The sequence below is a fragment of the Rattus rattus genome, chromosome 1 (genome assembly GCF_011064425.1).
Source record: "Rattus rattus isolate New Zealand chromosome 1, Rrattus_CSIRO_v1, whole genome shotgun sequence".
NCBI lineage: Eukaryota > Metazoa > Chordata > Mammalia > Rodentia > Muridae > Rattus > Rattus rattus.
Window position 1 is genome coordinate 167,593,191 of NC_046154.1, and position 121,601 is coordinate 167,714,791.

Here is a 121,601-nt window from a genome sequence, read left to right on the forward strand (position 1 = left end):
ATTTCAGCACACATACCGCAAACTTACTCGTTCCGTTTACTTAATATGTTTTCTTTTTCTTTTTTCCCCCTTTTTACTGAAGAGAAAATGCCTGAAAGGTAAAGTTTATGATACCTCTCACTAAATTCAGATGAGAAAAGAGGGCATAGATCCTCCGTTAAGGTTTGTGTGGACCAAACAAGTCCGATTTAGAAACAGATTGAGAAAAATATATTAAATATATATTAAAAATATATAAATATATTAAACATTAATATATTAATAATATTTAATAATAAATATTAATACATTAAATGGTATATTATTTAATATATTGTTAATATATTAAATATATTATTAATATATTAAATATATTGTTTAATATATTATCAATATATTAAATATATATTAAAGCCAACTTAGCATTTCACGCCTCGCCTCTAATCCCAGTACTCAGGAGGCTGTGGTAAGAGGCTCACCGTGAGTTCGAGGCCAGCCTGGAGCACACGACAAAAGGGTAATCAAGAGAGATGGATTTCTGAGGATCCCATTATGGCATATTGCGATTCCATTATTGCGATTTCTTTACTCTGGGAATTGAGAAGCCTTGGGAGATGCTATTGTAAGTTGAAATAATGGCGTTTTCTTATTCTGCAGTTGGCTTTTACTAAGGTACAGCGAGCCAGGCAAGACCGCAGTGAACAAAGTATGACAGCACAAGAGATATCTGTTTGCGATTTTTAATCAAGCCATCTGTGCAAACAATTTATTTTTCTTTCTTTCTTCAAGGTTAGGAGGAGAGAAAATGCCACACTTGGGGGCCTGGGAGAAAACCAGAAAATGCTTTCCGTTTTCAATCGAATGTCAAGGCACTGGTGTGTGTAGAGGCCGTGCCCAGCCCTCAGTATTCCTCCGGATTGCTTGACTGTAAGTCTCGCAAATATGAATCGATTATGTTTGGAGGCACGCCTTGCAGGAGGAGCCTGCAGAAGGACAGCCCACCTAGAGGAGACAAAAAACAGAAAAAGGGAGTGTTAAAAGCCCAGATGTGAAAGACTACAGAGAGAACACTCCTGCGCTAGCTGCCTACGAACAGGGTTGTTTTTGTTCTTAGCTACAAGGACTCACACAGTCCCTGTTTGAAATCTTCTCCTGGTTCTAATGCATTTGGAATATAATGCACTTGGCATCTGGAAAAAAAATCAAGTTCCTGGCAGACCCATAATAATCTACTCCTCTACCATTGTTCCATCCTGGCATTGCTCTTTGAGAGGTTTGGGGAGCCCTCTGTGTGATAGAAAGGTTCTGACCAAATGGCTGTAAGTCAGCGGGAGAGCCATTTCTTAACGTATTTTTTTAATTAAGCACAGGACACTCTGATTCCAGCACACTGGAGGAGAAAAAAAAAAACTCGCTTTGACTTTGGCCATTTATAAACTGTGCAGAAAACTAGAACTAACACCTTCTGAGAGTGAGAGAGATGCCAACTACTATTTCATACGTACCTTCTGGATTCGTTCTATGTATATTAAAAACAAAAAACCCTCAAGTGTCATTAGAGAAAAAAACCCTTCGAAACCAGAACTCTGCACTGCCCTTTAATGAATGCTTCACTCGCTGGAAAATTCACGACCAGACAGAAGCAGCATGCTGCTTGGGCACTCTTTAAAAACACCTCCGATGCAAATTTAAGAAACTCATTCTCCTTAATTAAAAAAAAAAAAAGACAAAACCAACCAACCACGTCACATATTGGTAGAAACGATGCCACTTATATACGGGTCCATTCCTTGATGCAAAGAATTCAGAATGCATGGGGGGGAATCATTCATTCATTTTCATGTACATCAAATGCTTTGAGTCATGCTTGGCCACATTCAACAACTTGCCGCATGTCAAGGGAGGAGAAAAAACAAAAAACAAATAAAATGGTTGTGAAGGGTCAGTAGCGGAAGTTAGTTTCAAGATCCAGAAGTACAAACGAAAACTAGGAAGTTATCAGGTTCTGTTTCCACGGAAGGAAAATCATGCCATACTCCACAGGCCTGGCATGGCTTATGACATTCATAAGCTTCATATGCTAAGACCATATGAAAGCTTACCTTGGGTGACAATATACATTCAAACATCCTTACTGTGCTACAACTAAGGGAGAGAGAGGGAGAGAGAGAGAGAAGAGAGAGATGTTGTGAGCATTAATAAAGTGCCAGCGTCAAAGTTGAATGTACGTTGAAGGTGAAAATTACGGTCACAAGTATGAGGTGATTTCATTAATCCTTAGTCGGGTGAAGGGCAAAGGAAGAATAGAGGAGTGAAGGGTGTCACTTCAAGAGGATCATTAATACATAAAAATAATTAATAATACGCATCGCCGCTTTGCTAGAATAGGTGGCAAAGCTAATCTGACTAGCGAATATTTATGGTGAGAGATTCCAAACCGTTAGCTTAAAAAAAAAAAAAAGAAATACCCTACAACATATATATATCGTGTTTTTCAACAAAAGAAAAACATAGACAGTATTTAACAATGTTAGTGCTCATATATATATGTTGGAATTCCAAAAGGCAAAATTATCAAGTATAAATATTAAACTAGTGTATAATATTTTATAATATTCTATTTGAGACCGATGATATGGAATTAACCTAAGTCAAGCCTTAAATTCAAGCTCCTGGGTGACTGTGCAGTTACCTACAAGACTTCAGAGGAAAGATTCTGATATTTTATGTTCTCGTCAGGGCTGCCATAACCTCTAAATTCAGAAAGCAGATACTGTAAATTCAGGCACGAATCTACATTAGGGTTAATTTGGGTTGTCTGTCTAGTCCTCAAGGAACTCCTAATTAGCTCTTCCAAGTGAAAGCGGGTCATATACGTGAATAGAGCTTTCTATGTGTAACCCATCGTGCACAGGGCGCTAAACGTTTCCTTTAAGTTTATAAACATATGAGATAATTGGGATACCATCAAGATATCCAAACCGTCCAATAGAAGAATAGGTTTGATACTCTTCCAGTGAGTTTACAATGGGAAGAGTCTTACGTATGAGACTTTCCACATGATACACCCATCCTTTGTGTCCTCCACCAAAAGTGCACAGAGCATGCCCCCTTCAATTGAAGGCGCCCCATTTCTAAATTCCATCTCGGATATAAATTCCCCATGCTACAAAACTGTCTTCCAGGACCAACATATCTTTATCCGTTTGAAAAATGAAAACATTAAAAAAAATGTCCTCATTTCCAAAGGGTTTTTGTTTTTTATTTTTGATAGTCATATGTAAAATAAAGTTTTCCTCAAATGTAGTTTTTTGACTTTACAGGGAGAGCTGCTCTGTTACTTTAAGTCTTCCGATAAAAGGTATGGGTTTTTATCTTAATTAATATTCTTGGATAATTTGCCTTCCTCGTTCATGGCATAAATGCTGTATGCCATGAGCTTCTAAGAAATACGGTTAAAAGCAACCAAGAAAAACCAAGCTTTACATGCACAGTGCGTTTTCATGTAAGAGGAATGGAACAGAAAATGGAAGAGTCCAGTGGGGTATGAACTTTTTGAACCTGTTGCTGCCCCTCCAGGGAGACTGGCTGTCCAGGGGTATTTACTCCTTGATATATCACTGCAGAATTAGAATATTTGTACCGTATTTATTTATTCTCCGTTAACATTCTTACCTCTTAATACATAGCTTAACTCATTTAAGTAACTAACCCCTCGTCAGAAAGCAATCCGACCGTAATCAGTCTCAGCTTTGCTTATCGGACCAAAAGCTTATATTAAGAGAGAAATTACAGTTGATACCTTATCATGATTTTTTTTAAACAAAAGAACACGTCTTATTCATTATTAAATCTGGTCCTTACTCAGTTTACTATAAAGTTACTTAGAGTAGCATAACATTCGCATGCATAATATTTGTTTGTATAGAAGGCTCCAAATACTGAACCACTTAGGGGAGTATCGTCTTACGCCCTTTAACATTTAGTTATTTTCAAGGCGTGAATTTATGACAGATTTATAGAGATTTATCAATAATGCCTTGATAATATCAATAATACCTTGATGTAAAAGCTAGAAATTTAGAAACCAGATGACTTATAAATGTGGCTTAAATCGTCACTTAGGCTAAGAACACAGCTAAGTGTAGTGGTTACATCTATAAGGACTTTCTCAATAGTTAAGTAAGCTGTGGAAATCTGGAAATACCTCTCACTTCTGAATTATCATATACCCAAGGATATAAACACAAGACAAAGAATATACACCGTAAGAGAAAGAAACATAAGAGCATGCCGTTGTTCAAGAAGTTTCTTGTACTCTATTTAGACCAAAATAAGGAGGAAAAAAATCCTTCTCAAAATATTGTGGACATTTAGTGTAACTATAAGATGTGTATTTACAAAGCCATCTTTTAAAGTTTTATATCCTAATTGTTTCATCATAGACAGGGCAAATAAAATATTTTGGTCACCAGAGGATAGAAATAAAGAATGAGAGAGAAAAGACATTGTAATCGTGTTCTCTGATCTCGTGTGGTATCCCAAAGTGGGTTTGGTTGTTAAGGAAAACTTTAGGATAAACAATTGTCAATAAGAAATGTGATTAAGATGACAATTTATGCTAATACTTTCCCCTATATTAATCCTTATGTGGTTTGTTTTAGCTTGCATTAGTTATGACATTTCTTAAATGGAATATAAACCTGTAAATTAAAATTATTTAGTATGTGAATGCATGTATGTAGGTAAGTACATGTATATGTATATATGTATGTATATATGTATATTTATATACATAGGTATATATGTGTATGTAGGTATGTGTATGTATATATGTGTATGTGTATGTGTATATATGTACATATGTATGTAAATATATGTATGTAAATATATATGTATATTTATGTATAAGGTATATATATGTATGTGTATGTATATATGAATACATGGGTACATATGTATGTGTATATATGTATATTTATGTATAAGGTATATATATGTATGTGTATGTATATATGAATACATGGGTATGTATGTATGTGTATATATGTATATTTATGTATAAGGTATATATGTATGTGTGTATGTATATATGTATGTTTGTGTATATATGTATATATATGTATAGTTACATATACAGTATATATGTATGTATGTCTATATATGTATGTATATATATGTATGTGTGTATGTATATATGTGTACGTATGTATGTGTATGTATGTATATATGTATATTTATGTATAAGGTATATATATGTATGTGTATATATGTATATATGTATATATGTATGTGTATATATGTGTGCATATGTATATTTATGTATAAGGTATATATATGTATGTATATATATGTATATATGTATGTGTATATATGTGTGCATATGTATATTTATGTATAAGATATATATGTATGTATTAGTGTGTATGTATATATGTATATATGTACATATGTATGCATATATGTATATTTATGTATAAGGTATATGTATGTGTGTATATGTATATATGTATATATGTACATATGTATGCATATATGTATATTTATGTATAAGGTATATGTATGTATGTATATGTATATATGTATGTATGTGTATATTTGTATGTATATATGTATATTTATGTATAAGATATATATGTATGTATTATGTGTGTATGTATATATGTTTATATATGTAGTTTCACAGATTACTACGAATGTTGTGACTTCCTTAACTGTGGTTTCAGTAGATAAGCTCTTACTAATTAACTAGGCTTCCATTTGCAGATGGACTACGTCACTGAAGCAATACTGTTTTTACTTCATTCTCACAATGCTGTCCACCTAACATATCACCAAAATCAATATTCCTTTAATTAACAAAAATTAAAAAAACTATTAAAGCAAGTTAACCCAAATAGTCAGGTATCTTAACAAGCACGAATGCAGAGGTGGGGTGTCCCGACCATCCCCACCAATTCAGCCCAGTCACCACAGCACCACGTCTGGATTTTGCATCCCGAGGTTCTTTAAGCCACATCCTTCAACTTAAGCCCACAGGTAAGCTCGGAGCTGGCGTACCTTTCACCTCCAGTTTGCATTCGATCTCCACTGTCCCGAGGTCATTGACCGCTTTGCAGCAGTACGTGCCTCCGTCATAGGGACTAGGCTTACGGATCTCCAGGGTACAGACTCCTTGGTTGCTGAACATTCTGTATCTTGGGTCATCCACAATCGCCACTTTGTTTTTCATCCAGGTGATTTTGGGCTGAAGTTCAGATTGAAGAAAGTCAAGTCAAGGCCTGTGATGTGTGGACCATATAAGGAGACCCAGCGATGGGATTTAAAAACACGGTTTAGAAAGAAAGGGCATCTCAGAAGGGCGGCAGCTTCGTTCCTGCTTGTCTCAAATTCCGATCTACGTCATTAGCAAGAGACTAGATGGACACCTCTGAAGAGGCAAGCTGCCATTGTTCACAGGTCAGCTCAGGGGCACCCTTCCAGATGGATTAAGTTGCCTCCCACATTAATCTACATGGGCACGGAGTGTTCAATTATAAGACAATGAGTTCTATGCCTCTATTGTCTTGCAAATGTGTTTGTAAGTGTGCTGATTGTGAAAACCATTGCACAATGTACACATCACATCACACTGAGTGCCTTGAACACACACACATTCTGGATTCATCATCAATCTCATATCCGGATGTTAAAACTTGATCAACAGGTTTGTGCTATAAGTTCATGATAGAAAGTATATTGCTGGGTAGTTTTTCAGAGAATACCCAAAAGGTGACATGGTCTTCAGATTGTGTCTAATTCTTCATAGGTTGCATGAGCCTCCCCATCTATCTCACCATCTATCGGTCCAAGATCAGTTCTGACTGAATAACACAAGATCAGCAACAGACAGACTAGTCACCCAGGAAGGTGGGTCTCTGCGTATTGACCCTTGGTTTAAATTCTAGGTATTGATCTCCGCTGCTTTCCGACATATTCCTTCCCTCTGTAAACGTACCCACCCTTGACACGATCTCTCAGATGCCCTGTGTTTATTACGTTGTGTCTTTCAGATCTCAGAGTGGGAGCATTTTCTATCTTTTATCTTTTCTCTCCCTCCTTTTGCCTCATCGGGAACATTCCCGGGGGCACTGGGGCCTTGGTTTTGTTACACCGCAAGCCCCCCAATGCTATTCCTAAAGGGTGGCATGTAGCCTCTCCACGCTGAGACTCCACACTGAGAGCAGCAGCCCTGGCCTTCCTCCTACATTAGGGGTTAACATTTCCTTACAGTCAGGTGGAGGGGCCCAGACCATACTCATTTAAACATCAATTCCGCACCTTCTTCTTATGCTCCTCCTGGCTTCTCCCTTCGATTCCCCCATTCTGCCTAAGATAATATGCTGCCATTACAGCATTCCATTCTATCAGAGTTCTCAAAGCTCAAGGGTACTTTCCCTACATGCTACCCAGGGACACAGACGACTATGGACAGACAACTCCTGCTGTTACTTTTAAACACCAACAAGGTGAAACTTGAGAACATTTCTAAGTGTCCTCAATCGGGTATTTTTTTTTAACATTTATTTATTTATTTAATTTTTATAAGTATGTTGTCACTGACACAGCAGAAGAGGGCATCGGATCCCATTACAGATGGTTGTGAGTCACCAGGTGGTTGCTGGGAATCGAACTCAGGACCTCTGGAAGAGCAGTCAGTGCTCTTCACTGCTAAAAGCCATCTCTCCAGCCCCCTCAATTGGTTTTGATACCCCCCTTTTAGCAGAGCCCAGTTTAGATTCTGCCCTGAATCATCGTGCGACTGTTGAGTGACTTACAGAGCTCTTGATGAACGCCAAATCACGCCGTGCACCAGCAATACATCCTATCTATTATGAACTCATAGCGCGAACCCATAGATCAAGTTTTAAAATCTGGGAGCAACTGATGAATCAAGAGTGTGTACATTCAAGGCACACAGCGTGCACAACATTACCGCTTCCTTTTTCCAGGCGAAACCATACCCCTCTTTCTTCTGCTGTGTGGCTTTGTTTCTTCAGCGGCTATCTACTAGATGGTGAAGACATATACCATGTTCGTTACTACTACATTTAAATATTATAGTTATTTATCCAGAAATTCCATCTTTCTTCACTCCCTAACCCTAGAAAGACACGGATAGGAGTTGGAAGGCCTGTTTTACTTTTCACATGCCCATATAACATGGCAAATATAAAAGAGACGCTTCGGAATCAATCGAAGTGATTCATTGTACCTTAGGAATTAATTCATGGTACCTTGGGATTTCCTCGGACGCTGCAGTTCAGGGTGGCATTGTAACCAGCGATGGCATAGGTGTTAACCAAAGGCTGAGTAAACATGGGGGCCTCTGTGAAATCGAAGTCTTCATACACCGGATTTTTATAGATCTTACCTTAAAAATGAGTATTAAAAGATGTTTAAGAATAGAAGTCGGCCTGAGAGTGTACTATTTTTTAGCATCCTTTACTCATGAGCAAAACTGCCTCCTCAGAAAAGCACGAGCAAATGCCACACGGCACTTATTCTGATGGGGACCCACACAGAGCAGGCCATACCTGGAGCAGAAGCTAAAGTGGTTATGAGACACTAAACCCAGTACTGAATGGATGTAGTTTGTCTTTCTGAGTCTCTTGATCAAAGATCTGTCCTAATGTGGAAATTACAGAGAAGGACTTTGTTGGGGGTTGGTCTGGTGCTGTGTACACACATGCTAAATTCTGAACCCCAAGATCTGGTTGCCCTCAGACGAGTGTATCCTCACATACACCACACACACTGGCCTCTGTTGTGCAAACCTTGCTCCCCAGTTTAAAGCTATTGGTTAATGGAAGGCTAGACCCTGTGATTGGGCAGCAGAGAGAGAATGGTGAGAACTGAGAATCGAGGTAGTTGAAAGAGGCCATGGAGGAGGAGGTGAGAGAAGAGAAAGAGGAGGAGAAAAGAGACAAGGAGAGGAGGATGCTGACGTGAGAGGAGATGGACCAGGAGCGTGTGGATGGAGAAGTTGTCCACTATGGTTACTGATGAGCAGAAACCACTCGGGTGAGACTCAGACAGTGACCACCAAGGGACATGACTGGGATGTAAGTTAGAATAGCTCTCACACCCTGCCCAGTCTAGGCTTACCGCTAAATAAAATACCAGGATGTTGTGCCTTTTATACAGACTAGCTAGTAATTCATTTACAGGACTTGAGAGTGATTGAATGAAATTATAGAATTCAGCTCCTCCCCACCCTTTTTAGAGCAAGTCTCATGTAAACACTACATTGAAGGTATCAAAAAAACAAAAACAAAAAAAAACCAAACAGAAAACCAAGAAACTCGCCATTTTTCCTATCTGTGTGACATTCACCTTGTACGGACCTAACAACCAGAAACTGGAATGAATTAAATTAGTAAAGCTCTATAATGATAATGATAGTATAATTTCCCTACAAAACAATTTGCCTGTAGAACTGAGATTTTACTTGAATATTATTACCTGATTTCCCAGCATGCTCACCCCTACTCCCTTTTTGCCATCTCCTCTTTACTGCTCCCCAGTGAGTCCACCAAGGTTTCCAAACGCCGGTCCATTCCCAACTCACCGTCCTTGGCAATCACAGCACTCTCCTTCGTCATGGTCGCGTCCTCGCTAAGGCCGCACATATTTTCGGCAAAGACCCGGAAGTAATACTCGTTTCCTATGACCAGCTCGGTAATGGTGGCATTGGTTCGGTGGTAATGCTCAATGACGGTGAACCATTCCTGAAGGGACAAAATGGTTATGATTGGATGGAAATCGCCTATTGACTGGAACAAAAAGAATGTGCGATTGATTTTAGAAGAGCAGTGACTTTTACATGGAGAGCGACGACGATATACATTTATTACAACGTAACTCGTCTGCGGCTGTTCGCAATTTACTCTTCACCTGTGCATTAGATTCACACCATCATCTACTGCTATTTCACATCTTTCATAAGCGCATGATTTCTGTCATCTACTCATCCACCCAATAACATCAGTCTCTTGTGGGACAAAATATAATTATAGGATTTAAGTGATAATTTACTGTGAAAGAGTAACAGAGGAAGCTAAATGATAGGGAAAAACTAATAGTAGCCAATAACTAGAGAAAAATTAATAGAATCCAATACATTTGCCTAGTTTATTAATCTAGGTTATTTTAACTATCACCTCTACACACACACATACACACACACGCACACATACACGTGCATACACACACACATGTACATACACATGTGCACACACACACACAATTTGTTGACTTGTTTGATTTCCCAACTCCAGTGGATGCACCTTTAACCTTGCCTTCTCTTTCCATCTCACAGAGCCTATGACAGTCCCTGGTGCCTGGTAGATTCAATACACAAAGTAAATATTGACTACTTACTGGATGAATGAATGAATAGGTTAAGACACTTGGTACGGTCCTCCCCATTCCAAGAAATATACTCAGAGCTTTGCCTGGCTGCCAGCCGAACACCACACTATTCAACCTATGTTTTGGACTAGTAATAGAGAAAGCACGATTGCTAAGAAAAACATGCTTTCTAAAGGAAAAGTATTTTCCTTGGAATTTTCAAGTCCATTGTTATCTATAGAGTGTAGATAATTTAATAACAGAAAGCATAGCTATGTATTCATTTATTTACAAAATTCTATGCAAACCTTTATCCTAATGTTTTTGGTTTTTTTTTTTTATATTGGCTTATCTTATGGTTTTATGTCCTTCAACTTGTCTTGACTGAGGAGTACATCAAGTATAGGAATATTCCCGGTCTGTCTGTCTGTCTGTCTGTCTGTCTGTCTGTCTATTATCTCTCTCTCTGTGTCTCTCTGTGTCTCTCTGTGTCTCTCTATGTCTGTGTCTGTCTGTCTGTCTATTATCTCTCTCTGTGTCTCTCTGTGTCTCTCTGTCTCTGTGTCTGTCTGTCTGTCTGTCTCCCTCCCTCCCTCCCTCCCTCCCTCTCCCCAGCAGATACAACAGTACTTAACACACAGCAAGAGGACAAAAAGTCAGACCTACCATGCTTTTCTTGTCGGCCTTCTGGATGGTGTACCCTGTGATGGCAGCATTCCCATCATCCTTTGGTGGCGTCCATGTTAGAGCAACATTCTCTCCCCACACATCTTCAATAGTCACAGCCTGGGGTGGGCCTGGGCGGTCTGTAGGATGGATTCATGTCATCACTGTGAATTCATGTTCCCTTCCAGTCTATACCCCGCTACAGGAGGACATCTTGAAATGTCCTTTTTCTCATTAGAGGACAACATTCTTCCAGACTCTGCCATGGGGTCTGCACACAACCCGGGATTCCCTTATCTGCGCCGAATCATACTCCTCCTAGCTTAGAAGACCCCTTAAGGTTTGAGTTAAAGAACTTCAGGCTCACGATGATATTTTCTAGTTCATTCCATTTGCCTGCTCCCACTCTTTCTTAAAAGGGGAAAAAAATATCCATAGGAAGGGATATGGAAACAAAGTTTAAAGCAGTGACTCAAGGAATGGCCATTCAGAGCCTGCCCCACGTGTGGCCCATATATGTACAGCCACCAAAACTAGATAAGATTGATGAAGATAGAAAATGCATGCTGAAGGGGACCGGATATAGATCTCTCCTGAGAGACACATCCAGAGCATGTCCAACACAGAGATCAATGCTAGCAGCAAACCACCTAACTGAGAATAGGACCCCCTTGGGGGGAATTAGAGGAAGGATTGAAAGAGTTGAAGGAGCTTGCAACCCCATAAAAACAATGCCAACCAACCAGAGCTTCCAGGGACTAAACCACTACTGAAAGACTATACATGAACTGACCCAGGGCTCCAACTGCATATGTAGCAGAGAATAGCCTTGTTGGGGCACCAGGAGAAGGGTCCCTTGGTCCTGCCAAGGTTGGACCCCAGTGCAGGGGGATATGGGGGGCAATAAGGGGGATGTATAGGGGGAATACCCATATGGGGGAGGGGAAGGGAGGGAATAGGGGCTTATGGACAGGAAACCAGGAAGGAGAATAACATTTGAAATGTAAGTAAAGAAATATATCTAATAAAAAATTAAATAAAAAAAAGAACTTCAGGCTCCTCAGAGGAAGTATCCCTTTAGTTAGAGAACCCCAAGTCCCAGCAAATTGACTGAAACCAAAAAAATTATTGGAAACAAGGCTTCTCTTAGCACTGATAATAAGCTATTTTTTGTTTGACTCTGTGGATATATGTGATCTTTAACTCAGCATCTTTTTGCATTAGCCTTCTGCATGCTAGAAGGATAGGCATGCACCACTATGCTGGGCCCTTAAATTCTGTTTATGTGTGTGAGCGGCATATACATATATGGGTGCATATACATGTCAGGGATGGGAGGTGCATACGTGTGGAAGCCAGAGAAGGGTATCAGGTGTTTCCATCCACTTTACTCCTTTGAGGTTAAAAGTCTTTTTCTGAACCAGGAGCTACTGTTTTTAGCTTCACTGACAAGTAGGAAGTCAGGACAATCCTGATCTCTCCTTTTAACCCAGTGCTGGGCTTTTGGGCCCACGCAGGACCATACCTGCATTTTGGCTAGCTATGCGGGTGCTGGGATCCAAACCCAGGTCCTCATGTTTGTGTACTCTCGCTCTCTGAGCCATCTCACCAGCCTCCTAAATGTTCTTACTGACATTGCAAAAATTACGGAAGAGTTTAATTTAAGCAAGAGCCGTGGGCTGCGTATTAGGATCCTTCCCGACTCTGTTTCCTTAACTTTGAACAACGATGAGAACTAACCTGTTTGTTTTCTACAGGTACCGGCTGGCACAAAGGCTCAACTCCTGTGGTCAGCTATGTGACTTTAGTTGCTGCTTCTTTACATTAGGGAAAGCCTTCGCTCTTCACCCAAGCTTTGCGGCTAGTGAACTGCAGGTGTGGCAAGGATCACTTTAAACTGCCTAGAAGCGGCCGTGTTGTTTAATGCAAGGATCAGCATAAGAAATTCTTCTCAAGGAATCAGGCATTATAAAGCAAGGACGATGGCGCTCACTAAAAGTGTGTCCTATAATTACCTTACACACATCCCCAGGCCTCCAGAGATGAGTACATTCAGTCAGTAAAAGTTACTTTAAAATACTAATAAATCTTGCTGCCTATTTCTTTTTAAATTGCTTTGCTTTCTTTTTTCTTATTTTATTATCTATCTATTATTATCTATCTATCTATCTATCTATCTATCTGTCTATCTATCTATCTATTTATCTATCTATCATCTATTTCGAGACAGGGTCCCTCTATGTAGTCCTGGCTGTACTGGACCCTTCTACGTGGTAGATGAGATTGGCCTTAACTTCAGAGAGCCTCCCGCCTCTGCCTCCCGAGGGCTGAGATCGCAGGCGTGTACCACCATACTTGGCACCTCTTTCTTAATCTTAAAGATATTTTTTGCGTAGAATAAGCCTATCACATTCCTATCTCCCCCGCTGAATGATGAAGACCATTGGTCCTTTGACTAGTTGACTCCGTTGGCGGAATGCGCTAGCTCCTCCCTCCAAACTTACCAACGATCTGGATGTCGATCGAGGCGCTTTCCACGTACTTATCCACCTTGACCTCCAGGTCGTATTTGCCTGAGTGGCTGCGCTCTGCTTTCCTAATGAATATGATGGTATCGGTCTCTGAGTTGCGAATGTTTATTTGATTCTTGTCGATTTCTGTACCGTCCTTCTTCCAGGTCAGTTCTGGTCTTGGTTTACCCTAAAGTGAAAGACGGAAAAGTTAATAACACTGTTGCAAATGTGTGTGTGTGTGTGTGTGTGTGTGTGTGTTTGAAGGAGAGAAATAACATTGTCACAGATGTGTGTGTGGGTGTGTTTTGAAGGAGAGAAATAATGTTACAAATGTGTGTGTGTGTTTTGAAGAAGAGAAATAATGTTACAAATGTGTGTGTGTGTGTGTGTTGGAGAGAAATAACATTGTCACAGATGTGTGTGTGTGTGTGTGTGTGTTGAAGGAGAAATAACTGTTGAAAATATGTATATGTGTGTGTTTGTGTGTGTATGTATGTATGTATGTATGTATGTATATGTATATATAATGTTAACACTACAGCAATGTCAATGGCCTGACTTATTCTAGGCAAGGATGGACAATGCCACCACTCTAATACAATGGTGGTTGACACTGGGCCAGCAAAGCCACTTTCTGCTGATTGCCTTCTGTGTGTCAGGTACACAATGTTATTTCCCTCAGCCTACACAGAAAGAAGGATCATTATCCTCACTGATTTTGAAAGAGGGATTCGGTGAGTTTTTCCCCAAGGCCTTGAAGTTAAGAAACTTCTAGAACTAGTTCTTGAAGGTAGACCTGTCAGACGTCAGCAGGACAGTGGGCAAGAGCTTATGCTCTAGGACCCTGGAACCTGTGCTTGACTCTAGACCACTTACTAATGTTGTGACCTTGGGAAAACTGTTTAAACTCTCTGTGTCTCAGTAAGACAGTAAAATAGCCATGGTTATAAAGACTGAGGTCTTCTGCAGACCCCCTAACTGTTTAGCAGTATCACATAAAAGCTAATGAGTTTCCTCTGTACAATGTTTCTCCTCTCAGACTGGTATAGTCTCCCTAGCTAACTGCCACCATTAGAAATTATAAAATCATAACATTATCTATAGGAACAAATTTCAATTTCTTTTGTTGTTTTCTCTTTCTTTTCTTTTTTTCTTTTTTTTTTGAGACAGGGTCTCATGTAGCCCAAGATAGATTCAAGTTTCCTAAGTAGCCTAGGATAGCTTTGAACTCCTTCCTGAATCCCACACCTCCTGAATACTAAGATTTCAGGTATGTACCACCACACCTATCTTATTTGTTCTTATGTCAATTGGCTGTCTTGTTAGTGGCCTTAAAGTCACAGCAATCCTCCTGCTTCAGCCTCAAGTGCTGGGAGTATAAGCATGAGTAGGGTGTGTCCCTGTGTCTGTCGTGTATGTGTGTGTGTGTGTGTGTGTGTGTGAGAGAGAGAGAGAGAGAGAGAGAGACAGAGAGAGAGAGACAGAGAGAGAGACAGAGAGAGAGACAGAGACAGAGACAGAGGGGAGAGGGGGAGAGGGGGAGAGAGGGAGAGAGGGAGAGGGGAAGGAGGGGGAGGGGGGGAGGCAAAGAGGAGGGGGAGGGAGAGGGAGGGGAAAAGGAAAAAAAATCTGTACTTCTGTGTGTGAGTGAGAGACCTAAGTTGATTATTGTTAAAAAAAGAAAGACTGGAAGGAAGGAAGAAAGAAAGGGGGGAAAGAAAGAACTAGGTTATTCTTACAAACAGCAGATTCTTTTGCTGGAGCAATTATTTCACAGTGGGCATGCATTTGAGTTAGTGGCATCAAGATTTCAAAGTAGAGTTCTGCTTGGAGGGAGCCATTATGGAAATTAGGAGAAGATCGTTCTGTTGAACGTGAGAACTTGGTGCAAACAATCAGTGCTACAAATGGCTGGGCCACAGGGATTCTTCCAGCATTTCTTCCTTCCCTTCCTCTCAGATATCCCCACCCCACCCCACCCCACCCCACCGAGTCTTTAGGCAAGAGTAGGTCTCTGTGTCCTTCGGAATTTAAATCTGACAGTTGTACAGCATTTTCCATTATAGACCTAATCGTTTTGGGGAATTCTGAAACACAGTGAACTTACAGGCTGGACTATCTCGCTCTACCTTGTAAACACTCCAGCCCTGGAAAGACACAAGGAGAGGGGTCTCTGCATTTTACCTGGAAAGGAATCACCAGATTTACAGCTTCTCCAACTCTACGGATGTAAGTTTGCTTCAGGTGCCTTGGGATGCGAATCTTTGGTGGCTCTGGGGAAGGGTAGAAAAGCAGTCAGTATAGTTCCCTGAAAATGGCCTTGCCTAAGGAGAACAGCGTGATGCTAATGACCCATCCAGGGGGTCACATTGTTTAACACACAATCCTACATGTTCCATTAACAGTATATTTAGCAAATCTGGTCCAAAGCTGTTTTCTCCGAGTACAGATATGTTTTTATTGATTGATTTTTATGGTGTATTTTTATGGGGTTAGAGAGAGAGCTCAGCACTTCAGAGCACTCGCAGCTCTTCTGTTGTTTGATTCCCAGCACCCACTGGGTATAACTCACAACTGTAATTCCAGTTATAGGAGATACAGTGCTCTCTCTCTTCTGGCCTCTTTGGATACCAGGCACAGACATGGCATCCTGACATACATGCAGCTAAAACATTCATAAACATAATATAATGTAAATGTGAAAGGGAGAGGGGGTTTACGGTGGGGGGAGACAGGAAGAGGGAGAGAGAAGGAGAGAAAGGGGGCTGGAGAGATGACTCAGTGGTTAAGAGCACTGACTGCTCTTCCAGAGGCCCTGAGTTCAATTCCCAGCAACCACATGGTGGCTCACAACCATCTGTAATAGGAGTTGATGCCCTCTTCTGGTGTGTCTGAACAGTGTACTCACATGTATAAAATAAATAAATAAATCTTTAAAGAAGAAGAAGGAGGAGGAGGAGGAGGAAGAAGAGGAGGAAGAGGAAGGAAGGAAGCAAGCATTTGAATACTTAGAGAACTGGAAGCCAAGCAATTCCCCTACCTCAGCCTCCTTTCAAATAGCTGACACCAAGGGCATATAACACTATGACTACCTTCTATGCATGATATATTTTTTTTTTGGTGTGCATTTATCATTTGGAAACAATTACTACATAGAATTGGGCAGATCTTCCAAATGCTGACATGTTTTATTGTATAACATCTTAAAAATTTTACTTGTTGATTTGACTGCTGTATCAATACTTTTAAGAATTCAAAAGCTGTCAAGTTCATAATAATGATGTTAAGATTTCCAATTTTTTTTTGCTTGAAAGCTCAAATGTTTCTATGAGCAAGTTGACAACAGACGCTATAAATCGCATGCTTTGAATGGACACTCCCATCCCATTCATTTTTGAGAAAAACCTCAGGATGCCTCACTGGGTAAAGGTGCTTGCTATGCAAGCCCAATGACCCGAGTTCAATTCCTTAAACCCACGTGGTAGAAAGAGAAAACCAAATTTTGAAAGTTGTTCTCCAGTCCAGAAAAAAGAGACATGGACTCAAGAGCCAAGATTAGTACAACTGACATTTCTTATGTTTGATCAACAACACTCTAAGGCAAAGTATGGTGGTGGGGAGACAGCGTAGCTGTCCTTCTCAGTGGCACTGACTTGATTCATGCAAAGGCTTCGTTTACATGTAGCTTTATACTATCAGTGCAGATAAGGATACATTGACAAGGGCCAGATTGTATCCATGCTGTCATGAAAATGGCTGTGGCCCTGGAGACCCACACGTGCCGGAGGGCAGGTGTAGTTCCACCAGAGAATATGACCAAGTCAATTAACTGGTCTTCTGAATACTAAATTATACAGCCCAAAGCTGACCTTCTAAACTGCCTTGAAAGCAGGGATCTGTGAATTTTTCACTCCCAGGAAGCATTCATAAACTATCAAAAGAATGGTAGCCCAAGCCCAATAAATCTTAAGAAAGGGATAAGTGTGTGTGTGTGTGTGTGTGTGTGTGTGTGTTTGTGTACGTGTGGTATGGTGTGGTATGTGTGTGTGGTTTGTGTGTGTGTGTGTGTGTGTGTGTGGTGTGTATGGTGTAGTATGTGTATATGTGTGATGTGGTGTATGTGTGTGTGGTATGTGGGGGAAAGTGTGCATGTGTCTGTGTGTGCACATTTGTGTGTGTAGTGTGTGTATATATGGTATAGTGTGTGTATGTGTGGTGTGGTGTAAATATGTGGGGGGGGTGTGTGTGTAGTGTGTGTATGGTGTAGTATGTGTATATGTGTGATGTGTATGTGTGTGTAGTATGTGGGGAAGTGTGTATATGTGTGATGTGTATGTGTGTGTGTAGTATGTGGGGAAGTGTGCATATGTCTGTGTGTGCACATCTGTGTGTGTGTAGTATAGTGTGTGTATGTGTGGTGTGGTGTGTGTGTGTGTGTGTGTGTGTGTGTGTGTGTGTGTGTGTGTGAACCTGGACTCACATACAGACCAGAGGTCACCCTTGGGTGTCATTGCTCAGGATGATATCCACTTTAGGTTAGTCCCTCTGCTTTTGAGGGGGATCCAATGTCCCAGGGCATGCTAGTTTAGCTACAGTGGCTGACCAGTGAGCCCCAGTCTGTCTGTCTGTCTTGCTAGCACTGGGATTACCGCACATCGCCATTCCTGGCTTTCTTACGTGGGTTCTAGTGATCCAGTTCAGGGCCTCATGCCTGCAGGAGGACTTTACTGACTGAGTTATCTCCACAGCCTGAGAAAGAGATTGTAAAAAGTAAAAGCAAATGATGGCAAAGGTGAATTAAATGCGGGACCCTGCCACCTACCGATGATTTCCTTCACAAGGATGGGCTGAGAATAGTACTTGGGCTCACTGGCCCCAGCCGCGTTAATAGCCTTCACACGTACAAAGATCTTTGCATCCGTAGGCAGACCAGTGATGGTGAACTTGGTCTTGTCGATCAGATCTGTGTTTGCAGTGATCCAGTCCTCAGCTACAACCAGTCAAAGACAAAGAAAAGAAACGGGAACCGTGTTCAGTGAGAGAAGCCATCCCGGCCCATCACAACCAATTCTAAGTTAGCATTTCATTCATACTTAGATCCTTTGGAAAGAACATGATCTGGACTAGACTCAGGTTATGACTACTTAAATACCTAAAAAAAAGGCCCCCAAATGGCTAGCATGAACAACAGGAAGAACTAAATTAGACTCTGCCATTTCCAACAAAAATAAATAAAAACTCTTCCTTAGGAATCAAAGCTCCCTGAGTAACAGTAACTGTTTCCAATAATTTCGCAACAGCTCAACGCCAACGTGGTTCCATCTGCTTGATATAATCTTGAGATTTACACACTGATAAACTTTCAAGTTCAGAAAGACAGGAAAATGCCCCTCTTGTGAAAGAAAGGCACTAATGTTGCCACATGGTCTCTTTTTATTTATTATCTGTTTCATTGTCATGAAACTTACTATGCACGTAAAGAATATGATCATACTCGTTTGCACTCATGAAGAAAAGCCAATTCTATCTACTCAGAAGTGAGGAGGCTCTCCTGTGTTGGCACAACCCTTTTCTCTCAGCCCAAAGCTGGATTTTCCTTTCAGCAATGGGTGGCTCTGTTAGAGCAGCTCTTTGACTGTGAGCACAGGTTGGCAGGGAGACAGGGTAACTGTCATTCTCGGTGGCACTGACTTGATGCTGTAACATCATCAAAAGACTTTAAACCCAGCATCCAGGACAGACAAGTATTTCAGCTTCTGGAAAGTCAGAAATCACCACTCATACAAAAAGAAGTCTTGGAACCCATGAGGAAGTCACCCTTCCCCCCCCCCCAACTCTAGGGACCTTCTGTGTGGAGGTCATGGGGTGGTCCTTCGTGTAAGGTCATGGAACATTCCCAGGTATGGTTCAAAGAGTAAGAAAGTCCGAGAGCTTCACAGAATACGTTACCTGGTAGATCATACGCAGCCTCCCCATTTTCATTAGACTGTTTTGCTGATGTACCTTTGAGAATCCGTCAATAAATTAATTAAAGACACCCACTTTCACACCAGAAGAACATTGTATCAGTAGTCAGCATTCTCTGTTAGTAAAGGAAGCAAAGAGACTTCTCTTCCAAGTAGTGACGAAAGAGAACAAACGTGTTAAGGGGAGGCAGGGGTTCTCCAGAGAGGCACTGCCTATCCTCTAAGGCCTGTGGGTTTTGTCTGCAGGCGCCTGCCCCAGAGAAGAGACGGGATCAGAAAAGAGAAGAGGAGAAAGAGCCTGAGAAGACCTCCACAGGTGGAAGGAAGAGCTAGAGAGTGAAAGACCTCGAAGGAAAAGGAAGACTCGATTCTGGAATCCAGAGGGAGCAGCACGCAGAAAACAGTCGGTTCCTGTCCTGTGCCCTAGGGAACAGGATGCTCCAGTGGCAGGGCTCCCTCATCCAAGTCTAGGAGGACACTTTAGCACTGTGGTACCAGGCAGGCCTCAGCTGAGGCAGAAAAAGGAATCAGCCCCAGCCCTGGTTACTATGACAATGAACTCTGCACCAAGAAAAAAAAAAATACCCGGCCATTTTGGTGCCCTTGTAATCCATGCAAAGGGCCCGCATGATGGTTTGGGGCTTGTCCCAGTGGTTTGGAATAATGTACCTGTTTTGGTACCAAGGAGATGAGCTGGGGCAAGGAATCTGGAGTGGCTGCCCCGGGAACCTTGGCCTTTCTCTCTCTCTCTCCAGCCCTATCAGAACTACAAAGGAGGTTTGGTAACTTGACCTCCGAGAGGGCATGTAGATGATAAACTATTACTTTGAAAAAAGGATACCTCTTTCAGCAAATGGTCTGCTTGCTAGTGTCATAGTTAAGACTCAGTGGATGGGAAAGTGGAATAGAGAACGGGGAAAAACACAAAAGAATAAAGGACAGATGTAAAGGACAGAATAAAGAAAGAAGGAGAAAGATGGGAGGGGAACAGGAGTAGCCCATCTCTTCATGTCTGAGCTACTCTATCTCCGGGCATAGAGAGAAGGATGCCTGAGGGTGGGGGAGGGAATATGGAAGTTGTTCAATAATGCGTGAGGCGTATTTTAAGAAAGGGATGAACTGGAATGAAGGAAGAAACACAAGAGTAAAACGCTTCAGGCATTAAAAATAAAACAGAAAGGCAGAATGATAATGAAAACGCACACAATCGTATACAAGACTTCTTTTATGGAATAATCCTGACATATCCAAAAGCATTCAACACTTGAGAAAATTAGTTCTGGAGAATTGCAGCCATTAAAAGAGAATGAAGAATCAGGCAGCCACATTAAGAAAACAAGGAGAGACAAGGAGAAAGATAGACGTTATGAAAGAGTTTCCATAGAAAGCTAATTCCGACATGTTACATGGCAAATATATACAGAATGACCGTGTACCTATACATATGTATAGCCTCATATACATATGTATCTACACAGACCACACACAGATGACGTAAAATACAGTTCGTTGTATTTTATCTAAGGTGGGTAACATCAAAATGACAGCCATCTATCATTTTGCTGTATCTTCTTACGTTTTAAACCTATCAGAAAGAAAAGAGTAAAGAATTTGCTCCGTTTCATTCACATACAGAAGGTTGTTGTTCAGAAGCCTCATGACATATAAGGTTAAGAGATCCTACTGGCTGGGTGGTCTGAAAAGCAGAACGGAGCGCCCAGGACAGCAGGTGCAAATAAGTCATACAGAAATGCTGGAGGATTTTCTTGTTGAATTAGTGACAACACCAGTTTCCCTGCCTGTGTTAACCCTGGGCCCTTTTCTTTTACTATGCCCCCTCCTCTCCCTGCTGGTTTTGGATCAAGGGCCTTCTGAAGCTTGGAGAAAGCATGGCCAGTGGAGTGAGGCTGAGTAAAGAGACTGATGGGTGGCATGGGGTGCTTCATCCCCATCTGTGCTTCTTCCTGAGTGGCAACTCTCCCTTCTGCCAGGGATGCAGTGCATGCTGGGATTTCAACAGTTTCTCTTTGTTAAGTTTCTTCTCCACAGTGATTTTTTTCCTCCAGGGACATCCGTCAGTGTTTAATTCTTGATTCCCAAATGTATTGTTTCTTGGCTTCATGGGGAACTTCACTGTTAAAGTTTGACGTCCAAAGAATGGTTTTAGAGGTTAATTCTTGGCCTTTGTTTTGTGGGATCTCAGTAAGCTTCTTTGGAGGGGGTCTGTTTGTTTACCATCAACCAGAGAGGAACCTGAGTCTAGAGCCAGTCCTTCCGTCTGTCTGTCCTTCCTTCCTTCCTTCCTTCCTTCCTTCCTTCCTTCCTTCCTTTCTTCCTTTTCCTTCCCTTTTTCCTTCCTTCCTTCCTTCCTTTTTTTCTTCCTTTTCCTCCCCTCCTCCTTCCTTCCTTCCTTTTCCTCTTTTTTTTTCTTTTTCCTATTTGGGATAGAACCCAGAGCCTACCACACTCTAGGCAAATGCTCTATTACTGAGTTAAACGCAAAATTCATTTTCAAATTTCATTTTCTTCTGGTCCTGGCAGTCAGGAAACTAAAAGCACTAGACAATGAGCAAGTGCTGCTCCTTTTTGGTTTTGGTTTCCTGTGACATTTTTCTTTCTCTCTCCTTTAATTTAATCAGGGGATTCTTTAGAGTCTTTTCTTTCTCCTCCAAAATTTAATTTTCATATACTCAAGCCTTGAGGTAAGTTATGGCCACACCGTGAATGCTCCACTCCCTCTAGGATTTAAACCTCTCTCCTTACAATTAAGAGTTGATTTTAATGATTCCTCTCTTTAAGAAGGAAGGAGACGCTCGTTGGTTGGCTAAATATACAGTTTCTTCCCCAGTGCTTGCCCCTAAGTAGACGTCCACTCAGTGTCACACTGCAGTTGCACCCAGTATAGAAATGTTTGTCCCCCAAATCTTGCCAAAGGACCGTCGCCCTATGCTAGCACAGTGGTGATGCCCAGCCTCATAGCCTGATTAAGGTTCTTTTTCCTTTTCAGCATCTACATCCGTAGCACTAAATACTAGAGGAATTTTACATTCACCTACATCTTAGAATGACGACCTCTGGCGTGGCGTCATTCTCCGCAAGAAAAGCGACGATTTCCCAAGGAAGACCAAAGAAAGCGAGGCATATCTCACCTAGCGATGGCGGTATTCGCTGTTAACGCCTAGATGTACTTACTTCCTTCAAAGCAATACTCTAGCACATAGCCATCTAAACCTGCAGCACCAATCTGGTCTGGGGGCCTCCACTTCATTGTCACAGAGGAGTCGGTCACGGAGTCGACAGCCAGAAGAGTCGGAGGGCTGGTCACAGCTAAAAAGATGGGGTTCAGAAGAAGCAGCAGCTGTGAGTATGGAGCTGGGACAGAGTGCCCTCAAAAAGACAGCCGGGATGCCGCTAAACAATACACGTGTATGCTCTGGGTCTTACCAGGACTCACCGGGAATGCCCAGAGCATGACCACATATAAGCCAAACGTCTGACTGACAAGGGTCTGGGAAAGACTGCCACACTCTTCCTCCATACGTTTGTATGAGAGGCCGGGCAGCCAAAGGGACTTAGAGGAACCACTTTCAGGGTTCTAATGACACAGAGTCAAATTACCCTAGCCCTATAATTTTAAATATTTGTCATTTTAAATTACGCGTACATGTGTTGGAGGGGGCTAGGGGCACATACATTCAGGTGCCTGCCATTCCAAAGAATCGTCAGACTCCCCCAGAGTTAGAGAACAGGCAACTGTGAGCTTGTCCCATGCAGATGCTGGATCAGACTCAGGTCCTCTGCAAGAGCAGTCCCTGCTCTTGATCACTGAGCCGTGTTCCAGCATCCTTAGACTTGTACTTTTGAAGCAAACTCTTATACTGACTTTCCCATTGTTTCTCTGGGTGACAGTGCTGGTTGTCCTGGAACTCACTTTGTAGACCAGGCTGGCCTTGAACTCTCAGAGACCCATCTGCCTCTGCCTCCTAAGTGCTGAGATTAAAGGTGTGCACCATTATGCTCAGCTGAATTTCCCATTTCTTAAGAAACACTTTAATGCAGCAAAATAGTGGAGACAGCTTATCTTCGATTTGCCTTCTGTGGACATTTTGTGGATGTTTCAGAGATAAACTTAAGATGCAGCCATAAACTAAGGTGCAGTTATAAAGCAAAGAGGTTCGTTGTCAAATGTAGCCTTGGTCTATGATACTTTGGGAAGGAGAATGGAGAACAGTTACATGGACAGTTACAGGCTACATGCTTAGAGGCAGGAGTGGCAAGGAGGGCCACTCGCAGCTCCCGCTGGAGTTCTGGAAATGAATTCCAGGACCTACATTCTGAATGGTCAACTTCTCCAAAGTCAGTTTTGAAGTTCTTACAATATTGCCCTTAACATGTCTGGCCTCCTTACCCACCCTACCACTCTAAGAAGCCCCAGGTCCAGCCCAGCTTAGACGTATATCAGAGGGGAGGCTGTAACGAGCTGGGGCAGTGATGTCTACAACAGAGGCATTCTCTGGACTCACCCAAAGGGACAAAGGGCTTGGAGGGCATACTGGGCTTGGAGATGCCAATGGCATTGACCGCAAAGATGCGGACCTCGTAGGCCACCCCTTCAATCATCTTCTTGGGCTCAAAAGTTGTCTCTTTGCAGAGATCAAAATTCAGTCTCATCCACCTGGAGCTTTGCTTCTTTTTCCTCTCAATAAAGTATCCTGTAGGTGAAAACACAGAGACTCGGGTTGCTTTTGTCTTGTCTTTTGTTTCTCTCTATCTTGTCTTAAACTTTACGGGACAGCTGTTCCCAAAATTCTGTACATTCTAAGTAGACTGAGTGAAATAGCCAAACGCAGTTACACTTTAATGCACCTCATCCCACTAGTTGTTAGAGATCAGATGACACAACTGTGAATTCTGTAAATTACAGAGGAAATAATAGGAGTAGAACAAAAAATAAAGTTTGTACCAGGAAAAAAAGGAAAGAGTCAGAGACAGACAGCTCCTAGCAGCTTAGTCATTGTTGAGGAATCGAGAGCCAAGAGCCTAGAAGGTTATAGCAATGGGAATAAGAAGAGACAAAAAAATAGGTTTTGTGAGTTTTATTACTATCTATAGAAAAAAATTTCTCCATTAAGGAAGCAAATTCTCTTAAGAATTTAATGATAAAAAATTCCTTTAGGACACAATCTATGGTGGTTTGGAAAATGGCCCCCATTAGCTCATATGTTTGAATGCTTAGCCAGTTAGTAGAACTGTTTGGGAAGGATTAGGAGGCGTGGCCTTGTTTGAAGAAATGCATCGCTGGGAGCAGGCTCTGACTTTTTTTTTTTGTTTTGTTTTTTTTTTTTTTTAAGATTTTTATTTATTTTACGTATGTGAGTACACTGTAGAGTGAGTACATTGTAGCTGTCTTCAGACACATCAGAAGAAGGTTTCAGATCCCATTACAGATGGTTGTGAGCCACCATGTGGTTGCTGGGAATTGAACTCAGGACCTCTGGAAGAGCAGTCGGAGCTCTTAACCACTGAGCCATCTCTCCAGCCCCAGGCTCTGACGTTTTAAAAGCTTATAATCAGGCCCAACTCCTGGCCTGCTGGCTGCAGATCAGGATTTAAAGTTTTCCGCTACCGTTCCAGTACCAAACCTGTCTGCTTCCCACCATGATGATCATGGACAAACCCTCTAAAATTGTAAGTAAGCCCACAATTAAATGCTTGCTTTTATAAGAGTTGCCTTGGTCATGGTGTAATAGACCTTCAGAGTAATAGAACATTAAATAACACACAACCCTGTGTGTATGATAGTTACTGACCAGAACAATGGGAGTTAGACTTGGAGCTGTCTCAGAATTAGTTGTTGAGTGAAAAACAAGCAAGAAAAAGAGATGGTCAGGGGACATGCAATGGAGCTGTTCAAATCCCAAGGAATCGTAGAACATCACAATAGATATTTTTATTTCAACAGTTATTTGAAGCCATAGTATATGGTATAATAAGCACCGTCTCTTCCTCCTCTTCCTTGGCAGTACTAAGAGCTGAGTACTCCTGTTGAGTACTCCGGTTGAGTACTCCCATATGCTAGGCCAGGACTCTACCAACTCAGCAGACCTTGTCCTAGATTTAATTTCCAGAATGTATTCTGTTCTAAAATGCTTTAAGAGAATGCCAACTGCACTGGTAGTAACCTTCAGGGTGATCAGAATGTGATTACCTAAGATTGGAGACCCTCCATCATAGACAGGAGGCTCCCAGTTCATGATGCACCAGTCATCTCCCACTTCTGTCACATTTGGTGCCACCGGAGGATCAGGGATATCTGTAGTAGACAGAACAGAAAAACAGGGATTTGGGTGAAGAGTCAGAACCTGGTACCAAGTTTTAGATTTATTTTCTGAAATACATTTAAAAACTAACTTGGACAAAAAGTGAATATAGGGTAAACATGTAGTGACAATTTTGGTTTCATAACATAACCCCAGTTATGTTATGTGAATATGGTTTTGTTTTAATCCCAGGTGTGGGATTAGAGGCTGCTTCACAGCAGGTGATTATGATTTGACTTGTGCTCTAGCAAGGGAGTGGCTTTTAAAGCCCAGTTGCAGAGAGTTTACATTTGGAACTCTGGGAACTTTTCAGAGGGTATAAATGCAAGAGTCCCAAGAGGGACTGGGGCAGGTGTGCCATCTGAGGAGGCTACAGCTGCTGCTGGTTCCTGATGCTGCAGTTTGTCAAATGGTCCTGAGCAAAGAGATGAGAAGAAACTGAATATCCTGATGGTAAAGACTGCACTTGCCCCAAGGAACTTGACACCCCTAACCAACAGGAAGTAGTCTAAAGAAGTCTATGACACCTTTTCCCTCTAACTTTCTCTCCTACCTAGTGTTGGGGGTTGGAAGGGCTTAGGGTGGAGTAAGGGTTGGGAAAGGTGGTAGAGAACATCATTCAATAAAGAAGTCCTAACAAATCATGCCTACATAAGGGGAAGAGCTCAGTGAAAATAAACTTAACAATATCTACAAATCCTTGAAAATCATCACATTAAAGCAAGCATTCCATGTGAAACCAGACACTCCTGTTCTTTACTCTGAAAAAAAAAAAAAAAAAAACCAGGAGAAGAAATTAGCACCTAAATGTTAGATATAGGTTTTTGTTGTTGTTGTTGTTTTAAATTGGATATTCTTTATTTATATTTCAAATGTTATTCCCTTTCCCAGTTTCCTGTTGTGGTTTGCCCTGGAGTTATCTGTATTTTGATGCTAATTCCACTGCCTAGTCACTACTCAGCATTGTAAAATACAGGTGAGGGCAGGTACAGGATAGAAGGAGACCTGTCACTGGATGAGAAGGAAGGATGGGCAGGAGAAAAGTTTGAAGGAAGAGGAGGAGACGGGAATGGAGAGACAGGAAATGGAGGGTAGCCGCAGCAGAGAGAACATGGAAGCTGATGTTAAGATTCCACTCTGTGTATTTACAGGTTGTTATGAATGTTCTTAAGGGATGGATGTGTATAGGGCTTTGTATGTTTAGGTGGGCAATTATATCTTATCAATTGGGTTAAACGTTATTGTGATCTGTGTTCTTTTATGTGACAGTTTGAGTGTAAGAAAGTGTGGGGCGGCTGGTCTGGGCTGCCACAGAACTGGGATGTGTGTTTCTGGCATGGAAACCTGCCTTGGGAACTAGATGAGTAGAGAGATTGCTGCCAGGCTCAGAGAGAGGCAGTGTGATACGGGATGGAGCAAAGCGGGTAAGTGGCTTTGCTGACTGAGAATTAAGATATCTAACAGATATCTTGGGGCACTGCACTGCGGATCTAGTGGGGGATAAAAGACAGCATTTTATTTTTTATAATTTTACAGCAACACCTATCCTATCCTCCTCCCCTTCTATAAAGATGTTCCCCTCCCCAACCTTCCCCGCTTCCTGCCCCCGACATTCCCCTACACTGGGGGATCCAGTCTTGTCAGGACCAAGGATTTCTCCTTCCACTGGTGCCCAACAAGGCCATCCTCTGCTACATATGCAGCTGGAGCCCTGGGTCTGTCCATGTGTACTCTTTGGGTAGTGGTTTAGTCCCTGGGAGCTCTGGTTGGTTGGCATTGTTGTTCATATGGGGTTACAGCCACTGTCAGCTCTTTCTATCCTTGGATGTAGGTTTTTTTAATTCAAAATTAACTTCCGGTAGAGGGAAACCAAATTATTGTTTATTCTTTTTTTTTTTTTTTTTTTTTTTTTTTTTCCGGAGCTGGGGACCGAACTCAGGGCCTTGCGCTCGCTAGGCAAGCGCTCTACCGCTGAGCTAAATCCTCAACCCTGTTTATTCTATATCAAATAGAAGATTCGAGATGTCGATTGGAGGAATTCAATTCAGAAATGGCAAGACACTATGTTAATGTGTAGTTAAGCTTTTCATAAAGTGACTAATTTCGAGTCACGTTGGAATAATGGTTCTTCAAGGAAATCTAAAGTGAGAAGAGGTGGGTAGAAGAATCTCGAACACTCATAGTCAGCTGGACCCAAGTTACTGGGTTTGAGCTGAGGAAAAGTGCATTTAGAAAGCTAAGGACCGTGGCTGGAGAGATGGCTCAGTGGTTTAGAGCACTGACTGCTTTTCCAGAGGTCCTGAGTTCAAATCCCAGCAACCACATGGTGGGTCACAACCATCTGTAATGGGATCCGATACCCTCTTCTGGTGTATCTGAAGACAGCTACAGTGTACTTATATACTAAATAAATAAATCTAAAAAAATAGAAAGCTAAGGACCAGTGCACAAGGTTACCATCCCTCCAGGGCATGGTTGATATGGGGAAATTAACAACTGTGTTATAGTGACTTTAACTGGTGCCCAAAAAAGCAACTACCCAGAACTAGTGAGTTCCTGGGTCTCAGAGGAGAACCCACTACTGGCCTTCAACTAAGTCAGTACAATTCCTAACTGCGTTCTAACTACTTGTCCTTATGCCCACAAATTAGTTCTCACAATTCAGCAAAGAAGACTTCTCTTTGCAATGACCGCAACTGTTCATAATGCAGAAGAGCACGGGATGCCCAGCACCAGTCGATACAGCTACAACACAGACCATAACCCAAGACTCTGGGAGCCTTGCAGAAGAAGGGACGGAGGGATTCTAAGAGCTGGAGGGCCAGGCACTTGATGTGAGATTGTGTCTCCTGGAAAACAGGGAAGCCTCGTCCATGATACCTCAGCAATATGCTGCCCAGGCAAGACCCAAACAAGTAATACACCGGTAAATGTGCTAACATGGAAGGCGGAAATCTCATGAGGCTTCAGCCATACACAAAGAACTATACAAGTAACTAAGAGATGCTGAGGGTGGGAGAAATATTCTTCCCCAGGGATGAGCCCCCCAATTGTTATCCAGCTCCAAGTGGTCAGTCCTGAAACTATACAGGTTCTCTCTCTCTCTCTCTCTCTCTCTCTCTCTCTCTCTCTCTCTCTCTGTGTGTATGTATGTGTGTGTCTCTCTCTGTGTCTCTCTGTCTCTCTCTTTCTCTCTCTCTGTCTCTTTCTGTCTGTCTCTGTCTCTGTCTCTGTCTCTCTCTCTCTCTGTGTGTGTGTGTGTGTGTGTGTGTCCATGAATTTGAGAGGGAGTTATAGGGCATGGGAGATGCTGGACGGAGGAAAAGTAAGAGGTAAAATAATGTAATTATATCTTCATTGCAAAAAAAATTGTAAAAAAAAAAAAAAAAAAGATTTTAAAGACTTTTGAAGGGCACCCAAAGGGAGGATGACTTTGTAGACCTATAACCCGTAGTCCCAAACACCCCTAACTATTTACTTCTTCCAATGAGAAGTTCTCTAGAGGAGAAAAAGAAGAGGAAGGAAGGTAGCACAAAGAGAAAATCAACAAAGAGATGCTGGTTGGTAAAACAAAGCTACGTGTGGTTTGCTCCTGTCGGAGTCTAAGAGTGTTGTTCCCTGGAGAACTTACCCACAACCTTAATCTTGATGCTTGCGTGTGCTTCTCCAGCTTCATTTTTCAGATTTATGTTGTACACACCAGAGTCATCTCTCTCTGCCACGTCAATGACCAGCGTGCTGCTGTCGGGGTAGGATTCTGCCCTGATCCGACCACTGCCCTCCATAATAGCCTGACAAGGAAGAAGCAAACCCAGAGTGATGGACTGACCAGAGCCCCTCTTGAGCATCTGAGGACCCCAGCCAGGCAGACCGGAGTGCCCGAGAGCACATTGTCAGGACCCCAGTCAGGCAGCCCGGAGTGCCCGAGAGCACATTGTCAGGACCCCAGCCAGGCAGGCCCGATCGCCCAACATCCACAGAGAGGCAGAGAGAGGCAGAGAGAGGCAGAGAGAGGCGGAGACGCAGAGACACAGAGACGCAGAGACGCAGAGACACAGAGACACAGAAAGCCAGGGCTGGATTCAAAAGCCCAATAACTAGAAGCTTTCCTAAGAGAAAGCCGGAGGACAGAAAAATACAAGGGTAGAAGTGGTCCTTTTGGGACAAGAGCCTCATTCTGTAGAAAATCCAGAATACACAACTTATATCAGAGACTCACGGTTTTCATTTGCGTGGATGCCTTGAAAAACGGGAAGACATTGAAAATGCTTAGAGTGGGGAAACTCATCTTTTATCCCAGCACTCTGGCGGCAGATCGCTCTGAGTTGGAGTTCAGCCTGGTCCACTTAGCAAGTTCGAGGCCAGCCAGGGCGACATAGTGCGCCCTTGTCTCAAAAACCAAACAAGGCAAAACACGAAAACCAAAAAACATGGCGACGGCTGGTGAGCGGTTGGAAAATGGTGCAAGAATAATCTTTCACTCCGTTTAGTATGAGGTTTCCATTCTTAAAAGATTTATTTACTTTTATTTTATGTGTATGTTGTTTTGCCTGCATATGCCTAGACAGCGCCCCCGAGGGTCAGACAGCAGCGTCAGATCTCCTGGAGCTCGAGTTACATAGTTGTTAGCTGCTATGTAGGTGTTGGGAACAGACTCGAGGCCTTTGCAAGCGCAACAAGCGCTCTTAACAACGGAGCCTCTCTCAGCCTCAGTTTCCACTTCAGATAAGGATGTGGAAGAATGACTAATCTTAAGTGGCAGAGAAAAGCTGAGCCTTCCGCTGTCCTCTTCCATTTTTCTGCTGTGTTAAATTCTTAAACCACTGAGCTACATCCTCAACCTCCGATTTCCTGAGCCAGGTGCTCACTACAGAGCCCTGGCTGGTCTGGAACTTGCTCTGTAGACCAGGCCAGCCTTGAATTCACAGCGATCCTCATGCCTCTGCCTCCAGAGTACTGGCAATAAACGCTTGTGACACCATACTGGCCGGAGAGACCCCGGGTTTGATCTGAGCAGTTTTCCACCCGGGTGCATGAACTCCTGCCTCCTTGTGCTTCCTATATGAAAAAACCCTAAATGGTCTTTAGATTCCCTGTAATTGAAATATCAACTCCCCCAACCCCCAGGAGTCCAAACCAGGGCCTTATAGGTGTCAGGGAAAGGCTCTATATGTAAGATCCCCTCACCCCCACCCCCACCTGCTGCCACTACCACTGGGGAACTCCCCCAGGGCAATAAGTAAGGCAGTGCGGGATACCTCACTTATTGTCATATCCGGAGCCATTGCTTTTCATAACTTGACCCAGTTCCAAAGTCCAGAAAGAGAACTGTTCACATAATTTTTTTAATTTGGGGATTACTCTATGTGAGAGTTTAAGCTGGATTCCTGAGGTTCCGTTTTTTTTCTGGAAGTTAAGTCTTTCATCCGGCTTTTAATTTTCTTTTCCCAGCAGGAAGCCAGGGATTGCTTAAACTGGGACACTTTTAACAGCCCCTCCCGGACTCTTCTGTTCTCTCCTGGTCTATGTGTCCTAGTGCCAATGGCTTTCAAGGCCTCCCACACATTAATTAAGCGCCTTCTCAGTCCTTGGACCGTGGTGCCTACTGGCCTTCAGCAGATCACTTCCCTTCAGAGTTCATGGACGCCGTTTCTTACTGTCCACCGTGGAGGCTCTGGTGACTGTCTGCCCAGTTGCTATCACCATGTGCTCTCGGGTTTTATTTATTTTATTTATTTATTTTCGGGGAGTGGGGGTTTAAAGACAGGGTCTTTTTAGGTAGCCTTCGCTGTCCTTGAATACTCCTATCTTACTCAGCGTCACTGTTATGGAATGGGACCCCATGACCAGCTTATCATATCCTGTAATTTCCACGGCACTTTTTCTTCCTGCCCCATGACATCCATGGAATATAAGGCGGGACTATGTTCACACGTCAGAAAATCATGCTTAGCCAAATAAGTAGGTGACTAGAAATAAGAAAATAAGTGATTAATAGATTCATCTGAAAATCAGCTTTTATTCTCTTCTCAGAGGAATTATACCTGTAATGAACTTTTTTGTGGGTTTTTTTTTTTGTTTGTGTGTGTGTTTTGTTTTCTCTCTCTCTCTCTCTCTCTCTCTCTCTCTGTGTGTGTGTGTATGTGTGTGTGTGTGTGTGTGTGTGTGTGTGTGTGTGTGTGTGTGTGTGTATGTGTATGCGCACTTAGAGACAGGGTCTCACTCGGTAGCTTTGACTGTCCTAGAATTCATTATGTAGGTCAGACTTCCAACTCACAGAAGTCTGCCTGTATTTGTTTCCAGTATTGGGATAAAAGCCATGTACAACCGCACCTGGCCGTAGCTTACCTATTGATCTGTGCCTCTTCCCTGCACCTGAATCACAGGAGAGGGTTGGCCCATGTGCATGCCCCTGCTTGTGTGTGGCGTTCGTGGGTGAGTGTTGAGCGCGAGAGTATGCAAGTGTAACAAACCTTATCTGCTCTGCTCCAGATGGCTTTCGGAGGTGGTTCCCCTGTGACGGGAATCTCCAGACGAAGCTTGCTTCCGGCAATCACTGTCACAGTGTTATCAGCATCCAGGCCATCGAGGATGATCTTGGGAGGGTCTAGAACAGTCAGCAGGGCTTTTGTTATCCCTCAGACATTTTCATTTGGTATTTTGGCTAGAGAGTGGCTACTGATAAGCATTGGTAACAATCAGTTTTTAAACTGGGTAAAATATGTATACATATATATATATATATATATATATATATATGACATAAGGATATTATGAATGTGTATTTTTATATACATATAAAATTTCAAAGGAGTTTTAAGTCCCAGAAATCTATTTGTGATCTGTGAGAGCCCATAAGCCATAAGCTAAAGTTATATATATATATATATATGAGTCCTCATGGCAATTGGTGCTTGGTACCCTATAAAACTGCTTCTTGTCATATTTACAAATCAACCACTTATAACGAATACTATAGCAACTGATGTCTCTCATAAGTCATTGTTTCTCATGCATTAGAGTCCAAGGTAAACAAACAAGTGGGCCGCTATACAATAATTCTTTTGATCTACTTCGGTAATTCCTGTGGTCTACTCACCGATGACGTGAACTTTGGCAGACAAAGGAATATTGTAGGCATCTGGTGTAAACACATATTCACCTTCGTCTTCAATGAGAGCATTGGCTATGACTAACTTGTGGATCCTGAAGGAGGAAGAAAAATGTATGTCTGACACTTTGCAAGGGTGAGAGTATACACACCGCCCAAGCCGAGGAGACACCTGTCCTGTATTCTTCACCTCTTCATAGAGGAGAGGGAGAAAGAGAGGGACAGGGTGTGTGGGGGGGCACAGGTGGAATTTTATTCTATTTATTGACCCAGGTCAGATCTGGTTTGGATTATATGAGAGTATAATCTCTACAAATACGACCTGTTTATTACGTGTGCAAGTGTCTATTATTCTTCTTCCTCATAACTACAAAAGCAACAAGATTTAGCATCTTAATAATGTTGCATTTAAATATAGAAGAAAGCACAGAGGAGAATGCTGACTTTGGCTGTGTACACCAAAGAGTAATCGTTCTTAAGTTTATGGGCCGTGGATCAGTGAGGATTGGATGGGGCCAATGCATCCTTTCCTTGTAAAAAGTCGGAGGAGTGTGCAGTTTAACTCTGGGAGGTGGTGGTGCACGCCTGTAATAACAGCCCTCAGGAGGCAGAGGCAGGCAGATCTCTGTGAGTTCGAGGCCAGCCTGGTCTACAGAGTGAGTTCTAGGACAATAAGGACTGTTACACAGAGAAACCCTGTCTTAAAATTTTCTTTTTAAAAAAATGTATGCAATTTGGGGATAGGAGTGTGGCTCAATGGTACATTAACTTAGCACATATGAGGGTCTGGGTTCAATCCCCAGCACCGCACACATACTGACATAGACACACATATGAAGGACATAAGGATATTATGAATGTGTGTTTTTATATACATATAAAATTTCAAAGGAGTTTTAAGTCCCAGAAATCTATTGTGATCTGTTGTGAGAGCCCATAAGCTAAAGTTCAATTTCTTGCCTTAAATCTTTGCTCGATTCTAGGCAAGTATGCGTTCCCATAATAAAACAAAAATAGAAGGAAGGTCATGTGATAGTTGTTATTATTAAAGGCTGACAATAATTATGGTGTCAGGGTCTTCTTTTCTTTTCTAAAGATTTACTTTATTTTATGTGTATGGGTGTTTTGCTTGCGTGTCCATGTGTCCTGTGTGCATGCAGTGCCTGTGGCGGCCAGAAGAGGGCATCAGATCCTTTGAAACTAGAATTAAAGACAGTTGTGAGCCACCATATGGGTGCTGGGAATGGAACTCTGATCCTCTCAAAAAGCAACCAGTGCTCTTAGCCACGGAACCATTTCTCCAGCCCCATGAAATGAGGATCTTAATTGACAGTTATTTGCATTCTGTGATCAGGCAACGAGTGCTATAAAATAAACCGAGTGCCCCGATAAACTCTGCAGAGAAGGCTGGCTTTATACATGAAGAGCAGCAGAAGCAGTGACAGACAAGGACACGTATGCTCTTCCCAAGTTACTTTCCTTTCACAGGTTAAGGCAGAGGGAACGCTGTCGTCACGTCAACTCAATGGGTCCTATTTAAGGGTTTGGTACTATTCCTCATTATCTTGATTTCTACAAAGTCAGGTAAACAACGTCGTTTGAGCAGAGTAGGGTAGAAGCTCAGCACGTGACTGCTGGGTCTAAACCTACGGCTTCTCGATCTCTTACTGAACATTCGGACCAGCTGGTCATCTGTCAGGTCTTCTAGAATGCACAGTCACCCCTGTAACCACGAATTTAGATGGTGCACCTGATAGGTTTTAGACGGTAGACCATAGTGTGAGGTGTAGACAGAAGATCTTGATCAGGATGTGATTTCAGCAAAGCCATCACCAGCTCTTACCTGACTAGAGATAGGCCATCTCCCTGCTCTCCAGAGAGTCAGTGGATGTGTCACTTAGGAAGCAGGAGAAGTGAATGTTGACAATCCCACCTGGCTTGCTTACCTTCCCTTGTGAACGACCTTCAGACGTTCCCCTTCCTGAACAGGGAGGCCATTTTTTGTCCATTTTCCTGGTACGTTTTCAGAGATTTCACACTTCAGGCATACTTCTTTCCCAAGTTTTACAGTCTGATCCGTCAGAGGCGTTGTGATCTTCAGAGGTCTCACTGCAGAGATAAGGAGGGTTACGGATCTGCACCACGAAACTCCAGACAAGCTAACATGGTAGCATTTCACAGTGCCCTGTCAGAGAGTCTGTAATGCGTGCTCCGAAGGTGGCAGACTGTTCCAACGCAGATGATGTAACCGAGCAGAACCTAGCATGGCACCAGTCCCATCACCTCAAATATACACGACGAGATTCCATGCTCATCCATAGGATATGAACCACATCCACTCACGCCTAAGGCTACAACTGTTCATCTGACTTCAAATAATCCTCATGAGACTTCGTGGTGCCCTCAAAGCTACAGGCATCCCAACACCATGCACAAGCAAACCTCAGGACCCTTTCAAGGTCAAGTGCTGTGTTTACCAACAATTTATTGGGTGTGGGGAGGGATACATGGTACGGGGTGTTGTTTTTTTTTTTCTTTTTTGTTCTTTTGAATGAGGTCTTTTTGTTTCTTTTTTTTTAATTCTTTTTTAAAAATTTATTTATTTATTTATTTTTATATATGAGTACACTGTAGCTATCTTCAGACACACCATTACAGATCCCATTACAGATGGTTGTGAGGCACCATGTGGTTGCTGGGATTTGAACTCAGGGCCTCTGGAAGAGCAGTCGGTGCTCCTAACCACTGAGCCATCTCTCCAGCCCGGTCTTTTTGTTTCTTAAACAGATTTATTTGTTGTATTTTATATGAATGGGCATTTACTTACATATATGTATATATACCATGTGCATGCCTGGGGCCCATGGAGGGCAGAAGAAGGCATCAAACTCCTTGGAACTGGAGCTACAGAAGGTTCTAAGCCACCATGTGGGTATTCCAATTGAACCCATGTGGGTCCTCTGCCAGAGCAGTGCAGGTCTTAACAACAGAGCCGTTTCTCCACCCTTTATTTTGTTTTTAATGTATGCCTAGCAGAGCGTTTTTGGACTGTAATGCCCCATCTTGTTTATTACATAAACCTTTTGGTTATTAACGCACGTTTATGCAGCATAATAAATTTTAGAAATACGTAATCTTGTGAAGGTAGAACTGATTCCAATTACTTTCAATGGATATAAATGTCAGATAAAACATAGCCTATGGGGTTTGGGGATTTAGCTCAGTGGTAGAGCGCTTGCCTAGCGAGCGCAAGGCCCTGGGTTCGGTCCTCAGCTCTGGAAAAAAAAAATAACCAAAAAACAAACAAACAAACAAAAAACCCAGCCTATGGCCAACACACATTTTTATATTAAACTAAAATGGCCACACTTCTGTGGATCGTAAGAAGCATGTCGGGATGATTTCTTTTTAAGTCAGTGATCATATGAAGTGCAGCTGGACCAACAAAGGCGTAAAGAGGAAATATGTGTGCTATGCATGCGTGAGCAACCGTGATCACGGAATCCTGCTGTTTTCATTTTCGTGGCAACTGCGAATAGACTCTTGTCGAGAAATCGCTACTTTAAGAGGCCGTTTGGACAAGAAGATTAGTTCTCTTAGGCTTTGGAAGCCTACCATCTGCAAACAAGCTCTTTAACCGAGAGTTCCCGGTGGCACCCTAGGCTTAAAGGACTTTCTCCGTACACCAAAGGCAATTACGAACTGCAAGTTGAATGTTAAATCTTCGTTTAATGATTTGAACTTGATAGAGAGATATAGTTAGGCTTTTTGACATATTTATGGTTTGGCACATTTTCTGGGTAACTTTTTTGTTTTTTTAAAGATTTGTTCATTTATATCTGTACAGCATTCTGCCTGCATGTATGCCTGCAGGCCAGAAGAGGGCGCCATATCTCATTACAGATGGTTATGAGCCACCGAGACACAGGACCTCTGTTAGAGCAGCTGGTGCTCTTAAACTCTGAGCCATCTCTCCGGCTCTCTAGGGAACTTTTCTCTTTCCCAGAATTGATGCTCTACTATTTTTTTTTAAAGATTTATTTATTTCTATGTCTATGAGTACTGTATCTGCATGGACACCTGCACACCAGAAGAGGGCATCATATCACATTACAGATGGTTGTAAGCCATCAGGTGGTTGCTGGGATTTGAACTCGGGACCTCTGAAAGAGCAGCCAGTGCCCTTAACAGCTGAGTCATCTCTCCAGCCCAAGGCTACAATTAAACCAAGTAGTTGATTCCTTTCTAAGAGAACCCGATATGACACTCAGCTAGAGGGAGTCCAATTCTACATATTTCTTTTCTTTTTTCCTTTTTTTTTTTTTTTTTTCGGAGCTGGGGACCGAACCCAGGGCCTTGCACTTGCTAGGCAAGTGCTCTACCACGGAGCTAAATCCCCAACCCCCAATTCTACATATTTCGAAATGCCACAAGTAGCGGATCAAGTAGACGGAGAGTTTCCGAACAGCTGAGTTACTAAACACAATCTCATTTGTAAGCCAATGTAGGAGACAACTAACGGAGCCTTACTCACAGTCAACACTTAGTTTAGCCGATGACTGTCCTCCGGTTGTCATGACCGAGTACTCCGCACTGTCAGCCTTTGTCGCTCCTTCTATGATCAAAGTGTGCTTTTTGCCTTCCACTTTAATTCTGTACCTTGACTTTGGACCAGGGACAATCTCTTCACCATTCTTAAACCTGAATTAACATGGGTTTAAAGGGAGGAAGAAAAGGTTCAGTGGGAAGACAAAAGCTTTAAAGAGGGGTGACATGAGATATAATCAAACTAAATCAATATATATGATATATATTTCATATATATCAAATATATGTGAAATATTTAACACACACATATATATATTTGTGAAAGCAAAACATTTTAATTCCAAGAAATAAATGTTAGTTTATTGTGTTATTGCAGTGTCTTCCAAGGTTCCTAACAGACCCCAGACTCCCCGGAAGGATTTGTTAAAGAACGAGACTTCATTAATAGGTCTACTGGTAGACCCACCAGTTGATCCCCAGTGTAACAAGGATTGTATGCAAAATCACATTGAAAGGACGTGAGCGCCTGCTCTCCTTCCACCAGAGGCGGTGCTAAGCGTACATCTGGCTCTACTTCTGCTCTCACGAGGCGTTTTAAAGCTCTCTGGATTCTAGAGTCATACTAACAATCTTTTCCATGCTAATGACTTCACACTCCTGCTGTATGTTTGCTATGTTCCTCTTCATATCACATTTCATTTTACAATCTTAAACCCTCTAGTTTTTAATTTTGAACTAACTCGCATGGAACATGTAATGAATGACTCTTCAGTTCCTACCACCTCAAGCTTTTATTTGTTCTCTCTCTCTGTCTCTGTCTCTGTCTGTCTCTGTCTCTGTCTCTGTCTCTCTCTCTCTCTCTCTCTCTCTCTCTCTCTCTGTGTATGTGTGCGTGCGTGCGTGCACGCGTGCACACATATGCGTGTGCATGCCTGTGTGAAGTAGTCAACTAAGGGCCTTGCACAAGCTCACTACGCCTCACCACTAAGCTATGCCCCCTGCCCTTTTTAATTTTTGAAAGGAGTTGGTGATTTTCAGCCTACCATATCTTCCCAGGGACTGAAAACTGCATTCTTAGGGGAGTAGGGCTGGAGTCTGGGGCCTTGAACACGCTAAAGCCAAGTGCTCTCACACTGGGTTACGTTCCCAGCAACAACGAGGGTTTAAATAGAAAACAGGTACATTATGTTTTCCCACCTTAGACACTGTAAGGCCTGCTACAAAGTCTAAGAAAACCCAAGGTCCATTTATCAGTAAGTCCCTGCCTCCCTACACATCTTTGCATAGATTTCTGGGAGTTGGCTTTTCAGATCAGAGGATGTTTTTAGTTATCTCTGCTAGTACAAAAAAAAGGCTGTGATCTCCTCTGTGTTTAAAAGCCACTCCCATGTTGCATTCTATAGTTGTCAAGATACTCTGTCTATTAGAGGCCAACAGGTACCAGAGAAGCCACTTACCACTTCACATTGGCGTCATCTTCAGACACCTCGACTTCCAGCTCTACTCTCTCCCCACAGTAAGCGTTCGTGTCTTCCAGCTGCTTTGTCACCATAATTGGAGGCTCTAGTTGGAAAAGGGGAAATCAAAAACCATGAAAATATCCAAAGTCTGGGTCTTGAACCCCAGTTTGCTCGTGGAGGAAATGGCAGCAGGGGGGAAAGAATCATCAATGAGTCATCCGGTGAGGAAATGGGAGGTGAGACTCTCCACGTCTGTTCACGGCAAAACAAATTATTGGTTTGGAGAGCACATAAAATATACACCAAATATCCTGCCTTCACTGAGTAAGGTAGACAGTTTGGATGAAGGAGGATGTATAAAGCTTGAAGGTTTTGATTTGGGCCCTCAGCCAAGGAGAGGGGATGGGATTGTCTGTAATTGGAGGGCTTAACAAAGAAACTACAGTCAACCTGGCTTTCTCTGACTATCCCAGCCACTCTTTTAACACCAGCGAATGATGCCCTTGTCTTGATTAAAGCGGCTTTTATTCAGCTAAGTGGGCAAAGTGTGGACTATCCATTCAAGAATGTTGGGTTTCAGAAGCTATAGCTAAAATAATCTGTCTTGCAGAATAGCGCTTGGCTTAAAGTCAGAACCATGAGGACGCTTCCTGTAGGGGCGTTTTCTCCCTCCCCCTGCTTCTCTCTTCTTCAACGAAACAGAAGACTAAGTAGGACTCAGGATACCTGTCAGAGTTGCAACAGTGAGCCAATCTAACAGGCGAGCCTGAGATTTCTAGAGAGGGAGGCGACTGCTTCTTCTCTGGGCTGAAGGGGCTACCTTGCCTTTGGTTTGGATCAGTGTCCCTGGAAGGAGAGCCCTAGCCCCTTGATAATGCAAGGAAAGGTTTCCTTTTACCTCTTACAAAGAGCTCAGTAGAACATTTCTCATCTCCAGCTGTCACGTAGTACTCCGAATCATCTGTCAGTGCACAGTTATTAATAAACATGATTCTCTCGTTTCCTTTGTGCTCAAAGATGTATCTGTTTTAAACAGGAAGGAGCCATAGTGTGAGACCTTGATTTTTTTTTAACTTTACTAGCAAATCTGGCTTATAATTTGTTAATACATGAGCATCAAGGATATAGCTATGATCTTCTCTTTTTGCAGCATATTTTATATGTCTAACATGTCAAACGAAAGCTTGTTTTTATTCATATGATACATGGAAAATGTTTATTTATACATCCATTTAATTTGTTATTCTTTTCTTTCATATACACTCTCAGTACAAATATTTTAAAAAATCTCATGTAGTTTAATTTTTAACTCACTTTTGGAAGATAGAGTTGGTTGAGTGTGTTAGAAAGATTTTTAACTCCACAGTTCTGTACATTACAAAATGGCAGAGATGTTGTCTTCCTCATTTACACACATTTCCTTCATTCTTTAGCCCATGAACACGGAATATTTATGTTGGATGAATAAATATGGGCAATTCAAGCAATGACTAACTTTAATTGAGAAGATCAGAAGCAAATATATAGTCTCTTACATGAATTAAATACTTAAATACTATTGTCTCAGGGTTACTCTCTATTAAGAAAGCGTTGTCCCTGCTGGAGAGATGGCTTAGCAGTTAAGAGCATTGACTGTTCTTCCAGAGGACCTGGGTTTGATTCCCAGCACCTACGTGGCAGCTCATAACCATCTGTAACTCATCTTCTGGCCTCCATGGGCACCAGTGGCCAGGCATTCAAGGCAAAACCACCAGTACATATCAAAGCAAATCCACTTAAAAAAGGAAGTTCAGAAACAGAACACTAGAAGTCAAGGAGAGAAAGCACTCTTTTTTTTTTTTTTTTTTCTATTCTTTTTTTCGGAGCTGGGGACCGAACCCAGGGCCTTGCGCTTGCTAGGCAAGCGCTCTACCACTGAGCCAAATCCCCAACCCCGAAAGCACTCTTAATATATGCTACACTAATCCTATGTGTTGATTATGGAGCAGCACACGAGAGCATTCTCATAGCTGAGCAAACCAAATCGGGGAAATCTCTCAAATGAACGACCTCGAGAACATTTTCTAATGAAGCTAACCAAGAAAATTAATGTCTGAGGGAGTCAAGAGACTTCTGTCCAGGTATAAATATTAGCATCTCAATGTCATGCTGTTTGGCATGAGCCCATGGAAAAGCTGGAGACCACTTTACTGTATCCTAGAAGCGACAGGTTTCTGGGATTAAAGACTGTGTCAGTGTACATGTTATGAACTTATTAACTTAAAATGATATGCCGGAGCTGAGAATCTTCCAGACTAAGGGGGACCTCTATAAAGTAGTTTCTTTTCTCTCTCTCTCTCTTTTTTTTTTTTCCAGAGCTGGGGACCGAACCCAGGGCCTTGTGCTTGCTAGGCAAGCGCTCTACCACTGAGCTAAATCCCCAACCCCATGAAGTAGTTTCATAACAGATTAGCAATATCGTTAGGTACTGGGGATCAGTTTGACGCCTTCCTTTGGAAGAGGGGCAAGACATAATAAGACACAGGCTTAGGTTTACATTTCAATACCTTAACATCCAATAGTTCTGTTCAGATGTAATATTGTGGGTCCTGCCAACAGGGCCCAAGTAGATGTTCAGTCACCATCAAAGACTCTTGTGATCTTGGGGAAACCGAACCAAACCTAACCAAACCAAACCAAAACCTTCTATTTATGAGATGTGGTTTTCATCTGGCATATCAAATGCATATTTCAAATGTTTCTAAGTTTTATTATTTTGAACAGAGAGAAGGTTGACGATGCTCCGAGATAATGACATAAAACATGTAGTGACAGGAAATAATTGCGACTCACTGGGAAAGCCTGAGGAGACGCAAGAGCTTTTTCACACAGCACTGTGACTTTCAGAATTCCAAAATCCACGAAAGTGACATCCACCTTTCTCCTCTCTCCATACAGTTTTACATTATAAAGACACTGGTGGGGACACACACACAGACACACACACACACACACACACACACACACACACACACACACACACACACACACACACACACACACACACACACACACACACACACACACACACACACACACACACACACACACACACACACACACACGGATGGACAGCAGATGCCTAAAATGTTCTTTTATTCTGTAAGAGTTAAGTCAAACTATTGTTCATTTATATTTTAACCGAGCCTTTTACCACCCACTTACTTGGTGCTGGGTCGAATCTCCTGTCCATTTTTAAACCATTTCACTTCCAGCTTTGGGTCTGCCAATTCCACAACGAATCTTACTCGGCCCCCTTTATCGATCTGATATGCAGGGTCGAGGATTTTCGCAAAAGCTGCAGATAGGAACAAACAATGTGACCGCGTGCATACACAAAGGCTACCAGTCTAAGTAGCTAATGTACGCATGAAAATCTAGGAACAAAAAAGTGTCCCGGGAAGAGCAACCTCGGAAGCCTTCTGACCACCACTTCTATTTCAGAGTTTTGTTGACATGCAGACAGTAAGATGGGTTAAAATTTAAAGGGAACTCTCATGTTTTTAAAAAGAAGCATGAGAAAAAATAGCACTCCTATTAATTTTAAATCACACTTACTTATTTTGTCTCTGCCTGTGTGTGCTTTGGGGATTGGTGTTAGAAGAGAACTTTGGGAGAATTTGATCTCGCCTTCCGCCATGTGGGTTCCCAGGTTCAAACTAAAGCGGTTAGATTTGGCAGAAAACGCCTTTGCGCTTATTGGCGTATATACTCGCCGTCTCTTATTTTGAAAAGAGAAAGATTAATATTGGATTCACAGCTGGTTCCCTAGCACATGGACTCAGAACTCAGTGCTTAGAAAGGCCTGCGACTCTCCTTGCTTCTGGAATCATCAAGAAGGAGTTGTGAGTCAGCAGGGAAGGCTGAGTTGTGCAAACAAAGCAGCAGCTGACAGACCCTCCTGAGCGCCAGTTCTCAACCAATTAAGGGTAACATTTAGAAGTGAGGGCCAGATCTTTAAAACACCACAATGGGAGTTTTTAACTCTTTCTGAACATGAAAGGGGAAGAAATAATAGGTTTAATATCACTCTGACATATACAACTGAAGCTGGAAAATGACCCAGCACAGAAAAGCTGGAAGAATTAGTGGCTAACTTGAAGTACATGCTTTTTTTCTTCCTTTTTGCCCCATCCCCAACTTTGTGTTTCAAATCATAGCCAGAGGAACCCACCCTAGAAAGTTTATTGGGGGTGAGCGGCAAACTCGCGGGGCCCAGTCAAAAGGGTGGAAGAGTCTGTTAAGAAAGCAGACAGGGGGTTGGGGATTTAGCTCAGTGGTAGAGCGCTTGCCTAGCGAGCGCAAGACCCTGGGTTCGGTCCCCAGCTCCGGAAAAAAAGGAAAAAAAAAAAAAAGAAAGAAAGAAAGCAGACAGAACCTTGTCTGAATGTCTGAAGAAGAATCAGGAGCTACAGAGTGAGGGAGATATGACTCTGGATAAATGGAGGCGGGGCGGGGGGTTTCCTAGAGGCCACAGGGATACATCCTTTACTTCCTGTGTGGCATTTGTGGTACTGTCAATGTGCTAGTTAAACCGAGCCGTGAGGAGCCGTGCACACACTACCAACACAACCAGAGAACTATTCTACACGAATCCAAAGTGGATGGAAGGAACCGTAAACCCCTGCAGGCCCTTGTGGCTTCACCCTAGGGTTAGTTAATAGGATGAGACCGGAGACACACAGTCCTAGGCGGGCGATGGCTGACTTGTCTCTGCCACGCCCCCAGGTAGGCTCACCTGCACTCTTCTTTTCCACCCTGCGCATGCGCTTGAGCCGCTTAAGCATGCCACGCAGGTCGGTGATGCCGTACTGGAAAGCGATCTTCTCGTACTCGTTTGGGTTGGCATTTTTCAGCAGCTCCCACACGTCTATCTCGGGCTCCTCCTCCTGCTGCTTCACCTCCCTAACCCGGAAGAACCGTCATCTAGGTTAGAAACTGCCCTAGCCCCTAAAGACCAATGATGCTAAGAGTTCTGCTTAGAGACACCAACTGAGTCAAATTGACGTCTTGGGAAACTTCCAGAGAGTAGAAGATCAAATATATATACTTTGACCTTTATTTTTCCAGTTCAAAATGCAATAGTAGGAGGAACAGAGATGTCAGGACAAATCCTGAGGTATTTTCCTTTCATTTTTAAAAGTCTGGTTGCATTTGAGTTTTGACAAAAGGCCAAGAAGTAAAGTGAGATTCTTCAGAAACTTGAAAACAGATCTCACCCCACATGGGGTAGTGGATTCAGTTTGAAAAGTGGATTAAGAATTAAGATTTAGGCCAGGGAGTAGTGGCAGACACCTTGAAGACCAGCAGAGGCAGGCAGATCTCTGAGTTTGAGGCCAGCCTGGTCTACAGAGAAAGTTTCAGGACAGCCATGGCTACACAGAGAAACCCTAGATCGAAAAACAAAACAAAACGAAGAATTAAGATTTAAAATTGGCTCTGGGTGGAGAAAAAAAATTCCATTCTACATATATTGATTGAACATAATCGAGACAGTATTTCAAACCTTTAGATTTTTCTAATAATATTTGTTCTGTCACATTAATATATGACCCCCAAATCTTGGTCACTGACCAAAGACTGTGTAGACCATGAAGAAGAAAAAGTGACTATGGAACTTCAGAGACAAAGGCAGATAGGTCTCTGTGAGTTTGGGCCTAGCCTGGTCTACATAGGGAGTTTCAGGCTGGTTGGGATGATATAATAAGATTCTGTCCAGAAAAAAAAAAAAAAGGTTAAAATACACAACTCTCCCCTATTTCAAAATTACAAAAGAAAACCAAAACTCTGAAGTGAGTTTTTTATTGAACGAGTGTAATATACTTTTTTTTTCTTTTCTTTTCTTTACAGAGCTGGGGACCGAACCCAGGGCCTTGCGCTTGCTAGGCAAGCGCTCTACCACTGAGCTAAATCCCCAACCCTGAGTGTAGTATACTTTAAACTGATTTTCTTTGGGGGATAAATAGTCCTGACTATTTTGTTTAAGGTTAACTGACTATTTTTTTTAAAATTAGGTTAGTTTGAAAAAATTACAGTTATCACTTACCGTGAGTAAGACTGGTTTGAATATGGTTTTATGGAAAATTGGTCAATAAATTACAAATATTAGTGTAAAAACTGGGCACCTCGCCCAGTTTATGTGATGTTGATAATCAAACCTAAGAGCTTAGCCTCTTTCCCGCTAAGCGGCACACCCAGTATTTATTGTAATTTAAATAGCTACAAGAGACACAAGGAAACAAGACATACTAGGTTCCCGAGGTGGATATTTACAGAGGGAACCAGTAAAAATGCTCACTGTTGCCTAGAGTGGACTCACAGTCATCCACCCTCTCCGTCTCCTATTAAAGTATGAGGAGATGTACTTTTCCACTGTGCTCCTTATCCAAGTCTGTACGTGATCGTTGATGACCCCTTTTCTTCTCCTTTTTCGATCACTTTGCTGCACCTCCCCCCCAAATTTAAACAGAAGCCTTTATTTTGGAGGTCTGGGAGGTCAAAGCTGTCTTCTGCAGCGGTATCTTTACTTATCATGGCGGCTGCTCAGGACACTGCGTGGTTACCTGAAGCACAGCGGGGAGAGGAATCCAGATTCTGGATTCCTTCCCATCGTTGGGATAGACCTGTATAGTGGTTGCTGTGCTTTTTTTCTACATCAAAAATTTCTATAAACCGATGGTCCCAGTGAACCGCAAAAGGTTTATAGAAATTCTTTGTAGAATAAGGCTTCTAAGTATTTATAAAGGTCTAATCCCGTAATGAAATACTGCCCCAAAGATTAGCCCCGATTCATCCAGTGTATTATGCAAAGGGAGAGCTTTCTGTACACAGACACTGGTTCTACTATTTATTCCAATAGGGTTTTTACCTCATACTTCCGGAGAAGCACAGAGGGTAAGCGTGTGTCACGACCACAATGAGAACGCATGCAATCACAATCTAGTAAGAACACAGCTCTTTAGGTTATTATGGTGGGTTAGTACGCGTACATTAAATGAACACAGTCTTATGGGATCAACCCAATGAGTCTGAGCCTTAATCAAAGGGTGTAACGGAAATGAGAACTGAGGACATAGTGGCTGCCCTTTTCTCTCAGACTTGTTTCCCCCCTTAATCCTTAGGGCTATGTAATCCGATTCCTCTTTCTTCCCCATGCAAATTGTTGGTAGAAACAGCCTGTTAATTTTTTCTTTCCCTTTCCTTTTAAAATCAAATTGTGGCACTAAATTTACGGTATCACATCCTGATTGTAGTACTTCTGTGTGTGTGTGCACCTGCATGCATGTGTGTGACTGTGTGTTTATATGCATGTGTGCTCGTGTGTGCATGCATGTATGTGTGCTTGTGTGTGTTCATATTACACGCATTTATGTGTGTGTGATCGTGTGTGTGTTTTTAATATCCATGCCTGTATGTGTGTACCATGTGTGTGTTTATATATCCATGCCTGTATGTGTGTGTGTGTGTGTGTGTGTGTGTGTGTGTGTGTGTGTGTGGTCTTTGAATGAAGACAAATGCATTAAAAGAAATTGTTAGGAAGTGCATAGCTTTTGCTATCTACCATGATCCAGTTCTTCTATATTTAATTTAATCTTTACAATTCTGTTAGCTTTTATCTTTCTCAGGTACATATGTAGAAAATACACCTCAGGGAGGACATACATCTTAACCAAAGCCATCTAGTGAATTCTACACTGTCAAGAAAGTGTGACCAAGGGTCCCTGCACATATGTAACAGGGGAGCAGCTTGGTCCCCAACAACAGAGCAGGGGCTCTTCCTGAATCTGCTGCCTGCCTGCCTGTGGATTTGGTTCCCCTAAACAGACTGTTTTTGTCTGGCCTCAGTGGGAGATGCTGTACCTGGTCCTGCAACAACCTAATGGGGTGGGGGGGGGGTAACAAGAAGGAGTGAGAAGTGATAACTAGGGCAGAGCTATACCTTCTCAAAGAAGAAGAGGATGATAAATGAGGAGAGGTTCTATGTGAAGGGGTACTGGCAGGAGAGGGGGGGCTGATACTGGGATATAAACTGAATAAACAAAACAAATTCTAGCAAAAAATCACAATATACTTTCAAGTTTTAAACTAAAAAGAAGGGGTTGGGGATTTAGCTCAGTGGTAGAGCGCTTGCCTAGCAAGCACAAGGCCCTAGGTTCGGTCCCCAGCTCCGAAAAAAAGAAAAAAGAAAAAGAAAAAAAAAACTAAAAAGAAGAAGAGGAGGAGGAAGAAGAGGAAGAAGAGGGGGAGGAGGAGGAGGAGGATGATGAGGAGGAGGAGGTGGAGGAGGAGGAGGAGGAGGAGGAGGAGGAGGAGGAAGAAGAAGAAGAAGAAGAAGAAGAAGAAGAAGAAGAAGAAGAAGAAGAAGAAGAAGAAGAAGAAGAAGAAATAGTAGTAGTAGTGGTGGTGGTGGAGGAAGAGGAGGAGGAGGAGGAGGAAGAGGAGGGGAAGGAGGAAGGGAGGAGGAGGGGGAGGAGGAGGAGGAGGAGGAGGAGGAGGAAAGTGTGATCACTAATACCAAACTATATTTTTTAATTTTTGACTATAATTTACCCCTTGGTGTTGAGATTTAAAAGTCTGTCTTGCTATCCTACAGATATTTATTTATTCTTTTCTGTGGATGAGATCCTGCTTTGGTTCTCAGGACATTACCTAGCTTTAGTTTACAGAGAAGAAAGCGGTTGATATTTTTCAGTTGGGTCACATGTGCCTCGGGAAGAAAAGCTTCCTTGTGGCTGACAGTGTGACGCACATTGTAAGGACAATCCTTAGCTTCGGGAGCAGACTTGGGCTGTTTCTAACATGGAGCCACAGGAACAGTATTGACCCAGAAAGAAGAAAGAGAAGAAACTCGGATTTGGGCCTCTGCCCTACCTGTTCCTGAGTGACTCCGTTTAAGTGTCTCAGGGTCTCAGGACCTTGGCTTCTCACTTGAGACGGAGGCTCGCTTAAGGACACTTCCCATACTGTTGCTTTAAATGTACTTCGGGAATTAATGAATCTTATTTAAACTAATGATTGAGATATCAAAACAATGCGCTTGATGTCACCATGTGCATTGATGAGTACTGATTAGTAATTAATAAATCACACAGATTAACATTACTGTTTTTAACCATAATGCTGAGCGCTCTGACTGAGACCATCATTCCATTAACTTGAAAAAAAGCCATCCAGCCAAACTGAGACTATGAACACAAGTCTGCTTTCTTTTTTAAGACTTCACAATGTTTGAAGAGCATTTACACTAATGCCCCCCCTTTTTTTATTCTTTTTTTTTTGAAGCTGGGGACCAAACCCAGGGCCTTGTGCTTGCTAGGCAAGTGCTCTACCACTGAGCTAAATCCCCAACCCCGCTAATGCCCCTTTAGTCCTCAAGAAGAGGACTAAAATGATTTTTAAGATAAATCTGAAAAGCTGAATGGAAACTGATGCCAAAATTATAATATTATTAAAACTAATAAGTTTACTGCCTACTCACAAATTTGTTAGATAAAATATAGTCCCTGTGAATAACACTTCCTCTTTTGTTTATTTTCCACTATAGAAAATGCCTTATAGCTACAAATAACATGTTTGTAATATAGCCTACTATATGTTATATGTGTACATATATGGACAGAAAGCCTGTATCACGGTTATATGCTGAATATCCATGTGGTTAGTCTATATGTTCTATTGCACAAGATCTATGAGCGATGACTTTATTTCCACTTACTACTATGTTTATGTTACTTCTAAAATGTCCATCTGGAGGATGGCAATTTAAACATCTCTGGAATGAGGGTGTATCTTATAATCAACCCTGTGTCATAGTAAAAATACTTAGGGAAAAAAATTGTTCATATAGGTAGTGTCTTATGAAATATCAGTATGTCTTCCAATCAATAATGTCTAAATATGAGTCATAAATAATATATCAAAGTGAATCTGTCATTTGCAAAGACAATTCCCCCCACCAAAATGCGTAATTGTCATTTTCAGTCAAATATCAAAAAAAAAAAAAAAAATCAAAGGTAGGAAAAAAGCTGGATTTACCCAATCACGGAACGGAAACGTATGTGGTCTTGGCTGTTTCTAGGCATTTAAGCCTTATGTCTCAGTTATCAAATTTCCTCACCCTGGACTAAGAAAATATAAGAAAACTCATCAAACACAGAAGCAGGAAGCTTAGGAAGCATCAACATCACCAAATTAGTAGGTACTTGTCGCTTTCTCTCTCTCTTAGCTGGTTGTTACGTTCTATAAGCAGAAGGCATATTAGGAAATGACACTTCTTTTGAAAAGCATTCAGCTGAAATTTGACTTCTCTGGGTGGGTCTGAAAGATCCAGGCCATGGCACCTCCCCAGCGCCACTTGGTTCTCACCTACGTTTCAGGAGACCACTAAAGTCAAGTTCCCCTGCATCTTCTTGACCTTCTCCACTGTCATTAACAAAAGAAAAGGGTTTAATGCAGACACGGTGACGAGTTCCCCCCAGTGAACACTCTACACGGGAACGTATATGCAATCTTGGACGGGCACACAAGGACTAAATCAACACAAACTATTCCTTTTCACACAAGTGACGTTGCACGGTTTTGGAGTACGTACTTGTGGAAAGGGGGGCATCAGGAGCTTGTGTTACCGCAGTGGATATCGCAGATATGTATGAAACTGCTTGGATTTGTGTTAAAAACCAGATAACACAAATGCTCTGAAGCCAAGCAACGCAAAGTACTTTGTTTTTGCCAAGTTGGGGGCTCTGGAGGGAAAGCTGTGTGAAAAGCAAAGGACTTCAGCCAATCTCTGTTATCCACGGAAGGCAGAGATTGGTTTGAAGGCAGAAGTGTTGCTTGTCAGACATATAAGGGCACAGCCTTATATCTAAAGGTCCGTGAGTAGATGAATCATCAGATAAGCGATACCAAGAGAGCTTACGAATGGAGCCACTCGATGAGCATAGAGCTTTCTAGAAGATGCATTTCTTTCGGCTTTGAAGAGACCGGCCCTGTGCTGCAGGGCCATTTGGTTTTCTCGCTAGCACCTTTTAAAATGAAGTTTTCAAGAAAAAAAATGCTCTCTCTTGAGTTGCTAATGAACTCTTTCTTAGGAACTGCTTAAGGCTTTTTTCCCATGGAGAAATGCATCTCAAATCAGGCATGCAGCCGTGGTCTTGACTTTCTAAGAAGAAGCCATATTGCTGGTGTTTAAACAGAACTACGGACTTACACGTTTAATTTTTAATGGAGATTTTGTTTCCTGCTCTTTATAGATGTTAGTTGTAGCTTCTAAGGAAAGAGTCTGTGGGTTTAAAAACAGTGTGTCTAACCTGTACGTCTTTAGAAATTAGACCCGACTAACACATTTTCAAATTTTCCGTGTTAGCAGGTGGCGGAGGACCTTTTGAAGTAAACACATTTCTATGATTTCAGAGCACAAAATTGTAGCTCCCTCTCTTAACATAGCTGCATGTGCCACAGATGTTTAGAATAGTTTACTGCTTATTACGAAGCTTTAGGGAAGATGGGAGGGATGGTAGGAAGAGAATTTGAAAGTTTGAGGATCTTTTAAAAAATAATCATCAATTGATCGGGTAATATATAATATTTTTCAAAAGTCACTAAAGATCGTATTTCTTGATATTTTAGGCAGGGAGTGTATCTTTTTACTCAGACAAAAATCATTGGTTTACAGTAAAGGGTTCACAAATTTGATTCTTTGGACAACTTCAAAGGACAACTTTGTCTTATTCAACAAAAGGGTATGTAGAGTCAGTTTTAAGAAGAATAAAACATCTGTCCTCATTCAAAAAAAATGTATATTATGGCGTCACCAAGTGCAGACAGTAAACATAATGGTGAGAAACAGGTAGTTGCATTTCTCAGAAGCTAGCAAAAAAATAAATAAATAATAATTTTTCTTCCTTGACCCCTGATTTTTTTCAGTCTTGGTAGCTAGAAAAACCAATTAAATGGGTGTCAAAATTATTGCTTTCTTCAGCATTCTTAACACCAACAGATCTAGCAGTTATTTATTTCAGCTAATCCAACAGTCTATGGTATTAACTTTACTAAGTAACTTCTTAATTGTAATTGGGGTAGGGCGACCGGTTTTGTAGTTCAATACTTGATGGAAAGAAATAGAAATAGAGGCTTCCTGCTCTGGCTTTGCTGGTGCTGTATGAAGTGTTTCTTCCTGTGACTCTTTTGGCCTTTTGGTGGCAAAGAAGGTGTCGAAGGATGACGTCACTGCCCAGTAGATGGATACTCGAAGACAGCCATGACAACTGCAAAATGGAGTTGCCACTCTAACAAGAATTCCCCAAGAAATTATCGATATAAGGTTGGTTGGGTATTAAGCTCATGGCTCTTATAAAATAACAGCTTTTAAATACATGACACACTTGGCTTCGGTGAAGTGGACTTCCGGACTATGGCATAGGGAGGGAAAGTCCTTCAATGACTTTCTTTTATATGAGAGTTATCTGGATCCCCACTATGAGATTACCTTCTTTTGAAGGCAGATCTGATGTCAATGTTTGGAGTAGTTCCAGTAGATTCTTTGGAAAGAAAGAAAATAATACAATGAGTGACAATTAGGAAGGCAATTTTGTATTCAGATCGTCATGAACTATGGAGGCTTCTCCAGACCAAAAGGCATCAGGTGAAAGGAGATGCTGTCCCCCTGGGTGGCTGAGCTACTGAGACATCACCATCGCTTGTCTTCTGAATGAAGGGCCAACAGGGAGACTTCAACGGCAACTTGTCATTCTGCCTGCCTGCCCGCTACTTCAGAAAGAACTGTTAAAATGCATCAACCTGATCTTTCCTGATAGAGATTTTTGAACTATCATGGAGGGAAGCCCAAATATCAGAATTCTGAAAACCTTTCCCAGGAGACTCTTGGACATGCCTGGCTGGTGTGATGCAGCCCCATTGGGTACTAGAGGTCCTTACAGCAAGGGACCCATGATCGTTTTGTATCTGCTTGACATCTGACATCTTGTAGAACGAGAACTTCATGGCCTTTCCAGGTCATTGGCTTGCCTGCCTTCCTTCCTTCCTTCCTTCCTTCCTTCCTTCCTTCCTTCCTTCCTTCCTTCCTTCCTTCCTTCCTTCCTTCTCATTTTTTAGAGACAGTTTTATTCCATTGCTCTATCTGGTCTGGAACTTACTCTATAAATCAGGCTGGCCCCAAACTTGCAGTAGTCATCCTGACTCTCTCCTGTGGTCCAGGCACCTTTCACACCCATCTTGTCTACACAATTTCCTGGAAGAGCTCATCCTAATGTGAGGACAAAGTTTACCTCCTCGTACTTTTTAGTCTAAGTAGTGTTTGACTGCAGGAAAGGGTTTTTCTTTCCTTCTGTGTGCCGCTCTTCTGTTCTGGGCACTGAGCCATGGCTGACTCCCTATATCCACACACTCAAGTAGGACAGGGTGTGGTTTCTGGAGTCTTCGTAATCCTTGCTACCCTGCTCCAGAGGGATCCGACTTGAAGTGCGGTACTCCTGACTAATGACATCACTGCAAATGTGCAACAAACAGTAGGTTCTCCAGAAAAGATTGCTTCCTACAACTCAATTCCTGTCATGCAATGAATCCCATTTAAAACAAAACCTGCTTTGCTTCCTCTGTGTGGCCACATCTCACTTGGATGAACTCATCCTCAGTTCAGAACATTTACAAAAGGGGGGGTTTCATTCCACCTCAGTGTACCCTAACCTTTATCCATATTGTGTTTTCTTTGGGCAGTGCACAGAACCCATGGGCCGAGAATGTCTGTCATGTGACATTAGTTACTATAAGAGAATACCTCTAGCCTGGCATCCTGACATCCTTGTATAGACTTATCACCAAACTTCAGTGGGAAAGGGACCCATGCAACAGATAAAATCATTAGAAAAGCAGTATCACCCTTCTCTGGGGGACTGAAGGAATATTGATAGCAAGAGACAAGATCGCTTCATTGGGCTTACTAAATACACCACAATCAGAAAAACACAATCTTGAGTGCCAATTAAATAAAAAAAAAAAATCCAAATCTGAGAGCATTACAGAAATCTCTTCCTCGACCCTTCCCACCTCGTAAAAATATCACATTTATCCAAGCAAGATGGCTCTCTTACCATGTACTTCAAGATCAAATGAACAGCTGTCAAATTTATCCTTGTAGGTGACCTCACACCTGTAATTTCCTGCATAGTTCTCTTTGGCCTTGATGATCTGCATTTCAAATGTGTATATCTGTAACAAAAAGCGTCCAGACATACTTAGACTGACCTTGACGTCAGGCTGAGATAGGGGCTCCCCTACCTTAACAAACTTCTCAGTATTGGTATAAAGATAGGACTATATATCCAAACGTGGGTCTCCCTCTAGAAGGGTGAATGTGTCTCACAGCTTGTAGACACAGCAAGACAGTTGCAACAGGGTGTAGACAAATAGCTATTTCCTTTGGGTTGAACCTGATTGTTGCCATTTTGTATCAGGGTAGCCAGGAATCGCCAGCACGAGCCAATCACAAGGTGAAACCTTCTAAACATTCCCTCATGGAGAGAATGGGGAGACTCGCAAGGCTCATAAAACCCATAAGGCTCACAAGGCCCCTCCCTGTGGTTACACGAGCAGTAAACAGTTACTGAGGGAGAGGGTAATCTGCAGAGGTGGAGTTGTCTGTAAGTTAGAAGACTTGGTGATACAGCTTTTTAGGGATCATTGTCCACGCTGGGGCAAGGCATTTCACCATGTAGCTCCCGATTTTCTCATGATGCTGTAGCTAACGCCTTGCTCCTAGAAATAACCCCAATGGATTCATTGGCCGAATTTGGATGGGATCTTTTCTTTGATGACATTGTCTTTGATGTCTGATATCTGGGGGTGAATAGAAATACATTCCCTAGGGGAAAAACCATGAGGGAGCCTGAAATATCTTCCTAACCCCCATGAAGGGATGAGCCGGGGTTCAGGACCATACCCGAGTTTGCCTCTCGAACGTCTCCTTCAGCTGCAGGTGTTTCCCTGCTTTGCTGGCAAGGTCCATCCATTTCCCCTTGAACCATTTGACGGTGGGTTTCCTAAGAAGATCTTCAGCCTTAACTTTGGCTATAAAGGTGATGTTTGCACCTAGAGAAAGCACAGAGGATTTAATCTTGGGATTTTAGAAACTGCGGTTTGTCTTGCTTTCAGCTGAAAGGAGTTGATGCAGCTCTGCTCTGTATAGAGCAGGGCTCATGTGTTTACAATGGCGTGATGAGTCGTCATGCTTTGGGGTTAAGTGTCCTTGACATGTTAGGAAAATCTATCTGATCTGCTTTAGAAGTTTCTATGTATGCATGTGTGTGTGTGTGTGTGTGTATGTATTCATGTATGTATGCATGTAAGTCTGTGTCTATAGTTTTTACTAAGTAATATATATTATGTAAGATAATATATATTCAGTAATCTATACTAATTTTTATTTTATTTTTATATTTATATATACAAATCTCACTGATGACTGAACCGAAGCCTCGTGCATGCTAGACAACTGCTCTACTCCTGAGCCATCTCCCCAGTCCATTTGAAAACTTTGAATCAGAAAAGAAGGAATGAAGAAATGGCTGGAAAGAAATATTTATACGTGGATTTGCATGTATGTGGAATAAAAAAAAAACCACAGAAGAAATACATGTCCGTATTATTCAAGATGATGGGTTGGATGACTGTTATCGTACGGTTCTGACTGAGGTAAACTGATCTCCTTGGGGTGACTTGAAGTGACCACGGAGTCACTGATTAGACCTTGGGGACATCAGAAGCACCTTGGCCAGTGGCCCAGTATCTCGGTTTCTTACAAGAACATACAGGAAGCCAACATTTCTGCTTGTATACTAGGCCTGAAGGAAGGGATTCTGGGATATAGTTAGCTATATGCTCACTTGTACAATGTCTGGTTGGTATCCATCTGATTCCAGCCATCAGAATTTGCTAAATTAAAAGGCCGAAGCTCCTCAGTTCTCCCCTATCTCTGCGCTCTCTCTAGTTCCTTCACGGCATGTGGCTTTTGTGATTATCGGCTTGGCTAAATCCTTCTGTCTGCTCCTGTCTTCAGGCTATAATTTATGTGGATTCACATGGTATACTGTCTCGGGGACAATCTGATAGTATGTTATGTAATGAACATTTTTGAATAAAAATTGCCACATCTGTAACATCTGTCTGGCCAGCTGCCCTTGAGTCACACTGCAAACCTCATCTGGTACAGGTACAGAGTTGTGGGCACCCTAAGCACCTTCTGGGGTGAGTTCTGTCATGGTGACAGCAGACACCAGTCTTCAGAGCTTCAGAGGCAGGTCTCATTACTCATTCTCATTTTACACAAGGAGAAACTGAGGTGTAACGAGGCTGAATGCTCTGCCCTACTAGCAAGAAACAGAACCAACATTTCAGACCCAATCAAGTTGGCTCTAGGGTCCAGACATTGAGCCCCTGTGTGCTAGGAATGACTATGATAACCATCGTCTATCTTCTGGGGTTATAAAATGCATGGTATAGAATTCTTGTACAATAGACTATTGCTAAATCATTGGACGTGGACCTCAGAAATATTATGCTAATCAAAAGAATCCAAATGCCACAGGGCCATGAGTTACACAATTATTCCTTTTGTATAAAATAAACAGGGTAGGTTTTCCATGGGGTGGAGACGAGGATTAGGGAATGGGGGAGGGGGCAGTGGAGTAATGGGATGCCAGATCTCCTGGGGGTAATGACAATATTTTGGGATAGCATGAAGACGATGAATGGTCTCACGGCCACTGAAGTCTCATGTTACAGGGACTTACTTTGTGATGTGTGGAAACGGGTGGGATTCCGGGCCGACACTCACCGACTTTCACCGATCCGGTTTGCGGTTTTTCAACAAACAGGGTGGACAGCTGTGAGTTGGCATTCTGTTTGTCCTGCTCCTCCCCGCCAGCAGGTGACTCACCAAGAGACCATTCTGGAAGCAGACAGGAAGACACAGGATCATTTCGGGGCCAGAGTCTCCTCAGGCTCGCTTACCTGTGTTTGCTGCTCTCCTCCACGCTGAGTCTTGGTCTTACTCGTAAACCTAGATAAAAATGACAGCATTCCCTCATCCCCGCCAACCACCGGTAAAGAGGGACAGATTCATTCTCACAGGGATGGGTCTTCCATGGGCCGACAGAGGAACGTTTTCTAATTCCTGGAATAGTAAAGCTTGTCAGGTAAGTTGTACACTCTTCTTGGCATTCTCACTGTTCCCAATTATCTAGACGGTGGCAGTGAAATTCACACAGAAATTGAGGTGTCATTCCCGATGGCTGACTCAAAGGTCAAATCCACACCACAGAACCCGGAGAAAGCAAAGGGTGGGTCACTTTAAAGGTAAACCGCCCAGCATAAGTCAGAGAACCAAGGCTGGCTTCCTACTTCTAGGTTCCTTGCTGCGCTCAGTGGGAAATTACGGTAGAGGTAAGTTACAGGGTCCTGACCTGCAGGATGTAAAGAGCAGTAAAGTTGTCCTGCAAGGAAGAAAAATACAAAACTAAACAAACAAAAAGCTAGAGTGGAGAAGCTGGTCGAAGCTTCCCCATAAAGAGAGACAAGCTGAAAGAGAAGCCTGCTTTGTATTTTCTAGTCTGCAAGGAGATGGGAAGTTGACAGGGGTCAGCAGTTAACTCCAGTGAGGGCATCTGGAGAGGGTAGCAGGGGACTGTGGTGATGTTCCCTCTCCGAGCCAATGCAGGCAGAGTTCGGTGGTTGGCACTTGATAACTGAGGGGAAATGTCCCAGTCAACAACTCTGTCCTTGTTCATGTTTCATGAAAAGAAGGGAGGTACACATTTAATTGTTTTAGTTTCCGTGAGTCAGTCATGCTCAAGGCTAAGAATTCTTACCCACAGTGAGAGGTTAAGTCAAGGAGTCACTTGATTATGCATTCTTAATTCCCGAGTTAAGGTTAAAGTCGTGTGCTGTGTCTGTGATGTTAACACTAGTATTGAGTGGTGGTCATCCGTGTAAGGGTTAGGAGGACAAGAAATTTTTCTTGGTGTCCTCACGTCTATATGGGCGGTGCCTGTGGCACTGGCTGGTTCTTAAGCAGCCAGTGATGGGACCAGATTATTAAATGAATGAAAGATCAAATAACCTTAGAATCGTAGTTACAGCCCACGGCATGTGTTTGAAGATGTTTTTAACAGTTATATTTACAATTCTACACAGATGTAAATTATAACTCCCCACATCCCCGGAGTGGAGACTGATCTCTGGCTATTTGTTCGGTGTTAAAAATGACATTGGGGGGGTTGGGGATTTAGCTCTGTGGTAGAGAGCTTGCCTAGCAAGCGCAAGGCCCTGGGTTTGGTCCCCAGCTCCAAAAAAAAGAAAAAGAAAAAAAAATGACATTAGGATGTGTCAAGGACGTCTGTGGCATATGTGGCTGGATCCTTGAAGGTGTACAGTGTATCATGCAAGAGTTAATTTTCTTTCAACACATTAGTTTTCTTCTATGGGGAAATGTAACGAAAGGTTGCTGTAAAAGCTACAAACTGAATGGAACAAGGATTAGAATCAATACAGCCCCAGGAAAGAGTCATTAGTGCTTGTATAAGCTTGGGGTCCGGATGTGTCGTCCAGATGTGTTTGCTCACCTGAATCTTTTCTCTCCAGGGCCCGACTACCCAAACCTGAAAGGAAAGTATGATTTGGAGGATGCAGGAGAGTGGAGGAAGGAGGGAAGTGGGGTGGCTGCAAACTTCTTGGGGCACCCCTAAACCCTATCTCTTTTGGTTAGAGAGAAAGAAAACTACAAACTGGTGTGAGTGGAAAACCAGTAGAATTCCAACTATGAAGGACTCTGTTAGGAATCGGCCCTCCTTAAGAGCAATAATATAATTTAAAAATATAAATAATAGGGATATATAGGTGAAAATGGATGATAAACATTTCATCCCTAAAATAATCATATCCAAGATTTTCTTACTTTCTTTCTTCCTCCCTCCTCTTTCTTTCTTTCTTTCTTTTCTTTCTTTCTTTCTTCCTTCCTTCCTTCCTTCCTTCCTTCCTTCCTCCCTCCTTCCCTCCCTATCTCTCTCTCTCTCTCTCTCTCTCTCTCTCTCTCTCTCTTTTCTCTCAACAGTATCACCAGGTGACTCAGGCTGGTCTTGAACCCACTCTTTAGCCCCTGCTGTTGTTCTGACCTTTAGATCCTCCTGCCTCAGTCTCCCCAGTACTAGAATTATGGGTGTTTACTACCACACCTGGCTAGAAAAATCTTTCTTTCCAGGAGTTTCTCATGCAAATCATTATTAAGACCAATGTTCCCCCTCTTTCTCCTCTGATTCTTTGCTTCTACAGTAGGCCAATGAATTAATGAGTTCAAAGTTGGGTCGGGGAGTCATCCTAACCTGGAGGCAGGGCACTCGGCGGAGAGGCCTCATCTTCCTCTGAAACAAGAAACAGGAGGAAAAAGTCAAGGAAGAAAGAACTTCATCCAAGTAACCTGGGGAAGAGGAGTCTGAGAAAGAAGAGAGAGACTAGACAGAGCATTTTCGACTGCTGAGTGAGCCATAGGAGACCTCGTACCTGCAGGTAACCTTTGAGAGCATGGACGAAAACCAAACCAAACAGAAGGAGAATATAAAAAAGGGCGTGAGAGTTGGAGAGTTCAAATGGAAACAGATTTCTTTTTTAAATGGAACTTTGCCAGACGTTTTGTGACTGTAAATCTAGTGGGAAAATGGTGGAGGGGGTTTCCAAGGTTTTTTTATTTCATAGCTGAAATCAAAGGCAGCTGTTATTCATACATCATTCTCCTCTAGATCCTGACACACAAGCTTTCAGGGACTGCTTGAGAGCTTGCTTCTACCCAGCAAACCCCAGAGTTTCCCAGAGTCTATATTTAAGAAGCCAAAACTCAAGTTGTCGAATATAATAAATTAATCAGTTTTATTAAGTTTGGTGATAATCATCTCCATAACTTTACGGCCACTTCCCCAAGATTGTCTTGGTGCTTCCGGCACTACGTGATTCAAAAGTCACTCGTGCAAATTTACAAATTGCAAAATACGTTGTATAGTACTTACCTGCTCAGAAGCACACGGAAGCGTGCCCCTTCCTGACATGCCTGTGCAGTGACACGCACTTTACATGTGCTTTACATGTGCAGTATTGAGGACTCTGACCCTTCCTTCCCAAAGCATGCAGGCTAAGGTGTGAATAAGTAATACACATCGTATGCTTTTCCATGTAGGACCTCAGAGGAGCCTAGGTGACCTCATACACAGGATACAGAAATCCACATGCACAGAATGTCTACTGCAAGCAGTTTAACAATTACCAAGAAGGTAGGCCTTTGTGTGAGTTACTCAAACATTTACAGCAAATACTAGGCTTTATGTTACTTTCAACCAGGCATAAATCTTACCATTTCTTTAAACAAAATATTATAACACAGGGCATCGAGACACCCCACTGCTTATTACTTCAAAACTCAGGAGGAGATTCACCTGGTAGAAAACTCGGGCTTGTTCAGTGGAAGACTTTAGTGACCAAAGAAGGTTGGAAAATGCTGGACTGGGTGTTTATATTTTGTTGTGTTGGGTTTTTTTGCATGTTCACTGGCACGTATGCTGAAGCCCATGGTGAGTTCAGGTGCACCAGGAGTAGACATGACACAATGTATTTCTTAAGCTCATTTCCCTTTGGTAATCTCTTCTCCTGGAATACTCCTTAACATTCCCCAAACTGTACATCTATAGCTGCTTCTGAACTATAAGGAGAGAGCTGGCCTGGAAGTCACGAGTCTTAAACTGGAAATCCTCCTGCCTCAGCCTCCTGAGAGCTGGGATTACTAGTCCTCATCTCTATGATGGACGTTGGATGTTGAAAAATCTAACCTTGGGACTGGTGAGGTAGCTCAGTGGTTAAGAGCACTGACTGCCCTTCCAGAGGTCCTGAGTTCAATTCCTGGCAACCACATGGTGGCCGTAATAAGATCCGAAGCCCTCTTCTGGTGTGTCTGACAGCTACAGCGTACTCATATAAATAAAATAAAATAAATCTTTTTTTAAAAAAAAATCTAATCTTAAACTCTCCAATGCTGGCCTGGTTGAGTTGAATTGAATTGGATGAAAAAGAAAACTTTTTCTTATCTACCATTAAAAGCAGACTCTGTTGTTGGGAAGAAACTATGTGAACCTTTTAGGTTCTATGACATTCAATGTTATTTATACAAAAGATAGAGCCTTTAAAAAAATGTATATGAGTACACTGTTGCTGTCTTCAGACACACCAGAAGAGGGCATCAGATCCCATTACAGATGGTTGTGAGCCACCATGTGACTGCTGGAGACACCACATGGTTACTGAGATAGAATCTTAAAAATTAAAGAAAAAGAAAAAGACAAAGGAAACAGTATAATATGGAAGTCACACTACCTTCCTCCCTCCTTAAAAGCGACCATGATGTTGATGAAAATGCTAACATTCCCTGTAGGGTTCACTAGACTACGATACACTTGAAGACCGAGTCTGCAGGCTGCAGGCTGTGTCCCCTAGCCGCACAGAAGGGCAGTTTAACAAAGCTGACCTTGTTTATCTCTAGGTCATGGGAAAACAGCAGTTGTAGAGTCATGGCAATGCTGGCTAACCAACTGAAGTTTCCCAGGAAGACGTCAGAGGAGACAGAGGATTCAGTCATGCTCACCACCTCGGATCTCAGTGAGGTACACATGAGCCCTCTGGGTTGTGGGTAAGCTCTGCTCTCAATACAGCCATCACAGAGCCTGTAAGACATGTTCTCAACCTTCCAGGCTTTGCTGGGCATACAATTATTTCTACCTCGCTGTTCTTGAACTCAAAGTGATCCACCTGCCTCTGCCTCCCAAGTGCAGGGGTTAAAGGCGAGTGCCACTGTGCTAAGTTTCCTGTAGTTGATTTTAAGTTGCCTGCTAAGGTAAAAAGTAACTCAAGCAAATGTTGAGGCTTTAGAATGAAGACAGAAAGCATATGAAATATGCCCGGTTCATGTCAAACATCAACTAAATACTGGTATAATATCTTGTCTGATTTAGGCAAATTCATGAATGCTTCCAAGCAGGGCAGTCATGACCAGAATCACAACAGCAACAATAAAATATTAGGAGACAGCTACATCAGCTAACATTAATTCATCATATTTTGAGTCACTTGATTAACATACATTGTTTAACACATCACATGTCTTTACATTTTGATGCTTACAAGAAAAATCAATACTCATCTTATCATAAATATGTGTATTTAATGAGGTTTCTTTTCCTCCAAACCTATATCTTCTAATAGGTGTTTTAGAGTTGGAAAATACAAGGATATTAATTTCTTAGCAAAGTCCACTACTGTGAAGCAACAGCATTAGAACACACAGTAAAAAGAAAGGAAACGTATGAGGCATTTCTGCAGACGATTGGTTGAGTGATGCCTGTGATGGTTCGAATAGGAATGCTTGGTTGCCAAGGGGTACCACTATTAGGAATGGCCTCATTGGAGTGGGTGTGGCCTCGCTGGAGTGGGTGTGGCCTCAATGGAGTGGGCGTGACCTTGCTGGAGTAGGTGTGGCCTCGTTGGAGTGGGCATGGCTTTGCTGGAGTGGGTGTGGTCTCGTTGGAGTGGGTGTGGCCTTGCTGAAGTGGGTGTGGCTTTGCTGGAATGAGTGTGGCCTTGCTGGAGGAAGTGTGTCAGTGTGGGAGTGGGCTTTGAAGTCTCATATGCTCAAGCTACCCCCAGTGTGGTATGTAGTCTCCTTATGCTGCCTGTGGATCATGATAAAGAACTCTCAGTTCCCCCAGCACCATGTCTGCTCGCAAGCTGTCATGTTTCCCCTCCGTGATGATAATGGACTAAACCTCTGAAACCGTAAGCCAGCCCAAATTAAATGTTTGCTTTTATAAGAGTTGTGTGGTCGTGGTGTCCCTTCACAGCAATAAAACCGTCACTAAAACAATATCTAAAGGTAAATTTCTTAAATATATTTAAGCGTGTGAGTAAAAAGCACCAGGGTACTGTTAAAAAGAAATCTAAATGAAGAAAATGAATTAATGGCTCTTTAAAGAAATTGCATTCGTCAGGAGAGCAGCTTAGAGTATCTGCTGACTCATTTCCTCATGTGCCAGTCACACTCATTCCAGGAGGAGGATGAGAGACTTCTGCTTAAGTTATGAGAGAGATTTATTTTGGACAGCTTGTGTGGTAATGTTAATCCCTGGGAAAGGTAAATACAATTTTATTTTCTTTACAGCAACTACAAAAAGCAAGCATTCTTCTGGAAGAAAAACAAAAGGAGCAGTAATTATTTTAACCACGCCTGCTTTGCACTGGCACACACACACAAACTGAGCTAAGAAGATACTTAAAAACATTACTTTTGGAGACAGGGCCTTACTTCATAGCCCTGGCTGGCCTGGACCTCAGTTGTTCTACTTCAGCTCCTCTGGTGCTAGGTTTCTAGGTGTGCACTTGTGTGACTAACTCAGAAACTACTAATCACGTTGGAAGAAGTTGGCAGACACAGCCACCACCCCAACTGTAGGGGTAATGGCAAGACCAAGCAACTCTCCTTGACTACAAAAAAAAAAAAAAAAAAAAAAAAAAATTATTTCCCAGTAAAATTTGAAGTTGTCCCAGAATAATTCAATCAAAAATAATCTTTTTAAATTTTTTCCCTTTGTTTTCAATGTTTTCTGTATGGATGGTATGCCGGAAACTTGTGTAGGCAGTGCCTGTAGAGGCCAGAAGAGGTCGTCAGAGCCCCCTGGGACTGCGATTACAGATGGTTCTGAGCTGCCTCCTGGGTGCTGGTAGTCTAACCTGGATCAACGGTGCTCTTACCCGCTGAGCCATCTCTCCAGTGCAGCAAAATATTGTTAATAGTGATAACCTTAGAGCTTATTTATTGAATGTATTTCAACTGTTCAGAGGACGAGAGGACATAGTAATGAAAGATAGCAGGGTAAGTTCAGAACTCATTTCCAGGTATGACTATGTTTCGAAGCTTTGAGCAAGCTGTCTATATTACCCTCACCTTCAAACTGTAAATATGCAGCTTGCCTGGCAAGAGAGAAATAAAACTTTATCCAGATCGCCTCATGGGCATGGGCATGGGCATGGGCAGCAAGCAAGCCAGTGTGGAAATTTAGTTGTCCATTCATTCTGCAAGTACTTATTGGAAGGTTGTCATGTGAGGTTCTGCACCAGATGCTGGAGGGAACGGAGGTGAGGAGACCAAAGAGGTGTTAAGACATCGTGCCTGACCATCGACAGGCAGAGATCTAGTTAGGGAAAGGGGTCAGCCATTAATACGTGACTAACTGGGGACAATCGTAAATGACAGAGGCAATGGGTCCAAGAATAATCAGGAGGAAGAAGGAAGGATGGAAATGAGCCAGATGGTCAGGGGTGAGCTGAAAAAGGACTGAAACCAGAGTTGCACCGTTTAAAAAAGAATTTATGAAGACCCAAAGTAGGAGGAAGTGAGCAGAGGAAGGTATGCTAGTCAAGACTGGAGAGGAGTGCAGCCGGCAATCCCATTGAACCTATGGGCTGTTTTTTTTTTCTTATTACTCAGCATTTTCTTTGAAATCTCCCTGTCCTGGAGGCAAATGGGTGGTAGTCAAAGAGGACAGAAAATAAAATGAAACCATTCACCTAGCTTCCTTGTTTAAGAATGAGCATCCCCTTTTATATGAAACTGACTTGCTTGCCAAATACGAAGAGTGACTCTGTAAAATAAAACAAAAACAAGCAAGCCGGGTGGTTTATGAACCTGGGCACATGGCTGTCAGTAGTCATGCCTTTAACTTATCTTCTGTAAACATAAGAAGAAGGGGAAAAAAAACGCTACAAAATCACAAGATTCCCTCATCTGGCCTTACTCTTGTGTTATACTTGTTTTCTGTGAGGAAGTGTCTGGTGACTGGTTGCATTTAGTTTATAGAAATTTTTTTAAGCGTATAAATAGAGTCTGATGACCTTTGCAGATTGAGGGTCAAGCCCGGGCTTTGTTTAAACCATGACCGCTTGCCTTCTGGCATTACATCATCCCTCTGTTGGTTCAGCCTTACAGGTCGGCCCAAGCACCTTTCCAAATTTGGAAGCAGAGGTACACTCCGTGGGTCCTGTGGAGAATAATGTTACAGTGACTTCAGCCAGGACATCCAAATCTCCTTGAACACATATCATGGAAAGATTTCTAGGAGTTTGCACTGTCTGCATTCTGTAAGAAAATAGCCTTGAGCCATGGCCACATAGCCAGGATTAGCATCCGTGGTACTGTCCGTGGGCACTCCTGAAGGTCAGGACCAAGAGCCATGTGTTACCGCTGTGAGTTCATTTACAAGACAGTAAGTTCAGGTTATCTGAAGAGAAGCTAGTATACTAGCAGAAAGGAACATGTTGCTAATGTGGAAGAAACAGTATCCTGGGAACTAGGAGATGAACTATGACATTAAAAGAACAAATTAAAAGAACATAATTAACAGGCTCTGGGCTGTGTTCAGGGAGAAAAAAAAGAATCTTACTGTAGTCAGAAAACAATTATTCTGAAATTTAAACCGCATTCTTCAGGACTCAAATAAATGTTAACACAAAAACGGCGATGCAAGCATATAAGGCGAAAGCGTCCATCGTTTCCAAGAAAACTTTTCTCCGTGGAAGGCTGAAAGAGATGCCCACGATGACAATGACTTCAGCCACAGGGAGTCACAGAAATACATGTTGACGACTACTTCTTTTTTAAAACTGTAGCGTCTCCACAAAGTGCGGAACAGGGGTCAGCATCATGCCCATAAGCTGGTTTTCAATTCAGTAAGCAGTTATGTGATGTCTGCTTAGTGTTTGAAATGCCAGTGTCTAAAATCAGTGTGCCCCCAGGAGTACGTACTCAAGTGTCATGAAGTCTTCACAATTGCTAGTAAAACCTGAACTAGTTCACGTACGACCCAAACCCTGGCACATCTGGGTAAATCAGCTGATTTTTCCCACCGGAAACAAACCAGGATCAAACAGCTTTTCTCCGATGCTCAATGGAACTCAGGAACGACAAAGTCACCAACTCCTGTGCTAGCCTCTCCCTGACTGCTTTTGATATTGTTTTGTGGTGGTTTTCCTTTGTTTGGAAAGGTGCGTGACAGTCACAAACCAAAGCACCGTTTGGTTATGCCCATCGGATCTTGAAAATGAGGAACTGGAAGCCACACAGACAAAGCTGATTCGAGGAAATGTCATGGGTCACACGACACCCGGAAGGGCCCCTTCCTGTTCTTGCCTTGTTGAATTCAGTCTAGCTCTCCCTTCCTCCAACTCACCTTTTGCTGGAGTGGTTCCCGCCTCTTTGTCTTTATTTGGTTCTGTGTGGAAAGTACAAGCACATCTTTAAAAGTGTCTTACAGCACTTTATTGGGTGAGTGGAGGGAGAGGAAGAAAATAAATGATTGTGTTAATGTTGGTTCATACTCGTTATGCTACATATTAATCGGGAGTTTGGGGATTGTAATTCAGACTCACTCTAACCCTTAATCAAAGCAGTTAATAAATGTGATCGTTTTAAAAGTCTAGACAAAACCATGCAATACACATTTTGTTAAAATACACTTAACCCAGGGCCAGGTCTGGTGGCACACTCTTTTAACCCCAGCACAAACAAGTTGGAGGCAGAGGATCTCTCTGAGTTCAAGGACAGGCTGGTCTACAGTCTTTGAGCTTCAGGACAGCCAGGGTTACAAAGAGAGCCCCTGTCCCAATAAGACAAACTTTCCCACGAGAGAGAGAGAGAGAGAGAGAGAGAGAGAGAGAGAGAGAGAGAGAGAGAGAGAGAGAGAGAGAGAGAGAGAGAGAGAGAGACAGAGAGAGAGAGAGAGAGAGAGAGAGACAGAGAGAGACAGAGAGAGAGAAACAGAGACAGAGACAGAGAGAAACAGAGAGAGACAGAGAGACAGAGAGAGACAGAGAGAGACAGAGAGAGACAGAGAGAGAGAGACAGAGAGAGAGAGACAGAGAGACAGAGAGAGAGACAGAGAGAGACAGAGAGAGAGACAGAGAGAGACAGAGAGAGAGACAGAGAGAGAGAGACAGAGAAAGAAGAGAGACAGAGAGAGACAGACACACACACACACAGAGAGAGAGAGAGAGAGAGAGAGAGAGAGAGAGAGAGAACCCATATACACCTGACTCTACCAGGACCATATTATATATCAGAGTAGAACTAATTATACTCTGAGGATCACTTTGTTTTAGAGGTCAGCCAGGGACATTTAGCCTCTGGTTGTTACAAGGAGGTATAAAACAGTTGTGAGATGTTTGCAGTTTCAAAAATGTTCTCGTGGGCACACAGATCTTCTGGATTAAGTCGGGTGGCAATAGATGTGTTAACAGGGCAGTGAGGTCAGACCTGGTCAGTTGCCATCATCTACCTTGTATTTCTTTCTGTTCAGAATCACGACAGTTTAGAGATGAGAAGATAGTATGTGTGAGGTAATAATCGTTAGGGCTGGAGGGATGGCTCAGTAGCTAAGAGAACTTGCTGTTCAAACATGAGGGTCTATGCTTGGAGCCCAGCACCTATGTCAGGTGGCTGGCATTGCCTGTAATGCCACCCCTCTTCTGGCTTCTGCTGCACTCACGTACATGAGCATGTGCATTCATTCACACAGATACCCACATACAAATACATCTCAAAACATTAAAGTAACATGGCCTCCATGATGGGATGTTTTCTATGCTTTGATTTTATTGGTGGTGGTGGTGGTGGTGGTGGTGGTGGTGTGTGTGTGTGTGTGTGTGTGTGTGTGTGTGTGTGTGTATGTGTGTGTGTGTGTTATTTTAGGGAGTAGTTTGCAAGGGTGAAGGGTGGATATGAGTAGACCGGGAGATGAGCGGGACTAGGGTGCATGATGTGAAACTCACAGAGAATCGATTAAAGTTAAAAAAAAAAAAAATAAGATGGCAAAACAAAAAACACAAGAAACTGTTTCAACCAGAGCTGGGCATGGTGGCTCACATTGTAATTCTATGGAACCAAAAGGATCATGAGTTCAAAACTAGCCTGAGATACAGGAGACCCTGTTTCAAACAAACAAGCAAAAACAAGACCAAACCAACCAACCAACCAAAAGACCCCATTAAATATCATTTCATGCATGAGTTCTTTCCTCCACACCCTGTCTGTCTGACTGTCTCCATAACTAGAGAGCCAGATCTCAGCTAAGGACTATCTCAACGGAGTATGAAAGGAGGCTTTTTAGCCGTAGTAGCTCAGTATTGTATAATAAATATGGCAGAATAAGAGAAACATAATTGGTAGTGGCCTAGCACAACCTCCGACCGGCTGGCAGAAGGGAAAGGCGTATTTGTCATGGCCTCTAGGTTCTCAGTGCGCTCAGGAAGGGCCAAGGTAAGCCTTAAATACGAGAAGTAAACGAGAAGTAAACAGCAAGGAAGACGGAGATCCTAAGAAGAATGTCACAAGTCTCCAGTGGCTTCAAGATTGACATCTGCAAACCTGAGCTTGCCCATTTGACCTCTTAGGGGCAGGGAGCCCATTTCATTCATTTGGAAATTCAGCAGTATTCCTTAGTGCTTAAGGTTTTCAGTGAGGCTGGTCGTCCTAGCTAGACAAAGAGGCTTCTATGTGCAGCTTGGATCTCCAGACTGCCCTCTGAGAAGCTATCTCCAGGACAGAAAGGCTACATAATCCTCTCATAAATTTCTAGAAAAGAAAAGGAAAGAAGAGAGAGAGAGAGAGAGAGAGAGAGAGAGAGAGAGAGAGAGGTGGTGGGGGGGGGCTAGAAATTGAAACTTTATTCAGTTCTACTTTGACTCAGGCAGAACTAGGCAGCAGCGGCCTCCCACACCCTGAGTCCACACTACACTGCCAGCTCAGGTAACCAGCATGCTACCCTGACAGGTGAGCATGTCAGCATAGCTGCTGACCTGTGGTTCATTGTCCTGCAGGCCTTGTTTTATTTTCCATTTGCCTGCAAACCAACAGTACAGGAAACTGCTATTTCTGTTTAGAACTCCGCGATGTGTCTGGTACAGGGAGTCTCAGCTTTCAAATGTTTGGAAGAGAGCCCTGTCTCTGTCTCCGGGGTTAGGGTGCTGCCTGGAGTTGTGTGTGAGGTAAAGGCCCAGCGAGTGACTTGCTAGATTCCTCTTTAAGGCGGAAGGGTGGTGAGAAAGAGGTTGTTGTGGTTGTTATGTTTTTGTTTCTCTGGCCTGGTGGCTGGCTTGTGGGACAATGTGGCCTGGCTGGGTGGCTTGTGGGACAGTGCACATGATTTTTGGCTTCTTTCCTCTTGGCAGAATACACCGACGACTCCTGAGGGCTACACTGAGCTTTTAACCATCTGTTGGGTTGTCTCCTCTCTGCTCCAGTCTCTAGTCTATGCCTTAACCCACAGGTCTCCTACATGTAAAGCAGACTTGGTATGTTCCTGGCTGCATGCAGTCCTACCAAGAATTCTGCTGGATACTTTTAATTATTTCCGCCCCCCACCCCCCAATCTGGCAGGCAAGCAAATACTAATGACTCAATAAATTGGATCTGGGGATGTGCTACAGGGATCTCAAACCTTTCTGCAAACTTCCTAAACAGTTTCTGAAGGTGCCCGATGGTGACGTAGACCGAGTCGAGAAGCTGCTGAGATGGGCTCCATGTTCCGTAATCACAAGAAACACGGAAACTTCTGTCTTTCACTAAGTCGGGGATAGCTTCATCAATGCTTTGCCTTAACCAAGGTGAAATGTGAAGCCAGCAACAACTCTTATGTGACTGAAGGACTTGGAAAGGATCCGAAAATATACCATAGGAAGCACTGTTCAAATCGGGTTAACACACTGTGGATTATTTTTGTTACCAACTGATCACACCTGTCATCATCCAGTGTCTCAGTAGAAAGTAGGTTAAAGCTCACAGCATCCACGGAGACCAAATCATGCTGGGACGGACTTCAGCATCCGCGGCTCAAATGCACGAGGAGGCGATGGCTTAACTTACCTTCTGGGGGAGGGGCTGGGGCGGACACTTCATTTTCTAGAATGGAAAAGAATGACGGAAGTGTTAGGCTCTCTTCTCATAAGTCGGGGGGCTCTGCTCTGGCTGCCGTCTTCCTGTGCTTGCTGACAGAGGACCAGCCGTAGCATTTGGAGGCCCAGCACACTGCCTTGCGGTGTGTGGTGGGACCCGAGGACCCCAAACGGCCTGATAAAGGTGGGGCACTGTGATGCCAGAGAGAGCAGAGCTGAGACGAAGATCCAGGCTAAGCTCGCGGCCTCGCGGCTTCGCAGCTTCGTTATTCATTCAAGACCAGAAGGAGCAGCGCACACCTGCAATCCCAGTCCTTTCCAGGTAGAGGCAGGAAAAGTGGAGTTCGTTGTCATCTAGGTCTGTCCCCTGAGCTCCAGGACAATCAGGGCTATCTAAAAGTCTGACTCGAAATGTGAAAACACACAAAACCTCATCCAAGCAAGTGCAGACTGGGTATTTAATTTTGCCTGGAATCATGCCCATGGCATTGATTTGATATTGGAGGGCTGCTGTCAGGACAAAATGAGACCCAGAAAATGACAAACGTGTACTGTGGAGCTTTAAGTCCCCTTACTGACTGACCTAGGTCGCCGCTTGGCACAGTAATGTAGCTTGGTTTTCTTGAGGGGACCCCTAACAGTGGGGACAGGGGCCACCTCTGACTCTATTGCCAGCTTTTGGATCCCTTTTTCTCTTACTGGGTAGCCCCGTCTGCCCTTAATATGAGGAGAACCACCTACTCTTACTGCAACTTGATATGCCATGGCTGGTTGATATCTGGGGGAGCCTGCCCATTTCTCAAAAGGAGGAGTGGAATGGGGGGAGCGTGCAGAGGGGAGGTGGAAGGAACAAGGGAGGAGAGGAGGGAGGGAAAACTGCCTGGTAGTGATGGGGGGAGAAGGGGGGGTGGTTCCTTATAACAACAGCAACAAGGAAAAGGCACCAAGGTGACGCCAGTAAGGTCTTTTTGTCACAAGGACACTTTCTGAAAGGTCAGCACAAAACAGCCCTCAGTCCTCTGATTCTGTGGCTTTTCATTCATTACAAGGCAAAGCTAGGGTCTCTGGGAAACAGAATTAAGCCCCCCCCCCATGCTGGTTTCGTTAAGGATACATGCCTAGACTCCTACCTACGCTTACCAAGCAGTTCTAAAGCGCAGGATTGGAGATTTTACATGTGACTTTGTGTATGCGGTGTGCAAAGTGTGGAGCAGTACGGCCGCCGTGCAGTCTGATAAGGAACCTTCCATTAGAGCACATACTATTTCCAAGTAGCTACAGGCACACCCCAGGGTGTAAGGGCATACAGATGTCCCTGTGGGCTTCCCGTAGGCACTCAGAACTGGGTGTTATCGGTTCTGTGTGAGTAAACTAGATGCCTTAATTCCAGAACAGGAAGAGAATGTTAACGAAGGCAATCTCCTTTAAAAGTGTTTCCCCCCACTTGATCACTAAACAAAACCCAAGGATAAGAAAGTTGTATTTTAGGCAGATAATGGGATCCCAGGAGCTTCCTTTTTGTCCCTGTCTAGGATGCTTCACATCTGCATGGCTGTGGGATTGCTCTGGACGTTAGTGTGCTCAGGATGGAATGAGTTGAAACAAATGAGTGGATTATGCCGTGACAGAAATCAGAAAAGGAGAAATGCAGGGATGCTGAGTGTAGCCATGTCTTTTAAAAATTATATTTTGGGGCTGGAGAGATGGCTCAGTGGTTAAGAGCACTGACTTCTCTTCCAGAGGTCCTGAGTTCAAAACCTAGCAGCCACATGGTGGCTCACAACCATCTGTAATGGGGACCTGATGACCTCTTCTGGTGTGTCTGAAGACAGCTACAGTGTACTTATATATAATAAATAAATAAATCTTTTTAAAAATTCAAAATTCGTACCCAATAAAAGCTTCAATTTGTCTACTTACCCATCTGATTCTTTTTGCAAATATTCTGGTGGTCAGGAGGTATTTTACTATAATGAGATGATAGATAGATAGATAGATAGATAGATAGATAGATAGATAGATAGATAGATAGATCAGTAGATGGATGGATGAATGGTTACCTAGGCAGATATTAAAGGAGAAAAAGTACAGAACCTTCCATGCAAGCAGAAGATAACATGGCAGGATGTGAGGTCATTCACAGACAGAGGGAAACACTTATATCCCTTTAGATGCCATTGTCAAGAATCCTTACATTCACAGAAAGTATCATCAATGTCGTTGTCCTCTAGAAGAAGGAAGCCTCAGCCCTTTTATTTCCAGAGATCAGAGTGAAGAAATGGGAACCTGGTATTGACATCTTGGCTCTAGGTAAATTGTTGCGGTGCATGGACAGATATCAGAGTACCAGTGTAGGAATCCAGTTTCTCTGACATAGTGTCTTGTGGCCTGAGCCATGGCTACACCATACCCACAGACCTCTTCTTGGCTCTTTCTGCAGACAGTGCTGTCTCCTGATCCTTCCTCCCCACAGTTGTAGAAGTCGTTTATTGTGCTGCTGAGCTCGAGCCCATTACTGTCTGGGAAGGTCTCTTACCCACTGGGTTAGCTCTATTCCCTCAAGGTTAGCCTCCAAAGCCATGGCTGCACTTTCTTGCTTCTCCCCCTCTTACTGTGCTACCTCAGCCATTCTCTTCTGGAACTGTATTCTCTGTCCATCCTCTGACCTTCCTGCCACTGAAGGTCACTGTCTTGTTCTTTTCCCCATTGGGCTTTTCCTTTGTGACTACATCAAATAGAACTAAATGGGACCCTGGCTTTGGAACTACCCTACCTACTATTACACTTGGCCCACCTTTATGGCTTCTTCCAAGGCCCTCTGGGCTGTGACCTTCTTTTTGTTCCTTATCATAATACACTACTCATCAGCTATGATTTGGTTATTTCCCAGCAGTCTTGATATACTTATCCCCTTCTGCAATTAAATATTGACTGGGATGCCTATTTTTCCAATCTCCCTGGCATCTTGTTGCTTTGCTGAAAACACATTAAGTGTAGAGTAAGCTAACAGAAGAATGTAGAAAGGCTGCATGGGTGGTTGTGGGCAAGCTATTGAGTTGAATCAGGCTCTCAGCTTTGTGGCTGAGACAAGATCTTACTATGGAGCTCTGGCTAGCATCAAACATTTTGTGTAGCCCAGGCTAGTCTAGAACACATTGCAATTCTTTTGCCTCAGCCTTAGAAATTGCTGGACCTCCAAGCATGCATTACAACACACAGCACGAGGCATATTTCCTACGGACAGCTATGGGGTTGTTTTTTTGTTTTGTTTTGTTTTGTTTTAAGATCCAACTGGTGCCTTGGGTGATTTCTAACCAAATAAATTAGAATCATCTTGGATGCTGAAAGCTGGACGCGTGCCCTGAATACAAATTGTCCATTTCCATTGTGTCTGAAGGACCCATGCACTACTCGGCAGGCCAAAATATAAAAACACAATGAGGATTTAAGAGCTTTGACTCAGCTGCCTCAGGTCCGGGAGACACAGTTTTTACCAGCCAGCTGTAACGATTGACCAAGCTGCTCAGGCCTCTGCATGGAAGTGAAAGTTGTATGCTTCTGTGAAAAGGAAATTTGCCCTCTGAAGAACACAAAAAGCCCGTTACTTTGCAGTCAACAAATACACAGCCACCACTTACTGACCCCTGTTGAGTTTGGGAGTAATTTAAATTGACGTTTTTAACTCTAGAGAGTTATTGCTTGTGATTATCCCTTTTCTGCCCAGGAACTGAAACCCGGACAGACCACACAGTTCATGAGGAGAAGCTAGGCTCTGTACCTCCTAGAGCAGTTGTTCACAATGACTATTCATAAAGTAACAAAATTACTGTTAAGGAGTAGCAATGAAAATAAATTTATGGTTTGGGGGTCAGCACAACATGAGGAACTGAATTAAAGGGTCAAAGCTTTAGGAAGGCTGAGAACCACTGTTCTAGAGGGAAGCTAGGGTCCATACCTTCATCCCCATCCCCATCCCCAGGCTGGCCTGAGAGCCTACCCTCTGCCGCAGGCCTCTGCTTCTTTTCTCAGTTGCTCTGAAGGAGGCAGAAGAAGCGAGCTGACAGACTTTGCAACATTGTTACTTCACTTTTCTCTCAAATCACCTTCATGGTCACATGATCTCTTATGCTGCTCCACCTCCCGAAGCATCCCTCCGTTTCCTGATTAGGAAGCTGAACTAACAACAAAGTCTCCATCTCAGGGTGGTCCGCAGGAAAGAAAGCGTTAATAAATGCATGGTCTAAATGTCATTGCTTCCTGGTTTTTCTTAACGATCTTCATTTTTACTTGGCCACACCTGAACAAGAAACGTCTGTCTACTATGCCACCTGTTAAGGATTCATCTAATTTTTAGAACCAGGGACTTCTCAGTGTTAAAATGTGTGGGGAATTGGGGTGGTGGCTGAGAAGACAGCCCGGAGTGGGACAGATGTCCTCTCCCCCTGCACCCTAACTGTAAAACGGGAGCTACTACTAAACTGAGTATAATTCATTGCTAGCATTGCAGTTCACAAGTTAGAGAAGCAGGTCAGTCGTCAACCAGTCATCAATTGTGCCAAAACAAATGGAGAATGGAAAAAAACAAAACAAACAAAAAACAAAACCCTCCTGTCATTTCCGGAGTTCGTGCAACCTAGAGGCAATCGGTGACCAGAAATGGTGACAGCCAAGCAGACTTGACTCAGAAAATGAACCATTCCCAAAGTTTCAGCACCCCCATGGGGTGTCCTTTAGTGTTGCCTGTATTGCTGCTTGGGTGTCTTTCTCTCTCATTTCTTTGTCTCGGACAGATCCTGGCATGATCAGCCTTGCCACTAAAATCATTTGCACACACCCCAAGTTCACTGGCTGCTGCTAAGGTAGCCATTCATTAGTAGCGATATCCCTCATACCCGCACCGGGTATGGGGTAGGTGGCAGTACCCATTGTGAGTCTGGCTTACGAAGCTGGCTGAGAGAGGAGACCCCTGTGTTTAAGGGACTCGCACGTGAATGGTTGCCAGTATTGACTAGTTCTGTTGCCCTCCTCACTCTGCCCTCTTAGAGTTCTCGGGACTCGGGACTTCCATGGACCCTAGAGCATCAGAAACTGCCGTTTGCACAGGATCTGATCAAACCGCAGGTTGGGAGGCGAGATCAGTGGCCAAGTTCCAAATTCCGCATTTCTCACAGGCTTGTGGGCACTGCTGGTGCCGCTGGCCCACAGCCTACACGTGGAGCATCACGGCGCAGCTCAGACCCTTCAAGGTCCCCTCTTCCACTTCCAGGTCATAGATGGCTGTAAATGCTAAAGCGTTTACAGTAGCCGAGGGCCTTTCTTCCCTCTTTGGTCACAAGCTTCTTAAGGACAAGGCCCGTCTACTTTTCCTTTCCAAGTTCCACACAGCAGGTGCTCTATAAATATAGCTGACTGGCAGGCTGCTCGTACCGCACAAAAGCCCCTTCTCCTCCCTGCCAAGAAACCAAGAACAGTCCCCTGCTGCTCTACGGGGAGCCTTCTTCAGCTGTATTACCCACAGGGAACACTATGTCTTCCATTGCTGTCCTGCTGGCTGAGGCTCCCAGGCACCCGCCCAAATCCATCTTTTAGATTTCATCTTAACTGTCAACACACCGCTTGCGTTTCTTAACAAGGGCAGGAGAGCAATCGCGGCTAGGGTAGTGGCTCTCAGGAACAACGCACCCCTTTCCTTTCTAAGGAATCTGTCCCCCTTTAAAAAATCTAGGCTGGAAAAGCAATTAGAACCAAGGAACCTGTCCCACCAATTTCTGGGTAGCTGGTAGGTGGTTCCCTGTGTAGTAATAGCCAAGAGGCCCCTCTTCTGGCTAATTTTCCAGATCTTAAACAGGCAGATAGATATTGACAAAGCAAGAGGCCACTAAACTTCTGCCTACTTAAAAGCTAAAATACTGAGCCCGAGCTTTGCGAAGCAACTGGATAAAGGGTGCTCCCCTCTCCGTACTCATCCGTTAGCAGAAAACCATCCCAATAGGTCTGGAAGAGCAGGACCATGTAAGTTGCCGAAGAGGAGGAGGAGGAGGAAGAGGATGAGAGGCGAAAGGGAAATAGATAACCAGACAGAGTCCAAAGATCTTAGTGGAAAGCACACAACTGAGCAGGATTCAGAAACAGCAAAGGAGCTGGCGTCTGCCCTCCTAGACCCGAGCGGCGAGTCTTTGATCGTTTCTCGTTCACAGCAGGCTTTGCCTTTCTCTGCAAGGCTGAAATGCTTTCAGACGCTTGATCTATTTATGGTGGATTTTTCCTATGATCACCTACTGTAAAAAGCCCAGGTATGCCGCCGATGGCAGGCCCGCACGGCTTCTGCCCAGGCATTCTAATTGACGGGCACTGGTGGCAGGCATGAGACAACCTCACACATGGCCTTCAGCTGCTGAAGAAACACTGGGAACCAGGAACTCCATAAATGGGGCGGCTCTCGCCTGCCGGTGGAAGCCATTTCCCCTTTCCATGCCAAGGGTTTTGTGGTCAGTAACTTAAGGGTGGGGAAGGGAAATCTTAACTCTTAGAGAGCATGGCTGTGTCTGTCCACTAAAATGACATCATTCAGTTGTCTCTTCTTCATAGGCTCACTGCCTCCCACCAGGCTGCCGTAGTAGCTTTCCATAATAAAACTATTATTACACGATTATATTTCATATTGTCATGTATTTAAATACATGTCACTGCATTCACACTGTAATACACTGTCATTAAAAATATTCCGTGGACCCTTGGATGTAATCTCATTTAAGCTGTCATACTAGCTGTCCATAAATAGTATTACATTATTGCATTTTTAAAAAGATTTATTTATTTTATGTATGTCACTGTTGTCGGACACACCAGAAGAGGGCATCAGATCCCATTACAGATGGTTGTGAGCCACCATGTGGGTGCTGGGACTTGAACTCAGGACCTCTGGAGGAGTAGCCAGCGCTCTTAACCACTGAGCCATCTCTCCAGCCCCACATTGTTGCATTTTTACATTGTCATATATTTAAGCAATATACTATCATTCAAAAATTCTGCAGGCCCTTAGGTATAATTTCATCTCATTTTTTTATATTATGGAGGGCATAATTAATTACACCGCATGAATGTTATACGAGCCTAGAGGCAGGAGGGACACATTAAAAAGTTATCACTGAATGCTATGTCTTTTGTGGTTTGCATTCTGTCACCTATGGAGAAAGCTTTTGGAAAAACGAATCTTCTAAAGCCATCCTTTGGTAATATGACCCCCAGGAGAAGAAAATGATAGGGCTTACTTATCTTTGAGACAGAATATACATAGATCAAGCTAGATATGAAATTCTCCTATATCTACCACCTCTTGAGTGCTGGGGTCACAAGAGTGGCCTACCATGGTCAGACTTAATTATTATTTACATGTTAAAGCACATGTGTGTGTGTGTGTGGGGGGTTATGTGCAGGTGCCCATGTGTGTGTGGCCTTCAGGTATCTTTTTTTTTCTTTTTTTTTTTTTTTTTTTTTAGGAGCTGGGGATCAACCCAGGGCCTTGTGTTTGCTAGGCAAGCGCTCTACCACTGAGCTAAATCCCCAACCCTTGGGCTTCAGGTATAAACCTTGGGTCGTCAGGCTCGGTGGCCAGAGTCTTCCCTTGCTGAGCCATCTTGCTGACCTGTATTTCTTATTTTCAAGGTAATATTCTGAGCTCAAAATGAAATATGTAACAATGTTATATATATTGTACACATCAGTCACATTGACTTTACCCAGCCCACTGTTAGAGAGGTCACTTTTGGTAGCGTAGCAAATTCTCTTCCTTTTTCCATTAAAAGGGCATTGAGTGTTGATGCATTCTCTGTTCTGACAGTGGACTCTGGCACTTTCTCTACTTGGAGAAAATACCTGGACAACAGCACGCCAGAAGGAAATAGCCTCAGTGTAAAACACGGTTTGCATGGAGACCTTACCATCTAGGGAAATGTCGGCTGTATTAAATTACTGTCACCAAAAGCAAACACTTGATTTATAATAACAGTTCTCCAAGTCTGGGCTGGGATTCCTGAGTCCAGAAAACTCCTTTAGAGAGTCCAGAATATCAACTTTACTTCTTTGTTTTAAGATATAATTTTTATCTTTCATTCACATTCTCACTGGTAAATTGTGAAGTTTTTTTTCCCCAAAGGACACACCACATGTGATGACATCAGCATTCTGACAGATAGAATGCATGCTTATATATTTTAATGTTTCAAAGATCTTTTGATTTTTAATTTCCTCCAATGTAATATCCAGAAACTGGTCAATACCTTCAATAACTAAGAGTGGTGTGCTTGAAATTCTACTCACTTCCAAGGTTGGGGAGTCCTAGCAACATAGCAAGGTCCTGTTCTAAAAGCATAAGTATATATATATATATATATGTGTGTGTGTGTGTGTGTGTGTGTGTGTATGTGTGTGTGTGTGTGTGTGTGTATGTGAAATATGTATCTAGGTGAGAATAAAAAGATTTTTTTGGGTAAGGCCTTTTTTTTAGCGCAAAAAAAAACTTCATTTGGAGCTTTGATTGATCATAGTGTGAAGCTGCTCTTACAGAGGACCCAGGTTCACTTCTTAGCACCCAGATGATGGCTCACAACTCTATGTGGTTCCAGGGTATCTGACACCATCTTCTGGCACTGCATGCATGTGAGGCACAGAGATAAATGCAGACAAAATACCCACCCACATACAATAAACAATAAATAAATCTTTTTTAAAAAATTGTGGCCAAATAGGGAGACACATGTCATTAATTCCGGTACTCAGGAGGCAGAAGGAGGAGGCTCTCTGTGAGTTCAAGGCTGGTCTGGTCTGCAGAGTGAGTCCTAGGTCAGTCAATGCTACATAGTGAGACACCATTTAAAAACTTGGCTGTCATCTTTCTCTACCATCACCTCCTCCTCCTCCTCTTCTCCCCCCTCCTCCTCTTCCTCCTCCTCCTCTTCTCCCCCCCTCCTCCTCTTCCTCCTCCTCCTCTTCCTCCCCCCCCTTTTTTGTGAGGTCTCAAAAGTGGGAGGGTGAACCTGGGAGGACTGGGAGTGAATGTGATGGGGCACATTATGTGAAATTCCCAAACGATCGATAAGAATATGCTGGAAAACAAAACTATAAAGTGACCTTGGAGGTAGCAACTTTGTTTTCCTATGGGCACAACGACAGAGACAACATCCCTTACTATCACTTCCTCCATAATATTCCTTCCATCTGCCTGATTCACTTATCCAGGTAACAGCTGCTGATCTCAAAATTACAAGGGCCACTGGGGAGGCAAATACAGCTTCTGAAGCTGCCTCACTGAGGTCCCTGAGACGCGCCGAAGTCTTGGTCCAGCACAGAACACTGGCCTTGGGGGAGGCAAGTTGCCTAAACAAGCAACTTTAAAGATGTCGCTGGCCCTTGGGTGACGACCTTGTGTTTTCATGGCCTTGAAAGGAGCATGCTTTCTTGATGCTGGCTGTTCTTAAGGTTGCAGTCAACCCTCCATAGCTAGTCCATCAGGCCCTGCACATAACAGAAGGCGGGGTTTCATCTAGTGATGAACCGCACAAAAAAGCGACCTTTCAGCAAAGAGCAACAGAAAAGCTAATAATCGATGGTGATTCAAAATGCAAATTCAAACACATCTGACACAACGAAACTGTAGTTTGAGTTCTTGGGATGACACATTCTACTGTATCTGTAAGGCAAAGTTAAATTACATGCCCTGTGAGCTATTGATCACTTTTGGTTTTTGAGATGGAATCTCATGTCGCCCAGGCTAACCTTACAGCTGCCATGTAGCTAAGGATGGCCTTGAGCTACTAATCTTCCTGCCTCTATCCCCTAGCTTCTGGGAGCCCAGGCCTGTGTTACAGCACCCGGCTCCTGTTTGCTTCCTTTTTAAAATGTAGAGGGGTTGTTGTTGTTGCTGTTGGTTTGTTTTTTTAAAGTACAGATATATTACATTTTAGAAACATTTCTACCCAGTATTGACTAAAATGCTAAAGATTACCAGGTTCTAGAACAAAGTGAACCCTTAGCATTGCAGACAGCCCTACTCATTACAATGGTTTAACCCATGTAATCCAGATTTATCTGCTCTGGCCACACGTTGCTGAGGGCTCTGAATAGACAAAGTTTAATTGTGCATGGATTCTGAAGATTTTAATGACTCACAGTGCAGCTTGATGGAATTTCCCTAAATCCACGGGGCTTTTTTTTTTTTTTAAAAAGACCTCTCCGTTACTTTGTGTTTTGTTTGCATTGTACGTGTTTCAACTCGCACACTGAAAGAGGATGAAGACACAGGCATTGTCACACAGCAACAAGTACAGGACATTTCACTCAGGACGATGACTTAGCTTCTTTATCTCCTGTTTCCAAAGACAATCAAATGAGGTCAGAATGGCCCATGGGTAAAACTGGACACAAATTTCAAGAAGTTGAAATCGTTTAGCACACGTCATAAGGAAACAATTTCACAAGTGATTTGCATAGTCAATATATTTTTCCCTTTCGATTCCCCACTTTGTCTTACCCCCAGGGGTCTGTATTGTTGACTCTGTTTGTAGTCAGAAGGGATTAAATCCCTTCAAGGCCTTCACCCAAGCGCCTGTGGGACTCACTCTGGGTGACTTTTTAAAAGCAGAGGAAAGAGAGTGCTGATGCCAGATGAGGTCATAAAAGTAAGATTCCAGAGCAATAAACCAGTGGCACTCGATTTGTTACACATCTCATCCATGTGCAGTCCAGACTACCTCCTTATGTAGTTATCTGTGAAAAATTCAGAATCAGGAAGACGGACTGCTAAAGGCAGCTATAGAGAAATCTTGTGTCCCTTAAACCCAAGTCATAACTGTTGGTGGCATTCAGTTGAATAGTTATAGGCTTAACTATTCAAGGTGACATTTTCATCTAAGTGGGAAAGGTCATACCCACCACAGTGGAGAAGCAAGGAAACAGCTCAGTGTCCTTTTCTTTCTGACAGCTGGAGGCCCTTCGACACTCACACTTCAATGGGAACACAACAAAGGCTCTGGAGTATAGACCCTTGTTTTTAAAATCTGAATTGCATAAAAACTAAGCTTTTTCACTCTGAGTAAAATAAGCACATACTCCTTTTTTCTTTTTTTTTTTTTTTTTTCAGAGATGGGGACCGAACCCAGGGCCTTTTGTTTGCTTAGGCAAATATCCTCCCACTTGGCTAAATCCCCAACCCCAAGCACATACTCCTGATGGCAACAATAATACCAGCTCCAAGTATTGGATCATTGCCTGCTTGTAACCCCCAACTCTCAAGAAACAGAGGCAAGAGGAATGCCAAGTTCAAGGCCAGCCAGAGCTCCACAGAAAGAACCAGGCTAGCCAAGACCGCACAGCAAGACTCTGTTTCAAAAACCCACAACTAAAACAAACAAAAAAAAAACCCAAGACAACCTTTATCTGGTTATGTGTTATAAATTAACAACAGGTTAGGAGGAAGCAGACGATGTTGTTGGGAATAACCAAAGCTTCTATCACATGTGAGTGTTTAATGCCTTATGTCTGACAAAGGCTCTGGACTTACTGCCTTCAGTCTTGCTGTATGGTAAGGTCTTGATCTGAGCACTTTACCTGATTTATTTTCATTTTTACAAAGACCTTGCAAGTCAGGTATTATTTTAATCACGTTTTATAAATGGGAGAACCAAGGCATAGAAAGTATATGGAACTTAGTACATAGTTCAGCAGGAATTTAAGCTATCTAGAATGTTCCATTAGTACCATACAGCAATGTTTGATGATTATATATATATATATATATGAAAAATGCAAAATACAGAGGACAATCATAAAGACATCTAATTCCAACTATGATAGACTACAGTGTTCAATTGTATGAATAAGTCAACTTTCACTATAAATAGGACATGGGCTATGGCATGACATTTTATAAAAGACAAAGGCCCCAGGGAGAGCATCCTGGGAAATTTTAGGAGGAGGTTTATGATGCTATCTGGAGAAGGCTTGAATGATTTGAAGAAGAAAACAGATAACTAAAAACAAGTCAAAACTCAAGTAAAACAGACTCACAAGACCTAACGCCTGACATATGAAATGTAACTTTAGATATTTCATTTGTGTGCCAAACTAGCCTATAAAAAGATTCTTAGGGAGCATAAAAGGGCAAAAGTCTTATCGGAGTGGATTTAAACTTGAAAGACACAATGAGAGTCAGCTTATAGTTGGCTCCTCGCGAACTCGTCTTAGAGGGAGAAACACACACAGGGCGGGATGAACTCCCTGGCTCCCTGCTAACTCACTCGCCCACCCACACCTGTCCTGTGAGCTCTACGCGCTGATCTGGAATCACATGCAGAGACCGTAGGGTGGGGAGAGCCTGGAATTTGGCTTGCCGTCTATCCATGTGGCTGTGCGCATGCAGTCTCTGTAAGTTAAAACCTGTACCTGTCTACGCAGAACGGATTCGAGTGGGACAAGACAATACCATCACTTTGATTTAGGGCGGCTGCCTGCTAAAAAGTAAAAATGAAAATAAAACCCTATGGGGATACAGAGGTCGTATTCTCTCGGTTTATGAAATAATTGGCAGCCTCTGGGACCTGTAATGGCAAGGTCTTGGTTTCTTTTTCACAGTTTGGTCTTTGTTAATCAGCGTGTTGTCAGTTTGGGGGAATTGGCTCCTGAATGAAGACTAGATTCTTCACAATTTACCGAACTCGGAGTAACACAGTTCAGTAACCAACTTCTTGGGGGGATTATTGAATTTCCCCAGGATGCTACGCTCTGAACCAACGGAAGGGTTTCAGGAGAGAAAGAAAAGATCTCCTTGTTTCAAGAGCTGGTATTGAGTGGTAGTGAGACAGGGCTGATTTCTTATTGCTAAGACTTTCTCTCTGATATTTTTATCTAACACACACAAGGGCATCTAGAGATGTGGCCTAGAATTAGAACGAGCACAGAAATCACTGATGGCCAAGAGTCATCTTAGTGCTCCTTAATAGAGAGAGGCTCCACAGAGAAAATTAGAAAGGCGTGCTGGTAAAAATAGAAAATTTTAATAATAGTTAAACCTTCTTTAGAGGTCAGTAAAGACTCTGAGTTGTCATTTTAAAATAAGCTGGTCGTAAGCGATTTACGTTAAAAGAACCAGCATGCTTTCTAGGTCCATAAAAGCAACAGCAATAATTTCACACCTACTTCCTCTCATTGACCCCCTGAGGTTTTAAAAGAACGTGTTTGCAAGAGTTTGGCCGAAGATCCTTTTGTTCAAATTGCTAAGGAGATGATTGATTTGAAGGTGACTTCAGTTTGGGTAGGTTTTTCCAACATGAGTATCCGGTCTTTAAAATTGCCGTCGATAAGGAAGCACTGTAAAGCATGTGTTCTCATAGACCTTGAGAGTAAACACTTGAAACCTGGAAATGATGGTTGCTGGCCTGTATTCCCCGCCCTGGAGAGGCTGGGGGAGGAGGATGGCAGATTCAAGGCCGGGATGAGCTAGCTCCAGAGCGAGACACCACTTAGACAAAAATGAAAATGTCTGTGGGCCAGAGCCATATCTCAGGCCCAAAATAAAGCAAGCCTCCAAGAAAACCTAAGTACTTGACAAGTTTCCTGTCTCTCCAGCTTGCTGGGCCAGCAGGGAGTGTTGGACCTGTTTACCAGTCCCCTTACCCTTGACTGCCCTGCCATTCGAAATTCCTTGGAAACAAGAGGGAAGCGTCTTCAGCCTTACTAGACAAGAAGCAATGATGACACACTTGTTTCCCTAGTTGTTTTTTTTTTTTTTTAAAGCAGTTTATTTAGAGAGAGGGAGAGGAAAGAATCGCCGGGTCCTTTATTTATCTCCCTAACAGGTGCAGTACAGATGACCGTAAAAGCAGGCACTAAAAAAGAAGAATTCTGCCAAGCGCTAAGCCCCTCCAGCGTGCATTTACCCCAAGTATTCTTTCTTAAGCGGACAGACAGACAGACATCCCAACCAAGCCTTCACTGTGAGTCTCCTGTAGCGAGGCAGCTCTTCTCTGAATGCGTTGGGGGCGGTGGTGGTAGGAGGGGTTCATACTCTAGTACTTGTTCTGATCATTTCTTTTTGTCTTGTTTTTGAGATAGCATCTTACTATGTAGCCCAGGGTGGCCTTAAAGTTTCCATTCCCCTACTTCAGCCTCCCGGATGTTGGGATTCTGGGCATGTTTCGCCATAACACACCTGGCAGTAGAATGTCTACATTCCTCATCAGTCTTTTATTTGACAAACACGATCATGTGGAACTAGAGGGAAGATAGATGCTCTTGACCAACAAAAGGGCCTCCCCCTTTCTTCTCTATTTTTTTTATCTTGCTTCTTATAAATGAACTTCTTTCTAATCTAAGATTATATATTACATATTATATATTATTATATATAATAAGTATAATTTAGATTATATAATTATATATATAATTTATATTATATAATTATATAATTTAAGTTATATATCATATATATGTATGTGTACACAAACACCCATATATATCTATATCTTATCTATCTATATCTATATATATATATCTTTCCAAATCAAGTTTATTTTGGGACTTCAAATAAGCCACCCTGCGGCTTGCATGTGGAAGCTGAAGGTCGAAGAGTAAATATGAGAGGGAGGCTTTCCATCCCTGGGCTCCTTTTTTCGGCGATGACTAAGCCCCGAGCCACGCTGAGAAATAGGCAAGAGGTGAAGGATGCGGCCTTAGCTTCAGATTGGGTTTTGGACTCCTCAGAACATGAAGAGGTTCTAGGGACCAGGAAGAAAAGTACAGGAAGTGAGGGGAGCTTCCAGACTGAAAATTGTCTCTGTGACCATGTTCCCTCCTGCGCCCACTAAAAAAGACCCACGTAGACACAGCCAGGATTGTTCATTGAATGGCGAGACAGCTGAAAGGTCACGGCTTTCATTCCGGAAGTTACCTGGATATACCTTTACCGTTGGGGCCGTAAAGGACCCTGTGTTATCTTATGCCTTCGGCGTTAAAGAAAAAAAAATCTGGCACGAAAGAGGAGAAAATTATGAACCCACCCAATGTTTTGTTCAACGCCCAAGGTTTGGTGTCTCCAGACAAGTTATACATGCGAAATATGACAGCACCCGATATGTCACGTGATAAAAGTGAAATTCAGGGGTTGGGGATTTAGCTCAGTGGTAGAGCGCTTGCCTAGCAAGCGCAAGGCCCTGGGTTCGGTCCCCAGCTCCGAAAAAGAAAAAAAAAAAAGTGAAATTCATCCTGAGGCCTCAACCCAATGTGTGAGAAAAGAATCTTCCAAGAGTGCACAGAATCGAACGGTCAACAACTCCTGCAGATGCTAAAGAACCCGGCCTTGAGGCTTCATCCCTACATGCTGCAGGGGTACAACCGTTTGTATGGCTTAAGAGTCATTTCATCTTGTTTGTATATTTTTATTACATTTTATTGTGTGTGTGTGTGTGTGTGTGTCCATGTGTGTGTCCGTGGGTGCCTGTGTGCCGTATGTGAGCTTGTGGAAGTCAGAGGACAACTTGTGACAGTTGGTTTCCTCCTTTCACTGTATGGGTTTCATGGATGGAACCACGGTTGATAATCTTGGTTCCCATTGCCTTTATACAACCCCATACTATTTTTAAACTAATAAAGATTCCGTCCCAAGAAGAAAGGTTATTGAAACTTCATTAAATTTTAGGTTGGTAGTTTCTTTTTGCCTGGAAAAAGGAAAATTTCCAGTGGCAGTTTCTGTCTTTGCATATTAGGACCCATGGGGCAATTATCCACGAAGATGGAGAGAAGTCACCTTATCGATCTCTTCGAAATGGAGTAGAGTCAGGCATAAGTGATACTTGAGACATGAATAAATCCATCAGCAAGGCACTCTGGGAGATTCTACCAACTGAAGCTTCCTTTCCACGCTGTCTCTTACCATCTGCTAGAAAAACATAACGGCCTCCGGTTCTATATGAATACAGACTGTAATATAAGTCCATGGGGTAAATGACACAGTCGTCCGAATGCATCTGCAGTGGGTGAAGGGCTGAGTAGGAAATGAGAAATGGTCACTCCTATGCTGGGCTCCATAGCAGAGCACACACCCAGCATGCATGAGGCCCTGGCTTTGATGCCCAGTGCCACCAAGGGAAAAAGATGCTTTCTGTTTCCGAAGGGGTCCTTCATTTAGCCAAGATATTTTCATGGCTCCAAACAGGAGCTATACTAAGACCCACTAGACTTTCTCCTTGAGGTTCAAAGCTGCACCCATCTTTCTTTTCCTTAGGATGACCCACTACCCGAAGGACTGACACCAGATTCCATGAACTAGGCCACTGCAGGGTGGAAGCATCTAAGCGAGGTGTCCTTTGCACCTTTAGGTGCTGAAAACTTGGTCTCTTTGCCAGATCCTGTGAAGACTCATGGCCTAGTGTTCCCAGCTGTGGAGGGGAAGGAAGCTCCAGCGAAGCTAGAAGAGCTGGCTCTTTGTGTGTGTGTGTGTGTGTGTGTGTGTGTGTGTGTGTGTGTGTGTGTGTGGTCTCTCCAGGTAGTTCTGGAACACGGCATGTTTTATTCTTGGTACTGTCATTCACAGGGTAGTTTCGGTGGAATAACAGCCAACAGTATTGACCGGGGAAACCATCCATCTACAGGGCGTGTGGCTGCTACAGACCAGCACAGAAATTACCATGTTCTTCGGAATGTAAATGACAGCGGTTGGTCATTAAAGGCTACAGTCTCAGGGGTTGGGGATTTAGCTCAATGGTAGAGTGCTTGCCTAGGAAGCTTAAGGCCCCTGGTTTGGTCCTCAGCTTGGGGGGACGGGACAAAGGCTACAGTCTCAGGAGGGCAAATCCAAGATGCAGTTCCTTTAACAATCAGTTCTGCTGCTAAGGGGATTTGAAAGGGAGATCTCTGCACTTCCTCCATGGCTTTTAAATATATCAGGGATGCTTTGGGGAATGCCACTTCCCACCAGCCAAATTTAAACTAAGCAAAGAATCTATGGGTATAAAATGACTGTCCTGGGTGGAGGGGCTCCTACGCAGACCATAAAATATAGTTTGACTGTGCCTAGCAAGCGCAAGGCCCTGGGTTCGGTCCTCAGCTCCGAAAAAAAAAAATATAGTTTGACAGCAAAAAACAAAGCAAAACAAAACCACTTTAGTCTTCATGTGAATTTATATTTTAAGTGTATAAAACACATATGAGTAAAAGCTATTTATCTTCTTTCTAGCTCTATAATTTCATCCTCTCTAGATGTAGAATAGATCGGATCAAGTTACCAAAGCAAACACAAACCGCCACTGTACCCAGCAGGCAGAATAATTTAATTCGCTTTATTGGTTCTGCAGCCTAGCACCTGACTTACTAATCTTTGAGCTTTCTGGTTGTTTTCAGTTGGGATTTCGAACAACAAGTGAAATTCAGACTAATTAAAAATAATCTTCTGTTTTCGGTTGGGAATCAGAAAAGGCACCTCACCCAAGTAAGCCTTGAAGGGGCAGGTCAAGTGACCCATCAGATAAAAGGGACATTTAATACACACGTAAATCATTTGCATTACAAATAAGACACTGCGCAGGGGTTAGACACACACACTTCCCCGGGGTTGGGATTAAGTTCCCATATTAATGCATGCATTTGGTGCGGTTATTTTGGGAGAAAGACTTCACCAGTCAGTGCTCTCTGCCACTAAATAGGGCCAACCTGTAACTGATCGCCCCAACCTGTCAGCACCGACTACCTAATTACATAAAGAAAAAGAAATACTTAAAAGCCTTTTCAGAATTTGGTTCGTAGCTCAACCCCAGCTTCAACACGTGGCGTCTTTTTTTGCAAAGTTCTTCACAAAAACGGCAACAAGCACTTTTCGGAATTCAAAATGCAAAGCCTAAATACTGCTTTTATGTTCTCTGCTAAGCCTGTGTGCATGTGTCTGTGCATGTGTGCAGGTTTGCTTTTATCTAGAGAGGAGAAGGAAAAAAAAAAAAAGATTCAAAAGCCCCAAGTGGAATGGATTTGGTTTAAATTTTTACATTTTTGTATCAGTCCCAAAGAAGCAAAACATCAAAAAGTTGGCTTGTCAAAAACTTGGCTCGTCAAAAACTTGGCCCGAGACTCAAAGGTATTCCTCTGTAATCTTCAGTAAAGGATGAAAGATTTATGTCATCCCAAGGGAAACCAGAGTCTGAGGTAATGCTTATAAAAGACGTTTCCACAAAAAGGTAGTTAACGTGTTTATGTGAATGCACATTTTCACTCTTCATAACCACGAACGCCAGTTTACTTACTAACCAGCAACTTTAAAACACTGACCTTTTTTACGGAAAGGAGAAATTTTTCTTCTAATGAAAACTACTCCTTTGTTGTCTTTCTTTTTTGTTCGTAATTTTTTTTTTAAAGGCTACATATTTTAAGATCGTATGCTACCAGACATATTCAGAAAGATTTTCTTTTCAAGTGAGAATTTCAAAGCTAGGCTCCCAGAGGACGAAGAAGAAGAAGAAGAAGAAGAAGAAGAAGAAGAAGAAGAAGAAGAAGAAGAGGAGGAGGAGGAGGAGGAGGAGGAGGAGGAGGTCGTCTCATTTGTGTATTTCAAATGTCTTCCTGTGAAAAAGAAAAATCCTACAAATAATATCACGATTCTTATTATTTGAAAACGACTGAATTTACGAAGTGCTTGAAAAAGCATCCTGCGGCCCCAATCCCTGCAAACTGCAAACACAAGGTGGAAATTTAGAGAAACAAAGTAGGGAGATCAGCTTGAAAATCCAGCCTCTTCACTGTGAGCAGTTCATATCTTTGATGTAAGCACTTTAAGGACCTCTGGAAACTGAAGGATATTTTCCACTTAATCACTGGCATCAATCAATATTGCTTTATAAACTATCCTTTTCAGATATTTCTCAGTTAATTATATAGCCTCCTGGCCTGTTCACACTCAAAAAATTTTTCTTTGCTCCCCATCCCAGTAATTCTACTGTTTCATAGTCTTTTTTTTTTTTTAAAAAACAGACAACTGTTTAAAAATAAATACCAAAATAAATATTAGAGACTATAATAAGAACATTTATAGGTGTTCTTACCCTCTTTCTTAGTGGGTTCTGGCATGACCACAGTAAAAGTTTACTCTCCGAAGGGTTTTCTCCTTTCTAGCAGCAGTTGACAGAAACCCCGAGGGCAGCAGAGAGATGGTGCGGGTCAGCTCGACAAGCAGCTGCTGAGAGGTGGGCCGTTTTTATACGGGCTCTGCCCATCAATCATGTTGGCGCCTCCCTTCTTCGGCACAAGGATGCTGAAACCTGACAGCTCTGGGACCTTTCTCACATCTGTTGTCTGCGCTCTGCTCTCTCGCCTGCTGGAAGGGCTCTCCTGTCGTCTCGTGTGGCAGATGCGAGCATCTCTAACTTTCTAAATTCAGCTGTGCCTCGTGTTCTTTCCTGTTCTCTGCCGCCCAACAGATGCGTTTGCCGACTCAGCAGTGCAGAGTTTCTTTGGGTGATAAAATAAATAAATGAAAACCATACTTCATGAGCCTGGCTTCTCTCTTAATTTTCACTAAGACTTGGGGGGAAAAGGTCTATTAAGACAATCATTTTTATGCCCACCTTAGTTGTTCATTTTCCTGATTTCTCAATTAATGAGATTAAACTTTTTGATTGTATTTCTACACCAATGTTAACTAGTTAAACTGAGTTCCAAGTTAGATACTTTGTTTTATTTTTCTCTATGGAGAATAGCAAAGCTGTCTAGTTTAGGATACATTGCATTTGCAACATTCCCAAGAGATGGATATTCATTTTAAAATTGCAAGCATATAAACAAGAATGCTACAATGTGGGTAGAACTTATACCATGGGTGAAACCAGAGGTTATAAGAATAGAGGTTATAAAATCAAGTTATTCAACCCCCACTTTCATGAAATATCCTGACTAGGTGAACATAGAACATCAGTAAAGAGCTTAGTGATTGCCACAGGTTAAGAGAAGAACTGAATGCTCACGAATGCAAGGTTTCTTTTGGCAATGATAAAGGCATTCTGGAATTGGAGTGTGGGGATGGTTTCATAGCTTTGTGAAACACACACACACACACACACACACACACACACACACCACACCACACACACACATGCACACACACATACACATACATGCACACACACATGCACACACACCACACATATATACACACACACCACCACCACCCCTACACCCCCCCCCACATACATACACACCACTGAACTGTATGTGTGTTAGTGAGGGACGTGAGTAGACAAAGTCAGACAGACCAGACCATGTTTAGAGTCATAATGACAAATGGCTTCCCCAGAGCACCACGATTGAACAAAAAGGTGACTCTAACGATGGCAAATGGGCACGGAAACGTAACCAAAGACAGTCAGAGAAGGTATCAGACTTGGTCACTTAGCCTGAAACTCTAGAGGGACGAATGAGACCATGAAGGGACTAGGCTACACAGACACCTTTACTTTAAAAGTCTGTATGCACAGCACCTCAGGGAGAGAAGGGAAATCTGCTCTACGCAAAGCGATCGACCTGTGTGCCTTTAACAGTGTGTGCTTTCAATGGAATGTCCCAAACCAGCCACATTGTCGCGGTTAATTTCCCTTGTGACTGAGAGCACAGCTGGTCGGACTTAGTTCTATCAAGCACTGTGCCAAGTTAAGTTTTCATATACGGATGGGGAACTCTAGCCCTCAGTAGTATCATGAGTTAGCTATGCAGGGAGACGGGGAGGCGGGCTGGACAGCACTGTCAATGAATATCGCCTGTAAAGAAAGCCCTCTCTCAGCCTACAAACATGCCATTCGCCTTTCAAACATATTTTTTGCTCTTAGATGACAACTGGTTAATGTCAACCACAGAACAGCATGTTCTGAGTGTCAACTTAGACCTGGCTTGAAAGAAAGACAAAGTCTATGGGGGTGTCAGTCAATACATTAAACGAGCTAAAGAATCTAGGATCTAAAGTCAGGGCCTTGGGTTCTACTCATGGACCTGGTGTAAACCAGCTGAGTTTCTGTAAGGAAGTCTGGCTGGCAATCTGTGCCTCAGTTTCCTCTTGTGTAAAACAAGGGATTTAAACTAGTCTTAGAGGCCTGCTATGCCTCTAGCATTGAGATGTTTGCTGTGGTGGAAGGACCCTAAAAAAGGATCCCTTTCCCAGAATCCTCAGCACTCCCAGCTCACTGAGCACGTCGAGCGAAATGGACAGATCTGAAGAATGCTGTGTTGCAGAAGAACATGTATGTGACTGGCAGATTTCACACCTGCCCTGAAAGAGCCATGGGGCCATCTTTAGCTTCACCAGAGGCCCTGCCGGCTTTTAATACACTGATCATTTTACCGAAGCAAACGCATGCCAGGAAATACTGCAGTCCTTGGAGAAAGTATTTTATGACCTGGAGGACTTTTTGGTAACAGGGGACTTCACTACAAAGAGAAAACCATATTGAAGGAGTTGAAAAGCTAGCTGAGTTCAAAGACAAATAGCTGTGTGGTTTCTAGGATGATTAATGGGAGATTTTTAAATTAGGATAATGTATATTTGCAGACTCTCAGGAAAGGGGGATGTTGGCCAGCCAGCCATAACATGCTCCAACACATAAAACAAAACAAGACAACAGCAACAAATCAATTGAGAAAGAAATACTTCTTTTTTTTTTGGAGCTGAGGACTGAACCCAGGGCCTTGCGCTTGCTAGGCAAGTGCTCTACCACTGAGCTAAATCCCCAACCCCAAGAAATACTTCTTGCTCCCATAAAGTGAGGCCAAAAGCAAATAGTTCAGAACCATCAGGAAGTCAGGCAATGCCACAGACAGAAGAAAAAAAGATGTCTTTTACCCAGGCACCTTGGCATCATGCACATGTATGTAGCCATGGAGAGGCTGAGGGGAGGGGTCCCTTAGCTGGGGATTTTGAGAGTAGCTTGGGCAACGTAGTGGAAACGATTTCAAAATTCACTTAGGGGTCTCAAGAGTTTGCTTTGGCAATTGGACCACTTCTTGCTCTGGGAGAAGCCCACATTTGATTCCCATTGCCCACATGGTGGTCCATAACTCGTGACACCCTCTTCTGACCTCCAACGTCACCAGGTATACATGTGGTGTACATAAATACCCCCAGGCAAAACATTCAAAGCACAGAACATAAAATAAATACGTCTAAAAAGTCTGAATCCTTTAAGTTATTTAATTTAAAAAAACCCAGAAAGGCTTTTAGTATACTACCATGTTCACACCAAGGGCAAAGGGAAGGAGAAGGAAGCAAGAGATGAAAGGAAAGGAAAAACAATTCACAATCTCCATTTAAAATTTGATTTTTAGTTGGGGGGCAGTAGTACGTGCCTTTAATTCCAGCTGTCCTGTGGGTGCTGAGAATTGAACTTGGATCCTTTGCAAGAGCAGCTAGAGTGCTTAACTGCTAAGTCATCAATCTAGCCCCAAAGCCGTGCTTTGCACAGTAATTTAAAAAACAGTTTTATTTGATCAACAGATTGCTTTGTGTTTTTTAAAGAAGATTTATTTATTATATATGAGTACACCGATGCTGTCTTCAGACACACCAGAAGAGGGCATCAGATCCCATTACAGATGGTTGTGAGCCACCATATGGTTGCTGACTAGTGCTCCTAACCACTGAGCCATCTCTCCAGTCCTCACTCTTTGGTTTTTCAATGTAACTTTTTGGTTTCTCTATGTAGCCTGGGCTGTCCTGGAACTTGCTCTATAACTAGGCTGTCTTTGAACTCACAGAGGTGCCTTAGCAGCTAAGCATACTGGCTGGGCATGCAGAGGATCTAGGTTCGATTCCCAGCACCACAGGGCAGCTAACCACTGCCTGTAACTTCACTTCCAGAGGACCCAGTGCAGTCTTCTGAACGCTGCAGGTAGCAGGCTTGCATGTGGGGCATAGACATGCAGGTGAGACACATGTACACGTGAAATAAAAATAAATAAAATATCAAAGTATTGGGTTTTGATTTTTTCCTCCCTCCCTCCTCCCTTCCATCTCCCCTCCTCTCTCTGTGTTTGACATACCTGGGGCTATCATTGGCCCATGAGTTTCCAGAGACTCTCTGGTCTGCCTTCTACCCTTGCTTGTAAGAACACCAAGGCCTCCTGACTTTGTACACATTCTGGGGATCTGAACTCAAACTTGCACAGAGCTGTCTCCTCAGCCCGTGATTATAGCATCTTCAAACACAACTTCTTCTGTGGATGTTCTCCTCCATGGCTCCCGTGTGCACCTCCCACCCCCATGAGGATCCTTTCTACTTTAATGACGCCTGTGTTGCTGCCCCTCCTGAAATATCCTTCACCTCTCTCATGGTCTCCCTTCAAGTTTCATAGACAAAACCAGTGGTCCTCAACCTTCCCAGTGCTGAGACCTTTAATACAGTACCTCATTCTGTGGTGACCCCCCAACCATAAAATTATTTTTCTTGCTACTTCATAACTGTAACTTTGCTACTGTTATGAATCATAGTGCAAACATCCGTGTTTTCCCATGGTCTTAGGTCAGCCTGTGAAAGGGTCATTTAACTCCTTAAGTGGTAGCAACCTACAGGTTGAGAACCATTGGTGATATCCATATTAATACCCACATGCTTCCGTGAATATCAACATTATAAGCTAGGATCCACATTTGAGAGAGAATGTGGTGTCCAGCGTCACTCTCCAGGTCCATCCATCTCGCTGAAAATTTTATAATTCCATTTTTCTATATGGCTGAATAAAATCCATTGTGTGTAGGCATCATATTTTCATTATCTATTCATCTGCAAATGGACATCTGCGGTGGTTCCATTGCCTGGCTATTGCAATACTGTAGCAACGGTAGACACAGATATGCATATATCTCTGGGATAGGACACAGAGACCTTTAAGTACATTCCCAGGAGTGATATCTGGGTCATATGGAGGCCACAGATTTAAGTTTGTTACTGTTATTGTTGTTGTGGTTGTTGTTGTTGTTTTCAGGGGTGGGGCTGGGGGTTTGTTTTGTTTTCAAGACAGGATTTCTCTGTGTGGCCCTGGTTATCCTGGAACTTAACTTTATAGATCGGGCTAGCTTTGAACTCAGAGGTCTACCTGTCTCTGCCTTTCAAGTGCTAATATTTAAAGACCTGTGCCACCGTGCACCACTCCGGTGTTCAGATTTTTGGAAAATCATCATGGCTTCCATAGTGACTGTACTAGTCCCCCCCCCTCAACCCCATCAGCGGTAAATAAGGCTTCTTTGCCACGTCCTCACCAGCGTTTCCTTTCTAGATGATAGTCATTCTGACTAGGGTGCGATGGAACGTTGCATTTCCCTGGTGGCCAAGGACATCGAACACTTAAAAACAAGTATTAGCCATTAACATTTCTTTTCTAGATAGATACCTAGTTTCTTTTTTTTTTTCCTGGAAGTTTTGGTTTTTCTTGTGCTGAAAATTTTCAGTTCTTTGTGTTGAACTGGGTAACATAATGCCATCTTAGTAGGCTCCCAGCCCTCGGACCACCTCCTCCCCTTGGTCAGGTCTGCCTTGGCAATGGATTTGACATTTCCATAACCTTGACCATGGTCCAGATGTATTAACCAAAAGATTAATTAAACTAAAATAATTAAGGAAGACATAAGTCAAAAACAATTGTCATATTATGTCTATCATAATTCCTGTGTTCGGTCAAGCAAGGGCAACTTTGACCCTCATCTAACTTTGGTGTGAATTATGGCCTTTGTGTTTTTGCTTTTAAAAAAATGCTCTACCCTCAACTTGCATTCCAAAAGACTCGTTAGAGGCATGGGCCTCCTCTCAGTCTGGACTTGAAACTTTTAATTGGCTCAATTAGTGTGGTTGTTGATAACTGTCTCACATGAATTGTGTCAGTGTATCCTTGATACATACTCCCTGACTGAAATACAGCTGGCTAAGCTTTCTCCTCTTCTGTGGCACTGTCTCCTCTTAAGGCAAAAATAATTCTACATGGTGTGGCTACGCCATATTTTCTTGATGAGATCCCTTTTGATGAGCAGTTAATGACCGTGGGTCCTGTCCATTTTCATGACGTGCTATTAAACTGGAAGGAAAAAAAACCCAATTATATTTAGACCCCCATTTCACACAGTAAATATAAACACCAGAAAGATTGTTTTAAATTGTAATAACAAAGCATTAAAAACATTTAAGAAAATTTATTGGAGTATTACCTCTGGGTAGAGAGGTTTTTTTTTAAAAAAAAAAAGAGAGAGAGAGAGAGAGAAAGAAGGCCCAGGCCAAAACAACTTAAAGATGCTATTAGTCAACGTGGAGTGCTGCAATTGGATGAAAAACAAATAAGATTTACCTTTTATACTTCTGCAATGTGGAAGTCTAAGCTTGGGTATCATCGGCATAACTGGGCTCTGGTGAGAGCCCTTGGTCCTGGCTGGCATACGGCTGCCTTCTCCTTCTGTTCTTGCAGGGCCGAGAGGATACCCACACCAAACGATCCTCTGGTGTCTTTTCCTGCCAAGGCTTCAATGCCACGTGACGTCTTCACCCTCGGAACCTCACTCCAACCTAACCAATCCCCACAAGTCTATAAAACCATCACAGCGCTAGGCATCGCCACAGGAAACAGAGAGGCGCAGTTCAGCCTTTGCCAGAAGGAGCGCGAACACATTTAATTAAGACCATTGTTTAGGTCCGGGCAAGGAGGATGAGGAAGGGCCAGATACTGCCGTTCTCAACTTACGGGGCTCCACCCTTTGGAGGTCAGAAGGCTCCTTTCACAGGAGTCGTCTATCAGCTATCCTACATGTTAGATATTCACATTATGATTGGTAACATTAGCAAAATTAGTTAGGAAGTAGCCATGGATTAATTTTATGGTCTGAGGTCACCACAGCATGAGGAACTGTATAAAGGGTTGCAGCATTAGAAGATTGAGAACCACTGGTCTCAATCTCTCCTTTAACAATCCCCGTCATATTATCAGCTATGAGTATGAAGGAGTTCCAGAATCTACCTCCAAACTCAATCCCCAGCCTCTACTTTGGAACCTGAGCTGTCGCTAAACTGAATATTAAGATTTTCTTCAGAAATACTGCAACTGTTAAAATTGTTGCTTTTCCTCTCTCAGTCTTTCCTATGCACGCTTGGAAAGGGTTTGAGTTTTAACTAAGTCACGGAAATCAGAAACTTGGGATCCAAAATGAAGTTCAAAATCCCAAAGAGTACAAATTAAAAGAAAAAACTTGAAGACTGAAAACCAGGGATGGTGACTCCTGCCTGTAACCCAGCACTGAGGAGGTAGAGATGAGAAGACTGAGAGTCCAAGGTAACCCTCAGCTACACGGCAGGCTTGAGGCTAGCCTGGGCTACATGAAACCCTGTCTTAAAAAGAAAGTGATTCAAATAAAATTTGAAGAATGAAGCCAAGCACGGTTCTGCACAGCTATATCAAAAGTCTAGGACAGGGGGATCAAGAATTTGAGGCCAGCCTGGGTGACAAACCTTGTCAAAAACATGAAAGATAACTCCACAAAATCGTTACCCAAAGTCCTGTGTCTTCACATTTTCTCTACCAAGGTCTTTTCTCTCCCTCTCCCCCTCCCACTCCCCTGTTCCTCCCCATCTCCCCTCTTCCCCTCCGTCTCTGTTTCTATCTCTGTCTCTATCTCTGTCTGTTTGCCTGTCTCTCTCTCTCTCTCTCTCGTGTGTGTGTGTGTGTGTGTGTGTGTGTGTGTGTGTGTGTTGTGTATGAAGCAGAAAAAAACACGATATTGGTGACAAAGGCTTGAAGAATTTGTCAAATGTTAGCGAAGTTGCAAAGCAATCGCTAAGTGACTTATTTTTTCCAAGCACACACGTGTGGGAAACCGTTGTTTTAAACGCACTGTCATGGGACAGTAATACTTCTATACTATATTATGAATCGATAATAATCTAGCACTTTAGTAAATGATATTAAAACTGAAAAACTTAATGAAAATAAATTTCATTTAAGAAAAAAATTTAACCCCTCTCCCCTTGCCTGTTCCTGGTCTCATTCTGTTTGAAATAAAAGAGAAAGGAAATGGTCCTCTTGCAATTCCGTTATAGGACTTTGAGTTTCCTTTCGTACCAAGTGCATGCTCCTAGAGTCGGCTTGGTGGCTATCTATAGAACTCTCCTCAGCCTCCTTATTTTAAAACTGAAGCATGTTAAACCCTCTAAGCCGCTCCTCAGAAGACAATCCCTCGTCTCCCAAATTAGTCGGTGTCGCTGTTGGACCCCTTCCAAGATGCAGGAGTTCCTTTGCACTCCGTGTCCTACCACACACCACGAAGTAAGCTTCAAGTGGCAATTCCTGTGCCTTAAAGTCTCCTTTCATTTTTAGACCCTAACAAGTTTTCACCTCCATATCTTCTGCTTCTTGCTAACAGCTCTCATTGGAAAATTTTAAACGTAGTCCCAGTTCTGATGGTTATACATACAGTGCGGTAATTTTTAATGTTTGATGTATACATTTATTAGCTTTTTATTTTGACAATTTCGTACATGTGTATGATAAATTTTAATCATTTCTTTTCTTTCTTTTCTCTTTTTCTTTTCTTTTCTTTTCTTTTTTTTTTTTTTTTTTTGAGGCAAGGTCTCTCTGTGTAGTCCTGGTTGTCTTTGAATTCTCTATGTAGATCAAGCTGGCCCGAAACTCATAGAAATCCACCTGCCTCTGCCTCCCAAATGCTGGGATTAAAGGCATACACGCCATACCCAGCCTGAACTTTGGTCATTTTCATCTTCTCCCACTCAGGTTGAAAACCTTTTCCCCAAAGATCTCCTTCCTTCATTGAAGTCTGCGTGTGCATGTGCTTGTGCTTGTGCGTGCATGAGGGCGTGAGTGCGTACACGCATGTGTGTACCACTAAGTTCAGTTAGGATTTCCTGCCTGAGTGTAGGAAAAGAGGTTATTTACTGGAACACAGGTAACTGTCATTACCAAAGAAGCATTTGAAATTTTTAATTAAGAATTTAAGTAAGCACGCTCTCTCTCCCAACAACCATTAACTGTCAATAGTCTTTCAGGGGGCGTGGCCTCACTTGCTCCTCCTCCGTGCAGACCGGACTCGTGACCTGCCTGGTCTTGTGCAGGTCTTAAAATAGGTAACTGCAACTGCTACTGAGTTTGGGAACATGGTGGCCGCACCACATCCAGAAGGCGTGTTTTCTAGCTCCCCTCTCATCTTCTGGCTCCGAAATTTGATCTGCGTCCTCTTCCAAGACGTTCCTTGAGCCTTGGTAGACAGAGTGGATTTATTTGCAATAAGAAACAGAAAACACGTAATAAAACAAAGTCTTAAAAACAAAGCTCAGTGTCATTCACAGGCTGCCACCTGCAAGCTTTCGCTCCGACTGTTATCTTGTTGATAACCAAAGGAGGGTTTTATCTCGTTAGATAACAAGACGAACCACAAACAACAACAAACACCTCGAGGTAAGGCTCCCCTGACACACGATCTCTGATCCTCCAGCTGGAAATGAGGAGACTTCTCTGAGAACTTTATATAAACTCTTTATATAGTAACCATACTCTATTTATGTGTGTGCCTTATTACTTATACCAAAGATCACATCTTGGAAACCCATGACCAAAACCCTTTCTACAGACGTTTCCTTTGGACCGTACAGTAGTTCATATACAAAATATGAAAACCACACAAAACATGATGTCTGCTTTTTTTTTTGGTGACAGACAGTAGGTCTATCATGAAGCGATTAGTAGGAGGACAGATCAGTTTGTTCCTTCAGCTGATGTTATTCCTTTTCATTGGTTGTTGAGCCCAAGTGAACATTTGAATCTGAAACACTTACACTACAGCACACTAAAAGAACAATTAATTATCTCAATTGTTCATGTGTGAGTAATAATTTGTAGCTGAGTAGAGCAAATTAAATTAAGCAAGTATTTCAAAGTGTGTGTCGTTGAGAGGCAAGTCTTTTTTGTTTTGTTTTTCAATTGTACCAACTACATCAACCGGGGTTGATACAAAATCAACCAGTCTAGCGTGACTCCTCTCCACAGAGGACATCACATGCAGTAAGAGACAAGTGCAGGAAATAGTTTGTGAATTAAATATCACCCAGAAGAAATGGTTAAGAGACAAGATTCTAGGGTCAGACGGACTTAGGTATAAATGTTGCCTTTGTAGAATTCCGTGAGTTGGGTCAATATTTAATCTCACTGAACCTTGGTTTCTTTGTCTTCTGTTGGTTCTTTTTCCTGAAATCTGGGTTGGGATAATAATCCTATTTGCCCCACAGAGGTGTGGGGGGATTAAATAGGCTAACGTTGAATGTCCTTGGTCCGGTGCCTGGACATAGTTAATTATTCTAAAGATGGAATGGGTTATTACTGGCAGCCTCATGATCCGGAATCATCTATGGTACATGCGGGAACATCTAATCACTAAATTCGCTCTGTCCTATTTCTACCCAGTCCGTATTATGAAGTAATTTGCTATACTCCACTAAAAATGGCTCCTTAATATTCAGAGTCGACTCCATGGGTGACTGCTGCGTCTGTGTGGGTGTGACAGAAAAGATCAGCTTGTCACCAGGAGTCCCTTTGCACTCTGGACATGTAAAGGCCAGCCCTGGGCCTGCAGCTGCAACTTCTATTTGTGGCCCGTGGGTTGAGATTCTGGGGCTCTGATTTATTTTCTACCACGTGCTTTTGTTTGAAAAGACCCAAGTCCTCCTCAGCTGCCCTGGACGTCATTGTCTCCCTGTGCACTCATCCCCCTCACTGGTAGAAGGAGGCTTCCTCAGCTCTCTCCTAAAGGAAAATCACCGCCATCGTCGGTCACCTTTACAGTGTTCAGGGCAGCCTGGTAAATATTTCCAGGGGTTATTTCATGCCACACTCCTAGAACACCATGAGAGGGTAACCATGGTTACACTCGTCTTAAAACGAGGAGACATGGAAACTGAGGTGCAAGAAGGTTGGATTATCTCCAAAGAGTTCACCGTTAAAGGTAGAGCCGGTGTTTGAAAATGTTTTCCAGAAAGTGTGGTTTTAGTGATTAAACTAAGCCCTTCTAACGTGACACAGAATGCCGTGCTCACCTACATGGCTTTCATAGTGACTGTCGCACACTGTAGTATGTGTTTGAGCTAAGTGACGAAAATGTACTGCTCGGTTAGCAAAGTTGGTTGCCAAACTGTGGACTTATTAGTTCTGAAGGGGGAAAGGATTTATTAGTTCTGAAGGGGAAAGCTACACAAATAAAAGTCCTAGTCTCTTAATTTTCAAGGATGTCTCAACAGAGTGGTTTCACTTAGGATCATAAGACAAAAATCATAGATATCACTTAAAACATTCACTCCTGAGGACCAATGAGATGGCCAGTAGGTAAAACCACTGGCAACCAAGATTGCTAGGCTGAGTTCAGTCATCAGAATCAACCTAATGGACGAAAACCAACACTCGCAAGTTCTTCCTTTGACCCTCATGGCGCATGTGCGCACACACGTGCATGCACACTCATGCACACACTCACACTTAAGCGTTTACAAAATTAGAAAAGACATGCCGTCCACGATATCTGTCAAACAGAACGAAAGAGATGCTTCCTATCCCGAGACCCCCACCATGCCCACGAAAGAAAATTAAAAGCAATTTAAAAAATTAAAAACAAATTTTAAAACGTAACTAAAATAGTTGTGTGTGTGACCTCTGGCCAAGCCTGTGTCTGTGATGTGAGTGAGAAAGAGTCCTATCTTCTGAGAGGAAGCAGCACAAACTACAAGGCAGCACGAAGCCTGGCCTGGAGTCCGCCCAAAGTTTAAGAACAGACAGAAAATCAGTTAATGTGAGTTGAAGGACACACTTGCGAATTTCAGAGAGCAAACCACAGTGGCTCTAAAAAGAAGCTCAGGATGCCATGAGGCTGACAGAAGAACTGTTGACTGATGTCCAGGCCTTTACATGAAATCTCTAGTCCGGAATAACTCCTGCCAATCGGTACATTTTAATGAGAAACTACAGTTTCCATACATGTGCATGACCTTAGGTGTTGAACTAGTGGCCAGTGTGGATTTTTGATTTCAGAATGAAGTGTAGAAAGATTTGAGAGAAGCAAAGTCAATGTACTAATCTTTTTGTCATTAGCATTTGGTAGGCTAGGAGTATAGCTCAATGGTAGAGCATTTGCCCAGCATGTGCAAAGCCCTGGCTTCAATCCCCAGCCCTAAAAATAGAAAAGAAGTTCTCTACTTAGGAGACTCTTGTAATTCTACTTTAAAATACCCAGTCGGGGCTGGAGAGGTGACTCGGTGGTTAGGAGCATAGGCTACTATTCCAGAGGACATGGATTCAATTCTTAGTATCTACACAGTCACTTAGAACTATCTGTAATTCTAATTCTGGATGATCTGATATCCTCTTCTCTGAGGGCACCAAGGATATGCATGGTGCACAGCATGAGCAAAACATTCATACGCATGAAGTAAAGTAAATAAACCCTTAACAATTAATTAGATGAAATGCCCAATTGAGAGATTTGGACTCAAGGTTTTGTGTCGAAATTGGATTTGATGGGACACACTTGCACACGTGGGCTTTATACACAAGGCCTATATGAGCACTCCAGGATTTATTTAGTTTCTGAAAGTATTTTAAAAGAAAACCAGTTGGCTGGTTGGGGTAGCACTCAAAGATAACGTCTTTTTATGTCATCGTTCGATGACAGCTTTCCAACAGAAGCAAGACTCCAAGGACAGTCCTCCTGCAGGACCTTCCCTGGAATCTGCTCAAACATCTACTTAGTTGTTACTTTCTCTGGAACTGCCACTGTTACCCCTTGGTCTTCCCAGAAAGTCACAGTGTTCCTCTTAAAGAAGGGGTAGATTTCTCGGAAGACAGATTCACTGGCAACTCATCACATTACCACCCTCGTGATTATGGTCTGGGACGAGCATCTATTTAAGACCAACTGGAGGAGAAGCTCCCCACCTCCAGCGCTGGGCTCTTATGATTTATTGGTGACACCATGATAGTAATCGAGAGGACAGATGTGAGCTCTTTCTCCTCTTCTCCTCCTCCTTCTCTTATTTTGTCGCTGGCAAGGTTTCAGAATGTAACCCAGGATGGCCTAGAACTTAGTTTTGAACTCACCATCCTCCTTCGTCGTCCATCTCCTGGGTTACAGGTACACATCACCACCTCCATATCAGATCTGATCTCTTGTCCTAATTGGAGAATGTGTGCTCTTTACATAAAGCAACTTTTTAATCTAAAGTTTTACCACTCCACAGAAGGCCTATTCTCATCTCCTTCCCAGGATGAATAAGCTATCAGCCATCCTGCCATCAAGGCCAAAGATCTGACCAATGATCTTGCCATCCCTCAGTCTCTCCTGACTCTATTTCTTGTAACACTGTGCACATAGAGCCTCTGACTCTATTATCCAGGTTTCTTTACTTATACCACTACCTCTTCCTAGGACATATTCCCGTCTCTGTTCTCTTATTCCGTGCACATGACCCAACCCTCTAATGGCTTCTTTAAATTCTACTGTTAACCTGTCGTCTGGGACCTTCTACATAGGAACGGTGGTAACATCCTTAGTGAGCCAAGATGGCTACCCTGACAGGGGAACAATAATTCAAATGTTATCCAGCTACTTGGAAGTTTCTCAGGGACCATGAAACATAGGGTTTGTCTGAGAGTTACACATCGTTTGCACCTTGGTTACACATTGGAGTCTTGTGAAGAACTTTAAGATACCTATGGTGGCGTCTCATCGCCTTGTCCACTGCATTTTTATTGAATGAATGAGATGCAAAGTGGTTCTGCACCATCAATCTGTGTTCTTAATGTTCCTTAAGGTGATGAGGCTCTTTAGGCTCTGGTGCTGAGTCTGACTGGCCCAGAGAGAAGAAAGGCATAGCTCGTTTTATACCATGGAAGCTGTCTTAGGGTTTCCATGGCCGCGAAGACACATCATGTCCGAGGCAACTCTTATAAAGGCAAACATTTAGTTGGGGCTGGCTTACAGTTTCAGAGGTTCAGTCCAGTACCATCATAGCAGGAAGCATGGCAGTGTGCAGGCAGATATGGTGTTGGAGAAGGAGCTAAGAGTTCTGCACCTCAATCCATATGCATCTACGAGGAGACTGTGAACCACACTGGTGTACCTTGAATATAAATGACCTCAAAGCCCCGCCTCCACAGTGACACACTTCCTCCTACAAGGCCACATCTCCTCCAATAAGGTCACACCTCCTAATAGTGCTGCTCCTTATGGCCACACATTCAAACACACGAAGCTATGGGAGCCATACTTATTCAAATCATCGCAGAACCATTACTGGATGGAACCATTAGAACACCATCTTCCTCGCAGAAGATTATCCTTGCAGAAGACTGTCATTCACAGTGCTGTGCCTGCCTTCTTCTTTGGCCATTTTAAACAACACGGAAGACATTTATAGGGGCACTTTCCATAAGTGACTAAAGTCACTGTCAACATGACCCCTTACTGTCCCATTGACTGTGTTCCTGTGTAATAAGGGACTAAACGTGATGTTTTTCTGAGATAGAGAGGAATCATCTGCAGATAAGAAACCAATTCCTCCTTCAAAGCTTCCCAGCTGGGGGGAGGGGAGGGAGGAGGGAGTGGGAGGAGGGGGGAGGGGGAAGAGGGAGGGAGGGAGGAATGGAGAGCAAGCAAGCGAGAGCATGAGGTTGAGAGGCCTGTCTCTGGGGGGAGATTCCTCATCCCCAAAATAAACTCTTCCTGCTTAAGTCAGAGCCTCAGGCTTAAAGTATCAGCATCCTGGAACCAGAACAATACAAACATGGGATAAGGTTGATGAGACAGGAGCATTTGTAGGTGGTGTGGTCATCGCTGTTGGTGCAGGCTCAGTGAAGGTGACGCCAATGAATGCACAGAGACCGGGGTTGGGGGTGGGAGTAGGGTGGGTGAGATTCTCGTCAGCTGTGAAGGAAGGGGCCGTACCGTGTACTGATGAGGAAATGGCAAGTCACACAGCTCTGTCGTCGTCCCAAGACTTTCATACAGCGTTGACTTGGGGAGTGTGTGATAGGAGACTCAGATCCACATCCTGTGGGCCTGGTAATTTGTCAAGGTTGTCTAGCCCAGCGGTTCTCAACCTTCCTAATGCTGAGATCCTTTAATGCAGCTCCTCATGTTGTGGTGACCCCAACCATAAAATTACTTTTGTTGCCACTTCATAATCTTAACGTTGCTGCTGTTATGGATTGTAAAATAAGCACAGATATTCCCCAATGGTGTTAAAGTTTCCAGCGGGGTCTCGACCCACAGGTTGAGAACCATTGGTCTAACCCCTTTCTCTGGTTTGGGAACTCAGATTCCCACGCCTAATAGTCAACTCTCCATGTGCAGGACGGTAAAGATCACAAGAAGAGATGTCCACTGGGATGGCACTGTTCAAAGTGACTAAGAAAATGAGTCATGGAGTCTGGTGTTTGCTGCCTTCCGGGTTAGCACTCAGAAAGCTGCAGGAAGAAGACAGAGCTGGGAAACCGTTCAGGCTGTTTAGCAAGGTCCAGGCCAGTTTGAGTGACGTAGTGCGACCCTGACTGAAAAATAGACAAGTAAATAAACTAAGCAAAACAAATAGAAAATAAGCCTTAGCTCCAATGATGGGAATCTAATTGATTATCGTATGTTAATTAACAGGCATTATTTATAAATGCTCCAGAACTAAATGGCATATGCCCCAAGGATAACAGCCACAAAAAAATGAATGACGAGATCAGTTAGAGTGATGCACACCTATAATCCCAGCTCTCAGGAAGCAAAAGCAGGACAATCTCCCTAAGTTCAAGGCCAGCCTGGTCCACATAGTGCCTTCCAGGCTATCCAGGGCTACAGAGTGAGTGCTGTCTCGAAACTCAAAAAATAATAATATAAAAAAGTAGTTAAACATATTAATAGGAAACATTATTTACACACATTCAGAGATTTGCTGCTGACCTGTATTACAATGCCTTCTCACTTTTCATGCCATGTATTATGTGCAACCAGGATAAAAGAGGAAAGAAATAGACACTACTTTTTAAAAATACTTTATGTGTATGTGCACATGCACATACCTGTGGGGGCCAGAAGAGGGCGTCAGAGTCCTTGGAGCTGGAGTTACAGGTGGTTTGTGGGCTGCCCAGTGTGGGAATGAAGCTGATGACATCACCTGTCAGGCCAACCAGGGGGATGCTATGACAGAGGGACCTTAAACCTGAGGACCGCCTAGGATACACAATGAGTTCAAAGATAGTTGGAAGCCAGTACGGTGGTGCTTGCTTTTGATCCCCAGTACTCAGGAGGCAGAGACTGGTAGATCACTGTGAGTTGGAGGTCAGCCTGGTCTACACAGGGAAGGGCAGGCTAGCCTGGTCCACATAGCGAGACCCTGTCAACAAACAAACAAACAAACAAACAAATAAAAAACAAGCAAACAAACAAATAAATAAATGCAAGCTATTACTGGCCACATAGTGAGACCAGGTCTAAAACAAAAATGCCAAACAGGATGAAAATAGCATCTACTCTAAACAAAGTAAAAAACAAAACAAACAAACAACACAAAACAAAACAAACAAAAACCAACAAGAAGAAAACAGGAACAAGAGGAAACCTTTTTTTGTTTCTATGGGTGCTTTCTCTTGTAGAAACTCATTCTATACAAAAGACACTTGAAGGAGAGTGCTGGGGGGAGGGGCATGAACCACGCGATGTAGCTATAGGTCAGATTCCAAAGAGCTATAGAAAATTAAAAATTCCATTTACTATAAGGGCGGAAAATCAAACAACCCCAAACAGCAGGACTCCTTTCTTTGTATAATCTTCCCACTGTCCTGTATCCATATACTTTATGTACAGCTTTTCTTCAGAAACTACCTGGTTTTTATTATTTTTAAAGGCACCTGAGAGACGGTTTGGAAGTGAACGGCTTGGGTTGCTCCTCTGGAGGGCCTGGATTTGACGTCCAGAGGACCTGGCTACCCCACATAGTAGTTTACAACAGCCACCTGTAACTCCAGCTCTCCAGGATCCAACATGGAGTCTGGCCTCCTGGTGCACCAGGCACTCACGTGGCGCTCCCAAGAGCATGCAGGCAAAATACCCATGTGCGTAATACAGAGATTAAAAAAAAAAAGCATTTCAACCGCAAACAATGAAGCTTGTTGCCTTAGCTCGTTGCACATTTATTTTCATTTATCTTTTGAGAATTTCATAACCGTATTCAGTGTATTGGGATCAAAATTACCCCCCCCATCGGCCCCCAGCCCCGGAAAAAAAAAAAAAAAAAGACAAAAAAAAAATTACCTCCACCAGAAGTTATTCAATTTTAAAGAAAATCTCTCATTTTTAATCCCCCGTGCCTCAATCTTCGTCTAAGTTTTTTTTTTTTTTAAAGACATTTGGAGTTTTCCTTTTCCACCCAAACTCTTCCTCTTTGTCAGCCTCGTTTAAATCTTGCTGCAGGCCGTCGCTAAGGGAAAAGCTCCCGCATCTTCCAAAAGAGGGACCGAGAAAACGATCAGATTTCTTTACTGTCCACCGAGGCCTAACGACTTAGCTGCAGGAATACGTTCACACGGAACGGTGATGTACCCGGCCACGTGAATAAAAAGGTTGTGTGGAAATAATTACAATTCTTGCTAAACAAGTCGGCAAAGTCACAGAAAAATAGATCCTCGGGTGGGCAAGGAGCGGTGTAAATCTCTAGGGAAACACGTGGGAGAGAGAAAGCCTGGCTGATGATGTACCTTACTCCGAAACTGACAAAGTGACGCGAGTGGAACAGGAAATGCGGAATCGGAAGGGTTCTGCCACGGAGTGATGATGGAAAATTCTGTGACGATCGGGTGACAAGGTCGAGTCGAAAGCCTGTGCACTGAGCTCCGTGAAGGTCTACTGTTTCATGCTCAGTGTTACCTTAGGATAGCCACGAGAGCACTTGAGCCCTGCACAGAGACCTCTTCGCCTTCTCCCACTGCACCCCGCGTAAAGTGGCTCAAGTACTCAGACTCGGAGGCGACTGCAAAACTCGAAAGGCTAGCGAGAGTGACCATCCTCCACCCTTGCACAACAGCGTTTCCTTGGAGCCACTCCAAGCAGGGAACCCCGTTTAGCCTCACTTCCCCCTTACCTCAGAGAGTATCTGGAAGGGATGATGTCACACACGGAATGAGTGTCTGATTTAGTTGGCGACAGGTATAGTAACAACAACAACAACAACAACAACAACAAACCTTATAAGTTCAGCTACACTAGGATTTTTCGAGCTCTGCCCTTAATGTGCTGTTTTGGTGGGAGCTGGATTTGGGGCGGGGAGGGGAGGGATGCCCAGGGCACGTGTCCAAAGTCAATTTTCCTTGCAGAGAAGCAGTTTAAAGCTATTCCAGTCTTTGAGTCTTTGCTACAGCAAATACAGAAGAACGTGTTTAAAACACAAATACAAGGATAATTTTTTTTTTTTTTTGGTTCTTTTTTTCGGAGCTGGGGACCGAACCCAGGACCTTGCGCTTCCTAGGCAAGCGCTCTACCACTGAGCTAAATCCCCAACCCCTAAGGATAATTTTTTTAAGGATCAATAAATGGAAGGCATGGTGGCCTATACCTCAGGAGAGCTGTGAGCTCTGAGGGTAGCCTGGTCTACTTTGTATGAATAACCTTTCCAAAGACGATGAGGATGAGGGAAGTGGGGGGTGGGGAGGGGTAGGCACATACATGTTAGTTTGCTGGTTGAACGAATTCCGTAGTTAGCTGGACAACAGTAAGAGTCTTCCAAGTTCGACACTGCTAACCACTGTGGAGAACACCAAGCCCTATCTCAGACTCCAGTTACAGGAGTCGTTGCTTCCCTGTTACTCCCTCTGCGTGGACTTGACTATGTTCCCAAGTGAGCAAGTATCTTTCACATCAGCTGCAGACAACCAGGGCAGTTATAAATATAGGCTCAAATGGCCTCACTGGAGAGTTTGGGTTTTGGCTTCTGAGTCTCCATGTGCTAATAGTCCGCACCCGCTCTGTTTGCAAGTAATTTATTACCACAGCAGTATCTGAACTAGTAAGGAAATCTCCCCAGCCTCGTCCCTTTTTCCTTCACTCTATTCATGTTTCAGTTCCATGACCAGAGAAGGAAGCAAGGCATGGCGGGTGGTGCTTGCTTTTAACCCCGGGCCCCAGGAAGCAGAGGCAAACAGATCTCAGAATTTGAGGTTCAGCCTGGTCTACAAACCAAGTTCCAGGACAGACAGAGCTAGGCAGTGAGATCATGTCTCAGAGAAATAATAATAATAATAATAATAATAATAATAATAATAATAATAATAATAACAACAATAATAGGCGGCCATTCTTGGCTCTGTCTCAGGGCTACTGTAGTAATGAGTGATTTTAAACACTGGTACAATTTATCAAATATGATAGCCCTGTGTGGTAGAATTATCAGTCCCATTGTACAGATATAGAAACTTGGGAATAAAGGCATCTGTATTTTGTTTGCTTCTAGGCTGTGCAGATGTGACTTCAGACGGTCTGGCTGTGAGTGTCCTGAATGCTGGACAATGAAGTACAAGCTAGTTTGCACACTGGACTGCATGCTGGGTCTCAGGCGTTACTTTCCTTTCCTAACAATAAACAATGTATTCACTTTGGCAAGATCAGGTGATGTGCTTATTCCTGGTGTGATTTTTCTCAACAGTTCACTGTCACACGACACGTAACCTGGTTCAGTGTTCCGGCCTCAGGCTCCTGGGGACACCACCCAAACAGTTGTACAAATTCTCCTGCACCAGGAGCCTCCGGATAGCACGCCCGCCTAGAGGCGGTATTTTAAGTTACAGGAGGTTGCTGTGTAAATCCCTCCTGCCCTATTCCTGATAGACCCACCTGTGTCCCTGCTTTCACGTGTCTTCTTCCTGCTCTTTCACTGTGTTCCCTTACTTTTGATCTGACACGATTTTTCCTACTGTCACCAAACATCGTTATGATGATAAAAAGCAGGGAGTGGGGGGAGGGAGGGGCAGGGCAAGAGTACCTACCATTTTTTCTTCCTAGGGGTGCCAAAGGAATTCCCTTCTCTCAAAAGCCCTAAAGAGGGAGGTTTTTGCTTAAGTCAAAATTTCAGGGGGCTGGAGAGATGACTCAACAGTTAAGGACTGGATTGCCTTCCAGAGGTCCTGAGTTCAAATCCCAGCAACCACATGGTGGCTCACAACCATCTGTAATGGGATCCGATGCCCTTTCTGTGTCCAAACTCATATAAGAATAGTTTTTTAAGAAGGAGGAAAGAAAGAAAGAAAAGAAGTTGAAAAGAAAGAAAGAGAGGAAGGAAGAAAGGAAGAAAGTCCAGGAAGAAGGCAACTGGAGACAGTCGGTGGCAGGAGGTTAAAGGAGCAAGCTTTTGGGGACTGAATGACAGAGAATCTTCTGGAACACACTGTGGGTAGGAGGGGGTATTAATGGATGTTGCTGAGAGATGCTCTTGGGTTCTCTTGAAAGCCTTTGCAAGTAAGTGTTTGGGAAATTCGGGTGGAAGGCTGGACTTTTGCTCCTTTAAAAACAACCCCATGAGGGTTGGGGATTTGGCTCAGTGGTAGAGCACTTGCCTAGCAAGCGCAAGGCCCTGGGTTCGGTCCCCAGCTCTGGAAAAAAAAAAAAAAAAAAAAAGAAAGAAAAGAAAAAACAAAACAAACAACCCCATGAAGAAAGTGGTACTTAGGGACCCCACCCCTCTTCTCTACATATTAGCTGTTGGGATACCCCTACCACACACACACACACACATTGTAAGGTATATCCCTGTATTCTCAATTGTTTATTGCTGGGCTGCTGTGCAAGCTAGCTGGGTGTGTAAATGGTTGTCCCCTCCTCGCCTGCCCGTAAAAGACAGGCTAGGTCCACTGGGGAAGGTCATTCAGTACCCCCATGCCAACTGGGTGAGTAAGAAGTGTGGCCTTTTGCATAATAAAGAGCAGGTGGCAGGAGCTGGGGCAGGAGACTGGGCAGGAGACAGATGCAGAGAGACAGAAGGGAGACTGGAACTGAACAGAGAGGTAGAGCAATGAGAGCCCTGTGGAACGATGGAATGGCCGAGAAGCCCGGTTAAGTGAGAAGCTGGCCGAGACGCTGCCCTAGCAAACAGACCAACAGCCTTATATGACACCTTATAGGTCTCCTCCTCTTTAGTATTAAACCTCAATCCAGTCCCCCAAAAGCCTCCCAATAATTAGCACTATATTATCAGGCACAGATCAGGAAGTGGACCTTCAGAGGGATTCAGAGGAAACCATGCTGCCTTCATGGAAATAAGGCTTAGTGCACAGGAGAAAGTGTGAGCCCTCTCCTCAGGGCGGGATAGATCATGGCGGTGAGAGATTTCACTGTCTGTGCTCTCTGCCATGTGCAGACACAGCACCAGCAGATGGCTCTGTGTGAAACAGGGTCCTCAGCAGACGTGAGGCCTGTTTGTTTCTTGACCTCTGGCTTCCCAGCTTCCAGAACTATGACAAACAGGCAGGTGTCATTTCAGGTCTTCAGTCTAAAAAAAAAGTCATGGGCTGGAGAGATGGCTCAGTGGTTAAGAGCACTGACTGCTCTTCCAAAGGTCCTGAGTTCAAATCCCAGCACCCACATGGTGGCTCACAACCATGGTTAATGGGATCTGACGCCCAAGTCTGGTGTGTTTGACCGAAGAAAGCAACAGTGTACTCATGTAAAATAAATAAATAAATTTTTAAAAAGTTATAAGTCCAAATCAAGCAAGACAAATGGATTAATTTATTTTTTAGATTTCCAATTTGCTGTCAGGTGCCTAGATTTTGGGGTGCGGGTGGTAGCAGGATTGTGGGCTCAGTTAAGGGACTTTCCAATCGGTCTAGTTGGCTTCCATTCAGCCACAGCGAAGCACCTTCACAGCACCGAGGTGCACGATGCACAACCACAGCCTCTTCAGCTGGGGAAATGCTTACAGTTCTAGGCCAGACTCAGGACACTTGTGGCAAGGCAGAAATTGATGGATGTTGTTAGCACTTCCTCTAGGCTACACTCAACAGTTACCTAGCAACAGCTACCCTCTCCCCCACGTACAGGAGCCTGACTCACTTATAAGAAGTCTCTCTCTGTGTCTCTCTGTGTCTCTGTCTTTCTCTCTCTCTCACTCCTGTCTCCTCTTTCCTACTCTCTCTTTCTTACCTCCATGTTCCCAGCCAGCCTCTTCCCCTTCCCTTCCTCCTCTCTCTCTTCCTATCCTTCTGTCCCCCTGACATGTGTAGGAAAAATGAATTAAGGGCTCAGCAGGTGCCCTGATACAGCCCAGTTCTCCGAGGTACTCCCTTGCTAACCCATAATATCAAAACACACCATCACACTGCTGCCCCCCACCCCACCCCCAGCCCCTCAGCCTGTTTCCATCCTGTAAAAATGGGCACAATCCCTTCGGGACAGACGAGGTTCAGATCCCGAACTGGCTGCCTCCCTGAGCGCTCAGAAAATAAAGCTTTTGTTTCTCAAAGCTTCCATTTCTGAAGTGAGTTTTCTCAGTCAGCTTCCACCCCGAAGCAAACATCATGGAAGACACTGAAGGAACTCGACTTGGTACATCATTGTGTCCCTCTCAGGCATGTATTTGAGAGAAGTCTCCCAACTATTAAATTCTGTTCTACCAGCAAAGATATCCAATGAAACATTCTATCTAATTTGTAAAAGGTGAAAAAGAACATATTTGTATAAATAGCTTATATTAGCCAGGGTTCTCTAGAGTAACAGAACTTGTAGACTGAATATTTACACACACACACAAACACACACACAGACATATACACACACATACACACACACAGACACACACACACACACACACACACACACACACACACACACACACACACACACACAGTGTTCCAGGCAGAGGGAGGGAACAGCATCATAAACACCATGCAGTAGGAAAAGACTTGCTATATCTTGGAACTGAAAAAAAAAAACAGAGAGAATGGATGTGTGGTGAGTCTCTCCTTCCCTCCTTGTGTGTGTTTGTGTGTATGCATGTGCATGTGTGTGTACGCTTGTGATGTGTGTGTGTGTGTGTGTGTGTGTGTGTGTGTGTGTGTGTGTCAGGGATAGGCAGCCTGGTAGTTTGGCCTAAGTGACTGTCCTACAATGTCTACAATACATCTGTTCATCGAAGGTGATTACGTCACTCCTAGAAGAGGAAAACTTAGGACTGGCACTCTCTGTGCCTTAGCCTCTGAGAAATGTCACAAGATTGAGAATTGGATCATCTACTTGGGCAAAGATGAGTCAAGATTCAGGTAGAAGCAATTCTTTCTTGAGAAGGAATGTAGATGGCCGGTGTGCCAGGCATTTGACTAGATCATTTGGGGGCATCGTTATCTGTGGGGACATGGGATAAATTACTACAGCCACTGCATGGATCTTTTGGGTTTTCCTCACACACCATCCTCACTGAGCTCTGGGCTCTGTGTCCCAGCTCACTCCTGGTTTTCCTCATAAACAGCTATGTGTGCTGTCTTTCCTAGAGGGGAAGCAAACACGGGCATAGTCACCAGGCTGAAGAAACACTCCTACCCTGGATCTAACTCAGTGAACAATTTATTGACATCATCTAGAATAGCCATGGCTCGGAGGTTCCTCAGAAGAACATGGGTGACTCAGGCAGCTGCATCCCTCAAAACCGCACCCCAGCATGAGTGAATAGGCATAATAGCTTTGATGCTAGTTTCTCTCACAAGTCCGTTACAGAGGGTACCACCCCCTCTCTGCCAGCACGTGCTGTAAAACCTTGGGAAGAGGAGGTGGTGAGTTGCGTAATACTCTTGTGAGTTCCATGAGCCTCTCGGTCTCTGCAGGAGAAACTCAACCAAAACACAATAACGCTGTCGCCTTTCTCTGCTTTGCTGACCCACCTCTGACCATGGGCTCTGACATGATGGAGTGCTTCCACAATCTGCTTCCATTTTCATCTAGTTCACCCCTACCCGATCTCCTCTCCCTGAGAAGCACCAGGCCTCCCCCCCCCCATCCCCCAGGGCCCTCTTTCCAATCTCCTTGACTAACCACGCCCCTTATCATGCACGGGCACTCACAGCACCATGCTTGCCTTCTCGGACAGCCCTTATCATAGTCATGATGCCAGATTAGTGGGTAAGGTCTGTGAATTTCTCCCTAGAAACCTACCTCTCTGAGAACAAGACCTCTTCTCATTGGAGGCCAACAGCAAAACCATCTTCCTTAACAAAGCACCTCAAGGCAGAGTCTGCCTCTCCAGGGCTCTGCTGGTCTAATCCTATGCCCTGCCTTCTTGGAACTCTGAATACTTTTGAAAAGGGGACTCTGTGCTTTTCCTTTTCCACTGGCCCCACAAACTGTGTAGCCAGTCTTGAAAATTAGTCTGTGAGCTCAAATTATTCTGACCGCTCAAGATGGCGGTAGGGACTGACTCCACACAACCCATGGGTTCCCTGTCTTGTTGACGGTTACGCTCAACGATGGGTCTGAATCGGACTCTATCTGCCCAAGGGCTTTGCTTTCCTACTCTTTCCTCCAAATTGTTTTCTCCTGGGACAGCTCTAGGGTAGTGTTGCATCGGTTGCATTCTCTGGCATAAACAGACCTCTGAGTCATAAAGCAAGCCCATCGAGAGGGCTGCAGCTGTCAGGCATCTGTGACTTACTTTGCCATGGCATGAAAAATATCTCCCGATTGGTTCGCTCCACCTTATGTCCTGCCCCCGGATTCGTAGGGTTGACATTTCTGCAGAATACTTTTATATATGTATGAAAAAAACAACAACAAAAAACCAGCACCAGCTGCCAAAGGGAATGGGCCCCAGGCCGCCCTCCAATTCAACTGAGATAATCTGTTCCTTCAAAATTAATTTCATTCTGATTTGAAGGTCACTGAGCCGTTTCTGGTCACTGGTCACTTAAAGTAGTAACAAGAAGGGATTAGACTTGGAGTCAGGAACCCGAGGCAGGAATAGATATTGCGTTGGTTTGGAAGGGGTAAAAGGAATTTGTGAAATGGCTTGCCTTCCCAAAACGCAGGAGCCTATCTTCGTGATTAAGATCGCAGCAAACAGATTCCTAAAATCCTACCTTGAAACAGTCGTCAAAGTAGAAAAACTCAGAGCCACCTTTGGGGCGCTGCCCACTGGGCAAACATTTAGGTCTTAGAGAGTGGCGGAGATGAACGGTGTGCCAAAAGCTGCCTTCAAATGGCTGAAAAGAGACTTACTTGGGTGTTTCAGCCAAAGGGCAGCAGTCATATTCTGGGTGAGGGGCAGGGAACAGGGGTGCCACAAAGTTAGACTTGCTCTGGGCAAAGCATTGCAAACCGTTCTTTGATGAAAAGGCCATTTTTCCTGGGGCCATTTTTTTTTTTCTTATCAGCATGATTCGCCATCTCAACCAGATCCTTAACCCATCATGAGAGTTCTCAACTTGCTTTCCAGTTTCTCCTCCTGGGGTTGTGGTAGTGGATGTCAAAATGCCGTGTGCTTACGGGTTCCTGGGAAGGTTTAATCTATGAGCGGCTGACTCTGAAGGACTCTGTTAACTCTGTATTCTAGAGAAATTCATGAGTCTCTGGAGGATAAAGGCTGCATGATACACTCATCCATTCAGGAAAGATTAGGAACTTTCAAATGCTGATTTATTCTCTGTCTTTGATAGCTTTCTAAAAACAAAAAACAAAACAAAACAAAAAAACTCTACAGGAATGATTTCCTAACAATGACTTGTCTTTCATAAAACAATAAAGACAATAATAATAACATTTAATTTGTTTTGTGTGCTTTGAGGGGAGGTCTCACTATGTAGCCCAGGCTGGCCTGAAACCTGCTTTATATCCTAGTCTGGTCTTGAAGTTACAATCCTCCTACTTCTGCCTCCCAGGGGCTAGGGCTACAAGTGCATGCCACTAAATCCGTATTATCGCTGGCAGATTTCGCACAGTTACTATACACAGAGGCTATTGTGGTTACTTCACTCACGTTAATGTATTCCCTACAGTGACTCTCTAAAACAAGGTCTGTGGTCACTGTCTTGACAGATAAGGGAAACGGGCACAGGATGACACAGGGTCATTCTACCTTGAGAAGAGACCACAGTGGTTACCATAGAGATACTTTTTTTTTTTTCAGAATTCTGTATATTAGGATCCAACAAAGGTGACTTGATAAAATATTTTTAAGCAAACTGAAAAGGTTGTGATATTAAAGGATAGGGTTTACATAAAAGGCAAAAAAAAAATAAAAATAAAAACAAAAAGGGAACCAATCTGGTGTTAGAATAGAAGGCAGTTGTATTGTTATGGCCGCTATTCTGATCGTTACTTGAGGTCCTAGGTAGGGAAGCGTGTTCACTCATGCATGCTAGCATGAACTCATGCATCTCATGCATCTACCACTGAGCTGCACCCTCGGCCTGAGACATGCACTTTAAAAAGTAAAGTAAAGCTTACAGCCAGTCTAGGAAACTCATGCCCAAGTAAGATAAAGGAGGGTTTCTCTGTGTAGCCCTGGCTGTCCTGGAACTTGCTCTGTAGACTAGGCTGGCCTTGAACTCACAGATCTGCTGGCCTCTGCGTCCTGAGTGCTGGGATTAAAGATGTGAACCACCACCACCCAGTCTGTCTGGTGTTATCCCTTTCTACATCAGAGCAGACCACTTTAAGGCTACACTAAATGTCATTCAATGCTTTCCAAAGAATATGGGGTGACCGTCTAGTGTTGACCCCTTGGGGTCTCACATTGAAGCCATAGCTGTGACTTACAATTTTGAGATCCCAATCTGCCTTCTTTTAGCTCGTTTGATGAGTTCAGTTCACCTAAGCCGCTTTTAAAAGCGTCATCAATGTCTCGAATCAGACATAATGGCATTTGCCTATTATCCTAACACTCAGAAGGCTGAGGCAGGAGGATCACAAAGTCTAGGCTAGCTTGGGCTACATGGTAAGGCTGTCTCAGAAGACAAAAAGCTTGTGCATTGGGAACTTTTGCACGGAACTAACTCCTCTTCGAACCTTCCATAGGATATAAATCAAGCTGTCAGAATAATTAAGGGAAACATTAACAGAGAAAGAAGACTAGGTCTTTAAGTTTCCATGTCAAAAGAGACCTGCCCAGGCTGGAAATACAACTCTCTTTGGGCAGGTGCAGTTTATTGCTGCTGCCATTCCTGGTGACATTTGACTCCTGCATCTTCAGCCTTCAACTCAAACGCACTGGCGACCCGCCAGGGAGCTTATGGGCTTTTAGCCTCAGTCTGGGGCAGCACCATTGGTCCCCGACTCCTGGACTTAGCTGCTACTAGCTTGGCTCTCCAGCTTGCAGATCAGCCATTGTGGACAATATGCAGTCTTAAAAGTCAGGCTAGGGGTTGGGGATTTGGCTCAGTGGTAGAGCGCTTGACTAGCAAGCGCAAGGCCCTGGGTTCGGGCCCCAGCTCAGAAAAAAAGAAAAAAAAAAAAAGTCAGGCTAGTAAATTTGCTCCCATAACTGTTATTTTTCTATTTCCCATCTCCTGAGCTGGAGAGATGACTCACTGGTTAAGAGCAACTACTGCTCTTATAAAAGACCTTTGCTTGGTTCCTACTACACACATCAGGGAGCTCGTGGCTGCAACTCTAGCGAGGGGTCCAACACTCTCTTTTAGCTTCCAAAATCACCTGGACTCACACCCACAGGCATAAGCTCTGATCTATACATATACAAATAATTAAAAAAACAAAATAGCCAGGCGTGGTGATACACACCTTTCCCAGCACTTGAGAGGCAGAGGCAGGCAGATGGATCTTTGTGGGTTCGAGGCCAGCCTGGTCTACAAAGTGAGTTCTGGGACAGCCAGGGCTGTTACATAGAGGAGCCCTATCTGGGAAAACCAAGCAAGCAAGCAAGTAAATAAAGATGAACTTTTAAAATAAGTTCTCACTCCAAACTGTAAGGCTAAATGGTGGTAGTTGTAGAGGTAGCTAGAATTAGTGCTGACAATCCAAAATAAAAGTGGATCACTAAGACCCTGTCATATCACACAAGGCTACTTGTTTATGCGGGAACACCCATAAGGTATATTGAGCACACATGAGTGTGCATGCGTGCGCACATACACACACACACACACACACACACACACACACACACACACACGGTAGATCCTACCTGAGAATGAAACCAGGACAGGGACCAGCAGAAACAAAACAGGGAAAAGCCAAGTCTTGATGACATTGTCCTTGAAGCTTGGTATTGACCTGGGCTTAAACCAAAGCCTGTGCTTTCTTTTGGCCATTTCTCAATGGTGCCTCCATTTCTCTATTTTGTTTACTAATTTGAGTAAAATTTCTCTTTTAAATCCATTGTGTTTTAATTCATAGATGGGATACTCCTTTCTCCTTCTAAAGGAAATAAATGCTTCTGCTGTTTTGATGTGCTTTAGAAGTGAACATACAGCATTTGCTGTTGTTATGGTTTTGGTCTTTTTAGACAGAGTCTCACTGTGTAACTCTGGCTAGCCTAGTACTCTCACTTTGCAGACCAGGCTAGCCTGGGACTTGCTATGTAGCCGAGCGTGGCTTGAACTCACAGAGGTCTGCTTGCCTCTGCCCTTAGAGTTTCTGAGATTTAAAGCACTTACCAGCACGCCTAACCAAATACAGATGTTTTATAAACTGGTTTTAACAGCTGTGCTCTCTCCAGTGCAACGTGTGGCTTTAAAACAACCCATCCTTACAACAGCTGGCAAGATTAACGAGTTACTGATCTGTTCCTTGGGGATGACTCTGTAGTCAAGGGGCAGGTTCCATCCTGTTGCAATTTGTGTTGAGAACAGCAATCTGTCAAGACGGTGACAATTTGCAACACTTCCCTGTGAAGACAGCTTTGCATTCATTTCCTTTACACAGAAACTCGAAATAATTGTGAACTGGACAAGGGTGAAACACTCTTCTAGAAAAACCCAGTTCTTTAAAAAAATAGAGAGGGCTATGAGAGGGAGGAGCGTCTCTCTTCCTTCTGTTCCCTTTGAAACTCTGACTTTGCTTTCTTGATAATTTTTAAGTTATGACACTTTTTTTTTTTAAAAAAAAAGAGAGGGATAACAGATAAAAGAAAAAGAAAGGAAGAAAATGGGCAGCAGTTTCGTGTGAATCATTTGTCTGTTCAGCCTACGCTGGCTAGCCAGTGATCCCCTGGGAGCTACCTAAGTCAACTGGGTCACACTGCAGTTATAGACGCCTGCCTTTTATGAGGGTGCTGGTGATAGGGACTTGGGTCCTTGCGTTTATACAAGTACTTTACCCACAGAACTGTCCAGCCCAAACAGTATGATTTAGTGAGCTAGGAATTCTATACATAAAGGAAATGATTAGAGATCTTGAAATTTCCAAGATACATAATTTTTTAAAATTAATTTATTTTATATGTTTGGGTGTTTTGCCTGCATGTATGTCTGGGGACCATGTCCTTGCCTTGTGTCTGTGGAGGCAAAGAAAGTATCAAATCCCCTGGAGCTGAAGCTACAAACCACTGTGAGGTACCCTGTCTCCAACCCCCAAGACACACATTTCAAGTGGACCCACACAGAGAGGCACATCGGCGTTTGTTCAAAAGCTCTTGCACAAGGTTTCCCCAGTAACACTTCTATAGCCTGTGTCATCAAACAGACACGGTGATGCTGATGTGGGTTTGTGGCTGCAAGCCACAGTCTGAAGAAGACAAATGCTACATTCTTACCCTAATGAAGGAAGTGTGGTTTCGATCTCTTCAGAGATCACCAAAAAGGAAGCTGGGAAAATTTACGGCTGAGAACCTAATTTTATATCCTAGTAAAAATACGATACTGCTTGTTCGGAAAATTCAAGAAGAATCTATTTGCAGATCTAAGTGTGTAAGGAAGTTTGTCGGGTTACAGGTTAGCCAAGCTCAAACCTCAGCCCTCCCCAGTAAGCTTGAAGGGAGGCGGGGAAGCTGAAGAGGCAAACAAGTTTCGCAGTCTCAGGGTGTGCTAAGACTTGTGGTCCTTGTGTAGAAAGCCCAGATTAGAACCTAACGGAAAGGTTGCTTTGCTCATTATAAAGAGGGATTAGAATTACACCGACGAGAGTAAGGGCTAAGTCACACTGAGCATGAGTACCAACCCAGTGGCACGCAATGCTTCCCTACCTGCCTAATCCATCAAACTTTAACCGAGGCCATAGTCATAGAACCCGGAGCACAGAGGGATGGTGTAGTTTCCCTTAGGGCATCTGGCTGCAGAGAAGACACCTGTACTAACCCATGACGATGTTGAACATGTCAACTGTGGCCAGTCACCGTGGATATGTGTTATACTTTAAATCAGATTTTAAAGGCGTAGCATAAAACAAATAAAACGTGCCGTTTACATTTTTGTGTTCATTGCTAAGGCAGTGTAATGTTTCCCTCCGTGACTATTCCACTGCTAATATGAAACATAGATAATGCGTGACAATGAAAAAAAAAAGAAGCGATAGAGAACTCGGCCGTAATGACAATAGCTCGGTTAATATACATAAACATATAATATATTTATATAATGTAATATTTATAGTATATTACATAATATAATAGTATATTTATAATAATTTAACAGTAATAAATGTAACTATATAATTTTCTCTACCTGTACCTACTCTCAAATATACATATATTGGGAACTGAAGAGATGGTTTGTAGAGACAATCTCTTACAAGCAACACCTGTCAATAAAAGAGCTCATGGCCAATGAGCTAAGGCAGAGAGTAGGAGGTGGGCCATCCGCAGGAAGAGAGAGAGAATTCTGGGAAATCCTGAGAGGCATGGGAGATTCGAGCTGGAATGCCGAGGAGACAGATGTACAACAGCAGGCACCTGAACCCAGGCTGGAATTGCTGTTGCAATTTCCAACACCAATAAGCCCATTTTAAAAAGATACAATCTAATTATTCTAATTATACACTTTAAGCCTAGATTGGGTAGATCTAACACTATATTAACTTAATCCCTCAACTATTACACCCCTTGCTCCTTGTGGTTTGTCCTGGTCACTCATGGTTCTGGTCCATCATTGCCTCCTCCCCCTTTCCCCTCCTCCCCCTCCCCATCCTCCCCTCCTCCCCCTCTTCCCTCTCCTCCTTCCTCTTCTCCCTCTCCCTCTCCCCTGCCCCTCCCCCTCTCCTCTTCATTCCTCTCTCCTACCTCTCCGGTCCTCTCCTCCCTTCTACCTGCCCCCACTCTCAAACCTCCAGTCCCACCTTTTCCCTCCACTGCCAGCCCCTCTAGAGGAAGCAGAATTAACGTCGGAGTACAAGCAGGACTACCCACAGCGTCCAATAAAAGGGATACTAAGTTACAAGCAAGAACAAGCTGAAGCTTATGGCCTAGGCGTTTATGAATAAATAGGGGAGGAGAAACTTGGGTATATTTTACAATGGTTCAACAGTTAAAAGCACTTGCTGGAAGCCAAGGCCTTGAACCAGACCAATGGCTCATTGCAGTGAACATTTGCAAGTAAAGCTGCTTGGGCAAAGGGTGTAGTGTGACACACACCAAGACACACCGCAGCTTCCACAGCAAGATATTTTTATGCTACTTTCCCTCTATTTTGTTGTTTTTATTATTATTATTTTTTTGTTTTCTCTTAGGGGTGAGGTTGCAGGGCAGAGGGGAGGAGGAGGTGAGTGAGATTGGGGTGGGTGGTGTGAAATTCACAACAAATCGATAGAAAGTAAAAGAAAAATGTAAAACTGTAGGACCTTGGAGGAAGTTAAGATTTAATGTGTTAGTAAATAATTGGAATTAATAAAGGTTGAAGATGAAGAAAAGAAGGGGAGGGGGAGGGAGGGGAGGGAGGGAGGGGAGGGGAGGAGGGAGGGGAGGAGGAGAGGAGAGGAGAGGAGAGGAGAGGAGAGGAGAGGAGAGGAGAGGAGAGAGGAGAGAGAGGAGAGGGGAGAAATTGACTTGTAGAGGACCAGAGTTTGACCCGTGTTACAATTATTTCTAATTCCTGCTCTCCTCTTCCAATATCTGTGAGTACAACATGCACCTGTGCACAGACACCCCCCACAACACAAAAAAAAAAAAAAAAAATAATAATAATGTTAAAATTTGTTAGTATGAAATGCTTCTTCATTTGGGCCTGCCCCCGCTGTTTGTTTACTTATTTATTTTGTCTGTTTGTTTGAGGCAGAACATCATGTAGCAAATTTTAAATGCTCAAGAGCTATGCTGTAAGTATTTAAAAAATGCTCAAGAACCGTAATATTTAAAGGTACTTACAGTTACCAAATTGCACGGCACAGTAGTAAGCATTCCTAAAACCCCAGATAGTTTTATCAGGTAGTCTGCTGCAAATTTATTTGAATCGTTGTTATTGTTATTACAAAATAACAACCCACACTTACTTTAAGAAGATGAACATCTCCGAAACTCCCCCCATGAAGGTTCTATTGTAATTCCCATTTCCGGTGTGGAAACTGAGGCCGGAGAAGTGTTGCGGGGATCTGAATGCAGTCCATCAGGCACCACAGTGGGTTTCAGTCATTCTCAGAGTGTGGCCCCCAGACTGCCGCCAGCAGCAACGTCCGGAAACGTGTTCCAAGTACAAGGTTTGAATGAGCAGCTCCCGTTGGGACCACGCCCCCCTGAGCTCTAACTGCCTTAGCCTGTGTTCTCTGATTTACCCAGCACAGGGCTACACCTTGGCTACCAGCATCTTTTAATTAGATGCTATGTCAAAAAATCTTTTTAGAGAAAGTAATGAACCGTTTGGTGATGTAGCTTCGTGGCAGAGCAATTGCTTAGCATACACTAGGCTTTGGGTTTGATCCCGGGCTCCACACACGCTGCAGGAGTAATTGGCAATTAATTGCTGACAGACCCGCACCGGTTCTTACCCCACACAGATTCAAGAGTTTTTCTTTTTTCTCCTTTCACATGAGATCACAAGAAGTGCTCACAACAAGGAGTGCTCTAAACCAGCTCTTCCGGCTCCTCTGTTTTCTTTTGTTGTTTGTTTCCTATTTATCGAGACACGGTTTTTCTGCATAGCCCTGGCTTTCCTGGAACTCACTCTGTAGACCAGGCTGGCCTCAAACTTGGGGATCCACCTGCCTCTGACTCCCAAGCGCTGGGGTTAAAGGTGTGTGCCACCATGCCCAGCTAGCTCTCTATAAAAGAAAAACTTTATTCTCATATTGTTTGTGGGAGAGGCAAACGGGAAAGAAATAAAATGGTAGATGCGGGTTTGGAAAAGGAGCAGAAAGGCTACCGCAATAGGGATAACCACAGTCACCTGGGTAGCGTTTCTGAAAACACGTGACTGATACACGAAGGGAGAGGAGGAGCCTGTTAGCCAAAGGGCCTTGAAGACAGGATTCTAGGCTGAAGGACCACATGTTCAAAGACCCCGGATAAGGAGCTCGACTGATTCTAGGAACTGACTTTTGGTGGGACAGGTGGCCTGAACCGGAGGGAGCCGCCGGAAGAAACAACGCCATGCAAGGCAAACCGGGGAGATGCTCTCATCCTTTGAAACAA

The 121,601-nt window shown here is 43.2% G+C and overlaps 1 protein-coding gene across 1 annotated transcript; it reads right to left on the reverse strand.

The window, feature by feature from the left end:
* Positions 1-706: 706 nt before the first annotated feature.
* On the reverse strand, positions 707-88,193 carry Mybpc1 (myosin binding protein C1). Its single transcript, XM_032910951.1, has 26 exons — positions 88,113-88,193; positions 55,844-55,957; positions 53,951-54,099; positions 53,103-53,220; positions 51,482-51,533; positions 49,360-49,416; positions 43,733-43,899; positions 42,160-42,292; positions 39,854-39,978; positions 38,953-39,058; positions 37,482-37,648; positions 34,894-35,056; positions 32,936-33,042; positions 32,310-32,443; positions 29,468-29,627; positions 25,725-25,829; positions 24,040-24,228; positions 22,709-22,843; positions 18,373-18,540; positions 15,735-15,823; positions 13,542-13,737; positions 11,038-11,177; positions 9,590-9,749; positions 8,256-8,392; positions 6,040-6,226; positions 707-981 (listed from the first exon to the last, which is right to left on the reverse strand). Exons 1-26 carry the CDS (start codon positions 88,135-88,137, stop codon positions 881-883), a joined length of 3,384 nt encoding a protein of 1,127 aa, XP_032766842.1. The 5' UTR covers positions 88,138-88,193; the 3' UTR covers positions 707-880.
* Between the last annotated feature and the right edge of the window lie 33,408 nt (positions 88,194-121,601).

Excerpts from the sequence above, each read along its gene's own strand:
- Mybpc1 (XM_032910951.1), bottom strand. The coding sequence starts at position 88,137 with ATGCCAGAACCCACTAAGAAAGAGG. Across the intron at positions 54,100-55,843 it reads AACCGGATCGGTGAAAGTCG|GTGCAAACATCACCTTTATA; the intron begins GTGAGTGTCGGC and ends TGCTTTCTCTAG. Across the intron at positions 18,541-22,708 it reads AGAGTATTGCTTTGAAGGAA|CTGAGGACTGGATCACTGCA; the intron begins GTAAGTACATCT and ends GACTGGTTGTAG.